This window comes from Stegodyphus dumicola, chromosome 1 (genome assembly GCF_044657685.1).
Source record: "Stegodyphus dumicola isolate Sdum_Otavi_A_Nest chromosome 1, ASM4465768v1".
Taxonomy (NCBI): domain Eukaryota; kingdom Metazoa; phylum Arthropoda; class Arachnida; order Araneae; family Eresidae; genus Stegodyphus; species Stegodyphus dumicola.
The window spans coordinates 258,268,447-258,399,122 of NC_140768.1; the positions used below are offsets into that span (position 1 = coordinate 258,268,447).

Consider the following 130,676-nt stretch of genomic DNA (forward strand, 5'->3'; position numbering starts at 1 on the left):
ATATTTGGTGGCAACATTATGAAAAGTGAAACGCCGTTTTATAGTGGATGACGGAAAATGCCAATACGAAATTAATAGCTCTTCTGGGCAAACTGCTCCTTGGGCTGAAAAAGAGATAGTTCCATATCTTCTATTCTGCTGAGACAATTGACGAAATTATGCCAAAGTGCCATGTTTTGTAAAAATCGCACGATTAGGTTTTAAAAAATTAGCTTTCAAAATTTTAGCTCCTCACTGCTAATCGAATTTTGTATATAGGGTGTTTCTAAATTAATATCGAGGTTTTAACGCTTTGTAGTATTTATTACGTAAAACTTAAAATTATAATTAATACATGATATGAAAGAGCAACTCATACAGTTACGTTTACAAGTGTTCAACGTGAGCAGCTTTCGTCACATGACACACATTAAGTCGAAAACCCTTGGTCCAACTAATTGCACGCTGACAGTAACTACAAATTCAGTCTTTGCAAACTGCAGAACAAAAAGCTTTCTGTTCACTAGTCGCCATTTTTGTTACTAGCGTTTTCTGGCGCATGCGCGTACCAACGAACAGATGTGTTTGAGTTGCTTTCATTTCATGTATTAATTAGGATTTTTAAGTTTTATGTAATAAATACTACAAAGCGTTACAACCCTGATAATTCATTTAGAAACACCCTGTATATTTATTAATATTTCTTTTTTCCTTACACTTACTTGATTCCTTCTTTCACAGTTCAAAATTTAGGTTCAATCCAAATAAAATTCGCAGATATTTCCTGATTTAATTTTAAAATTTATGTTTTTAGAAACTTTTATAAATTTTTCTAAAAAACTGCTTGAATTATAACCTAAAAAAATTATACTATCACCTTAAAAATTGGGAGGAAAAAAAACTATTTAACGCAATTTCAAGGTCAGCAAACGTTTCACTAGCTGATGCTCCCGTGTCTGCTTCAACTACAACATTAAAGTCATCTTCTTCCTCAACACTTTCTTCTCTCAAACTTTCAATAAGTTCATCATCATTTATAATTTGAAATCCAAGGTCTGAGGAATCACACAGCATCCATTCTGCTGTATCCTCAGCACTAACTTCTTAACATCCAGGAGTTTTCAAAAGAAATTGTTTTAATTCCTCAAGTGACACGTCATCCTCATCTTCTCCTGTCTGTTCCCTTTCCTTTTCTTCTTTTTCCTTTTTCTGCTTTTCCTTCTCTTCTTCAGATGATTCTGAAAAATTCTGAAATTCTGAAAACGATTGAGATAATCAACGATTCGGATAGTCGGAGGTCGGATAATTGGAGTTGTGCTGCGGTATTACAACATTTGCTCTATTAATAGAAGAATTAACGTTAGAACAATATATGCATCAGTTATATTAACTTGAAACAAAAGAGTTGCCAACAGTAACTATTTATTTAAAATGCTGACATTAACGAACAATTTTCGATATACAGTGATGTCACATGCAATCGCGGGCTTTCTTCAGCATCAGAATATGACCTTATATAATAGTATGATGTTTAATGTTTGGCAATGTTATTTTTATTCCATATTTTGTAAAACTTACAAATTTTTGATTAGCATAACTCACAATTTCAAAGCAAGCGGTAGCAACATATTTCGAAATTAAGCATTTTTATCTCCAACGCAAGCGACTATTACCACACTGAAAAATGAGTGCGAAAATTAATGTTTTCAAAGTTTTTAATTGATATCTCGGCTGATTAAAGTCGTACGAAGATGGGAACAGTCGAAATAGCTTCCCACGAATTTTTGGAATCGGGAATAATGCATTTAATGTTTGGCAATATTATTCTTATTTCTTATTTTGTAAAACTTAGAAATTTTTTATTAACAAACTGCACGATTTGAAAGCGAGAAGTGGCAACACTGGCCTGTTTTTACTTCCCTGTAAAGGAAGTATTGGAAGTAAAGGAAGTATTGTAATCTCGAAAAATTCCGAATCAAATGCAATTTAGCAATGTTTTTGCGCGACATCTGTACCTAAGGACAGAATAAAGGACTCTTTTTCCCAAAACGGGTTGGAGAAAGTATTTAAAATGGGTTCAGAAGAGAATTCTTTCGTAACTTTTGTACGTACATACGTATGTATGCATGTATCTCGCATAACTCAAAAACAAGTAGCCTCAGAACGTTGAAATTTTACACATAGGACTGCTATAACATGCAGTTGAGCACCTCCCTTTTTGGCTACAATCGGCCGCACCAGAAGTGTATATATAATATATATATATAAATATACAAAACAATTTTTTAAAAACAAAATATAAATGTCTAGCATTTTCGCGCTTTAAGCTGAAGCAAATTATCATTAAAGGCATAAAGTAAGAAATTTAGAACTAATGTTACACAGAGACAAAAATTTTGAAATTCATAATTAATAAATTTTAAATAATCTTATAAATGCAACAAAGAACTTAATAAATGTAAAAACTAAAACTTTTAAAATTTTTACTTATTGGATACTTACGAAAACTTTCATAAAGACAAAGAAAAAATTTAAATTTATATTTGCTTTCTATTTGAAGTTTAAAGGTTTAACCTGGAAGAAATTTTTATTGAATATATTTTGTAGTTCAAACTCATTAACAGCTAAATATTAAATTTTAGACTAAAGTTTATTTCAGATAATTGCAGTACTTTGAAATAACCACTAAATTCCGTTAAAAGGAAGTTATTTCCTTTTAACGTTACCCGGAAAACAGAAATTTCAGAATAATGAAGCGCTTCCAGCTGCCAGCTGGCAAATTAAATTTACTCACTGTACCACCGTGGGAAATTCTCCAAACTCGTCCTCCTCGCGTGGCCTGGCATACAAGCCTACAGTGACACAGACAAAGCCATTCTGTCTTTTGTCTTTCAACAGCAGTTGCGCACACATACCTTTATCTTCTTTATCTTTTATGGAATTAGCATTTGCTAACTCCATATCTGTATGTCTCTAAAACTATAAGCACGGTATTTGAGACAAATATATGATTGCAGTGTATTTTGAAGCTACATAAAATTCCTTCAGATGGAGATTACATGCGGCCTGCTAGCGGTGCTAAGGTCACTGGTGTAAAAAAAATTTCAAGGTATATATCTGAAAATCTCTTATCTTGTTCGGTAAATCATTAACTTTCATGCATAAAATTGGGAGTGTGAAAATGCAAAACTGTTCATATTTAAAGCTCTGAAGAATCCTGGTATCCAGTAACAATAGTATAAGCCATAAATCTGATGGTACACAGTTTTAATGGAAATTATATTTTTAATAAATAAGGCAAATAGCTATTTGCAGGTCTAAACGCCATTTGCATTAATTTATTTATTAATGCAAATGGCATTTAGACCAAGACTATCTGTAGCGGCATAAATACATAGCAAAGAGTTTTGTAAGGAAACCTAATTTATATTTACTTATTCGGGGGAAGGGACGAAAATTTATGTATATAACTTGATTTCTATTTGCATCAAATCCTTAGATTTTATTAGTTGATAAAACGATTAAACAAAGGATTCCTTAGATGCCGTTCTAATGAATATTTATAATTCATTTTCGTTCAAAATGCTTTCATTTTTTCGATGTAACTTACTTGTCATTAATTATTGATTGATGTCATGTATGTTAACAAAATTAACATTTTCTCAAGTCATTTGATTCTTCTTCAACTTACATACTATTGAAACCTTTTTGAAAGAGAACTTAGTTAATTGGAAATATTTACGGGAATAGGAAATAAATGATAAAGGTTGCTTGAAATACCAGCACATATTATATAGGTCCAGTTTGGAAAGCAGCGTAGTAAAGAAGTGAGTGAAATTCATAGTGAATTAGTTAGTAAAAGATGAAAGAGATTGCATTTGTCCAAACACTGAAGAGCAAATGAAAGTATTTTAAAAATAACATTGCACTTTATGATAGCTTTCTGAAAGTGAACGAAACCCATTAAAAGAGAGAACGTCATTTTCCAGTTATGAACAGGTTTTTTTTTCGTCCGGTTGCAGCGCCTATCAGGAAACTGCGACACACAACAGAGCAGAAGCTATCACCCTCTGAACCCAAGTGTCCTTGACTATCAGTGATAAATAAAGACTAGTTTTATTTCTAAGAGATCAAATGGAACCAATGGTATTTCAAGCAATTGTCAGCCTGCTATGTTTGTGTACTTCTCTAGGCGAAGCTTCTTCAACATTTGGTAGGTTAGAGTTTCTTAAATACATTTACTTACTTCTATATTTTTATTTTATAAAATTGCATTCCGAAAATCATTTGTTAAATTTTATTTTGTCGTAAAAAAGAATCGTAGAACCTAAAAGCATATTTTGTTTTCATTAATATGAGGCTAGTAGTCACCGTTTTGGCCGGAAATAAGGCTTCACTACTTAAGCTGTACTTTTGGAGCAGTCAACCATTTTAAAATATATTAACAAAGTTATGTAATTTTCTAAGAATTTTTGAAAAAGCGTACTAGTATTTTATCCATTTTCCTCCTTCATTTAAAGAATTTAATTATCTTTATTTCATGACATTTTGAAATTATCAGTTTTCAGAATTTTTAATTATCATTAAGGTAGTTTTTAGACTATTTAACTATCATTATTATTTAATTATAATTTAATCATCATTATATTTAATTTTTATACAATTTAATAGCCGTGCTGATACTCTTTGTTTTAATAGAAGTGCCTTAAATGCAAGCTCTTTGTTTTAACAGAAGTGCAGCGTCAGCATGTGTGAAAAGCAGTCTCATATTCAACTTGAAACAATTTTCTCTTATATAAATGATATGCTTAAATATTAACTGAAAAGGAAATACAGAGTATTAAAAACATTAAAAACCTTATCTGAAAGAAAAAATAGCCTGCTTCGGCTATTTTTTCTTTCAGATAAGGTAATAAGTAAGTTTTTAAATAAGTAAAAACTAATAAGTAAATTTTTAAATATTAAGTTACAATTAATACAGCCGGGATCATTTGCGCTGTTCCTTAATAGTTGCTATCAAACTGTAGAACAAGAAAGAAACAGACTGTGATTTAGTAATCGTAATATTAATCTTGCTTGGTAATTAAGTTTGTCAATGCGATAGCTATTTTCATCTGCTGTTTCCTTCAGTCAGTATATGAAGTGGTGGAGTAAAAGACGAATGGATTGCTGCAGTTTTAATATGTAATGACGTCGTCAGTCGGTATAGTGATTAGCGATGCTGACTGTCTTAGCGATGGACCCGGGTTCGAATCCCTTCTCTTTCTCGGAAAAGGTATGATTTAACTATCCGCCCCTTCATTGGAGGCAACGGTGGGCACCTAGCCACTAGCAACCACGCTAGGCAACGTAGCCACCCTTGCCTAGCGTGGCAAGCTAGGTTGCTATGTGGCCACAGCAATGGTGGCCAACTAGCAACAACCGCAACTTGTAGTTGCACAAGGCTAATTGCTATTAAATAAAGCGCCCTAGCATTAAGAAAAAATGTATGATAACGTAAGATTTGTAGATGCAGTTGCGAATTTCACATGCGCTTTCTTGAAGACGGTCATCAAAATCACAGCAACAAAAGTATCACAAGCAAAATCATAGTAGTGAAAAAAACTCGAAGGGAAACTATTACTTTGCATAACACTGTCAGAAAAAAAAATCGAACAAGAACGAAATCTCAAATTTTTTAAATATCGCAGCAATAAGGCAACAGAATTTTCCAACATCGAAACATCAGCGTTTAAAACGCCTTGTTGAAAAAAAAAAAAAAAAAAAAAAAAGCATATTTTTACCGACTTTTTTAAACTTTTTAAATGTGTAAAATTCGTACAATATGGACGTAACAAACTGGATCCCATTCTGTATGTCTCCTACAGACATAATAACCTAATGCACAGGTTCTACATTCAAGTTCGAGACTGATTTAAGCTTAAAAGCCATTGTGCAACAAAGCGCACAACCGAATCTTTCGCTTCTAAAAAGAAGTGTAAGATTCAACACAAAGTATCTATGTAGTACTTTCTATTAAGCTGGACAGGATTTCAAAAGTTGATTGCTAATTCTATTCCGCTTGTACCATTGCTAGTAGCTGGTCTTCGAAATATTTACTGTAATGCCCACTTAGTTAGCTTCCTAGTATTTATTTCATTGCATTCTCTTTCATATTGAATGTTTTTTATGCTGCACATGTACAAGTCTTTCTCATTTCGTAATTCTTTAAATACACATTTCCTTTTGTATGTTAACAGGACTTTTTTCCTTCCTTTTCCGAAGTTCTAGGTCAGTCTTTAGATATGCCTATTTTAAGCTCTGAAAAACATTGGCAGCAGACATTTGGTTTATGTAGTTAAATACCTTCAACAAAATTTTATTTTTAAAACTTATTTATATAATATATTATATTGAATAATTTTAAATTTTTCCATTTAGAGCTTGCTCCTGAAGATTATCTACGATGGAACTATACTTATTTCAACGAGAACTGTACTTATGTTACTGGTGATAGAAATCCATGCCAAGATATAAGAATATGCAATTTTGCTGTTGCATCCCAAGCTCTTGGTGGCTGGCCTACTTTGTGCGGGTGGGTACATATTAAAGTACCCAAAGTATGCTGTGGCTTACCGTTAGTTCTCGGTCCTAAACTTATGAAGAAAACTGATGAAGAAAAAGCAAGAAAGAGAGGTAATTTTCCATTTTAAGATACGTGTCTTCGTTATAATATTTGAATGTTTGTATATGGTAATTCAGGAATAATAAGTAATTTCGAATTTAAATTATAATATTATTGAGCTGTTAACTCGAAAATTTCGAATTGAAAATATTCGTGAAGAAACTAAGTTTGAATAATAACTCAGTTATTTCAGCTGAGAGGAATTAGTTCTTTTAATAATATTTTCAACGAAAGACAAATATATTATTATTTATTATTAAGCAGACGTTTTTAGGCATTTCTAAATATATATTTTTTTACATTTGTTTGGATCAGAACCATGGAAATTAAAAATAATTAATTTTAAATTCAAAAACATTACTAAACACCATTCTGGAGATAAAATTTGCAAATGTGCAATACAAAAGAGCTTATTAGAGAATAAATATATGTGAATTAGATCATGAATATTCCAAACAGGAACATTACGGATGTGAAATTTTTTTGCTTCATCGCATTAATATTTTGCCTTTAATTAAATGATAATGAATTAGAAAATGTAATAATCTAGCAAAATTTTAAGTGTTATTGAATTTGGCTGATAAACTTTCTATACAACTTTGCTATATTGCAAGTGAAAAATAAATTTTATACATTAAAAAATTTAAATTAAAAGAATAAAAATAATTTCGCTGCAAAAGATGCGATGTGTCTTTTTCAGCTTCATTTGGAGCTAATGTCACATATGTTTCTCGATACACTGTAATACTATACACTGGAACTACTATAGTTTGTTACTAAATAATAGTCACTTCAGGGTAATGATCATAAATGAAAGTAGGGTCACTACAAAATAACACACTTTAAATACTTCACAGTAACACTCTTTAATAGAAGTCTGATATAATACTGAGATGAAGAGAAATTTTGTATAACATGACTTCTTAAATTATTTTAAAAACATAATTCTTTGCGTTCTTTCCAACATGACCTTCAACTTCGTACTCTGTGTTCCTGCAAATAGCTGTTTGCAAGGATCCAAGCTTTTAAAAAAAAAATCAGCGTCTCTTCTGAAAGACAAAAGTTTTACTAGAATTCTCTACATCAGTGGTATCAAATCTATGGGTAACGACCTTAAGTGAGGTCGCCAAAATTTACAGTAGAATCGCAAATCGGATAAAAAAAAATTCTCAAATAAATTTAATTGAATAAAAACACAAATTTTGTGAGAAAATATTTTGGTTTATAAAATGTGAAATTTTATTAAATTCTAGACAGTTTATTTTCAGAATAATGGTTTCAAACAAATAGACCCTATCTCTTTTAAATCGTAGCTCTAAAATTTAGTTTGGTCCGATTTGCCTCGGACGGCGTCATGTACTGTCTGTCTATCATAGAAACAGCTCTCGACAGATAGTCTGCACCTGTCTACTGCCGTAGATACTTTGATACTTTGGTTGTTTATTCTGGCATGCAGCGGGAGATACACTACTCCCGCTCTTTCCAGATTCCTTAATGAACCCCCTTAGTGTCCTGACATATGTAGAAGTCCAAAAATAAAGCTTTTCCAGTTGAGATAGCCTTGTAAAACTAATAGAGAAGTGTAGCCTAAAGCCCTAAGCCTAAAGCCTGAAGCCGAAGCCCTAAGCTTCGGTGATCAGCAAGCCGTGTTATTGCCGTAGAAACGAGACCTAGCCTATTTTTAATACGGTTGCCTTAAAGAATTGCTTTTCAATTTACCATCTTGGCGCGCTTAATAACAAATTCACGTTCTCTAAACATTCTCTTTCGAGCGACAAATATTCGCCGAAAGCAAAATAATAATAAAACATTCCTCTGGCTCACTCCTACATAAAATATACTATCTCTGTTGCTATAGCGGCCACCACCAACTAGACATAATGGCGAAACAATTCTCCTTGTAAACAGATAGTAAAACCGCGTCCGTTTTCAAAGGACATTTACATAAATAAATGACGAGAGAGCAAAGTTCGCTTTTCATCAATGTGGCACATTTGTGAGTTTATTTAAAATTTTGGTGTACAATTTTATATTTTACATAGTTTGGTGTTAAACTGACTGTTTTTAAAGTTACACATTTTATGTTTCGTCATGGATAAGTGGCCAGACATTAAATGAGAAGAGCGCTTCGATTTCGGTTGCTTTAACTTCCGATGCTAACCAGATACGTTTTCAGGCAACCGACCAACCGTCTGTTGTCTCTACAGACATAAAGATGTGAAAGCAAACAAACGAGTTCTTAAATTTGGTAATGAGCTTGTAGAGACATTAGGTTGTTTCGAAGCAGGAGACGTGAAAAACTGTGCAATGCCCTTGCCGGGAATCGAACCGGGGACTTCTCGAATACGCATGGAGCGTACTAACCACTAAATGCTAAGAAGGTGGGAGAAATGCCTTATATACTTCCCCTTTTAAAGGGCGACTGGGGTTTTAGGGGACCCAATCGCCAAATCCTGGTGGAGAAAAATCATCATCTACCACCTTTTAGTTCGGACGCCACTGTAGAAGACATTAGGTTATTATTTGGAAGCAGGAGAGATAAAAAATGAACAATGCCCTCGTCGAGACTTTTTCAGAAATAAAATAGAGAAATGGAAACAAAACTTTGTGGGTAATTTTACAAATATCAATAAAAAATCATTGGAACGCTTCTTCCCGAGTGAGCAATTGTATAGATAAAATTGGCATGCCGTACACAATTGCTGAAGAGTTAATTGTTCCAGTAGCCCAGGATATAGTAGGCATTACATTTGGGGAAAACGAAAGTAACAGATATATTTAACACTATTCTCTGATAAAGCAAGTGGTCACAGAATATACGTAATGGCAGATAACGTGGAAACTGAATTTTATAATCAGAATCAAAAACGTATAATTTTAGTGTTGGTTGTGCATTAGCACTGAAGGCGTAATGAGTACGTTTCCTCAAGCACAGTTTTCATTAAAGAATCATAAGTCAAAAAATTAACTACGAAATCTTTATTTAATAAAATAGGATAATTCTGCTTAACTTAAGCATAACAATAAAGTAATAATCTTCACACACATTAAAACACTGAATTATCGAAAAGGAGATAACTTATATAGAATCATCATCAGTCCTAAATATCATCAGGGCCCACCAGAGGCCGAGCGGTAAAGTCGCTGAACACTGGTAGTTCGGTCCGAGGTTCGAATCCCGCGAACGGGCTGGCTGCATGGGCGTTTTCGTGGTTTTCCCCATGTGTAACGTGTATACGAGCCAGTTTCCCTTAGAAACGAAGGCATCCCTCCTCTTAGGCAGATAGCCCTCGAGGCTTTGCCATAATCACACACACACACACAAATATCATCAGGCTTACCTATTTTAGGCAATAAGAAAAAGAAAACAGGAACATACGTTGACATACGTCTTAGGCAGATAGCCCTCGAGGCTTTGCCATAATCACACACACAAATATCATCAGGCTTACCTATTTTAGGCAATAAGAAAAAGAAAACAGGAACATACGTTGACATAGTACTTGAAAAGAGAAAGTACTAAACGAATACACTCCACGTAGGTAAAGTGAAAGTCAAATATACTGTACTGCTTTTTTTTTTTACGAACTTTACTTTCTCTCGCCAATATATATCTTGGCGCACGTTCGTTTCGTATGCCTTTCGAGTTTCATTATGCAAAATACCTAAATTTATGCTAAGATTGCCCCTGTTTTGCTAATGAAACTCATATCAATTGCAATTCATTCCTGCAAAACTGAAAACTGAAATTTAGCTTTAGGAATTGGTTTAGTCATAATATCAGCAACCATTTGCTCTGTTGAAAGATAAGCAAGTTTTACTATTCCTTTGTTATTCAAGTCGCGTATATGATGACCTTTTGTATCAATATGTTTTGTGCGCGAACTGAATTTTTCAGATTCTAGAAGTCTTATAGTAGACTGATTATCTTTAAATATCTTTATCGGTAGAGTTTGGGGTAGACTGAAATCTTCTGTTAATTTTAATAGCTATAAAAGTTCTTGCGTAGCTTGCGATAGTGCAACATATTCAGTTTCTGCTGAGGATAAAGAAACACAAGTTTGTTTTCTTGAAAACCACGAAATACAGTTTTTTCCTAATAAAATAACACTTTCTGATGTAGATTTTCTATCTTCAATATCTTGTCCCCAATCAGCATCTGAATAAACTGTAATATTAGGTTCTTCACTCGACGAAATTTGTAAGGATAGATTCTTTGTCGTGTTTAAGTATCTAATGATTCTTTTAACAGCATTCCAGTCCTTTTGATGTGGATTATTACACCTTCTGCTGAGTATGTGAGTTGAAGCTGTGATATCTGGTCTTGTGATAAACGATATATACAAAAGACTTCCAATAGCTTGGCGAAATTTATCATTTGAAGTTAGGAGATTTTCTTCCTTGTTTAAGTTATAATAGTTTGTTTCCATTGGTGTGCTAGCGGGTTTCGCTTCTTCAAGTTGAAATTGCTTGATAAGTTGATTTATTTTATTTTTCTGTGACAAGAGATAACTTCCATCTTTCTTGCGATTTATTTCCATGCCTAAGAAATATTTAGCTTTACCAAGATGCGTTATTTGGTAACGTTTCTTTAAATCATTAATTGTTTGAAGAATTAGTCCTTCTTCTGTAGAACTTATTAGGATGTTATCAACATACACTATTAAATTAATTCTTTTATCACAAACCACTTTTGTGAAAAAATACGGATCTGCTTTGCTTTGACTGAACCCAAGATTCTTCAATGTATTTTCAATTTCTGCATTCCAGCACCTAGCTGCTTGTTTGAGACCATAAATCGACTTCTGTAATTTACAAACTTTATGTCTTTCTTCCGGAACCACGAATCCTTCTGGTTGTTCCATATATATTTCTTCATTTAAGTTGCCATACAAAAAAGTTGTTTTAACATCTAGTTGATGTACCTTGGCATTATTATACGCTGCCCATGCTAAGAAAACTCTTATCGTAGTGTGTTTCACTACTGGTGAAAATGTTTCATCATAATCACTGCCGTATTTTTGAGTAAATCCTTTGGCTACTAAGCGTGCTTTGTATTTTATATTTTTACCAGTTTCATCATTATTTTGTCTTAAACACCCATTTGCTGCCTACTGCATGTTTTTCTCGTGGTAATTCTGTAAGTGTATAGGTTTCATTTTCTACTAGAGAATGTATTTCTTCTTGCATAGCCTTGATCCGAGCTTCTTGTTCACGTTTTGGTAAATTTAGAATTTCTTCAAAGCTTTCTGGATCTTTATTTTTTAGGTAAGATTGATTCTTCGTCTTCTGCTTTATAAGAGAATCTTTCCGGTGGGACCCCTTTGGTTCATCTGCTAGAAACCCTTCTTTCTACATTTTCTTCACATTTAATTAACTCTTTAACAGAACTTTTTGAATCTTCTGTAAAATCATAGCCAAGAGATGTTTCTTCATTATTTTCTTCATCTGCTTGCGAGTTATTGAAGTGAATTAATTCTAAATCTTCAGCATTATTTTCTGCATGTTTGTCAGATAAAGACGCGTTTTCTGAAAATGTAACAGTTCTACTTACTATTATTTTCCTTCCAACTACATAAATCCTGTATCCCTTACTTCGTAAATCGTATCCTACGAATATTCCTTCTTCGGCTTTGTTGTCGAATTTACGCCGTTTTTGTTTGTTCACATAATAAAATGCTTTACAGCCAAATACTCGTAAGTGACTTAAGTTTGCTTTTCTACCATTCCACAATTCATATGGTGTTCTATCTGTGGTTTTAGTTGGTAACCTATTTTGAAGATATGCAGCAGTAGCTGCTGCTTCAGCCCAGAATCCTTTCGGTAATTTAGAGTTTATTAGCATAGCTTTTGTCATTTCTATTAAAGAGCGATTTTTCCTTTCTGTGCCGGACAATAAGGAACCGAAGTTTACTGAAAAATGCCAAGTTTCTTTAAATAATTTTCAGTAGTTTCGTTACAGTATTCTGTATCGTTGTCGGATCTGAGAACCTTTATTTTCTTTCTAAATTTATTTGTTGTCGATGCAACATACTGTTTAAGTTTGTCGAATACTTCATCTTTTGAAGTAATAAAATAAATTTGAGTATAACGCGAATAGTCATCAATGAAAGTTACGAAATATCTTTTCCCTCCTAAGCTGTTGACTTTCTAAAACTAGTTTTGGGATAAGATTTTTCAGTTAGTTTCGCTTTTACACAAGTAGAACATTCCACACTATGAGTGCATTTGCCAAGTTTAATGCCGTCTGCCAAATCATTTTTCTCAAGTGTTTTTATGGCATCTATATTTTTGTGGCCTAATCTTTGATTTGATGCCATTTTAGTATACAGTTCGTATTAGAACATGAAATATCATTAGCTAAGTATGCTTTCTCGTCAATTGAGTTTGCGGTCAATTTATATAAACCTTGCTGAGCGTTGCCGTCGGCTACGAGTATATTGTTACGCTTTATGTAACACTTATTACTATCAAATGTAACAATGCAACCTTTATTCGTAACAGATTGAACAGAAAGTAAATTAATATCTAGACCTGGTACATACAATACATTTTCTAATTTTTTTATTTGTGTAATCTGACCCTTTAAGTTTTGAACTTTAAAATAGCCTTCATCAATACCATAAGAATTTAATTTAACACCATTGGCTACAGTTACTATTTGTTTATTACAGTCATTTAACTGAGAGAAAAAATTCTTATCACTCGTTATATGAGTTGAGGCTCCTGAGTCGATAACCCATTCTTGCGTTTGCGTGTTTTCATGTTTATTTTCCACTTTTATAACTTGATTAAACTGAATCTGTGAATTTTCAGTTTCAATACTTTTAAGATACTTATTTTCTTTAAGTTTTGTTATGTTTTCTACACTTTGCGTATTTGCTATTTGGCATGCATTACTTTTATAATTTTGAGAATAATTTCTTACTTTACTGTTATTTACATCTGTTTTCGGGGAAGTTCTAGCGTTGCGTTTTAAATGAAAACAGTCATTTATCGTATGGTTATTTCTCTTACAATAAGTACAATATTGTGTAACATATTTTGATTTATTTCCGCTTTTACTTTTTAAAGCAACTCAATCGTATTTTTGAACTTTCTTAGTTTCCACATGTCTACAAAACTCATCTATTAGTTTGTTTTTAACATATTCTAGCGATAATTCAGCTTTCGATTTACTTTCTATTGCAGTTATTAAGGAGTTGTATGAATTTGGTAAAGAACATAGTAATATTGCTATTAAGTTATTTTCTTTAATTTCTTCACCTATACTACGAGCTTTTCAGCCAATTCTAGTACTCCTTTGATATGTTACTGCATTTAGAACTTTCATTATATCTAATGGAATATAGTTTTCTAAGAAGAAATAATTTGTTTGTTAAATTTACACGTTATTGGACACATTTTAACTTCTGCCAAATTTCTTTTGCAGATTTACTATGCAATACATGGATAATTTCCAAATCCGAAATATTTAGGCATATTAAAGCTTTAGCTTTACGATCATTCTTTAACCAAATATCAGTAATAGTTTCCGGTTTTTCTTCGAATACAACATCATCTAAACCTTCTTTTATTAGAAGTTGTTCAATTTTAAATTTCCACACTGAGTAATTTTCATCTGTTAACTTTTCTATACAAACTGATTCTTTTAGAATAGACATAATTATTCGTTACAATTATTCTTATAAACTTTGTAACTAGTATTTTCAACAAAGAGTTTTAACACTTTATGCCCCTGGAATCTTACAACATGACAAAAATTTCAATTTTAGATAGAAGCATTTTCACAAAACAATTACCCTAATCAGTCTCATAATCTTTTGTTGCTTGTGTATTAGCACTGAAGGCGTAATGAGTACGTTTCCTCAAGCACAGTTTTCATTAAAGAATCATAAGTCAAAAAATTAACTACGAAATCTTTATTTAATAAAATAGGATAATTCTGCTTAACTTAAGCATAACAATAAAGTAATAATCTTCACACACATTAAAACACTAAATTATCGAAAAAGAGATAACTTACATAGAATCATTATAATTATATATAATTAAAACTTTCATTGGGGTTTTGAGTTCGTCCGTGTAAGCACTTTGACAGCAGTTTTTTGTCAGACAGACTTCTAAACACAGCATTTCCACTTTTATGTCAGCATTTCCACTGTTATCTTCAACTGTTTCTTTTACAGCTTTCAACATGGATTCTTCAGCAATTTCTGATAATACAGGTAACAAAATTTTGTTATACTTCTGAAAGTCACTTGGCGGAGGGGGTAAGTTCATAACAGCGCAGAATGTCTCTGCAGCTTTCTTCCCTTTACCAATGCAACGCATTGCATAAGTAAGGCGTAAATTAACATCGTAGCATCTTTTAGATTTTTTAGATGTCATACTACTCGTAGAATATCCACATGCAGTACACAAATACAGTAAACTTACTGCAAGTCCTCTGCGGGAATTACTTTGGTCTATCACATCAAAAGAATCACATTTCCCACAGTTCTTACATTTTGCAAATGCCTTCAATAAATGCAATAATGTTTCTGTTTCAATTATAAAGTTTCTACTCTTCTGAGACTCTAAGAACTCATCTTCGCCATTAACTATGCCGATTTTGTACTCAAATGCACTCATATTTAGGGGAGACTTACTTACATTATGGGTAACATCTTTCACATATGTATGTTGATTTCCGATATATTTTCTCTTCCCGAATGATTTTTTTCTCGGCATTTCCTTATTTAAAACTTTTATTCACTAACATAACACAATAAAACAATCAAAAATAAACACAGAAAGCACGAATTTAAATGAAAAAGAACGAAAAGAATAGCGAAACACAAATTAAACAAAGCCAAGTTGTAAATACGAAATTCGACAATTATCCACTACACAGCTTAGTAAATAAGCCAATTTAAAAACGTGTTGCCAAATGTCTTTCAAAAGAATCATATTCTGACCAAGGAAGTAATAAAAACTGCTAAAACATCTGTATGTGCAAGTGATATTAAACAACGATAAAACATCTGTCCCTTTAAACTTGTGGGCGTGCAGTGCTTGTTTACATTTTAAACGAGAGATTTCGCCCTTTTAAAATTTCGAAACATGCATAAATTATATATTTTTGAAATCGTCTGAGTCTACTTTATTTTTCTAGAGCAAAATTGAAAATTCGAAAATTTTTATGTCATTTGTCCCCTTAAGTCTTCAAGAAAAACAATGAAAAATATTAATAGCTATGAAAAAATCAAAGGCTTTATAAAGAAAATTGATTTGTTGTTCTCCTACTGCAAGGAGATTAATTTTGAAGCATTTCCTACTTAAGAAAGGTTTGTTATGGAAAACAAATTAAAAGCTTTCAAACGGTTATTAAAGATAACAACTCATTTGACAGATCTTAAATATCAGTTTAATACTTATTTTAAGAAAAATCTTTCTTAATGTGAATGGATCCGAAATCTCTTTCAGTGTGTGTTACCCAAAATTTAGCATTTCATTTAATCGAAAAACTAAACTAAAATCTGATGAAGAATTAAAATTTCTTTCCAAAGCACATTTTGGCTTAAAGTTCGAAATGAATATCCAGAATTGTCTGATGCATCTATAAAGGTACTATTGTCATTTGCACCATCTTATATATACGAGATTGGAGTTTCTCAATTTTTCTGTCTTAAATCTAAATACCGAAATGAGCCACTTTTAACACTTAATTTGAGCAACATATAGCCAGAAATATCACTGTTTGTAAACAAAAAAAAAAAAAAAAAAAAAAAAAAAAAAATTAAATTAAATATGAAAAAAGTGAATTACTAGAAAAATATTTTATTATTACTTTAATATCAACATGTCAATTTATACTATTAACTTTACTGTCTGTTTCTGATGGCAATCATTTATTTACTAGCCAAAAGGTTTAAGGAGCCGTTCACACAAAAGGATTAACAAACCCTGAATAACCTAAATAGACCAATATTTATTTATAAACGATTATTTTATCTAAACAATTAAAATCTAATTCTTTTACTTTCGTTATTGAGCAGAATGTGGAACGAAATTATATTCTACAAGATTATCTCAGACGGAGAATCGATTTTTTGAAATATTACATGGATTACCTCCGGTGGATACAAGCAACCCTGATAAATTTGATCCTCCTTTGGGTAAGTGAAATGTTATAATTATATCTTAATTACAAACTAACCTGAAACTGAAATGATAATCTGTATATTTTTCTTAGAAAATTTATGTCTTGTATGGAAGACTATATGAACATGCTTTGCAGTGAAGACATCCAAATTCTTTTTATCATCCTATGCTTTTGAGCTAAATGACATATCTTTTGAATTTTTGTAAAATATCATGAATCGGAAAAGGCCCACTTTCGAATTAAAACTCTGTTAAATGGAAAATTTATTATGGGATTTAATCTTCTACAGAACATTCTACGTAGCATGAGAAAAGCGCCAGTGGATATGGGTATGCTTAAATATGTCACGTAAAACTATAGCTTAACTTATAAATTTTAGAACTGCATCAGGAAGATCATCAGGAAAAAAACAAAAATTTATTTATTTTTGTTTTTATTATTTATTTATATATTTATTATTTTTTCCTGATAGTAAAAAACAAAAAGACCCTAAGAAAGACCACCAGGAAAGAAACAAAAATAAATAAATTTAAAAAAAAATCTTAAAGGTTTCAGATTTTAAATTACGCCCAAAGGGGCGTTTTTGAACATTTTGTGTTACCTGTATTTATTAAATATCATGTTCTTCGCACTTAAACCATAAAATTCAGTTCAAGAACAATATCGCGAAATAATCTTAAAATGTTTAATAATCTTTATCTTTAGAATTTTCGATACACAGTCTGGCGCGCTGGAGATAAAAATGTTTTTTCTGTACAACGTTGCCGTTGCTCGCTTTGAAATCCTTGAGTTTTTTAATCAAAGGTTTACAAAATGGGAAATCGATAATAAAACAAATTCCAAATTTCAAATTTGATCTTCATTTTCATTCTTTTTAATAAAGTTTATTTTCATTTCCTTCCATGCCTGTAAATTTGTGTTAAACTCTTTTTATCAGCGTGTAATATTTTTTCTTTGAAAAATAAAAAGTTATATTTAGGCAAGTACAGTGGCCTTAAAAATGCACTCTACTAGCATATGAATTGAAAAATTCACTTAATTTAAACTTTAATTAATATTTCAGTGATACTCGCATTAATGCTGATTATTTTATTCAGAAAATGCAATAATTTCTTAGCCAAGCTTTGTTTTCGATTCTAGATCCATTTGTCTGAAATAAATTAAACTTCTGAATAATTTATATATCATAATGGTATCTGTATTCCCTCAAAGCGAATAACACGTCAGATATTTTTATAAGGAGAAATTTATTGATTACTTAAAACATCAATACTTCAGTTGTAACGAAAAACGATGATATAGACTTAGCAAAAATGTCTAATAAGAAGAAACGATGTCAAGCAATGCATATTTGAAACAGATCACTGATTCTAACGAAACCACAAACTCGAAAAACTGATTGTAACTTCCCTACCATAAATTATGTTGTTACAGAGATTGACAAGAGGAAGACTACACGGTTTGGGAAAAAAGTAGCAACAGAAAACATAAAAATCAGTAATAATTTCTTTTGAGACTTTTTATAGCACAAGAAAAACTGTAACTTAATTGGGCAAGAAATTAATTTATTAATTAACGAGAACTCAGAATTGTCAGTGATTATTTGTAACGGAGCACCCGCTCTTATATATTCAAACTCTTAGATGTTTAGACTCTATTTTCTCTGTTCTTAGATTCAAACTCTTAGAGACATTTTACGTATCTTATGCCGTGAAACAAGAATCAGTTATGCTTTTGCCGGGATTCGAACTCCGGATCACCCGATTATTGACCGCACGTGCTTCCGATTACACCACGAACTCGTGCGGCAAAGGACAAGACTAAATCCAGATAGTGACAAATTATCGTCCACCTAATTTTAATTCGGGAGTCACTATAGAGTGATAAGGTATTTATCGAAACAGGAAACATGAAACATAAGCTACGAGCTCGCCGGTGTTCGAACTCTGGACCTACAGACTGCCAGCTATATGTGCTTTCAATTATATAACAAGGCACACGAGAAAGAAGGAGAAAACTGCTTACAAATATATGCATTTAAAATATTATATTATATTGTTTCTATATATATATATATATTATAAACAAAGTTGTAAGAACTATACAAAAAAGACCAAAATTTTTTGGGCAATGTGCTGCAAAATTAAGGAAATGAGAAGAGAAATTGTAGTTAGTTCGCCAAAAAGTTACTAAAAGCTGTGGCTCCAAGAAAAATCCAACATATGCATATTCAGGAGTTTTTACAAGTTCGAATAAAAAACTATATGTGATATATTTTCGGTAGTTTAAGAGAGTTTTAAAAAACAAATTAAACTGAATGAAGTGACATATAAGGCTACATGTGAAATAAAATATAAATTATAAAACACAGTAAAATACTAATCGATGAAATAAGTTAAAGGCAAAAAATAAAATAAAACTCAGTAAAAAGCAGTCGAGGGAACAAGTAAAAAATATTAAAAATTATTAAAAATTAAAAGCGGAAAATGGTAAATTAGCTTAATTCGAGGTCCACTCTGGCGTTTCAAGGGAAATTTTCTGAGCGAACATCGAACCAAGCTAACTCCATTACGCGTTTCGCCGAAACAGACAATTGAAACTTTGCGTTGCTGAAAAAAATGATTTAATTAATTAAATAAACTGTCCTAAAAAAAAATTTTTGTCTCAATTCTCCGTTCCAATTTCCCGACGCGTCCGCATAAATTGACACATTAAGGTGTAAAAAATGTAAATGCAATTCCGAAGTACAGCAATAATAAAAATGAAAATAAATAACGGTATGCTATTAGTCAAAATATACAATAACGTACGGGCTGGACCTGCAAGCTTAGAGAATTAAAACTTTATAAAGGAATCTGAAATCAAATTTAAAGGAATAAAAAAAAATAAAACAACCAATAGCGTGGGTCTTGCTAAGACCAAGAAAAAATTTTTAAAAGAAATATTAAAAAAACAGACCTGTGGCAATGCTGTCTTCCCTTGCGTGGAATAAAACTAAAAGGGGTTGTAATTCCCCTCCGCGCTTTTCACTGCTCTCCAACTTGTCGTGTGACGTAGGAAGGGGGAAACGAGGTCACTGGGCAATAGCCAATGTCAAAAGACTGTCCGTTGGTTTGGATCCCGCCTAAAGCAAAAGGGGGCGAAAGACGTGGAAAAAGTTCAAAATGGCGTCTGTCAAGTAGTTTTAAGAATGAGGACTGGTGCAAAAGCGAAAATGGCTAATTCAGCTAAAAATTACTTAACATGGCCAATAAATTAAGAGAAAAATGGAAAAAATAGTCATTTGTTAATGAAAGTCGTAATTCTTCAAGCTAGAGGGCGATCAAGCTTCATGAAACGAAAAGGCCCGTTTGTTAATAATGGTAGTAGAATTGGCCATCAAAGTAATTTTAAACTATTTAAACAATAGTATTAAAAGTATTGTGCCAAATTTTTGGAATAAAGAAAACGTAGTGACAAGAATTATCTGTACATTTATACATTAGATTCTCAGAATCATATATATATATATAGTTTAAATATATATATAATATATATATAAATAATAGTTTTTAAATATATATATAAATATATTTATATATATATATTTATTTAAAAACTATTACCGTCATGACAGAACATAAGGACTTTTTTTTTTTTTTTTTTTGCCTTTTTACTTTTTACTATGGCAAAAACGAATATCGAAACAGAAATGAAAACAATAATTTTGATTGCTGTCGTTGTTTTCAAATTTTTGGAATTAATTTTAAGCAATATAAAATAAAATATGAAGTGCTTTTTTTAATATATAATCTTACAAGAGTTTTTATCTTAGAAAAAGGTTTTATTAAATTTAACTTCTACAAAATGTTAATGTAATAAAATGAAAAAAATAATAATAAATAAATAAATAAAAAAATATTAAAAAATCCGTAATTGTTAAAATATCAGATTTAATGGGAATATAGTAATAAATGTGAAGTTATTTTAAAATGAAACTGGTTGCACGAAAATCTTAAGAGAATCAATCATGCTAATACGACTTTACAACAGTATAGAATTCCCCCATATAGACCAGTATTTATTTAAGAGAAAAACTTGATTTATTTCGTAAAAATATTTTTAATATGAAATTTTTGTTCTTGAGAAACATGAGTGCATTTTTCCTTTAAAACAAATGTAAGGTTGAATTTTGCTAAGTTTCGATGCGGAAGAAGGAACTATGTTTCATTTGAATTTTCCAACTAAATTAACCCAAACAAGGCAAGATTTAAACAGAGAGATGAGAAGAAGGTAAAGAAAGTGTAGAAATGGAAAAAGTGAAGTAAAGTAAGAACGGTACATACAGCATAAAAATACGGTTTGGTTTATGAAAATTATTAAGGTAATCTAATTTTTCTTTTCGCTCGCTGAAAATGTTTTTTAATAGAATCTTGATATAAAAAGGTGGAGTTTGATTGATCAAACTGAAGTCCACCAGCGGTTGAACGTTAATAACGTAGGTTCAAATCCCGATGAACAGGCTAACTGCATGGGAATTTTTGTGATTGATTTTTTCCCTGCATACTGGGAACCTGAGCTAATTTATCTTAAAAAGTTCTCCACAGAGGCATCACTCTTCTTACACAGATAAAACTTGAGTACTTTGTCATAATCCAAAAGAAAATTTCTTAATTAAATCCCAGTCTACAGATCAAGTAAGTATTGCATGTACTTTTGTCACGTTGAAAGCGCAACAAGCAATAACATGCAGATGGGCAATTTAGAAGCACCTGCATGTTATTGCTTGATTATACTCCGAGTGTGAAAAAATAGATCAAAGTATCTGAAAAAAGACTTGCTGAAAATCAGTGAGCTTTGCTCTTTTTGCTTATGTTGCATGAATAAGTATGAGATTAATAAATAACTCTTTCTTACAGTTATGTTTGCAGCTTTTAATCCTTATCGTCTAGAATTAAGAAAAGGAGAAAATTTTGACATTTCTTGGAAAGTTAAATTTTAAATAGAAACCGTCTTAAGAGAGTTCAAGAGAGGTAGTTTACCGCAATTAAGTTGTGCAAGTAGTCAGGAGTAATTACCTTAAAATCATCACATGTTGCATCTCGATCCATCAATTAACCAAGCTTAATTTGAGAGAATCTTATAGCTACACATAGTTTATCCAAAGGTGCTATAATTAAGTTTCGAATAGAGTGAGCCACTATCTCTAGTCGTGGATAACGTCTTTATAGTAGCTTCTAACTAAAATAAGATTTTCGGAGTGAAAATGTAGCTTTTATCGATGAATAAGAAAACCGGGATGTTTCGTCTCTAATAGGAGGAAAGGTGCATCCCGTTATCGTGGTTTAATAATTTTAATATTAATTATAACATTGTAAATGGTAGCATTTAACATTTAGTATTTAGTAACTTGTGAATGGCAACAGTTTGGATGTATGTAAAAGTAGAACTATGTTACTATTGCAGTGCTCTGTAATATATAATACGATCTGCTACCCGGGATACGTTTGCAATGCTACTTAAACAAAAGAAAGTGTCTGTGTTTTAATTCTGTTATGAATCTTTTTTCTTTATGCATATTTTGCGTGTTTCGATTGGCTTGTGTCATCTGATACCAAGGATGATAATGGCGCAGGTGGTGAATTTAATTCTGCCAGTTTCACTCACACCCGCCCAGCACATTCATGTTGCTTCATTCTTAAATTTGAGGCCTCTGCAGTACATGAATAATTTATCCATCTTTCCAACGACCACACGTGGGTGAAGAGTGTAATCAGAATTAGCATCGTAATAGAATGCACCAATATTTAAATCAGCATGGAGTGTTCGTCTGGATCGAGCATTGCGTACTCGAACGTCTTCCAGCCCTGCTTCCCGTTGCTCGTCCGTTTCAGATCAACGGGCTTGGAACAGTGCGTTCTCTACAATTTCCCAGTCTTGCTTTCCATTGCTCGTTTGTTTCATACGTACGGGTTTGAGCTGTGCGTGGTTTGATATTTCGCGGCCTTGCTTCGTTGTTCATTTGTTTCTGAAGCTCGTGATGTCCTTTTACTTTCGTGCTTGAAGTGTAGATCGAGCAATCGATTTTCGTTTTGGTCGCATAACTGATTTCACAGCGATGATAGACTCATCGACACTAGAGGAGTATGTAACTGACCTTCAAATTAAAGATAGAACATGTGAGTTTGCACAATTAACGGATAATTTCAAATATAAATTGTTTGTAGTATTAAAGATTATGTAGTAAGAGCAAATTATTGCACATAAGTTAATGCACAGAAAACAAATGTAAAAAAAAAAATTAAAAAATTAAAAAAAATCTATGATGCTACATATTCTCAAGAATCAACTACCAAAATCCGCTAATTCAAAAACAGGGGACGGTGAGCAAAGAACTAGAAGTGGGAAAATGATTATAAAGATGGCCAGGTATATGGACTGATTTGGGACCCTTTGAAAAAAATTTTGAACTCTTTAAAGGAAGGAAGCTATAACATTTCGTATTTAGTATTTAGTAACTATGTGACTATTCTAGTGCTCTGTAATATATAATATTCTAGGCTTGTAAATAAATACTTGAAACAGTTTAAAGTGTACCCTCTTTATTTCATAGTAAGCTGAGTTAACCAAATGATAACATAAGCCTCGTGATTAGATAGAAACTGTAGCCGAATCTCCATTCACGGACTCTCCCAATTAGCTGACAATTCCCGATTCTGACTTCTTCGAAATAGGTAACATTTCGAAATCGGTCCCATTTAGCCGAAACTTTATATTAATTAATATACAAAACCCATGATACCCTGAGTGTCCGCTTGCGGATATTCGACTGTATCGGGAAGCATCCCTGGTATCACAACCGAAGGAAGGACTTCAAATACTGACCAATGGACATCTCTTGTGAAGTTGAATCTTTGAAATTTATTGTTTACACGTTATTTCGCAACTATTCACAGTATCCAAGAGGCATTTGTAATTCTTTTAAATTCATTCATCCAAAATGCAATATCTTCGCAGTTACTTATATTTGATTTTAATTTCGCATAAAAAAGTTTTATAACAAATCCAAGACAAGCTGTTTTAATAATTTTGTAATGAAAACTGGCCGGCAAAGGTTACGTGACCTAATATGAAATACTTTATTGGTCAATTTTACAAGCTCTACCTTGGTTGCGATATATCCACTTGAGAATTATGCAATTGGAAGCAGCTCATTTCAGTTCGATACACTTTAAGTTATTTAACTTTTGTATTTCAGATCTAGCTGAAGAAACTATAGTATCACCTACTGGAGGAGTTCCTTCGAGACAAGGAGAATTTCCCTGGATGGTATAAATTTTATTAGCTAATTTTTAAATTTTAAATAATTAAGTAAACATGAGTGTACAAATTAGCCTTAATCAACTTTATATTTAGAACGTATTTTTAGCTAATATATTTTTGTTTCATTTGACATAAATATGAATCACAGATTTTAATTATTTTCACAGAGAAAAACTATTTTTTAAATTGTATGATCATTATGACGCTTTTAAACCACAGCTTGTGGGCACCTCTTTTTAAGTATCAGCAGTTTATCCTAGCTTTGTTCTCAGGTTTCCATACATAAAGCTGGACGCCACTGGTGTGGAGGAAGTATAATCGATAGAATCCATGTCTTATCTGCTGCTCACTGCTTTGTATCTGAAAGGTAAAAAGAATGAATTGGTGTTTTACTTATTTATTTTTATTTTCATGAATATTATAATTGTGAACTCTCTCACGATGATCATCTCCCTAAAATGACTTCTTCTAAAACTGATCAGTAATTTATCCTAGCTGTAAAACATAAAAAGCATTAATAGTTTAATAAACATTACCTCTCTAAAGCGACATGAACACAGAAGATCCAGATCACGATCGATAACACATTCAAAAGGGTAACGGTAACACATTCCAAAAGTAAAATTTTAAATCTTAGGCAAAAAACGTTTCTAACATCTTTGAGAAACTCAGATTCAATGCGATCCTTATTATGATTATTATCATTTGAACTTGATCTCATCGCATTCTGTTCTAAAAATTAGCCTAACGCGCATTTTGCCTTTTAACAAGAAGAAAACAGAGCAAAATAAATACATTTGTAATTTAATTCAGTAATTCGTTCATTTTTGGAGTAAGATTCATCCACATATTTTTCTCTCGAGCTTGCCGTGGTATTTTTAGTTTCTAATTTCTAAAATTTGAAAAAATATTTTTCAAATAATTTTACACATTTTATCTGCCAAGAAATTCAAACATAAAATATTTTAATTATTTCACAGTTCATTACGAGCCAAAATATTCAGGCCTCTACTATGATATCATGCAATAATAATTTCTTTTCTAGAACAACATTCTTATTTAAATTACCTTTTATTGGTATTTCACATCGAATAAAATTAGCTTTTAAAATTTTCTTAATTTCTGTATGTACGAAAGACGGCTTAGAGTCAATCATTTAAAAAGCATGAACCTTGAAGTCTAACTCAAGTATTTCAAATGTATTATAAAAACTCAACATTGAAAGCTATCCTAATTCCAGCGACTCTTATCATTTGCATTTATTCTGTCCGTATTTTCCACTGAAATTAACTTTAACTACATTTAATTTCAAAGGATGGATCGCATCCTATATAATCTTTTTTCATATTAAACTATTATACAAATCGCTTACAAATTTAAAAACTGAATTAATAAAATGTCAGTATTGAAAACAAAAGGTTTTATCATTGTTTTATAACTCAGAGCCTGAATGGATAAGACTGCTAAATACTAGTAATTCGACTCGCATCGGAACCCTGGAGAATGGGTTGATTGCATTTTCGTGTTTTACCTCAAGTGCAATCAGAATACGAGTCAGTTTCCTTTTTAAGTCTCTCATAAAAGGTCCACTATTTAACCGTTATAAACATTTCTTATAACGATGTATATATTTTGGTATATTCATAGAGGTTTTGAAGGCCAGTTTACGTAAAGGCTAGTTTGTTGGAATTCTGTTCATTCACGATTTACGTTTCTTTGAATTGTTGAAAAGCTATCAAAATTGTGTTTTTAATAAAAAGATTTGCACATCAGGGCCAAGCAATTAAAATCATTAAATATTGGTAGTTCGATCTAGATGAGTTCAAATCCTAGTTAAAGGGCTAGATACAAAGACATTTTCGTGGCGTGCGCTATGCAAGATATGGATATGACTCAGTTTCTCCTAAAAATTTCTCTGTGAAGGCATGCCTTCCTTTAGGCAGGTAACCATAGTATATTTGCTATAATCTAATAAATCTAGTCAAATTAAACAATGCAAGATTTCAGTTTTAGGAAAGAAAATGGAGTCTTAAAGATGCCAAATTTAAGTAAGTCAGGAGATTATTAATAAATTTATAAAACTCGAGTTTTTCATTGTAATCAAAAACTTGACGATAATTGAATTGGGCAAAATATGTGAGGCAGAAAACTGATTTAAATTCTTCTAGCTGATTTGAAAAATTCCTTTTTGAATAGTTTACTTTTTTTCTTGAGAATAGTGTCATCGTATTTGCTTTAAGCAAATATTTTCGGAGTTGTTGCCTATAACGCAAGGGGGGGGATTCTAAGCACACTCTTTTTTCAAAGTCTCTAACAACGACTTTGAACGACTTTAAACGTTTTTGCTAGCCAAGAACTATTTTGTAACTTACTTGTTATACTAACCTTCGGAAAGTTGTGAAATTGGTATAAATTAAACAGGAGTCTTTCGTATCCAGGTAATTTGTCCACTTCTGTACAAATGTCTGCTTGCCAAAAAAGCGATTCTTATCGCCCTCGTCACGAAATTCGTCGTTTATGAATGACTGTTGTACGAGGTATGTACAAATCCCCTTTTAATCCCTATAGAAGATTCGATGCTGATTGAATAATAACCGAGTACTTTGAAGTAATGTTATTGAAGTTCATAAGTTCCAACAGCAGGATTAAGATAAATAAATGTCCATACATAGTAAAAATGAAACATTGAAAAATACAGTACAATTAAGTAAAGTTGCTTTAAAAGAATAATTTTAGAATTGTTTTCTAACTGCATGTAGTAAACCTATATTATATTCGCCTATCGTTCACATTTTCTGCAAAAATTTCATGTTTTCACTCTACTGTGAAGATTAAACGTACTGCTTTCATTTTTTTAATTTGAAATGATGAAAGCAGTAGAATTGTTAATGAGGAAATATACGTGAAAAGCTTGTAGAGACATGAAAATTGAACAATGCCCTCGGTGGGACTCGAACCTAGACCTCTCGAATATGCGCCAAGTGTGCTACCGTTACACCACGAAGGGATGCTAAAAGGAGAGAGAAAATAACTTATATACTCCTATTTTAAACGGCGACTGGGGATTAGGGGGCCCATTTGCCGAATCCTGGTGGTAACGAGTTATTGCCTACCACCTTTTAGTTCGGTCTCCACTGTAGAGTCATTAGGTTTTCTTGAAGCAGGAGACGTGAAAAATGTGCAGTGTCCTCGCTGGGACTCAAATCTGGACCTCTCGAATATACGCAGTGTGTGCTACCGCTACAACACGAAGGCATGCTTGAAGGAGGGAGAAACTACTTGTTCGTAGATTTTAATGCTTAGCCTTTGATGAGCTGACACAGCTACTGAGCTTGTTGCTTTGTGAAATTATTCACCATTGAATAATATCTCAATTTTCAGAGCAAAGATTCCGGATCCTAATATGTATACAGTATATGTGGGAAACATCCATCTAGACAAAGGATTCCCTTTCAGGGTGCAGAACATTAGTATACATGAAAAATACATTATTAGACTGCATTATCATGACATCGCATTACTGACACTAAATGAAGAAATACTGTCCCCAGTATTCGCACATATCTGCCTCCCACCTCCGGAAATTGCAGCCATGGACTTATCTGGTCGCAATACGACTGTATTAGGCTGGGGCCACACTGAATTTGGTAAGTTTTTCTTTTCTTAACATTTTGAATAAAGACTGAGACCATGTATATGTCAAACGCCGTCAGAATTCTATTAACTAACCACAAAATTACTTTAAAAACATACATTGTGTATTTTGTTATTAAAAGGATGCCATTACTTAATCATTCGGCGGTTGCGGGATCAATTATTTCTTTCCTTCCAAATGCGCCCGATATCTCTCAGTCGTAAATTTATAGTGTAAGCTGTTTCATTTACGTCTACTGTTGTGCGTAACTGGAACACGATATGAGATCGTTCATACCATGAAGAAGTTAAGTTTTATTTCTGTTGCTGACGTCAACCTTGCTCCATCATATCAGTAAAATTTAAAAACATGTTGTTATTGATAAAAGGTTATCGAAGCTTTTTTGTAGAACTTCTTCAGAGTTTCATTAAAAACGTCTAGATATAGTTTTACGAGCAGCGGCCCAGATGGTATAATGGTTAGGGGAACTCGTTGCGATACCAGAGGGCCCGGATTTGAATCCCAGAGAAGGCCTGGATGTAAATTATCTGTCCTTTCATAGGTACCCCCCCCCGTGGGTTGACTGAGGAGAATTCCTGGTAAGTACTCACTAGGATATGCACTTAGGCAGTCTCAACCACGGGGACGCAAAATCAGTCTTCATAGGACTAGAACCACAGATTATTCTGTGGTAAGTTTAGGCTCGGCAACCACCGTACTGATACTGTCTTGTCCGTTCCGATGGCTACATGGTAGATGGTAGCGGGGTCGGAGTGAGAATGATTCTGCCCGGTTCTCAATTGGGTAGTGATCACATGGCCAAAAGTAAGAACATCGCAAGTGATATTCTTTGAGCGACCGGAGTGCTGCTAGGTTGCAAAGGTGTCTCTTCGTGCATTCGTTAGGCCCGCACCGGAGTAGCACACTGCGTGCCTTCGTTATATTTGTCATAGTCATGGGGTCGCGGACCCCCTTTCGAATGCTGAACCGTGAGGGCTGCACCCATCTGACCCTCCTTGGTGAGTGGCTGGCATCCAAGTTAAGAGTGATTATTCACCTAAATATTAAGGACGAGACTGAATTTAAGTGTCCCTTCATAGGAGGAAACGGTAGACATCTGTTAGGTTCAGCCCTAATAAAATGACTACCGCTTCGCGCATTTTTAGTGGCGAAAGCCTAAAAATGGCTAGTGCCTGAAGTGGAAAAAAAAATTTTTTTACGAACATGCCTCAAGAATACGACTGAAGCTCAAAATACTTCAGAGACTGTAGATTTATTGAATTCGTTACCTTTCTACGAGCAAAATTTGGCATCATTCCATCAACTGGTTTTGTATAATTGAATAACAAACTTAATAATTTTCATTTTTATATACTATTAGCATTCACGTTTCTTGAATAATGACTATTAATATATAGTAAATTTTCTTTTCTCGGGAAAAGTGCTGAGAAATTTTGGGGAAGATTTATGTCATATTAACGAAGTTCGGGCTAAAAAGGAAAGAAATTCCTTCTTTTTCTAACCTACTTCCTTTCTAATCAACCTTTAGATACTCACCTTATCAGGACTTGTGTTTCTCTTGATTTGCTTTGGAAACATGGAATGCCCTGAACAAGAACAGGGAGCTATGTTCAAGATTTGTGTATAACAGACGACACAAGCAGGAAGGGTATACGAAACCCTTTACTGTACAGGCACTTCCGAATAATTTCAATACTGTACAGGCACTTCCGAATTTCGGAATACAAAGACCAACCACTTGTGGTCTATTGCGAAAGGTGGTTCTAATTCTAAATGAAGTGAAATACTTCAACAATCTACAAAAATAATCATTTTATTTACAAAGCAACTTTAATTGCCTCGAAGGTTCACTGCTAACTAACTACGTCGCAAACTAAAAACTAACATTCCTTTTCAGAAGCGAAGCGCCCTCTAACGGCGATACATAAATCATTTGGGGGATTTTTCCACACTCCCCACCTGATAATTTCTGCAAAAATTATCACTATTTCAGCATACAAATAATAAAATATAAGAAAGCAACTTACATATCAAATACATTCAACTGATGTAAATATAAACTGCAAAAGGAAATTCTATAAAATAAACAAATATAGTTAACTGCATCAACTCAAATGTTACTCAATACGTAAATATTAATTCAAATTACAAACAGTAAATTATTAGTAATAACTAAACTAATTATCTAAAATTAATGTTAGTGAATATGAAGGTTACAAATTTAGTTCATTTTCAATCTGATAGTTCAAGGGGGTATATCAATTGCACAGGTCTCTTAAAGTCCCCTTTTTTAGTTTTTACCACACATGATCGTACAAGACCATCACGTCCTTTGAAGACTTGAATTACTCGACCTAAATCCCAGAGGAACTTAGATTTAGTTGTTCCTTCAAGTAAAACTATATCACCAATTTTAAGATTTTTCTTGGCTTCTGGTGTACCGAAGAAGTGAGCATTTCTTAACTCAAGAAGATACTGATTTTTCTATTTTTTTCCAGAACTGTTTTATAAGTGTTGTCTGATATTCTTTTCGTTTTATTAGACTCTTTCTTGTTGGAGAGTTATTCAGGATCTCAGCAAAGTTGTATGGATATTCATCCTTATGTCCGATCAATAGAAAATCAGCTGGTGCAAGCGGTTCAGGTTCATGTAAATCGTTGTAAAGGTAGGTCAAAGGACGTCTATTCACAATATTTTCGACCTCTGTCAACACAGTCATAAATTCTTCAAAATTCAGTTGAGCTCTGCCTAATATCTTTTTCAACGGTTCCTTTATGGTTTTCATAAGGCGTTCATAAAAAGCTCCCCACCATGGAGCAAGCTCGACGATAAATTTCCAAGTCAAGTCTTCATTTGCTAGAAAATTTTAAAAGTCTGTACCTTTAATTATGCTGTAAAAATACTGCAAATCTTTGGCAGCATATTTGAAAGTTTTCGCGTTATCTGAATAAAAGGTGCGACAGTTTCCTCTTCTCGAAATGAAACGTCTGAGAGCCAAAATGAATTTGTTTGCAGACATATTGGAAATGAGTTCTAGATGTAACGCTCGTATAACAGCGCACGTAAACAATACGATGTATGATTTCTGAATGTCGTTTCCAGACCTGATGTAAACTGGACCTGTGAAATCCACGCCTGTAACATAGAAAGGTGGAGTTTCAACAATTCGATCTTTAGGTAACTGAGCTGTCATTTGTTTCGCTGGTTTTACTGCGTATTTCCGACAAATTAAACAGTTCCCTAAGACTTTCTTTACCAACTGACGGCCTTTAGGAATCCAAAATTTCTGCCTTAGTTTGGCTAAAGTTGCTGCAACTCCCGCATGCAGAACGTTATTATGTTCCGTTTTTACAATTAATTCAGTAAACTTGGAATCTTTAGGAAGAAGAACTGGATGCTTCTCGTCAACTGTATATTCGGTTTCTTCTAATCTTCCCTTAATTCGAAGAATTTTATTTTCATCAAGAAACGGTGCCAAGCTGAATATATCAGAGTTTGGAGAAATTGACTTGTTAGATTGAAGAGCCTTAATTTCAGGTGTGAAGAAATCCATCTGGGCTTTACGAACACAAAAAATTTCAGTGTCCTGAATTTCAAAAGCACTTAATGTTCCACTATTAGCAGGCAGTTTTCTTGCCTTAGCAACGAAACGTCTAACCCATGCCATAATTCTGAGATATTTCAGCACATTACTGAATTTTGTTATATCCAATAGTTGATCATCTCTTTTCACAACAATGTCATAAACAGATATTTTACTACGGAGTTCTAGTTGCTTATCGTTTCTCACGTCAAACTTCTGTTGAACTGGCCAGTCTATACGTTTGTTTTGCAACCATTCTGGTCCAAACCACCAAAGTGAACAATTTCTTAAATTAGCAACAGTAGTTCCTCGTGATACGAGGTCGGAGGGGTTATCTTTCCCACGGCAATAATGCCAATTATTGCTTTCAGTTAGTTTCTGAATTTCATAAACTCTGTTTTTGATGAAAGATTTAAATCTTTCGGAAGATCCCTGAATCCAAAAATATGTTATTTGAGAATCAGTCCAGTGGAAGGGGATTACTTTGTGTTTTAAAGATTTTGCTATTTTATCACTCAATCTAGCGGATAAAAGCGCACCCAAAAGTTCCAATCTAGGAAGTGTAAGGGATTTCAGAGGTGCAACTCTACTCTTGGAAGCAACAAAAACTGTTTGAAAAGTTCCATTGTTCAAAACTATTCTCAGATATACCACGCATCCATAAGCTTTCAAACTAGCATCAGAAAAGCTATGAAGTTCTATTTGTTTCACATCTGCATCTAATATTCCTTCTAAATAGTAGCGGGGAATACTGAGGTGGTTTAGTTCTTCAATTTCCTCGTACCAGGCTTTCCATTTATAACTAAGATCAGGTGGCAGTTCATCGTCCCAATCAATTTTGGCAGACCAGATTTCCTGAATCAGACACTTTATTCTTATAGTGAAAGGGCCATAAAATCCGACAGGATCAAAAATACGGCCTGCGGTTTGCAATAGAAAACGTTTTGAGTTGATTGACGAGGAAATGAAATTTGTCAAGTGCTGAGTGTCAAAATAAAAATTATCATTATCCGTATCCCAGTTAATTCCTAACACTTTGATCGGGACAACTTCAGGAGATTCTTGCATCGAAAATTCTTTGCGATGCCAAATATCTTTGAGTTCTTTGGAATTAGTATGCCACTTATGTAGTGACATGCTAGCTTCATTAAAAATGTTCACAATTTCTAAACTTGTTTTCAGGGCTTGTTCTAAATTTTGTTGACCACCAATAATGTCATCAACATACAGGTAGTTGTTTAAAAGTTCTACTGTTTCAGGATATATTTCTGAATATTTTTTAAGGTGATGCTTAATAGTAGCAGCTAGAAGAAAGGGACTAGATTTTACTCCAAACAAAACTCTTGTAAATCTAAAGGTTTTCAAACTTTCATTGTTATCATTAGGATCATCTTTCCAAAAGAATCGTGTAACGTCCCTGTCTTCTTCATTTAACTCTATCTGTAAGAATGCTTGTGTAATGTCCGCTGTAAAGGCTATCGAATTTTGTTTAAATTTTATCAATAAATCAAAACTATCAGGATATAGGTTCGGACCAGTATATAAACAGTCATTTAGAGAGAGTGTTTTTGGTTTATGGGCTGAAGCATCATAAACTATTCTTAGTTTGCTTGTTGCTCTATCATTTCTGATGACTGCTCTATGAGGTAAATAAAATACGGTCTTATCATTTTGATTGTCTTCTTGAACTGGTTCAATAATATGTTTTAACTCGTAATCCTTTAAAACCTCTGTGTATTGAACAAACAAAGAGTTATCAATTTTAAATTTGTTACTCAATTTCTTAAATCTTTCAAGTGCTATATCCCTATTATCTTCCATTAAATGTTTTGAATTCGGTTTCCAAGGTAATTTTACTTGGTATCTGCAGTTCTTATACCTGATATCAGATTCGAAAGATTTCATAATTTCTAAATCAACAGTTTTGTCGTTTTGAGTATCACTTTCCAAACCCAAGCTTTCTAGCTTCCAAAACTGTTGTAACTGATCTGATATCAAGTTTTCATTTACAATTACATTCATAGTTAATAATTCACTATGATCATTATTTACTTTACCCTGCAAACACCACCCAAATAAAGATTCTGTGGCTACTACATTTCTCGAAATTCTTTTAATTTTACCAGTAATTATAGAATAGTAGAAATCTACCCCTATGAGAATATCAATTTTGTGTTTTTCATACAACAATCTGCTAATTGTAAATTTTGTAAAATTTTATTTTTCTTAGTAAAGTTCAAATCTGGAGGAGAGATAACAGTATTGGATATATTTTCGGTTTCAAGAAACTCAATATATATATTAAGATTAGGATCGTTTACATTTTCTAGTTTTGCTCTAACAACATTAAAGGTTTTTTCTAACGCACTTTTATCACCAAAGGAATAAACAGAAAGTGATTCTTTTCTAACAATCGGAAGTTCCATTTTAGTAGATACATCTTTAGTTATGAAAGATCTCATTGAGCCATTATCAAAAAGAATTCTGACATTTTCAGATTTATCATTATTTCGGATCAATGCAGAAGCCGTTTGTAATAATATTTTATTAGATCTATTTTCATCGGAATTATATGACGAAACAGCGGAAATAACGCTCGAATCCGACGTTTTCTTTTTAGGTTTTTCATTATCTTTTTTCTGATGGAATGAATAACAAATAGCTTTCGAGTGTTTATTAAAGCAGAAGGCACAGTTTATTTTTTGTTTACAATTTTGGATCCGGTGAAACCGACCCAAACATAAAAAACACCGCGATTCACTTTTTAAGATCTCTTTTTTCTTTTCTACACTTAAAATTTCGCAATCCGCAGATTTATGATTTGTGTTCCCGCAGAACAGACACTGCGATTCGGATGACGCCGCTAATAACTCAACTGTAGACGGCTTGCTCGTTATGGCTGGAGAATGTTTATGTTTGAAGGGCAAATGCTTTTCCAATCGCGAATATTTTTCTCTAGAATTATAATTAACAGCAGCCGCGCGTTCTCTACTGAATACTTCGTTCCTCAAAAAGGCTAACAAACCTTTTAAATCCCAATTTTCGTCTTTAATTTTTCGGCTATAATCAAGAACGAATTCATTAGGAAGTAATTTCAAAATTAAAGGCGTTAAGAGATTTCAGAATCTATTTTATCAGAATCTATTTTTAATACTTCAAGCTTTCTTATCTGTACTTCGGCGTGACCTAGAAGTTTTCTTAATCCGTTTATATCATTAGGATTTCTAACAGGTGAAGTACTTAAGAGTTGTCCTAAATGCGAATTAATTAAGATGTTCTTTTGACCAAATCTGGAACGTAACAGTTCAAGAGCAGCTTCGTAATTATTTTCGATGAGAGCGAAACCAGAAATAGCTTTGGCGGCTGAGCCACCAAGAAAGCTTTTTAAGTAAATTAATTTTTCTATTTTTGATAAATTCGGATTTTTATCAATCGCATTTTCGAACTGACCTATGAATTCTAACCAATCCGAAGAATCACCATAAAATTTAGAGATCGTTAATTTTGGAAGACGAGTGAATTTGTTACTTTCGTTTTGGGATACTGTAACGTTTTCATTAGAAATGTCTCTATTTGCATTGTCCGAATTTTCCAACTTATTCAACTCTTTCAACTTTTTCTTTCCTCTAAACTGCCACACTTGAATTTTCTCTTCATATTCCAAAGCGAATGAGATTTCAAGTTCAAATTCGTCTTCTTCGACTTTTAATTCTCGTTCTATTTCAGCGTCTAAATTGCTCAAGGATTTTGATTTTTCGTTTAACTGGTCTAAAATTTCTTCTAATACATTTACATTTATATTACTATCATCTTTATTCAGTTCGGTTTCAATTTTCTTTAATATCTTGGACACTCCGGTCCTCAATACCTTTCGTTTCGATTTCAGTTTAGCAATAAGATCTTCCATATTATATAAAAATAGAAAATACAGGCTTACCTTGGCTGTCTTCGCATAAAATGATATCCAAAATTAAAAAACACAAACTTCTAAATTGGCCAAAGGTTCTCGGCACCGATGCACCATATTGCGAAAGGTGGTTCTAATTCTAAATGAAGTGAAATACTTCAACAATCTACAAAAATAATTATTTTATTTACAAAGCAACTTTAGTTGCCTCGAAGGTTCACTGCTAACTAACTACGTCGCAAACTAAAAACTAGCATTCCTTTTCAGAAGCGAAGCGCCCTCTAACGGCGACACATAAATCATTTGGGGGATTTTTCCACATGGTCTGAACGTAAGAATATAAAACTACTAACTAAAACTCTAACTAAAAGCTAACTTTGAATTAGGATGTTGTGTAGCGAATTTAATTTAATTAAGTGATTCATAAAAATCAAAATTTTAATTTGTAATTATTCAAAATTTGAGCTACACAAGTTTGGTTATATTCTTTTTGGGCCTATTAATTCTAGTGTAATATATTTTGGCTTTTCGAGTTTACGCGAACTGCGTCTTCAATCTTGTACACGCAAACAATGGATAAGTATTTTTTTCTACGTAATAAACTCAGTTTTTCATGTCAAAAATTAATTTGATTTCTTAGTATTTAATATCATTAGTTGCAGAAAAATTAGCTCTTTAATTTGGCATAACTTTCATTTTTCTAACTTTAATTGCATTTCAGTTATGAGCTTTAATTAGTAGAATTTTCTTCGTTTCGCTTGTGATTTAGTTAAAGGGGGATGAAATGCCTTCTTTCCGGTTGAAAAGTCACTTTTTGCGAGTTTTCAGCGTTCTTTCGTTGGGACCCTTGCAGGGTTGTTGAAATTCCTAATTTCCCCCCGGTCACAGGTGGTGTTTCTTTGGCGAGGGTTTGGCGACATAGATTTTCCGTTGAGGTTTCAAAGTAGTGGTTTTGGCGAGTTTGATAACATGAGGGTATGCTGTTGTTGCAACTATTTTAACTTTCGGCGAAGAATGGGTTGCGCCAACTTGGCAGTCCGGCGCTTTCCCTTTTAACGGGTTGTTTTGTGGGACGAGGTCACTTTTTGCACTTTTTACACTTTTTTTGCACTTTCTGACACTTCTTTTGCCCTTTGAATTGGCCGGAGGCGACAGCTGACTCCGACGAAGAAAATGGAGCTTCGCCCCGATAGACCTACGGGCCTCTTGGCTAAGCGCTGTGAGCGCGGGCCGTAGGTATGGGCATCTATGTCTTCGAAAAAAAAATCGAAATTCTTTCATCAGTTTTTTGTTGTGTGTGTTTGTGTATCTCAAGAAAAATATACAGAAGTAAATTTCTAGAAAAATGATGCGTGTTCCCAGCGCACCCATTGATTCGTCGCTTCACTCGGAACCAGAGCGTTAATTTACAACCGTTGCTTTTGGAACCTCATTTGCTCATCCTAAAATCTACTAGAACTTCAAGGCTACCGTAATGAATCCATACTGTTCGACGAACATTTTTGTCCATTCAACAGGCTGCCAGCACTGTATTTCACTTATCTTGCCGTATTGGAACCTCATTTGCTCATCCTAAAATCTACTAGAACTTCAAGGCTACCGTAATGAATCCATACTGTTCGACGAACATTTTTTTTTCATTCAACAGGCTGCCAGCATTCCTCATGAGCTTCTATGGATTTTTTTTTTTTTGTTTGATGCTCCTTCTGCTCATGGAACAGATAAGTTCTTTTCTTTTCTTTTCTTTTCTTTTTTTTTTTTTGGTTAATTCTTGGTTAGTTAAATATTATAGATTTCTGCAGTTAAAATGATTGAATAATTAACTTAATTTGTTAATTTGTTGAACCCTAAATTTTTTGTAGTTGATAACTTTATCCTAACTCTATAGAAATCATTTTTCTTTGGTGTATCAATCAAGTAAAAGCATTAAATGGAATAAAGATTTATAACCTTATTAAAATTATTGTAACTTAACTTAATGGTTAAGAAAATTAAGTTCTTCAGGAAATTATTTACTTGAATGTTTTTTTTTTTTTTTTGAATTACTCATTGGTGAGGATGATTTGTAATAGTGCTTGTATTAGAGCATTCTTGTTTCTCTCAGGACGAACTTGTTTGTAGAATAGTAAATGTGTCATTACTTATCTTTATCCGGTTAAACCATATTTAATTAATCAAGGAAAAAAAATTAAATAATAAAAATTATGTGCAATAATAGTATTTAAATGATTATATTGAGTGCAATATTAAGCAATATTTTTTGTTGTATAGATGAATTCTGTGTGAAGTAGAAAGTGTAGCTTGTTAAACTTTTTTTTATTATTTTCTCCCCGGGGAGGGTAGTGTTCTTGAATTTATAGTTTATTTTGGTATGTTTTACCAGATTTGCAATATTAAATTTAATAGTAATTAGAAGGATGTTAAAAAAATAATTACTTGGAAATGTTTGATGTGTAAAACAATAGTTCAAATTTTGTTGAATATATTTTGATATTTTTTTTTCAACTAATGGATATATATATATATATATAATTGGCATTAATAGTTAAATAAATAAGTTTTTCTAGATCATTCAAAGGTTAAATTTTTGTGTGGGTGCTCATGATTTTCACCCGTCTCATTCTCAAATTGATTTCAGGGTTAATCGGAAAACACAACGCAAATGTACAGGGCTTATTGATATTAGTATATTAATGTTGTTGAAAAATTTTAAGCGTTTTTTCAACAGAGTAGGAAACCTTTTTTGGTACCATGACTTTTTCACCATAACATATTGGTGCCGTGACCAGGATACCAAATTTTAGCACTGAACAATTTTTGTTGTGCTGTTTATTTTTGCATCACTTTTGGCTTGCGCTTAAAGTGGAACTTAATTTTGACTTGAGACTGGTGATTGTCATGTGTACTATTGCATATTTATGTGAAAGTTTTCTTCCACATGTCTAGGCTTTTTACTGAAACCCTACTCGTTAGTTAGTTACAGTGACGGGCCTATACAGTGGTCGTATTACAGTGCTTATTTCATACTTATTGTTTGAGGTTGCATACCAGATATGTACTACTGATACACATTTGGACTTTAAAACTATTGTATCCAACACAAACATTTTCACGCAGTACCTGTTTAGTTAAGTATTTTCTTGTTGTGCAAAATTTTGTATTGCATGTTTACATATTGATTTTGAGGATTACTGTTTCACACTTTTGCAACTGTATGTTTGCAACATAAGGTTAAAAGGCACGCGTGTTAATCACACATTGGGATACATCCCTACTTTATGTGCTGGAAATTGCTGATCGCGGTTTAAAATGCCAAAGAAAGTGTCAAAACGAGCAGCCAGAGCGGCTAGTAATAGTGCAATAGACTGGGAGGAGAGTCAAGAAGTAATGGCTCTATCAGTTTTTGGTTCTGATCCTCTGGATTCTGTTCCTCTGTTCTCAGGTGCAGACAAGGGAATTAGTCTGAATGACTTCTTAGATAGGATTGATCTCATTGCCACTCATGTGGGTTGGTCAGATGCAGATAAGTTAACAGTGATCAGAGTCAAGGTGGCAGGTGAGGCTGCAGAATTAATTAGGAATAATCCTAGGTTAAAGAAAGAAGCCAGTCTTGACTATGTTGTGAAAGCGTTGAAAGAGAGGTTCAGTTCAGTGCACAATTTGCACTCTAACATCCGTGCTCTTATTCAGGCTTTTCAGAAACCACACGAGTCAGTGCGACAATTTGCAGCACGTATAGAGGCTCTTTCGTACAAAACTGTACCAATGGAAAGAAGCAGTGACCCTGCAGCAGAAGCACAGAGACAGGATTTACTTCTGTCAGTGTTTATCGAAGGATTGGAGTTGCATTTGTGACTTGTTGCTGCCACAGAATCACAAAACTTTTGCATCTGCTAAACAGCATGCAATTATTGAGGAAGACATGTGGGCTAAGAGCCATGCTAGTAGTGATTTTGCAACAGCTGAGGTTAGAGCAGTGAATGCTGCTAAGCCAGCAGTCGAGAAGGCAGTTACACCACCATCAGTAACCAACTCAGAGCTCACTACAGCTATTAAGATGCAGCAGAAAAATATAGCTCAGCTTACAAAAATGATGGGCTCTCTCCAAACACAGGTGCAGAGTTTAATATCACAAGGTACTCGTTCAAGACCCATACAGCCTCGTTGTTACAGATGCAACAGAATAGGGCATGTTAGCAGGGACTGCTATGCGAATATTGTGCCTAATCAGCACTCTAGACAGGGTCAACAGAGATTTCGAAATAACCAAACAGCCAGGAGACATTCTAATAACACCACACCAGCTGTTTCGGGTACTCCAAATACCACAAGTGTGGCTACAAATGCTTTAAATCCCCAAGCACCAAGTTTTAATTTAAACTAATTCAGGGTGGGGAGAAACCAGTCTCCGTTTCGTCTCCTAAAACCCTTTTGGAGGTGCCATCGGTTTTTACAGTATCCACTAGTGAGGCGTCTTTGCCTAATGTTGAGGGATCTATTTTGGGGAATAAAGTAAAGTTTTTATTGGACTCGGGGGCAACTGTAAACATCATAGAAGCTAAATACATTCAATGTTTTGGAAATAAAATCTCATTGGATTCATGTAACATATATTTAAAGGGTATTGCTGCAGAAAAGGTAAAAATAAATAAGAAAATGAATTTAACAATAGAATTTCAACAACAATATTTTGAAACAGAATTTTTAATTACTGACACACCTCTTTCATCTCAGTATGGTGCTTTATTAGGAACTAAATTTCTTGCAGACCACAATATGCATTTGGATTTCTCCACTTCTCAACTCTTAGGATCAAATGTAATTCTTAAATGGAATCTAAGTCAGCCTAGTGCTATGAATAATAAGATTTTCTCAACTTCAGTTTCTCAGTCATTTTGTTACTCTGTAACCAAACATAAATTACCACCTTTTTTCTGAAAATATCATTAAGCTCACTGCTCGTTCTGTAAATTTCACTACTGATACTGCCTTAATTGAACCTTTAATAGAACATGCTCAAAGTCAATTTTCCATAGCCAGGTCAGTTAATCAGACTTCTTCATCTAACGAATTTTATGTCAAAATTGCAAATTTTTCACCGAATACACTACATCTCAATAAAGGAATGAAATTGGCCAGTGTCCAACCTGTGAATGTCATCACACATAACTCTGAACTTGTAAACAATACCACCATAGAAACAGGTGAGGATTTCGAGTCTTGGGGTGGTGAATTTGATCTTACACATTTACCTGAGCAGCAACAACAACATTTATCACATCTTCTCAATCAGTATAGTAACATCTTTGCTGCCTCAATCACTGAGTTAACAGGGTGTGACACCATCTTACACAACATCAACTTGCGTGATAATATTCCTGTTAGGCAAAAGCCTTACAAAGTACCTTACCATCTCAGGGATGAATTAGATAGACAGGTAGCAGAGCTGCTTGAAGCCAACATCATTCAAGAAAGTGACAGCCCTTACAGTGCTCCTGTTTTATTTGTTAAGAAAGCGGATAACACCTACCGTTTAGTCACTGACTTCCGCAAGTTGAATGAGAAAACGATAGAAGACAGTTTTCCTCTGCCTTCCATGATTGAATTGATAGAACAGTTAGGAGATTCAAATTATTTTTCCACACTTGATTTAACTTCAGGGTTTTTCCAGATGAAAATTCATCCTGATGACACCTTCAAAAGTGGTTTCTCGACTCCTTCTGGGCACTATGAGTGGTTACGAACACCTTTTGGCATGCGAAATGCTCCTAGTTCCTTTCAAAGGTTGATGTCTATAGTTTTGGCCAATCTTTCACCATTAAAAATAGGGATTTACATTGATGATATTGTCATTGCTTCTAAAACTTTTGATGAACATTTGGAAAAATTGAAGTTAGTTTTTGATAGACTAAAACAGCATAATTTAAAACTTAAACCTTCTAAATGTCATTTTCTGAAAGAACAAATTACGTATTTGGTTTATAAAGTTACCAAGGGTATTATACAGCCTGATGATAAAAATTTAAAGACCATTCAGAGTTTTATTGCACCTAAAAATAGGAAAGAAGTTAGGCGATTTTTAGGCCTTATTGGCTTTTACAGAAGGTTCATTCCAAATTTTGCCCAAAAGGCACTTCCTTTAACTCAGCTCACTAAAGATAAAGTTCCATTTTATTGGTCACATGAAGCTCAGCATGCTTTTGATATTCTAAAAGCTGAACTTCTGAATGAACCCATTTTGGCTTTACCTAATTTTCTTAAACCTTTTTCCTTGTGTACAGATGCTTCTAATTATGCATTGGGTGCTGTCTTGTGTCAAGAAGATTCTAACGGTTTCCAACATCCAATTTGTTATGCTAGTAGAAAATTAAAAGGTCCTGAAACACGTTATAGTACTGTAGAGAGGGAAATTTTGGCAGTTGTTTGGGCCACAGCACATTTTAGACAATATCTTCTTGGTAAACCATTTACATTATATTCTGATCAAGCTTCATTATCTCATGTTTTAAAACTTAAAGATCCCACTTCTAGAATTGCACGTTGGATTATGGGTTTATCCCAGTTTGATTATAAGATTGTTCACAAACCGGGTAGATTAAATTTAACAGCAGACTATTTATTTATCTAGAGCAGTAAATGTTACACAGTTAATTCAAACTTCCATTACTCCTGAATTGTTGGAATTATTCAAAAAAGAACAAGCTTCTGATCCTTCTTGCCAACAGATTGTAACTGATCTTAAGAATAATAAGTCTCCTACACCTAATTTTCAGATATTTTTTGTAAAGGAAGATATTTTGTATTGCAAATACAAGAAACCCAAGTCACGTTGGCAGAAACAAGATAGACTAGTTGTTCCTAAAACACTAGTATTAAGAATTTTGCAGGAGCATCATGATTCTCCTACTGCTGCACACTCAGGCTGTCACAGAACACTTCATAGAGTTCAAAAGTCTTTTTTCTGGAAGGGTATGCATAAACAGGTGCACAATTACATTAAGTCCTGTCACTCCTGTATCCAGAGGAGGGGTCATAGACCTGCTCATAAGGCTTCCCTTATGAGAATGCCTATGGCTACCCGTCCCATTGAGCGAATTGCGATGGATATAGTGGGTCCCCTTCCAGTTACTACGGCAGGCAACAGATATATTTTGGTCGTAACTGACTATTTTTCACGATGGCCTGAAGCTTATCCTTTGCAGGACACTACATCCATATCCATAATTGAGAAATTAGAACAATTTATTTCAACTCATGGTATACCTCAACACATTGTTACAGATAAAGGTACTAATTTTATTTCTCAAGCTATAATGGAAGTTTATAAGAAATTGGGGACTACTAAACATACTACTACGAGTTATCATCCACAGTCTGATGGTGTAGTAGAAAGATTAAATGCCACCTTAATTAATTCACTTAGCCACTTAGTTTCTCAAACTCAGGAGGATTGGGATAGACATCTGCCTTTTGCCTTATTGGCACACAGAACTGGTCGTCATAGTGCACTTCAGGAATGTCCAGCTTTTATTTTATATGGCAGGGATTTGTGCTTACCAATTGATTTATTATTGCAAACCAATTTTAGAACTTATGATGACACAAACAATTATTATAAAGATTTGGTTTTGAGATTACAAAAGGCTTTTAAATTAGTCAATCAGAATTTAACAGAGGCTGCTGATAAGCAAGAAAATTTACGTGGAAAGAATTCTCATGATAAGGACATAAAAGTGGGAGATTTGGTGTATTTATACACTCCAGTAGTTCAGCCAGGTATGGCTAGAAAACTCTCTAAATTGAATCAGAGACCTTTCAGGGTTATTGAGAAACTGACTAAAGTTAACTATAAAATCTCTTCAATTACAAATCCTGATCGGATTCAGACGATACACGTGGACAGACTCACGAAGGTACCAGAGAGAATTATTTTTCCCACTTCCAAAGGATGACTCAATTTTGACAGATAATGTAAAGAACTCATCACACGATTCACCTTACCATCTAAGGCCTAGAGATACACATGGTTTTGTGTCGAAAAAGTGAAATGAAATATTTTGAGAAATAGTGTGTTTTGTATACAATTTTGGTTAAATTATTATTTGTTTCTGGTAATTGTATTCTTGTAGTCAAATTTTATAATCAATTAGTATAGTTGTGTAGTCTTCTTGGCTTATCGTTGGTCGAGTGTTGCATTTGGATTTTACATGTTTTGGCATGTGAGGTTGTGATCAAGTTGTCTTGGCCGGGAACTTTCTAGTCTCATTAGCCCGGGTTTGTTTTTTTTTGGAGGTTTTGCTGGGCTGGTGCCCGCTTTTCTCCTTTTCTTAAGTTCAAAATTTTTTTTTCTCTCTCTTGAAATCCCTTAGCCATGGTAGTCGGGATTTGTTTCGGTTAGAATTTTTGACTAGATAGTTTTCCAGCCAACACTTCGTGGTGATTGTCTTCTGTTCTTCTAAGTGCAACTCGTTTTAGTTTTCTTATGCCAAGGATTTATTAGTAGTTTAGTCTGCGCTGTACAGTCGCGGTGTTTACTCGTTTGCCCTCTCGTATTGGTGGGGTGTCAGTTCTTAGGGAAGTGAAATTCTGTGTGTTAGGGAAACTTAGGATTTATACGGTACACTTTTTCCTTAAGCGTACTTTTGAGTTGATATTGTCACTTCAATGGGTGATTGCAAGAACTAGTTTGTTTACATTTTGTGTCAAGCGCCAGTAGCTCTTGAATTGTTTTGCTTTAAACACTCGTATACTCAGTGGTGTTTGTTTATTTACATATATTTTGTTTTTACACACTTTTCACTTGATTTGCCTTTGGGGGGGGTTCGTGATTTTACATTTTACTTTTCACATTTTATTTTAGGGCGTGTCACGTGTTGTTTGACAACACTTTTATTTTGTTTTGATGTATGCTTGTTGTGTGCCAGGGACACTTCTTGACCCTCTTACTCGGTTCACTAAAGGATTTGGATTTGCTAACCATACAATTATGATAGGATTGGATTTGCTAACCATACAATTATGGTAGGATTGGATTGCTAACCATACAATTATGGTAGGATTGGATTGCTAACCATACAATTATGGTAGGATTGGATTTGCTAACCATACAATTATGGTAGGATTGGATTGCTAACCATACAATTATGGTAGGATTGGATTTGCTAACCATACAATTATGGTAGGATTGGATTTGCTAACCATACAATTATGGTAGGATTTGGATTTGCTAACCATTGTTTTGGTAGGATTTATATTTGCTAACCATGACTTATGGTAGGATTAATTATAAATAGGTAGGTATATGTATCCTTCTTTGTGATTAACATGTGGTACCATTATGTACTTTTTTTTTCCTCTTCGTATTTAGTAACTTATGTAAAACTTTTCCATTGTCTGTGGGTCCTAAAATTTTTTTGGCGTTCACGATCATCGGAGGGATGTTGTGTAGCGAATTTAATTTAATTAAGTGATTCATAAAAATCAAAATTTTAATTTGTAATTATTCAAAATTTGAGCTACACAAGTTTGGTTATATTCTTTTTGGGCCTATTAATTCTAGTGTAATATATTTTGGCTTTCCGAGTTTACGCGAACTGCGTCTTCAATCTTGTACACGCAAACAATGGATAAGTATTTTTTTCTACGTAATAAACTCAGTTTTTCATGTCAAAAATTAATTTGATTTCTTAGTATTTAATATCATTAGTTGCAGAAAAATTAGCTCTTTAATTTGGCATAACTTTCATTTTTCTAACTTTAATTGCATTTCAGTTATGAGCTTTAATTAGTAGAATTTTCTTCGTTTCGCTTGTGATTTAGTTAAAGGGGGATGAAATGCCTTCTTTCCGGTTGAAAAGTCACTTTTTGCGAGTTTTCAGCGTTCTTTCGTTGGGACCCTTGCAGGGTTGTTGAAATTCCTAATTTCCTCCGGTCACAGGTGGTGTTTTTTTGGCGAGGGTTTGGCGACATAGATTTTCCGTTGAGGTTTCAAAGTAGTGGTTTTGGCGAGTTTGATAACATGAGGGTATGCTGTTGTTGCAACTATTTTAACTTTCGGCGAAGAATGGGTTGCGCCAACTTGGCAGTCCGGCGCTCTCCCTTTTAACGGGTTGTTTTGTGGGACGAGGTCACTTTTTGCATTTTTTACATTTTTTACACTTTTTTTGCACTTTCTGACACTTCTTTTGCCCTTTGAATTGGCCGGAGGCGACAGCTGACTCCGACGAAGAAAATGGAGCTTCGCCCCGATAGACCTACGGGCCTCTTGGCTAAGCGCTGTGAGCGCGGGCCGTAGGTATGGGCATCTATGTCTTCGAAAAAAAAATCGAAATTCTTTCATCAGTTTTTTGTTGTGTGTGTTTGTGTATCTCAAGAAAAATATACAGAAGTAAATTTCTAGAAAAATGATGCGTGTTCCCAGCGCACCCATTGACTCGTCGCTTCACTCGGAACCAGAGCGTTAATTTACAACCGTTGCTTTTGGAACCTCATTTGCTCATCCTAAAATCTACTAGAACTTCAAGGCTACCGTAATGAATCCATACTGTTCGACGAACATTTTTGTCCATTCAACAGGCTGCCAGCACTGTATTTCACTTATCTTGCCGTATTGGAACCTCATTTGCTCATCCTAAAATCTACTAGAACTTCAAGGCTACCGTAATGAATCCATACTGTTCGACGAACATTTTTGTCCATTCAACAGGCTGCCAGCACTGTATTTCACTTACCTTGCCGTATTGGAACCTGATTTGCTCATCTTAAAATCTACTAGAACTTCAAGGCTACCGTAATGAATCCATACTGTTCGACGAACATTTTTTTTTCATTCAACAGGCTGCCAGCATTCCTCATGAGCTTCTATGGATTTTTTTTTTTTTTTTTTTTTGATGCTCCTTCTGCTCATGGAACAGATAAGTTCTTTTCTTTTCTTTTTTTTTTTTTTTTTTTTTTTTTTGGTTAATTCTTGGTTAGTTAAATATTATAGATTTCTGCAGTTAAAATGATTGAATTAACTTAATTTGTTAATTTGTTGAACCCTAAATTTTTTGTAGTTGATAACTTTATCCTAACTCTATAGAAATCATTTTTTCTTTGGTGTATCAATCAAGTAAAAGCATTAAATGGAATAAAGATTTATAACCTTATTAAAATTATTGTAACTTAACTTAATGGTTAAGAAAATTAAGTTCTTCAGGAAATTATTTACTTGAATGTTTTTTTTTTTTTTTTTGAATTACTCATTGGTGAGGATGATTTGTAATAGTGCTTGTATTAGAGCATTCTTGTTTCTCTCAGGACGAACTTGTTTGTAGAATAGTAAATGTGTCATTACTTATCTTTATCCGGTTAAACCATATTTAATTAATCAAGGAAAAAAATTAAATAATAAAAATTATGTGCAATAATAGTATTTAAATGATTATATTGAGTGCAATATTAAGCAATATTTTTTGTTGTATAGATGAATTCTGTGTGAAGTAGAAAGTGTAGCTTGTTAAACTTTTTTTTATTATTTTCTCCCCGGGGAGGGTAGTGTTCTTGAATTTATAGTTTATTTTGGTATGTTTTACCAGATTTGCAATATTAAATTTAATAGTAATTAGAAGGATGTTAAAAAAATAATTACTTGGAAATGTTTGATGTGTAAAACAATAGTTCAAATTTTGTTGAATATATTTTGATATTTTTTTTTCAACTAATGGATATATATATATATATATATATATATAATTGGCATTAATAGTTAAATAAATAAGTTTTTCTAGATCATTCAAAGGTTAAATTTTTGTGTGTGTGCTCATGATTTTCACCCGTCTCATTCTCAAATTGATTTCAGGGTTAATCCGAAAACACAACGCAAATGTACAGGGCTTATTGATATTAGTATATTACTGTTGTTGAAAAATTTTAAGTGTTTTGTCAACAGAGTAGGAAACCTTTTTTGGTACCATGACGTTTTCACCATAACAAGTATACGAATGCCTAGCACTAAGACTGGCCTTTATTTTAAAAAATCTGATGTGTACACCACATGACTTCCTTGTATGGAATATTAAATTATACGCATTTTTTCTTGCATTTCATTTAAACTTATTAGATTGAATTAAACCTACTTCGCCGACAGCGCATAAACCACAATAGAATCTTTAAAATTCACTTTCTTTAAAATCATTCTTCTTTCTTTAAGCATTCTTTAAAATTCACTTTGTTTACCATAGCGACACTCTGGCGCTAGGTTTACTTAACAGTATTATATTTCGTTCATATTATAACTCAGAATGCACAAAATTTATTTCATTTAAAGAATTATCGTTGCCACATGTTCTATTCAAATACTAAAGCTAGAACTATGTTTAAAAGAAATTAAGCAATCAAAACAGAAAAGAAACAGTTTTTCACAGACGATTGAGTATTTCTCATTCAATTAATTCAGTTTTCACTTCGCGACAAGGCAAAAATACATAAAAACTCAAAATATCTGTATAAAAATTTAAGAAGTAAATCTTAAACGCTTATTTCCTCGAAAAAATTCCATGATTTGAATAATAAATGAAGGCGTTATCTTTGTTGTTGCGAAGCTAAGTTTCTCTAGATTGGCAACAAATCCGGTACTCAGCTGTTTCAAATGTAAACATCAAATGGCCGCCATCAAATTAGGTTTAGCGGCACTTAAAGAATTTTAAAGTTGTTGATAATTCTAAAAATATTGCATATAGATTTACTAAAGGCATAAAACCCTTAACCGGAAGATAAAAACAACATAATTCAATCATTTTTAAAGAAAAAATGTACAACTTACATATAAGAGTAAAGAAACTGAGATCACTGAGCCGGGTAACAGAGTGGATATATTTATAAATATATTTATATACATTTGGCGAGGCCGATTGAAACCAAAATACTAGGTGCACATCTACATGTTGTAGTAGTCTTATATACAAAATTTCAAAGTTCTGAGGCTACTCGTTTTTGACTTATGCGAGATACGTACGTACATACGTTCGTACAGACGCCACGAAAAATTCTCTTCAGAATTAATTTTAAAGCAGTTTTTTAATTTTTTTGGAGGAAAAGAGTCTTTTATTCTGTCCTTACGTACAGATATCACGCAAAAACATCGTTAAATTGCATTCGAAAGCGGTCAAAGTGGATATTTTCTTTGAAATATGCTGTCTGAAGCTTTTCGCGATTACAATACTTCCTTTTTACTTCGTACAAGGAAGTAAAAAGGTACGTATGTAGTACGCCGAGCTGCTGAAACTACAATACGTTTGCAAATATCAAGAGGGCTAAACCTCTGGCCTTAAAGGCAACCAGCAACAGAGTGAAAACTCGTAAAACTACAGAGGCAAGCGGCTTGCTTCCTAAAACTCCTTCTCTCTCTCTCTTGGCAAAAAGCCACAACTTAAATACTTGGCGTTAGCAAGACAATTTGCATTAACAAGTTAAAGCATTTAATTCTGGCCGGAAGTAGAAAATAAGAAGTGATAGTACAGTTTTAAAATAAAATAAACGTTAGTAAAACTTGGGCTCCTTACAACCTTAGATCCAGTAGATCATCAGCAAAGATAAACTTTTCTTCATTTCAAATTGATATATCAGTTGAATAGGGTATATAAACATGATGAAGCAAATATGTAGTTGGTCCTTAATCTTATGAAATAAAGGATTTGATTCTACGCATTACATAATGGTAAAATTAATTGGATATTATAACTATATATTTGCATATGTTACTTTATAAGGAATTTAAATTTTGCGACAGTAGAACATACTTTATTAAAATATTGCAAGGGAACAGTTTTTTGAGTTTTATGCTATCTGTCAGGCTCATCTCTTTTGATTAACCGGCAGTAGTCAGTAAATACTGCTACCTGTCACTGCTCGTTGTAACGATGCTTTGTGGTAGATACCTGGTGATGAAATTGTTCACTGTGTATGACATTATCAGTTCAACATCCGAAAATCACTGTATTCGGCACTGTGTCGTCAAGAAATAAAATAAAAATAAAAATTAAAGAAACGTTGTTTGAAGACTTGAAGTGTAATTTTTGAAAATTGTTAACAAATTCTAAATCATCTCATAGAAAGCGGTTTTAATATTTTTTAGGAGTTTATGCATAACAGCCATACATTTGTTCCTAATTTCTGAAAAATGTACATGTATTCTCAACTGCAATTCCACATATTTGAATCAATAAATAAGCTGTCAGTTTAGTCATGACAAGCTCTGGCATCGAAGGGAAGAAATCTCGAATAAAAATATATGCCTGGCTCTCCCTCCCATCGTACAATGCTTTTACGAAAATGTTCATTGATCGCAATTTGATGTTGAGTAGTGACAGTAGCAGGTCCACTGCGGATACAAGAGGTTAGCTATTTACATTTTCAGTACTGGGCTTTAAAGGCTACCGTCAAGGCTATTTCCTTAAATAGTGGTTTTTTACTTGTCGCGACTGTCCCATTCGCATTTGAAATATGAGTTTGTTAAATGTAGCTTACTGACAAAGAACTCAAAGTCACCACATATTTTGAACTCATTAAGCACGTGTAACTTTACCAAGATAACATAATACTCTTTCTCCACTGACATGTATCTAAAAGGCATGGAACTATAGTCTTTCCTAATGTATGCCAGTGCACTTCTTCAGAACTCCTTTTTTGAAGCCTTACTAAACAGTACCTTCTTCTGGCTTCGGATATAGAACGAGAAAAGATAAAAAGTTGGGAATATCGTAGTAGAAGATATCTCCCTGTCGCTTTTATGAAGACACGGTATTTTCTCCCTCCTTTCAGCATGCCTTCGTGGTGTAACTGGAAGCATACTCGACGAGGTCCAACGTTCGAGTCCCGGCGAAGGCATTCCATATTTTTCACGTCTTCTGCTTCAAAATAACCTAATGACTATGTAAAATAAATAAACTGTTTGTATCGCAACGTATGGAAATACAGATATCCTTACGCAGAATATTCATCTCCTCATCATTGCAAAAATACATCTTTAATCAAAGCGAACAATATTTTTATCTTGATTGCAATGCATGGAAATATGCCTTTCACTACGAAAAAAATTCGTCTCCTGTATCCTTGATTGCAGCAGTTGAGACTTATATTTGCTTAATCTCAAATTATAAACCAAATCACTGAGTCCTGCCCGAAGAGGCACATTAAACATTTCTCAAGTTATTGCTTATAATCCTCATATTTTTGCCACTCCCCATATCTATAGAGCACTTGATAATTAGCTGTGGAACAAGAAGTATATAATTGTAAAGTACTGGTCTTACTGAAGGCACGATGCTGAGATACTGCGTATGCTTTTATGTCTTAAAGCTGCCTCTGCTTAATTACTTTATTGCTGTAATTATGCAAAAAATAACAATCTGCCACATGATTTTTAGTTTCATTCCAAATTATCGATACGTAGCATCAATGTTCCCTTTCTTTTAAGCCGCTCTCAAAACTGAAACGAGTAACTTTCACTTCAAATAAACTGAATACATGGCTTATTCTGGTAGATAAATTGCCATCCAGAATGAGGTTTTAGTCTGCCTGTTATTAAAAGAAGGTTTATATGACTTCTAAACTTCGCATTCAATTTCATTATATATACAGGGTGTCTCTTAAATGTTGCGACAAACTTGAGGTGGAGGTAGGGCACATCCTAAGGAATAAGAATTGCATAGAAACCCCGGCCCAGAAACGTCATTGCACAACAAGGTGTTGTACAGAAGAGTACTAGTGAGAAACGAGGATTGCCTCGTTCGACCGGTAAGCAGCATACGAAGAGCATGGAACGCTATACGAACGTAGAGCTTGTGAACATGTGGTTCCAACATAATGGGGCGCCTGCTCATCTAGGACTGGATGTTAGTACCAAATGAACAGATCATTTCCGCATCGATGGATTGGGCGTGGTGGTCCGGTTCCTTGGCTCCCACGGTCACCGGATTTACCCAGCCTTGATTTCTTTTTGTGGGCAACCATCAAAAGTGTCGTGTATCACGATTCTGTTGTGTCTGGAATGGATCTCGTGGCTGGACTCGCCTGCTCAGCTGCTACAATTAAAGAAACTCCCGGGGTATTTGAACATATCCGGCAATCAATGATCCGTCGGTGTCAGGCATGTTTGGTGTCTGATGGTGCAAACTTCGAGCATCTGTTGTAACCTTCAAGCTCTCGTACACCATTTGTATTCATGTCCAATAAATGTTTCAAATTAATCACTCTTTTGCTTCCTTTCCCATCTTCTACCTCTGCTCCCACTTCCCCTTGACATTTCCGGACATGGGTTCCTTTGCAATTCTTAATCCTTCTGAAGTGTCTTACCTCCCCAGAAGTTTGTTGGAACATTAACGGGACACCCTGTTAATAAAACTCGCTGCGCATACAACAAACTTTGGTTCATCTCTCTATTTATAACATTATATTCATTCCAAAAATGTTACGCATTCAATAGTTACAATGATTTTTTAGACTCTTATTTTCATGAAATTAATACTTGCAACGCTGGTTGTTATTGTAACTAAATGAAAGCACTGTGTAGGACTGTTTTTAAGTTACATCAGGATCTTTTCCACTCTCATTTGTCTGCATCCCGAAACGGTTGAAAAGGAAATAAAAATAGGAAACATGAAATATGTACACATAAAAAATAAGAAATACTAATATCTTCGGAAAAAAAATCATTTCCTTTTGACTCTGAGAGCATATGCCTTCACCATTAAGACAAAAAAATTTCCATGACATATACTATATGCTAAGAGTCATGTATGTATATACTGAAATTTGTATGTTGAGTAATTTATTATTTTAGAGATAAATACTGTTATTAATAAATGGGACGAGTGAATTACATTTCCAAAGTCTTTTTTTTTTCCTTAAAAGAAGGTACAATCATACCGATACTGCATGTCGTAGAAGATATATCAGTTGTCCCTACTGAAGAGTGCAGGCGAATTTACAGCAAACTATATGATAGATCAATATCAAGTGGAATTACTGAAGATTTTATCTGTGCTGGATTACCCAAAGGTAGTAAAGATGCTTGCCAGGTACGTTTACTTGCTTTTAAAATAACAATTCATCACAATTTCCATTCTCTATTGCCATTCTTATTTTTCTTTTAATGCAATTATATGGGTTTGATGCATGCATTCGTATCGTTCCATTAAGAGATATTTTTACAGCACAGCAGTGGTTGTGCACATAAGCAATTATATATCAAAATAAAAGTAATGTTTCCAGGTCGCATTGTGCGACTGTGTTCTTTCCGGTTTTTTTTTTTTTTTTTACTTTTCATTTCTTGAAGTGTGGAATTTCAAGTAGTAGACACTAAGTTTCATTTTCTACACATTCTCCTGCACGAGTGATCCTCATTTAAGTTCAGAAAAGTTATATCATGTATGAAAAGGATGCTATTTTCCTGATGAGAGTCTGAAAATGCTTTGTTCTGAGATGGAAATAAATGACTTTCTATGCTACAGCTATCTTTCGCACTTTGATGAAAAATATTTCAACAATTTAATTCCTTGCGAAATAGCCACAAATATTGATGGGGGTTAAACCTGAGTTTGCAACATATTGAAAACGTCCAAAAGTTGAGATCAGAAGTATCTCAAAGTAACACCATTCACAATAAGAATCAGTTTGTTACTTAATACGGTTCTTTGCTTCCCGTTACTGTGAACACTCTCAGCAAGTCTTTTTAGTTAAGTATTATTACTGGAAAGGAAAAGTGGTACATCCATGTCAAAATGTGCCGAGGATTCTTCATACAGAAAATGTTGAAATATCCTGTCTACTTCACATTGTACAACTTCTGTATGTGTAAACCCTCAGCCACAACACACAACTGAATATATTTGAACTTTTTATATTACAACCTACATTTTGGCCAGCAATTATTTATCTGCACAATTATTGTTATCCTGCAAAGTAATCTTGAACTAAAAATGATATTATGTTATGCTTCACTCTGAAACATAAAGAATACTATATGAATCTTACTCTTGACTGTAAGATCTCATGAAAGCTGGTACACTTTTGTAATTATTGACGCCTTGATATTTTTAAATTCAGTTCAGTTATATTTACATAAAACATCGATGCCTGCAAGGCAATCTTAAATTCAGCCATGTCCACAGGAACCCAGCTCTCGTACTTCTGAGCTTTAGAGTGAAATCGTAATTCAAGCCGTAGCCTCAAATAGAATGAGCTTCTGTATTTTACCTGTCATTAATTCAAATTGTTGATTTTTCGATCAACACTTTATTTGATTTTAATTATTAATTACTTGCTATTTTATTTATTTTTCTTTATTTGACTTTCTTGACAGCTTTCTACATAACTTCTGAAGTTCTAATTTCAGAAATTAAGACCTGCTGCCATGATATTTGAAGGAGGATATACGCTTAATATTGAAATCCTTTTCAGTTAGCCTGTAGACATTGTCAAATCATAATTACAATTTTTATAATGAACTTCATGCATACGTTAAAACTATAGATACCAATTTTTACTTTCATGAAATTATAAGATATTCTCTTCTTCCTTTCCGCATACCTTCGTGGTGTAACTGGAAGCATACTCGACGCGTATTGGAGTGATCCAGGGTTCGAGTCCCGGCGATGGCATAGCACATTTTTTTACATCTCCTGCTTCAAAAATCGTAACGACTGTACAAGTGGTGCCCAAACTAAAAAGTGGTGAACAATGATTCGTCATCACCAGGATTTGGCGAATGAGTCCTCAAATCCCCAGTCGCCTTTTAAAATGAGGAGTATACTCGCATAAAGTATTTTCTCCCTTTCGAGTCCCGGCGAGGGCACTGCAGATTTTTCACGGCTTCTGCTACAAAAAAAAACCTAGTAATTATACAAACTAGTTGAATTAAAAAGAAGGTTTTAAATAAATTTTTACTTTAACATAAGTTTAAAATAAATATGAAATTTCAAAAAAATTCTGTAATTTAGAAAATAATTTTTTTATGACACGGGAAGAGAAAATGTAGCCACAGTAAAACGTCGTATTGTAGAACATAGTATTCTATTTCTTTCTTAAATATTTGCTATTCTTGAAAACAAAATTCCTGCTTGTTCAAGTAATTCGGAAAAGACCTATATAATTAATGAGCTTCAAACAGAAACAAAAATATTTCCTATTTAGATTTACTTGCATTTTTTAATGACAGAGTAACGAAGTAATGAAAACCTAATAGCAGATTTGCTATACAATATCAGAAATGTTATCCAAAATGTTGGTGAAGCATAACATAAGTTAACGACAAACAATATGAAAGCAAATCAAACTATAATGTGCAAATGATTTCACTGGTTCTGAAATTCGTCTTACAGAAGTCAGAAATAATACAAAGAACCAAATTGCATTGCAGCTTGTTTCAGTGGATTAGAATCTGTCAACGTAACTGAATGCATCAAATCGAACACTAATGAACTAGGTAATGAAATATTTACTAACAAATGTTGAGCAATGGGCTTATGAGGCAGGGAGAACAACTAAGCTAACGACGACTGTGGTGAAGTGCATATACAAAAAGTAATAACTAAACATCTGAAATTTAATTAAAGCTTTGATTAAAAAATTTCAAAGGATATTTGAAATTATTAATCGCATTTTATTAATTGAAAACAGGGAGAATATATTTTTGTTAGTGGATAACAATTACTGTTTTTTTCTGTATATTTAGTTCTTCATTTAGTCAGGTTTCAAGCAGTCCAGGACATTTGCGGATCCGATTACCTAATATATATAAGTTGATAGAGAAAATGAAACCTACTGTACCAAATTTAAAAGAACAACAGAAGAACTTGTAGTAACTTTATGTGATCGTTAAATAATAGTATACACATAAGCATTTATTGCGGTGTATAATACGGACAATATAGACATCAGAGTGCCTTGAAAATGATGTACTTCTTCTGCTTGGATATACTAGGCGATGCTATAAGGTCTTTCATCATGTGACTCAATGTATCATGTGGAAGCGTGGTGGAATGCGCTCATATTTACACTTGCCGTTGCGCCGTTTTGTTGGATTTAAATCGTATCTGCCACCTGAGTTCCTCATAATTCTGCCGATCTTCATTGCAGTACTATCTTAACCTCTATTCTGGTACTGAGAGCTGGTTCCAGTGAAGGCGTTTCCTGACCAATTCAAAACTGCAACGGCAGTTGTTCCAATTATCGGACTTCTAGCTAGCTCTACACGGATGTAAATATGCCCCATATACTCATGTACATTCTGACAAGGATGTCAGCTCAAATGGATAGATACAATATGCGTTATCCAATATATACGCCATTCCCAATTATAGCAATGGAATCTAATAAAAAAATCTTTTAAATCTTTTAGGAACAACATTTTTGTCGTTTTGTATGTTTACGGAAGTTTTGCACTATTCGTCTGTAGAGAATTCTGCCCGAATGCTCATAGTAACATAAAGGCATGTTCTGTTTCTTGCTTTTATTTTATTTCAGAATCTTTTTGACTTCAGTATTACTAGCTCAGGTTATTAGACAAGCAAAGGTGAAGGTGGCCAAAATTATGCTTCGTAGTCTGTCTGTGTAATTATGCATCTGGATCCTTTAGAAGTAAGAGATAAAAAAGATTCCCAATTTTTATTTTTTCCCATTTCTGCGACAATAACAAAAAGAAATTATCCTGAAAATGTAGAATCATTAGGTTATTTTCAGTGTCAAGAAAAAGAAAAATAAGCAACGCCTTCGCCGGGACTCGCCCTCTCGAATACGCGCCAAGCGTGCTGCCCGTTACACCTCGGAAGCATGCTAAGAAGGCGGGTGAAATACCTTATATACTTTCCTTTTTAAAGGGCAACTGGGAATTAGGAGACCTAATCGTTAAATCCAGGTGGTGGAGAATCATCATTCACTACCTTTTTTAGTTCAGAGGCCACTATACAGTCATTGGGATTTTTGAAGCAGAAAGACTTGAAAAATGAGCAATCCCTCGCCGGCACTCGACCTCTCGAATACGCGCCGAGTGTGCTGACCTCAATGAAGGTAAGCCATGAAGGCGGGAGAAATGCCTTATAAAATATTAACAAAGAACTACGGGCTTTGTAATTTTGGGGAAGGTTGCAATGAGAGATGTGTAAACCAAGTTTTTAGAATTTGACTTAAGAATGCCAATCTGTAGATGCTGTTTGATGTTAAATAAAGCAATAAATGTTTTACATGTAATTGAATACAATTGCGCAAATATTTTAAGTAGTTTATAATATTTGCATTTTAAATATAATGTATGGTTAACACTTTATTCCTGCAGAGTGATTCTGGCGGACCTTTGATGTACAAGAACAACTACCAGAATCTGCATTTCTATCAATCAGATATTCCATGGATTCTGGTTGGTATTGCATCTTTTGGATTCCTATGTGGAGAGCCAGGATATCCTGGAGTCTATACACGGGTATCAAATTATATGGACTGGATTGAAAATAAAATAAACATGTAATTTTGTTGTTATTCAGTAATAAATATTTGTGTATAACTAAATCTTTACTTCGTCTGAATTTTATATATGTTCTCAGTTTTATTGAAGGAATTTTAATCGTAAATACCAAATAAGAAGTAGTTTTGTCTGGCACATTGTCAAATAGAAAATATACTCTTGATATAAAAAAACGTTTTTACAGAACAAAGATAAAGCAGCTCATTAAAAGCTTACCTTTACATTTAATAGAATTTGCTGCTTGTATATAACTTTATTTTCATTTTGAAATGAAGGCAAAACAAAAGATAAAAATTAGTTTTTATAATCCCTTTGTAGTTTTTATAATCCTTTTGTAGTTTTTATAATTTGATTTGCGTATTCATTTTAGCGAGTTGTTATTTTACTAATGAAAGTTGCCCAAAATAATATAAGTTGTATTTTTGTAATAATCCTTACGCAAATTTTAAAAAACAAAATTTAATATAACATTGTTCTATTTTGCACTTTTTCTGTATCAATTTCTATTTGTTGCGAAGACCTGGATTTGAGTAAAATTCAAGTAAAAAAGGTCTTTTATTCTCGTAATATTTTTACTCCTGTTGATTAAATAAGTAATATCAGTGAATGCTGGTAGTTTATCTCGGGTTCGATGTCCGACGAAGGGCTGTTTGCATAAGGTTTGTTTTCTTGGATTTTTCCACCAGCATTTGAAATGCAAGCTTTGAAAAATTCTTCAACAAACATGCAGAATTCTCGATATAGAAAGCTTAAAGCCATTTACGATCAATCACAGATATGCTGATAATTTTGTTCCATTTTATCAGTGTTGTTCATGTTAATCAACGACAGGTATACTAGCTCTCAAAAAGACACGCATTATCTAAATATGGAATTAAATATTGTAATAAAGCAACTGTAATATTACACGATACCGTAATAACATTAAATTTTAATATCTAAAATGACATTTAATTAAAATAACAATAAAACTTTCAACAGTTTTTTTCTAAGTACACCATGTTGAAACTGTGATGTTACAAATTTAATATGAGTTTAATCATCCAGATATTCTAACAATTTGTCTGTACATTCCAGTGCCTCACTTTGATCTCTTTTTTTCATTTTATTTTCATCATTATTTTCCTCTCACGTTCCCCTTTCCTACTCAGTCATTGCATCATGAGTGTCTTGTATTGATTAAATTCCATAATCTTCATTGCTGATATTGGTCTACACCCATCCTGTGTGCTTACTTTACTTTTATTTCCAGACTCATAAGCACCATAACTAATTCTAGCAATTAAGACACAATAACACGCCGAATAAATACTAATTCAGAAGTCAAACAACAAAAATCAGCGTTATATTTAAAAAATTTTCACAGGACTAGTTTCGATGGTTTTACCGAACCATCATCTTCAGCTGCAAAACCGCAAATGAAAGGGATAGGAAGTAATGTTTAGATAAGATAATTTTTGCAATTTTCAAGTTATTTTTATGTTTTGTACATTTGGATATTGTGCTTTGCTTGTCTGATTTCATGCATTTTGCTTACAAACATTTTGTTTTCTATTCATTTCAGTGAGGGATTTTTCTGCTATTTTGTGTGTACTTTATTATTGCTCAGTTAATTTAGTTTGATTTTCTGCATTGTTTATCATGCCTTCATCCGTTAATCGTTTCACTAAATTACGCCTGAAACGGCAAAAATTCCTGAATCATCTTGACTTTTTACTTAAATGTAAATGTAAAAAATTGATCCCCAATTTTATTCAAATCAAATCTAATCAAAAACCTTCGAGTCGCGTTTCAAGAATTCTGTTAAATTGCAAACTTGCCTTACTTCGGTCCGTGATAAGGGATACACGTCAACAATTGTCCAAAATTGAACATGAACTCTATAAGCTTCATCTGGAACTCGCTAAAACATATCCAAAATTCACTGCCCTTGAACAAAAGTCTTGGTCTAGAACGGAGAATGCAGTTAACCGTCATAAAAACACCCTTGCAGTTAAATTCGAAAAACTTCTTTTACAGTCTTCCAGTTCAAGTAGTTCAAAAAATCTTCCCATTGTAAACATCAAGCCAATAGTTAATATTTCTAATGTTAGTCTTTCAGAAGAACAAGAGAGAATTCTAAAATATAATTTTAACTTCTCACAAACCTGTAAACCCTCGATTCCAAAGATTTTGGCTCCTATCGAAAAAGCTTTCAAGTTCAGTAAAGTTTCAGATTCACAGAAAGAAATGATTAGGCATCTTATCGCTCATAATGTGAAATTCAATAATAAACCTTTGAAACCAAATCTAACTGCGAGAGAAAGAGCAACAATGCGCGAGATTCATTCTAACCCGGATATTGTCATTTCAAAGGCCGACAAAGGTGGCCAGATAGTCGTCATGGATAACAACACTTAAATCGATGGTGTCACTAAACTCTTAAACGAAGGACCATATAATTCTATCCCTAAAGATCCTTCACCTTCGGACTTATCCAAAATAAAAACTGCGATCAAATCTTCGCAAATCATTTCAAGCAACTTAAAACATTCACTTATCCCATCTGTTGCGAATTGTGCCAGATTATATGCTCTTCCCAAAATTCATAAAAGTGGTATTCCTTTCCGCCCTATTGTATCAAATTTAGGTACTGCCTCGTATCCATTAGCTAAATATTTAGTTTCTAGATTTTCCACTCTATTAGACAATAACATTTACACCATAAAAAATTCAATAGAGTTTGTAAAAAAGGTTAAAAACATTTCTCCTCGTAATATACTCATGGTTTCTTTTGATGTAAAATCATTATTCACCAATGTCCCAGTGGAGGGTGCATTAAGATGTCTAGAAACCAGACTTCGCGAATTTCATTTCTCTTGTATCGAAATTGATGAGCTAATTTCTCTCACTCAACTCTGTTTGAAACAAACACATTTTGTTTTCCAAAATAAATATTACAAGCAAACTGAGGGATTAGCCATGGGAAGCCCCCTCAGTCCCATCCTGGCTGATATCTACATGCATTATTATGAATCAAAATTGTTTGAAACTTTAAAATTCCCGGCATGGTTCCGCTACGTAGACGATACTTTTACCCTGTTTGAATGTAATAAAGATGATTTGAATAAAGTTCTTTCAACAATGAATTCTATTGATCCTGCTATTCAGTTCACTTTTGAACTTGAGACTTGCAATTCTCTTCCGTTTCTCGACATTCTGGTCACACGTAACATATCCAACTTCAGTACTACAGTTTACCGTAAACCTTCATCGGTTTGCCTTCCACCACACTTTAAATCATGTCATCCGACTAAACAAAAGTTAGCTTCATTTTATTCCTATGTTTTCCGTGCTCTTCAAGTTTGCTCCTCCAAACTAGCCCTTGATGAAGAACTAAATTATTTAAAAGCAATAGCTATTGACAGGGGCTTTTCACCCAACATCATTAATCAAGCAGTTAAAAAATTCTCATCTCAACACACTAAAAGGCACACTCTTGTTGTAGGAGATTATAAAAATTCTGTTGTCATTCCCTTCTTTCCATCAATTAGCTATAAAGTTGCACATATTTTGCAGAAATTTAACTTTCGGGTTGTTTATTCTCCCATCAATAAAATTCCGAGTTCCATACTGAAGGACCCCATTCCGGATATGAATTCCTGGGGTATTTATAGGATTCCTTGCCAGTGTGGTTTAATTTACATTGGCCAAACTAAGAGAGCCTTAAAATTTCGCGTCAAAGAACATGAGGCATATGTTAGAAAAAAGGAAACACAGAAGTCTTCTGTTGCTCAGCATTGTTGGTCCGAAAATCACACTTTCAATTTTTCTGCTGCCAAAATTATTCAAAAAACATCTTCCATTGGAGAACTGGATTTTCTAGAGGCATTTCACATTCATAAAAATCTTTCTGTTCTAGTTAACGATCCTAATTCCAAACCCAATTTGCCTTCGGCTTTTAGAGAAATTATGTTTTAGTTCTGGTTTCGCCAACAGATGGCGCCACTTGCTTATTCTTGTCCAGGCTTTCTTATCTTATCTAAACATTATTTCCTATCCCTTTCATTTGCGGTTTTGCAGCTGAAGATGATGGTTCGGTAAAACCATCGAAACTAGTCCTGTGAAAATTTTTTAAATATAACGCTGATTTTTGTTGTTTGACTTCTGAATTAGTAATTCTAGCAAACTAACACTGCTGCATATCCATTGGAAGGATCTTCCTAATTTACGCTGCCAGTTTCACAAGCAATGACATTAAAGTTTTTAACTCCATTTCAAGGCTTATTAATAAATTTATTGTTTCAGAAATCGTAAATTTTTATAAAAAATCATAAGTTTCCCATCGATCTGAATTTCAGTACGTCGATGTGAGGAAATCCTACCGAACTCGAAAGTCTAATCTAAATTGAATTATTAGGAAACATTTCTTGCATTTAAGAACTTGTGCAAAACATTTAAGAGCAAAACTCAAAACAGCCCGCTTTCAAAATTTTGTCCTTATGCGGGTATTTTCAAAGTAGGAAAAGAGTACAATTCAAAGATATACATCGTAGAGTGATGCATGCTCTTCACTACATTGAACTAAATTTTAATAAGACAATATAAAAAGATAATTTATGACTACTCGAACTTAGCTAAAAATTGCAAACATGGACGAAATATGTAAAGCAAGCAAACTTTATTACGTTTAATACAATAATAATATATGTTTAATAAGAAAAGTGAAATTTCGTAATTATATCTGAGATTATACTTATATAAAATTTCCATACAAAAATGTGGCAGGCTGTTATGCTTTGAGATTATAAGAAAAAAATAGCATGTTAATTTATTTTAAGATCAACTAAATTAAAAAATTTTATACTTTGTTAAGTAATCGATGAATTTTGCTCGAGAAACATTCTTTCTCCTCTAGCACCTTAACAAGATTCCTGAAATACAGAAAAGCATAACATTTTCAAGTGTTTGTTCATTAAAACTTACAAGATTAAACTATGAATTCAAATTAATCCAAAACCATAATTGTCTGATCTATTTTGAAGGCAAGCTGTTGCAAAAGAAATCATAGAAAAGTTAAACATAAGAAAACCTTATAATATTTGTGAAACTCTGAATATATGAAAGCATTTTATCAACTCCTTCTCATTCTTTAGTATTGGTAGTTCTTTAATATTGTCCCGTGCGTACGGTTCGTAATAAATTGAATGCACAAGTTCGATAAAAAGTCAACACAATTTTTTCTTATTACCAGAAATAAAGCAAAATGCTGAACGTTTTCCTCACAGATATTCGTACAATATTACAATATCACGCAGTAGTCATATTTTAAACTACTAAAACGTTAAATAGAAAGCAATCCAACGCGCAGAGAAAGCTAATCCGATCTCACCGCGAATTCGCTACAATTAACAACAAAAACTTAGTAAACAATTGAACTAAGATGTTTTTCTTCGGCTTTTATAAGCTTTTTAATCGTGCGCAAGAACATTCTGGTATTTTCTCGGGGTTTCTGAAAAGCAAAAGAGTACAGTTACGAGATACCTATTTGTTAAATGTCAAATGCGCGTGCTCCTGTATTTTTACTTTTTCGGCACAGCTTTCTCTTAAAGCTCGTCACGCGCTGCATTGCACGGGGAAACGAACAATTTTAATTATGATTCTTCTAAAAATAGCTAAATAAATACAAAAACTGTAATAATATTAATGGCAAAGCATTTTGGAAAAGATTAGATGATGCTGGGGGGAAAATTGGAACTTTATCATCTTAAATGATGGCTGTAATATCGTTCTGTTAGTTACCAGTTCCAAATTTTTTTATTTTGCATTAATATATTACTCCAAATTCATAGAATAACTCAAAAAATTACGTTTATATTAAAAATGTACATTTGATGTTGTACTCCAACATTTAGGTTTGGTTTCATAAACTTATAATAGTTGACTTTTCGAGTGAAATTAAATTTATAAGATATTTCTGCTACCACAACTGCTAGAACAACGCAAAAATGAGAAATTCATGTGTGTAGTCCCCTCACAAATTACAGTCTCCAAACTATGAGACGACATGCTGTGACATTACAGAAGCAATAACTTGTTCAGTATATCATTCAGTTTATGAGATTAGTCGCGTGATTGTTTATTTAATGATAACACTTCCACTTGACATTGCCAAAGTCATAACATCACGACTTGTGTCAGGAGATTTTAGCTGCTTGAACTGTGTCCATCAGCAAAGCCTCTTGATTTCAGGGGGCTAACTAACAATGATTCTCCAGCTCAGGTCTTTGATATCGTCCTCTATTGTAACTAATCAGAAAACGTAAAATACAATTGAAAAATTATAAAGGCGTAGCATGCATTCAGTATTTCCAATCGCTTGGTAATGATCGTTTTCAATCATTTGGTATCTTAATAATACTGTTGCGTTTTTCTCTTCAAGTACGTTACGGTACGGGTTCGCGGATTTAGAATAACGATGACACTTTATAAAGTAACAAAATACACTTTATTGGCCAGTATTATTCAAGAAAGCTCCAATAACACGTTTACAATCGTCGAAAAAGTACTATAATCACGCTGAAATAATAAGCGACACAGCCTCCAGACACTGTTATGGTGGAGTCAGCTTCACGGCAAAGCAGCAGAGTATAGCTCCCGATTATCCTCGGTCGCTCTCGAAACTCTACGCACTGTCGAGACTCTCCACGCTATAATACACTAGTGCACTCGACAATACACTAGAGTACAGCTTCCGACTCCTCGGTTCAGTCGTTCCCGGAGCTCAACACACTCTAAGATCAAACTCGACGATGCACTAACTCTTGATACACTGAGAGACTCTCTAGATGCATTCGACGATCAATTCGGCACTAGATTACGAGACACTCGCTCACTGATTCTTAATTGACTCGATTAGACACTCGTTAACTGAATCGCGATCGTCTCGCTAGGCGAGACACTAACTCGATACTGACTCTCCGCGTACCAGCAGTGTTTAAATATAGCTTTTGGCTTGTGTTCGAAAACATTCTGGGTTAAACCACTAAGAATTCGTTCCAGAAGGTTTTCCTTCCGTTTATGGCATATCGCCAATTTTGTCCCCAAATGTCTCCAAATGGGCGATTTCACGCCAAATGTGGCAACTCTGCCTTCCCTTGCCATTTTCTAGCAACCCTAAACCTGCTTTGCGAGGAAGCTATCTTACCAGGTTTGGACATTTCGTAACAATACATTTTCTAGAGATAACTTGTTGCGTTAAATGCTAACAGTACAACACAACACACAAAAGTAGATATATAATAAAAAAAAATCTCGCGCAGAACATTATAAACCTAACATTTCAACTCAGTTAAAATATAATTTAAATTTTCTTTAAATATGAAGCTATAGCTTTACCTATAACTTGTTTTTAAGAAAAGGCGTAGCCAATATTACGTCATAAGAAGCCATGTCCAAGTCTAAGGCAAGTAAACAACGTATCGATTGGTGCAGCGTATTCTAGGATTGAGCCACGCTCTGAAACTGCCTTCCAGAGACACTAGCTGCTAGCAAGGTCCTTGCATTAGCAAGGACAATACTTACAAATAACTTAGTCTATGTATTTAATATTGATTACAGATTGTGTTATTTTTATTAATACAGCTTCTGGTAGATTTATAATAAATGTGTTTTTTCAATGTGCAGTTTAATACACAAACTAACCTAAACACAAGCCAGTCAATTACCAGTCACTACAATAAGAATTTCTTCAACAGCGGCCCAAGCTCAACGAAAGGAAATATGTAATTCCTTTATTACCATAAAATAATTTTTCTTAACAAATCATTCACAACTGAGCTTATCAGGACTTGTATTCCTCTTTACTTTCTTTGGAAACATGAACTGTCCTGACTTGGAACAGGGAGCTTACTCAAGTTATGTTCAATAAATTGTGAAGTAGACAATACACACAGGAAGGGTATACGAAACCCTTTATTTTTCTATCTTTACAGCGATTTCCGGAACTTCGAAATACAGAGACAAACCACTTGTGGTCTTGTAAGGATCTTAAGTTTTACTAACGTTTATTTTATTTTAAATCTTTACTATCACTTCTTATTTTCTACTTCCGGCCAGAATTATAAGCGTTAAAGTATTTATGCAAAATTTGTCTGGCGAACGCCAAGTATTTTAGTTGTGGCTTTTTGCCAAGCGCGAGAGAGGAAGCAGTTAGTCGAAGCAGGCCGCTTACCTTAGAAGTTTACTCAGTTGCTGGTTGCCTTCCAGGCCAGAGGTTTTAATCCTCTTGAGAATTTTTAAACGTATTGTAGTGTTCACAGTTCTCTGTACTACATACAGCTTCCTGTTAATATAAGGCCAATCTTCCACGTTTATCATTTTAAAGTTAAATTAGAGTTTAGTTTTATTTTTTTATATTTTTACGTTTAGACCCCAAGTAGTGGGTCTGTGTATTCCGAAGTACGGAAAATATTGTAAATAGAGAAAAATAAAGGGTTTTGTATACCCTTCTTGTGTATCCTGTCTACTTCCCACAGTTTTGAACATAGCTTTAGTAAGCTCTCTGTTCCGAGTCAGGTCCTTGCATGTTCCCGAAGAAGGTAAGACGGAACATTGAACCTGATTATGGCGCCCAGCGAAGAAGAATAACCATGGCCGAGTTTCAAGAAGAAGCTGTGCTGCCTGCAGAAGCGGCTCAGAATCCAGAAATGCCAGCTGCTGCCCTGGAAGGATTTGGCTACATCGTCCAGACCATGCACGCTTCCATGAAACCAGCCAAAGAAATATTTCCAGCCAATACGATTTCATTTTTACTTTCACATTCAGTTCGTTTCTTATATCTATAAAAACATTTTGCGCTTCTTTTCAGATCAGTGTGGGTTGTTCAAGATGCAGCAACTCTACTCCATCCCACAACCAGGAAAAAAAGATGTTCTTTCATGAGGAATTCTTTTGGCTTTCGAAAACAACGATGACATGATGATTGTAATATATTTCTGTTCTCATGTCCGATGCTTAAACTCAGAATTATTTCCAGAGCTCTGAGAATTTTTCCTAGTCCACTCGATGATCCAAATTTCGTATATTTATTTAAGCCACTCGAGTTTCGACTTCCCATCCGTGTGTGCTGTGCATTCAAACTGGACACACATTCCCTGAGCTCTAAGAAAATTTTCCGAGCCCACTCAATCGCTGAAATGGATTTAAAATAAATTGTTTCATACATTTTTAAAGCTCAAGAGTGTTAGGTGTCATGGAAAGAGCCTTTTTTTCCCCTGAGCTCTAAGAAAATGTTTCCCAGCCCCCTCAATCGCTGAAATGGGTTAAAAATAAATTCTTTCATACATTTTTAAAGCTCAAGAGTGTTAGGTATCATGGAAAGAGCCTTTTTTCCCCTGAGCTCTAAGAAAATGTTTCCCAGCCCCCTCAATCGCTGAAAAGGATTAAAAATAAATTCTTTCATACATTTTTAAAGCTCAAGAGTGTTAGGTATCATGGAAAGAGCTTTTTCTTTTCACAGCCCACTCAATTGCTGAAATCGATTAAAAACAAATTCTTTCATACATTTTTAAAACTCAAGCGTGTTAGCTGTCATGGAAAGAGCCTTTTTTTTCCCAGCCCACTCAATCGCTGAAATGGATTAAAAATAAATTCTTTCATACATTTGTTTAAACCTCAAGACTGTTAGCTGTCATGGAAACTGAAATTTATGTCACGGTTTGTGTGTCACACGTCGTGAACGGTATGATTTGAGGTGAAAATTGAAAACCCGGTATGAAAAATCTCTTTAACTTCACTTTAGAAGAAGGTGTGGGATAGAGAGATTTTGTCATGAGAAAATGTCTTTCAATGTCCGTCATCGGAAAATGTCTTTCAATATCATGTCATTTCCTTTCAAATAGGATTGAAGGATTTTTCTTAAACTATGTTGAAATCTTGATCCATAAAAACCACGGATGGGAAATTCTGATCCATGGATGGATCATCCAATTTCGCTAGACCCTGATAAACGGTTGCTGATGAAATCCAAACGAGGGGCCCTACCTTTTCAAATGGGAAACATTTTCCCCTAAACGGAGGAATGATTTCTATTCTGTGAGACGTCAAAAATTGGAAAAAAGCTTGAGTTCACAGAAGCTCTTTCTAGAAGAGTGGTCCTGGGTCCAGATGAGGTAGAGAGAGAAAAGGCATGCTGCACCTTGGACAGCCCCCACAGTTCTGAACAGAAAACGAAGAAGAGTTTTATAGAAAAGAGTTGAAAGTGAAAGTAAAAGCCCAGTCGTCTTGGCTGGAAAATTTTCACTTGGTTGCCGACTGGGAAAAAATTTTCCGAGCTCAGAAAAAAAATTCTGAGATGTAAAAAAAAAAAAAAAAAAAAAAAAAAAAAAAAATTCTTAATTTTTATCATGTCTTCTAGACATGATAAAAATTAACCCTACCCCACTTTTCTCTGGGAATGTTGTCTCACTGTTTCTAAAAATAGACCATGACTCATTCTAGGAATTCTATGTTATAGAAAGGATGAGTCATGGTCTTTGGGTTTCTCCATTCCAAATTAAACAAAGTGAAGACATCAATTTAATAAAAAAAAGAAAGAGTTTTTTTTTTTTTTTTTTTTTTTTTTAAGCTCAAAATTTTTTCCCATTCGACAGCCAAGAAATATTTCCAGCCAATACGAGTTCATTTTTACTTTCAGTTCATTTCTTATATCTATAAAAATATTCCACATTTCTGTTCAGATCAGTGTGGGTTTTTGACGATGCAACATCTCTACCTCATCCCACAACCAGGAAGAAAAGATGTTGTTTCATGAGGAATTGTTTTGGCTTTCGAAAACCACGATGGCGTGATGATTATAATATATTTCTGTTCTAATCCGGAGGGGTTGTGGAAAATACATTCTCGGTACGCAATCACCCACCCAGGAAGAACAGAAAATGTTTTAAAAGGAATACTTTGGCCTGACTTTTGAAAAAAAAAAACAATGATCACAGAGCTGTTGGGATAAATTGAGAACCCATGATGATGTTGTGCGATGGGGCTAATCTTTTTTACTTAAACGGATCTTCTTCTAAACATCCAAGGTATGATTGTTTCCCTAGATGAAAGGAAACAATACTTTTTTTTCTTTTTTACAAGAAAAGTATCCTCAATAATGTTGCTGAAAAGATTAAAGCGATATTTTGTCATGGAACTATTGGACCGCTCGTCTATGGTGTTGTCGGAAGGGATATCGCATTCAATCCCTTTTTACCGACTCACAAATCACGAAAGGAGTGGCTTTCCAGCATCCAGTGCACCCAGCTTCCCTTACAGAGTTCTGTGAAGGAGGCTCGTGGGTATTGAATTCTATTTCTGTGTGTTGTTTCTCAAAGACCCACAGGATGAAATCCATCTTCCTCCCTCGCGATTGACTAAAAGAATTCCTCTTCTTGAGAAAGAACATCCTAGGTCTAGAGGAGGTAGAGAGAGAGAGAAAAAGCATATTGCAGCTTGGACAGCCCGCACGGCTCTGAACAGAAAACGTGGAATACTTATATAGAAAAGAGTTGAAAGTGAAAGTAAATCGCGTTGGCTGGAAACATTTCTGTTGGCTGTCTACTGGGAAAAAATTCTCAGAGCTCAGAAAAAAATTCTGAGTCATGGAGAAAAAAAAAGAAAAAAAAATTATATATTATATAATATATATTATAAATACTTTTTGTTAATTTTTATCATGTCTTCTAGACATGATAAAAATTAACTCTACCCCCTTTTGTCTGGGAATGTTGTCTCACCCTTTCTAAAAATAGACCATGTATACCAATATACTACAAACGGACTTGAACGCCTGTTCTCAGTATGTAGCTATATAAATTTGAAGGTAAAATAATATAAAAAAGACATCTTTTTGGGGAAAGGGAGTAAATTTGTATAGGAATATACTACAAACGGAATTTAAGGCCTGTTTTCAGTATATAGCTATACAAATTGAAAGGTAAAAAAAATAAAAAAAGACATCTTTTTTTTCGGGGGGGGAAGGCAGTGAATTTGTATAGGAATATACTACAAACGGACTTTAAAGGCCTGTTTTCAGCATATAGCTATACAAATTGGAAGGTAAAAAAAATAAAAAAAAGATATTTTTTTGGGGAAAAGGAGTGAATTTGTATAGGAATATACTACAAGAACATCAAGAAAAGAACATCATGGGTCCAAGAATTGAAACTGAAAGTCCAAAAACGAAATGTTAACGACTGGGAAGAAAATTTTCAAAGCTGAAAAAAGATTTTGGAAAAAAAAAAATCCTTCCTTTTTTCTTTTTTAATTTGATGTCTTCATTCTTTTGACCTTGTAGAATTTAAAAAAGTGAAGACATCAAATTAAGAAAGAAAAAAGGACCTTGTAGAATTTAAAAAAGTGAAGACATCAAATTAAGAAAGAAAAAAGGAAGGGTTTTTTTTTTTTTTTTTTTATGTGTGTGAAAATTTTTCCAGAGCTCTGAGAATTTTTCCCAGTCGGTTTCTAGAAGCAACTCGTTAATGTATTTAAACCACTCGCGTTTCGGCTTCAGATCAGTCTGTGCTGTGCACTCAACGTGGATACACACTCCTCACTCTTCTGGGAAGAGCTTCTGTGAAGGTATTTATATTTATTGAGACACCCATTTTATAGAAATGTATTCTTATTTCCTTTTAATACTTTGAGGTAGGGTAATATTTTCCCCCCTGCTACTGTTTTTCCTTTTCAAGGCTAGAAATGTTTTATTCAACAGCCGTTTTCATAGAAAACATGCTGTTATTTCGTATACTGATATATTTTGTGAAATTTTAACAAATGACTTTCAACAAGGCAAGATCATGTGACCCACAATTGACTCCATCAGTCAGGATCAACAGGTCACGATTGTTCCATCGTGTACTGATATATTTTGTGAAACTTTAACAAATCCTTTTCAACAAGGCAAGATCATGTGATCCACGGCTGGCTAGACCCGTCAGTATAATTGGATCACGATTGTTCCATCATATACTGATATATTTTGTGAAACTTTAACAAATTCCTTTCAAGAAGGCATGATCTTGTGATCCACAGTTGGCTAGACCCGTCAGTATAATCGGATCACGATTGTTCCATCATATACTGATATATTTTGTGAAACATTAACAAATTCCTTTCAAGAAGCCAAGATATTGTGATCCACAGCTGACTCCATTAGTCAGGAAAAACGGATCACGATTTTATCAATCGTATACTAATATATTTTGTAAAACTTTAACAAATCCCTTTCAACAGGGCAAGATCTCGTGATCCATAGCTGGCTTAAGCAGTCAGGATCAACGGATCACGATGGTTCCCTCGTATACTGATATATTTTGTGAAATTTTAACAAATGACTTTCAAGAAGGCAAGATCTCGTGAGCCACAGCTGACTAGACCCGTCAGAATTAACGGATCACGATAGTTCCATTGTATACTGATATATTTTGTGAAACTTCTTTAACAAATGACTTTCAAGAAGGCAAGATCTCGTGATCCACAGCTGACTAGACCCGTCAGAATTAACGGATCACGATAGTTCCATTGTATACTGATATATTTTGTGGAACTTTAACAAATCGTTTTCAACAAGGCAAAAGATCCCATGATCCACAGCTCACTCCATCAGTCAGGATAACGGATCATGATGGTTCCATCGTATACTGATATATATTTTGTGAAACGTTAACAAATGACTTTCAAGAAGGCAAAATCATGTTATTGAATAGAATTGTTCAATCGTATACTGGTATATTCTGATAAAACAATAGAATGGTCCAATTTTGAATACGATCCCAGTATGTTTTTATAAAATCCATTTCATATTTTGTAAAACGTGAACGAATGACTTTCAAGCTGGCTGCATGGGTGTTTTTTTTTCGTGGTTTTTCCCCATGTGTAACGTGAATACGAGCCAGTTTCCCTTCCAAAGTCCTCCACGAAGGCATTTCTCAAGGCAAATAGCCCTCAAATACTTTGCCGTCATCCGAATCGACTTAACCTTTCTCCAACTTCCACGGTGTCATTTGAAATCCATTGAACCAGCCCATCAAGACCAGTATGAAACGAAACACACGCACACACACACACTCACACACACACAAAATCTGTGGCCACTTTCCCGAATAACGAAACGTGGGGAGTCCACAGCACAGACTGAACCGAAGTGAAACAAGAAATGCTTCCAAAGATAACCGAAAGTTCAGTCTGAAAAAATAGAAGGGTGTCTCATCGATCGAGTCGGCTATTGGAAAAAAAAGTTTGACAGCTGAAAACAATCTCCACACACCTCCACAAAACGTCTTTCCAGGAGGAAGAAGCGTGTATTCAGCTCCAGTGCACAGCACAGACTGACTGAAATGAAAGCTGAAATGCGAGTGGTTTAAATAGATGAGAACCCTCTATGGAAATAATTTGAATATATCTGGTTTTGTGAATCAAGCCGACTGGGAAAAAATTCTCAGAGCTCGGAAAAAAATTCTGAGTTGTGGAGGAAAAAAAAAATCTGAAAAGATTCAGATTTTAGATTACGTCCAAAGGGGCATTGTCTCCGGAGGACTTTGATTGTCGTTAATGATATGATAATTGTTTTTCAATACAAATGATTTTTACAATAGTTTTTTTACTAAAGTCTATTACAATGGTTTCTTCTTACTGCGGTTGCTTGACTATCGTTTTATTGAGAATGATTACTATTCTATTGTTTCATACAACGGGAAATGGTAACTATATGGAAATGGAGGACAAGAGAGAGGAGGATGAGAGAGTGGAGGAGGATGGGTGAGCGAGGAGGATAAGAGAGAGGAGGAGGATAAAATAGCGAGGAGGAGGAGAGAGTGGATGAGAATAAGAGAGCGAGGAGGAGGTGAGAGTGGATGAGGATAAGAGAACGAGGAGGAGGGGAGAGTGGATGAGGATAAGAGAGCGAGGAGGAGGAGAGAGTGCAGGAGGATAAAAGAGCGAGGAGGAGGGGAGAGTGGAGGACTATTACTTTCGTTCGGCCGTTTTACGTTGGTTTGAAAAGTGAACCGACACGTCTACGGTTTCCGACGCAAAACGCCCAAACGAAACTAATAGTCCTTCGGGGACAATGCCCCCTTTGGACTAAAAAAAAAAACTTTTGGTTAATTTTTATCATGTCTTCTAGACATGATAAAAATTAACTCCCTTCTCTTTTTGTCTGGGAATGTTGTCTCACTCTTTCTAAAAATAGACTATGACTCATTCCTGTGGAATTCTGTTAAGCTTTTACTTTCGATTGGGTTTTGACTTTGTTTCAATTCCCCAGTTATCTATAAAAGCATTTCGCGTTTCACTTTGTCAGATCCGTGTGGGCTGTGGAAGAGGCAACACGTCTCTCTCTTTACCCAATCTCATGATATTCTTTAAGAATTTCTTAGCCATTTGTCAAAGAAGGGGACTATAATTGAAGAATTTATGAATTTGGGAACATGTCACCCATGGCAAATCTAAAATCTTTGAACTGGATACTGGAAAGCCCCGCTCTGATTATAATTCTGAGTTCTAGCATGGGACATTTTTTAGATCAATAAGCTAAACTATTTTTCTAGTCTCATATTCTCTCGTGACTAGGGTTCCAGATTTGGGTAGAGAGAGACATGTTGCCTCATCAACAGCCCGCACTGTTCTGAACAGAAACGTGGAATGCTTTCATAGAAAAGTGAAGAGTTGAAAGTGAAAGTCGAAAAACGAAATGGGATTGGCTAGGAAAAATTTCTCAGAGCTCAGAAAAACATTCTGAGATGTAAAAAAAAAAAAACTTTTTCTTAATATTTATCATGTCTTCTAGACATGATAAAAATTAACTCATCCCCCTTTTGTCTGGGAATGCTGTCTCCCACTTTCTAAAAATAGACCATGACTCATCCTTTCTGAAGAATAGAATTCCAAGAAAAGACTGGGTTCTGGTCTATTTTTAGAAACGCCGAGACAACATACCCAGACAAAAGGGGGATGAGTTAATTTTTATCATGTCTAGAAGACATGATAAAAATTAACAATTTTTTTTTTTTTTTTTTTTTTACATCTCAGAATTTTTTCTGAGCTCTGAAAATATTTTCCCAGCCGATCTCATTTCGATTTTCGACTTTCACTTTCAACTCTTCTCTTTTCTATAAATATATTTCGAGTTTCTGTTCAGAACACTGTGGGCTGTTGAAAAGGCAACACGTCTCCCTCTCTACATTAATTGGGAATCCAAGATGTTCTAAAGAAGAATTCTTTGAGAATCTCTTAACCTTTCTGAACTTTAGACGAGCTAGCTGGATATTTCTTCATTTCTTTTTCAAGTATGGGTTCAAAGGGTTCTTTTAAATAGTTGCAAGTAAGACGTTGTATCATTTTCTGTTGATCATGAATCTATTAAAAAATTTCAATGCCTAGTTTTAGGGCTACCTATACCCGGCATGATTCATATGTTTTACTCTACGTTTTAGATGAGACCCACTCTTAAAAACATGATTTTCCTATTCAAAGTTGAAATGAGTTTCCAAAAGCATGATCGTTTTAAAAAAACATGTGTGTTTGTGTAGGTGTGGTGGGACGGTTAGATTTCTTCTCTTACGATATAATCATCTCCACGAGATGTGTTTTGGATATCTTCTGCACCCTCTCGTGGTCGCTGAAATCTCGTGATGGCTCAAGTGAAAAAGGGTAGTTTATTTTGACTCACAACTACGTTATTTATTTTTGGATATCTCCTCCAACAACTCCTGGAACTCTTTTCCCTGAAATCAGGTATGTTTAGCAGCGCACGCCCTCTGAAGTGAAGCTCGGAATACTTTGACAAATCCTGTCGAGTGGATTCTGAAACCATTTTTAAAGGATCTCAGAGAAACACATATGAAAATTTATTTTTCTGGCCGATGGGTTTGGGTATCGATTCGGAAAAGGAATCTTCAAAGGTTGGGAATAAAAATCTTTCTCTTTTCCGAAGAAACATTTTAGGGAGGGAAACAGGTATGGTGTGCCTTTTCGTGATACCCATGTGGCTGAAAAACCTATCGGTCACCGGGGATATCTCTGGAACAACGAAAAAATCTATCCACTGTCGTTGGAGCTGTGTTCACTGGAGGGTATTTCTCTTTCGGGATCTTCCTTTCAATTTTCTCTGAGATCCTTTAGGAATGGGTGAGGATGGGTAGCGTGAAGCGCGGGAAACCTGAATCAGCAGAACGAAAATCCCTTTGGAACAACTATTTAAAAACGAAATGTAAAAGAGGACCTAACTTTCGTGAAAAGCATTTCTGTGTAGACGAAAGTAGGAAGAGATTTCGAAAAATATTCTATCCTAGAACGATGAAGTCATTCCATTGAAATCTTCTTCTTTGATCCATCAGTAGCTTCGAAATACGAAAAAGAAACATTCAGCTTGTCTAAGGTTCAGGAATCGTAAGAGATTCTTAAAGAATTCTTCTTAAGGTCATCATGGGTTCCAGATTTGGGTAAAGAGAGAGGGAGACATGTTACCTTTTCAACAGCACACACTGTTCTGAACAAAAACGTGGAATACTTTTACAGAAAAGAGAAGGATTGAAAGTGAAAGTCAGAAAGCAAAATGGGATCGGCTGGGAAAAATTTCTGAGAGCCGAGAAAAAAATTCTGAGTCAGAAAAAAAAAAGAAAAAATATATAATATATATATATTATATAATATATATTATAAATACTTTTTGTTAATTTTCATCATGTCTTCTACACATGATAAAAATTAACTATCCCCTTTTGTCTAGGAATGTTGTCTCACCGTTTCTAAAAATAGACCATGACTCATCCTTTCTAAAGAATAGAATTCCAAGAAAAGAATGGGTTCTGGTCTATTTTTAGAAACGGTGAGACAACATTCCCAGACAAAAAAAAGGTACATTGAGTCTGTGCTGTAGACCCTGAACAACCTATCGGTCACCGGTAATATATCTGGAAGGACCCCAAAAAGCTATCCACTGTCGTTGGAATTGTGTTCACTGGAGGGTATTTCTTTTTTGCGATCTCGCTTTTAGTTTTCTCTGAGATTCTTTAGAAATGGGTGAAGATGGGTAGCGTGAAGCGGGGGACACCTGGATCAGCAGTACAAAAATTCCTTGAGACAAAATCAAATCCTTTCGCTAGAGACCCATTTCAGTAACCACGAGATGTTGGAGAAGATATCCATAAAACATCACGTGGAGAAAAAGAATAGAGGAAGTTTCTCTTGTAAGAGAGAAAGCTGACAATCCCACACATATATCTACACACGCCCATTTTTTGTTTTTAAAAAAATCATCCTGCCTTTTGGGAAACGTATTTCAATTCTCTACAGAAAATTCATGTTCAGTATAGCCTCAAAGGATATACTTCCCCCCCCAAATGTTTTCAACAGGTAACATGTTCCAAATTCGCAAGTCATTCCACTGGAATCGCCTTCTTTTATCCATCCATAGCTTCGAAATACGGAAAGAAACATCCAACTTGTGTAAAGTTCAGAAATCGTAAGAGACTCTTAAAGAATTCTTCTTAAGATCATCATGGGTTCCAGATTTGGGTAGAGAGAGAGGGAGACATGTTACCTTTTCAACAGCCCACACTGTTCTGAACAAAAACGTGGAATACTTTTATAGAAAAGAGAAGAGTTGAAAGTGAAAGTTAAAAAACGAAATGGGATCAGCTGGGAAAAAATTTTTCAGAGCTCAGAAAAAATTCTGAGATTGGAAAAAAAAAAAAAAAAAAAAAAAAAAAAAACTCTTCCTTTTTTTATTAATTAATGTCTTCACTCTTTTGACCTTTTAGAATGTCAAAAAGTGAAGACATCAAATTAAAAAGAAAAAAGGAGGGTTTATTATTATTATTATTATTTTTATTATTATTATTATTTTTCTGACTCAGAATTTTTTCTCGGCTCAGAAATTTTCCCAGCCGATCCGATTTCGTTTTTTTACTTTCACTTTCAATTCTTCTCTTATCTATAAAAGCATTCTACGTTTCTGTTCAGAACAGTGTGGGCTGTTGGAAAGGCAACACGTCAATGTTTTCCCCCTCGACTCGATGAGTCAAACGAGACCTATCTAAAGTGTTATTAGAACGATTTCATACTTGTGTATTGAAATCACTCCAGTTTCGACTTAACATCAGTCTGTGCTGTGTATTCTGCTTGGATACACACTTTTCCCTCCTAGAAAGAGCTTTTGTGAAGGTAGGCCATCCATTCTTCACAGCTCTTAGACATTTATTTACAGCTGATTTGATCGACGAGACATCACCTTATTTTTAAGCATCCACTCTCTGTGATCTATGAAAGTTTTTATCGTTTTGTTTCTGTTGAGTCTGTGCTGTAGAGCCCCCAAATGTCTACAAGGGTTCTTATTCTAGAACGCGTGCACTGTTTTGACGTTTCATTTCATAGCTGGGGTGATGGGTGGGTCACCTTCCTTTCAAACTGCACCGTGGAGATTGAGATGTTAGAAAGTTTCGAGCCTACGTGTTTAATTCATGGGTGAACCACGCTTCGTGAACAAAAGAGGACCCTTCGTGGATCGTCCCTAGGAAAACAGCATAGAACGGAAATGGCTAGCCGTCTTTTGTCTATTCGACATTATTCAAAAGGATCTCTACTGTCTTTTTGGTTCGAAGGATGTCTCTACCTGTTGTCTTACGTGTCTAAAGAAATTAGCTTTTCAGGAAAGGAGTTGTCTCAGGTTTCTAAAGAAATTAGCTTTTCAGGAAAGGAATGTTACTTGAGAAACAGAACGAGATAGGTTGAGAGAATTTTCAAAGAAAAAAGAGAGATGTCGTTCATTTTTATCATGTCTTCAGACATGATAAAAATGAACAAAAATTATTTATAATATATATTATATAATATATATATTATTATATAATATATATATTATATAATATATATTATATAATATATATATTTTTTATTTAAAAAAATTTTTTTCAAATCTCTCAGAAAATATTTTTCAGCTCATCTCAAAATGACCCTCCTACTCAGTTTCGAATAAAGAGACTGTGTCTTACTACTCTCAATTTTTTCAACTTTCTAAGAAAAAAATATTTTACCATCTCATCTCTCACCATGAGCCACCTTCATGCTTTCTGAAAAACGACACGTTGGTATCGTCTTCATGGGTGTTTCTCTGAGATCCTTTAAAAATGGTTTCAGAATCCACTTGACAGGATTTGTCAAAGTATTCCGAGCTTCACTTCAGAGGGCTTGCTAAACATAAATGATTTCAGGGAAAAGAGTTCCACGTGTCGTTGGAGGAGATATCCAAAACAATATAACGTGGTTGTGAGTCAAAATAAACGAAGCCTTTTCACTTGAGCCATCACGAGATTTCAGCGACCGCGAGAGGGTGGAGAAGATATCCAAAACACATCTCGTGGAGATGATTATCTCGTAAGAGAAGAAATCTAACCGTCCCACCACACCTACACAAACACACATGTTTTTTTTAAAACGATCATGCTTTTGGAAACTCATTTCAACTTTGAATAGGAAAATCATGTTTTTAAGAGTGGGTCTCATCTAAAACGTAGAGTAAAACATATCAATCATGCCGTGTATAGGTAGCCCTAAAACTAGGCATTGAAATTTTTTAATAGATTCATGATCAATAGAAAATGATACAACGTCTTACTTGCAACTATTTAAAAGAATCCTTTGAACCCATACTTGAAAAAGAAATGAAGAAATATCCAGCTAGCTCGTCTAAAGTTCAGAAAGGTTAAGAGATTCTCAAAGAATTCTTCTTTAGAACATCTTGGATTCCCAATTAATGTAGAGAGGGAGACGTGTTGCCTTTTCAACAGCCCACAGTGTTCTGAACAGAAACTCGAAATATATTTATAGAAAAGAGAAGAGTTGAAAGTGAAAGTCGAAAAACGAAATGAGATCGGTTGGGAAAATATTTTCAGAGCTCAGAAAAAAATTCTGAGATGTAAAAAAAAAAAAAAAATTGTTAATTTTTATCATGTCTTCTAGACATGATAAAAATTAACTCATCCCCCTTTTGTCTGGGTATGTTGTCTCACCGTTTCTAAAAATAGACCAGAACCCAGTCTTTTCTTGGAATTCTATTCTTTAGAAAGGATGAGTCATGGTCTATTTTTAGAAAGTGGGAGACAACATTCCCAGACAAAAGCGGGATGAGTTAATTTTTATCATGTCTAGAAAACATGATAAAAATTAACAAAAAGTTTTTTTTTTTTTTTTTTTTTTTCATCTCAAAATTTTTTTCTGAGCTCTGAGAAATTTTTCCTAGCCGATCCCATTTCTTTTTTCGACCTTCACTTTCAACTCTTCACTTTTCTATAAAAGCATTCCACGTTTCTGTTCAGAACAGTGCGGGCTGTTGATGAGGCAACATGTCTCTCTCTACCCAAATCTGGAACCCTAGTCACGATAGAATATGAGACTAGAAAAATAGTTTAGCTTATTGATCTAAAATATGTCCCATGCTAGAACTCAGAATTATAATCAGAGCAGGGCTTTCCAGTATCCACTTCCAAGATTTTAGATTTGCCATGGGTGACATGTTCCCAAATTCATAAATTCTTCAATTATAGTCCCCTTCTTTGACAAATGGCTAAGAAATTCTTAAAGAATATCTGAGATTGGGTAAAGAGAGAGACGTGTTGCCTCTTCCACAGCCCACACGGATCTGACAAAGTGAAACGCGGAATGCTTTTATAGATAACTGGGGAATTGAAACAAAGTCAAAACCCAATCGAAAGTAAAAGCCCAACAGAATTCCACAGGAATGAGTCATAGTCTATTTTTAGAAAGAGTGAGACAACATTCCCAGACAGAAAGAGAAGGGAGTTAATTTTTATCATGTCTAGAAGACATGATAAAAATTAACCAAAAGTTTTTTTTTTTAGTCCAAAGGGGGCATTGTCCCCGAAGGACTATTAGTTTCGTTTGGGCGTTTTGCGTCGGAAACCGTAGAGGTGTCGGTTTACTTTTCAAACCAACGTAAAACGGCCGAACGAAAGTAATAGTCCTCCACTCTTCCCTCCTCCTCGCTCTTTTATCCTCCTGCACTCTCTCCTCCTCCTCGCTCCCTTATCCTCATCCACTCTCCCCTCCTCCTCGTTCTCTTATCCTCATCCACTCTCACCTCCTCCTCGCTCTCTTATCCTCATCCACTCACTCCTCCTCCTCGCTATTTTATCCTCCTCCTCTCTCTTATCCTCCTCGCTCTCCCATCCTCCTTTCTCTTGTCCTCCATTTCCATATAGTTACCATTTCCCGTTGTATGAAACCATAGAATAGTAATCATTCTCAATAAAACGGTAGTCAAGCAACCGCAGTAAGAAGAAACCATTGTAATAGACCTTAGTAAAAAAACTATTGTAAAAATCATTTGTATTGAAAAACAATTATCATATCATTAACGACAACCAAAGTCCTTCGGAGACAATGCCCCTTTGGACGTAATCTAAAATCTGAATCCTTTCAGATTTTTTTTTCCTCCACAACTCAGAATTTTTTCTGAGCTCTGAGAATTTTTTCCCAGTCGGCTTGATTCACAAAACCAGATATATTCAAATTATTTCCATAGAGGGTTCTCATCTATTTAAACCACTCGCGTTTCAGCTTTCAATCAGTCTGTGCTGTGCACTGGAGCTGAATACACGCTTCTTCCTCCTGGAAAGAGGTTTTGTGAAGGTGTGTGGAGATTGTTTTCAGCTGTCAAACATTTTTTTCCAATAGCCGACTCGATCGATGAGACACCCTTCTATTTTTTCAGACTGAACTTTCGGTTATCTTTGGAAGCATTTCTTGTTTCACTTCGGTTCAGTCTGTGCTGTGGACTCCCCACGTTTCGTTATTCGGGAAAGTGGCCACAGATTTTGTGTGTGTGTGTGTGTGTGTGTGTGTGTGCGTGTGTTTCGTTTCATACTGGTCCTGATGGGCTGGTTCAATGGATTTCAAATGACACCGTGGAAGTTGGAGAAAGGTTAAGTCGATTCGGATGACGGCAAAGAATTTGAGGGCTATTTGCCTTGAGAAATGCCTTCGTGGAGGACTTTGGAAGGGAAACTGGCTCGCATTCACGTTACACATGGGGAAAAACCACGAAAAAAAACACCCATGCAGCCAGCTTGAAAGTCATTCGTTCACGTTTTACAAAATATGAAATGGATTTTATAAAAACATATTGGGATCGTATTCAAAATTGGACCATTCTATTGTTTTATCAGAATATACCAGTATACGATTGAACAATTCTATTCAATATCATGATTTTGCCTTCTTGAAAGTCATTTGTTAACGTTTCACAAAATATATATCAGTATACGATGGAACCATCATGATCCGTTATCCTGACTGATGGAGTGAGCTGTGGATCATGGGATCTTTTGCCTTGTTGAAAACGATTTGTTAAAGTTCCACAAAATATATCAGTATACAATGGAACTATCGTGAGCCGTTAATTCTGACGGGTCTAGTCAGCTGTGGATCACGAGATCTTGCCTTCTTGAAAGTCATTTGTTAAAGAAGTTTCACAATATATATCAGTATACAATGGAACTATCGTGATCCGTTAATTCTGACGGGTCTAGTCAGCTGTGGATCACAATATCTTGGCTTCTTGACAGCCATTTGTTAAAATTTCACAAAATATATCAGTATACGAGGGAACGATCGTGATCCGTTGATCCTGACTGCTTAAGCCAGCTATGGATCACGAGATCTTGCCCTGTTAAAAGGGATTTGTTAAAGTTTTACAAAATAAATTAGTATACGATTGATAAAATCGTGATCCGTTTTTCCTGACTAATGGAGTCAGCTGTGGATCACAAGATCTTGGCTTCTTGAAAGGAATTTGTTAATGTTTCACAAAATATATCAGTATATGATGGAACAATCGTGATCCGATTATACTGACGGGTCTAGCCAACTGTGGATCACAAGATCATGCCTTCTTGAAAGGAATTTGTTAAAGTTTCACAAAATATATCAGTACACGATTGAGCAATCGTGACCCGTTGATCCTGACTGATGGAGTCAATTGTGGGTCACATGATCTTGCCTTGTTGAAAGTCATTTGTTAAAATTTCACAAAATATATCAGTATACGAAATAATAGCATGTTTTCTATGAAAACGGCTATTGAGTAAAACATTTCTAGCCTTGAAAAGCAAAAACAGTAGCAGGGGGGAAAATATTACCCTACCTCAAAGTATTGAAAGGAAATAAGAATACATTTCTATAAAATGGGTGACTCAATAAATATTTGTAGTCTATGAAATACAAAAGAGTAAGAAAAAAATGTTCACATACCTTTACAGAAGCTCTTCCCAGGAGAGTGAGAAGCGTGTATCCACGCTGAGTGCACAGCACAGACTGATCTGAAGCCGAAACGCGAGTGGTTTAAATACATTAACGAGTTGCTTCTAGAAACCGACTGGGAAAAATTCTCAGAGCTCTGGAAGAATTTTCACACATTAAAAAAAAAAAAAAAAAAATCCTTCCTTTTTTCTTTCTTAATTTGATGTCTTCACTTTTTTAATTTCTACAAGGTCAAAAGAATGAAGACATCAAATTAAGAAAGAAAAAAAGGAAGGATTTTTTTTTTTTTTTTTTTTTTTTTTTTTCCGCTTTGAAAATTTTCTTTCCAGTCGTTAACATTTCGTTTTTGGACTTTCAGTTTCAATTCTTGGACCCATGATGTTCTTTTCTTGATGTTCTAGTAGTATATTCCTATACAAATTCACTCCTTTTCCCCAAAAAAGATATCTTTTTTTTATTTTTTTTACCTTCCAATTTGTATAGCTATATACTGAAAACAGGCATTAAAGTCAGTTTGTAGTATATTCCTATACAAATTCACTTAATTTCCCAGCAAAAAGATGTCTTTTTTATTTTTTTACCTTCCAATTTGTATAGCTATATGCTGAAAACAGGCTTTAAAGTCCGTTTGTAGTATATTCCTATACAAATTCACTGCCTTCCCCCCCCCGAAAAAAAAAGATGTCTTTTTTTATTTTTTTTACCTTCCAATTTGTATAGCTATATACTGAAAACAGGCCTTAAATTCCGTTTGTAGTATATTCCTATACAAATTTACTCCCTTTCCCCAAAAAAGATGTCTTTTTTATATTATTTTACCTTCAAATTTGTATAGCTACATACTGAGAAGAGGCGTTCAAGTCCGTTTGTAGTATATTGGTATACATGGTCTATTCTTAGAAAGAGTGAGACAACATTCCCAGACAGAAGGGGGTAGAGTTAATTTTTATCATGTCTAGAAGACATGATAAAAATTAACAAAAAGTATTTATAATATATATTATATAATAATTTATCAAGCAAAGCAGTAATAACAATTTTTGAAAAACCAATTTTGGTCTAGAAAACATCTTGCACAATATGCTGCAAAACAAGTAAAATATAAAAATTGTAGAAAGCTCGCCTAAAAGTTACCAAGAGCTGCTGCTCCAAAAGGTTTAAAACGTTTTCAAAAATTAATACACATGAAAAGCAAATCATTAGATTTTTTTTTTTTAGCGAAAAAGTTTCAATTGTCTGTTTCGGCGAAACGCGTAATGGGGTTAGCTTGATTCGACGTTCAAATAAATGAAATTTCCCTTGAAAAGCCTGTTTGGAAGTCGAATTGGGCTAATTTACCATTTTCCGCTTACTTTTTAACTTTTTTTGTTTTTTAATTTTATGTTTTAAATGTCTAATGATTTGCTTTTCATGTGTATTAATTTTTGAAAACGTTTTAAACCTTTTGGAACAGCAGCTCTTGGTAACTTTTAGGCGAGCTTTCTACAATTTTTATATTTTACTTATTTTGCAGCATATTGCGCAAGATGTTTTCTAGACCAAAATTGGTTTTTCAAAAATTGTTATTACTGCTTTGCTTGATAAATATATTATATAATATATATATTATATAATATATATATTATATAATATATAATTTTTTTTTCTTTTTTTTTCTCCATGACTCAGAATTTTTTTCTGAGCTCTGAGAATTTTTTCCCAGTAGACAGCCAACAGAAATGTTTCCAGCCAACGCGATTTACTTTCACTTTCAACTCTTTTCTATATAAGTATTCCACGTTTTCTGTTCAGATCCGTGCGGGCTGTCCAAGGTGCAACATGCTTTTTTTCTCTCTCTCTCTCTACCTCCTATAGACCTAGGATGTTCTTTCTCAAGAAGAGGAATTCTTTTAGTTAATCGCGAGGGAGGAAGATGGATTTCATCCTGTGGGTCTTTGAGAAACAACACACAGAAATAGAATTCAATACCCACGAGCCTCCTTCACAGAACTCTGTAAGGGAAGCTGGGTGCACTGGATGCTGGAAAGCCACTCCTTTCGTGATTTGTGAGTCGGTAAAAAGGGATTGAATGCGATATCCCTTCCGACAACACCATACACGAGCGGTCCAATAGTTCCATGACAAAATATCGCTTTAATCTTTTCAGCAACATTACTGAGGATACTTTTCTTGTAAAAAAGAAAAAAAGGTATTGTTTTCTTTCATCTAGGGAAACAATCATAACTTGGATGTTTAGAAGAAGATCCGTTTAAGTAAAAAAGATTAGCCCCATCGCACAACATCATCATGGGTTCTCAATTTATCCCAACAGCTCTGTGATCATTGTTTTTTTTTTTTTCAAAAGTCAGGCCAAAGTATTCCTTTTAAAACATTTTCTGTTCTTCCTGGGTGGGTGATTGCGTACCGAGAATGTATTTTCCACAAACCCCCGGATTAGAACAGAAATATATTATAATCATCACGCCATCGTGGTTTTCGAAAGCCAAAACAGTTCCTCATGAAACAACATCTTTTCTTCCTGGTTGTAGGATAAGAAAGAGATGTTGCATCGTAAAAACACACACTGATCTGAACAGAAATGTGGAATGTTTTTATAGATATAAGAAATGAACTGAAAGTGAAAATGAACTCGTATTGGCTGGAAAAATTTCTTGGCTGTCGAATGGGAAAAAAATTTCCAGAGCTAGAAAAAAATTTTGAGCTTAAAAAAAAACTCTTCCTTTTTTTTATTAAATTGATGTCTTCACTTTGTTTAATTTGGAATGGAGAAACCCAAAGACCATGACTCATCCTTTCTAAAACATAGAATTCCTAGAATGAGTCATGGTCTATTTTTAGAAACAGTGAGAAAACATTCCCAGAGAAAAGGGGGGTAGGGTTAATTTTTTTTTTTTTTTTACATCTCAGAATTTTTTTCTGAGCTCTAAAAATTTTTTCCCAGTCGGCAACCAAGTGAAAATTTTCCAGCCAAGACGACTGGGCTTTTACTTTCACTTTCAACTCTTTTCTATAAAAGTATTCTACGTTTTCTGTTCAGAACTGGGCGGGCTGTCCAAGGTGCAGCATGCTTTTTCTCTCTCTACCTCATCTGGACCCAGGACCACTCTTCTAGAAAGAGCTTCTGTGAACACAAGCTTTTTTCCAATTTTTGACGTCTCACAGAATAGAAATCATTCCTCCGTTTAGGGGAAAATGTTTCCCATTTGAAAGGCTAGGGCCCCTCGTTTGGATTTCATCAGCAACCGTTTATCAGGGTCTAGCGAAATTGGATGATCCATCCATGGATCAGAATTTCCCATTCGTGGTTTTTATAGATCAAGATTTCAACATAGTTTAAGAAAAATCCTTCAATCCTATTTGAAAGGAGATGACATGATATTGAAAGACATTTTCCTATGACGGACATTGAAAGACATTTTCTCATGACAAAATCTCTCTATCCCACACCTTCTTCTAAAGTAACGTTAAAGAGATTTTTCATACCGGGTTTTCAATTTTCACCTCAAATCATACCTTTGACGACGTGTGACACACAAACCGTGACATAAATTTCAGTTTCCATGACAGCTAACAGTCTTGAGGTTTAAACAAATGAATGAAAGAATTTATTTTTGATCCGTTTCAGCTATTTAGTGGACTGGGAAAAAAAGGCTCTTTCCATGAGAGCTAACACGCTTGAGCTTTAAAAATGTGTGAAAGAATTTATTTTTAATCCTTTTCAGCGATTGAGGGGGCTGGGAAACATTTTCTTAGAGCTCAGGGGGAAAAAAGGCTCTTTCCATGATACCTAACACTCTTGAGCTTTAAAAATGTATGAAAGAATTTATTTTTAATCCATTTCAGCGATTGAGGGGGCTGGGAACCATTTTCTTAGAGCTCAGGGGAAAAAAAGGCTCTTTCCATGACACCTAAGACTCTTGAGCTTTAAAAATGTATGAAACAATTTATTTTAAATCCATTTCAACGATTGAGTGGGCTCGGAAAATTTTCTTAGAGCTCAGGAAATGTGTGTCCAGGTTGAATGCACAGCACACACGGATGGGAAGTCGAAACTCGAGTGGCTTAAATAAATATACGAAATTTGGGTCATCGAGTGGACTACGAAAAATTCTCAGAGCTCTGGAAATAATTCTGAGTTTAAGCATCGGACATGAGAACAGAAATATATTACAATCATCATGTCATCGTTGTTTTCGAAAGCCAAAAGAATTCCTCATGAAAGAACATCTTTTTTTCCTGGTTGTGGGATGGAGTAGAGTTGCTGCATCTTGAAAAACCCACACTGATCTGAACAGAAGCGTAAAATGTTTTTATAGATATAAGAAATGAACTGAAAGTGAAAGTAAAAATGAAATCGTATTGGCTGGAAATATTTCTTTGGCTTTTGAATGGAAAAAATATTTCCAGAGCTGAAGGAAAAAAAAACTCTTCCTTTTTTTTCTATTAATTTGATGTCTTCACTTTGTTTACTTTGGAATGGAGAAACCCAAAGACCATGACTCATCCTTTCTAAAACATAATTCCTAGAACGAGTCATGGTCTATTTTTAGAAACAGTGAGACAACATTCCCACACAAAGGGGGGGTAGAGTTAATTTTTATCATGTCTAGAAGACATGATAAAAATTAACAAAAAGGTTTTTTTTTTTTTTTTTTTTTTTTTTTTTAGGTCTCAGAAATTTTTTCTGAGCTCTGAAAATTTTTCCCAGTCCGCAACCAAGTGAAAATTTGCCAGCCAAGACGATTTGGCTTTTACTTTCACTTTCAACGCTTTTCTATAAAAGTATTCCACTTTTTCTATTCAGAACAGTGCGGGCTATCCAAGGTGCAACATGCTTTTTCTCTTTCTCTATCTCATCTGGACCCAGGACCACTCTTCTAGAAAGAGCTTCTGTGAACACAAGCTTTTTTCCACTTTTTTATGTCTCACAGAATAGAAATCATTCTTCTGTTTAGGGGAAAATGTTTCCCTTTTGTAAAGCTAATGCCCCTCGTTTCATCAGCAACCGTTTCTCAGGTTCTAGCGAAATTGGATGATCCATCCATGAATCAGAATTTCCCATCCCTGGTTTGGATGCAACAAGATTTCAACATAGTTTAAGAAAAATCCTTCAATCCTATTTGATAGGAGATGTCATAATATTGAAGGACACCTCAAACCATACCGTTGACGACGTGTGACACACAAACCATGACATAAATTTCAGTTTCTATGACAGCTAACACGCTTGAGCTTTACAAATGTATGAAAGAAGTTATTTTTAGTCCATTTCAGCGATTGAGTAGGCTGGGAAAAAAAAGGCCCTTTCCATGACAGCTAACACGCTTGAGCTTTAAAAATGTATGAAAGAATTTGTTTTTAATCCATTTCAGCGATTGAGTGGGCTGGGAAACATTTTCTTAGAGCTCAGGGGGAAAAGGCTCTTTCCATGACAGCTAACACTCTTGAGGTTTAAAAATGTATGAAAGAATTTATTTTTAATCCATTTCAGCGATTGAGTGGGCTGAGAAACATTTTCTTAGAGCTCAGGGAATGTGTGTCTAGGTTGAATGCACAGCACACACGGATGGAAAGTGGAAACTCGAGTGGCTTAAAAAATAAATATACGAAATTTGGTCCATCGAGCTGACTAGGAAAAATTCTCAGAGCTCTGGAAATAATTCTGAGTTCAATCATGGGACATGAGAACAGAAATATATTACAATCATCATGTCAACATTGTTTTCGAAAGCCAAAAGAATTTCTCGTGAAAGAACATCTTTCCTTCGTGGTTGTGGGATGGAGTAGACATGTTGCATCTTGAACAACCCACACTGATCTGAACAGAAACATGAAATGTTTTTATAGATATAAGAAATGAAAAGAAAGTAAAAATGAAATTGTATTGGCTGGAAATATTTCTTGGCTGTTGAATGGGAAAATTATTTCCAGAGCTGAAAAAAAAAAAAAAACTCTTCCTTTTTTCTATTAAATTGATATCTTCACTTTGTTTACTTTGGAATGGAGAAACCCAAAGACCATGACTCATCCTTTCTAAAACATATAATTCCAAGAATGGGTCATGGTCTATTTTTAGAAACAGTGAGACAACATTCCCAGACAAAAGGGGGTAGAGTTAATTTTTATCAAGTCTAGAAGACATAATAAAAATTAACAAAAAGTTTTTTTTTTTTTTTTTTTTTTTTTTTTTTTTTTTTTTACATCTTAAATTTTTTTTCTTTGGTTTGAAAAATTTTTCCCAGTCGACAGCCAAGAGAAAATTTTCCACCCAACACGATTTGGTTTTTACTTTCACTTTCAACTCTTTTCTATAAAAGCATTCCACGTTTTCTGTTCAGAACTGTGCGGGCTGTCCAAGGTGCAGCATGCTTTTTCTGTCACTCTCTACCTCCTCTAGATCTAGGATGTTTTTTTCTTTCTTAAGAAGTGGAATTCTTTGGGAATACCTTACAATTTCACGAGCTAGCTGTTTCTTATATTTCGAGGAGATTTCAATGGAATTGTTTATAGATGTCACTTATTGCAGATGGGGAAAAAGTCTATACTTGATAGCTGGAGACATCTCACCCAGATAGGTCACGCTATATTTTTTCCCACACCTAAATAAACTGGACATGGGCCATCCTTTTGTTTTCTCATCCAACAAAGATAGACACTGCAGACTGTTTTGGGTTTTCACTCTTCGCGAACCGAGACGAGCCGCAGCGACACTTTGCGTTTCCTCTGAGCGCAATAATGGATCACGTGAGCAGCCATTTTCTTTCCCATCTCACCCAGATAGGTCATGTTGTATTTTGTTTCATGCACCTAGCCAATTTTGGACATGAGCCATCCTTTTTTTTTTCCATCGAACCAAGATGGACTCTGGAGACAATTTTGTTTCTCAACGGAAAAGTAAATTTTCTGAATGGGTGCCGGTGTTCGAATACTTTTGTGACCGACTGTCTGATTATACTGTTACAACCACGAAATCTCGAAATGGATGGGTTTTACAGTTGACTACGGTAAACCGTAGGGAGACCTGTCACCCCCTCACCATCCTAGGATTTCTGAGGATACTATTGCAATAGAATAGGATAATAACATCGGCTAGAGGGGGAAAAAACTGTCAGAGAAGCAAAAACACAAAAGAGTGGAAGAAAAATGTTAATATATCTTAACAGGAGCTTTTTCCAGGAGAGAGAGAAGCGTGTATCCACGTTGAGTGCCCCGCACAGACTGATTGGAAGCTGAAACACGAGTGGTTTAAATAGCTAAGTGAGAGTTTTTTCTAGAAACAATTTGGAAGTCTTATTTTGATCATCGAGTCGACTGGGAAAAAATTCTCAGAACTCAGAAAAAAATTCTAAGTCGTGGAGGAAAAAGAATTATATAATATATATATTATATAATATATATTATAAATACTTTTTGTTAATTTTTATCATGTCTTTTAGACGTGATAAAATTAACTCACCCCCCTTTTGTCTGGGAATGTTGTCTCCCACTTTCTAAAAATAGATCATGACTCATCTTTCCTAAGGAATACAATTCCAAGAAAAGAATGGGTTGGGGTCTATTTTTAGAAACGGTGAGACAACATTCCCAGACAAAAGGGGGGTAGTTAATTTTTATCATGTCTAGAAGACATGATAAAAATTAACAAAAAGTTTTTTTTTTTTTTTTTTTTTTTTTTTTTTTTTTTTTTTTTTTTTTTTTCCTACATCTCAGAATTTTTTTCTGAGCTCTGAAATTTTTCTTCCCAGTTGACTCGATGATTAAAACAAGACTTCCAAATTGTTTCTAGAAAAAACTCTTACTTAGCTATTTAAACCACTCCATTTTCAGCTTCAGATCAGTCTGTGCTGGGCAGTCCACCTGGATACAGGCTTTTGGATACAAGCATGGTTTTTCTCAACTCGCAGAAATTGGTTTCCAGCCGACTCGTTTTCACTTTCCCATTCAACTCATCTCTTATCTATAAAAACATTCCGAGTTTCAGTTCAGTTCGGAACGGGCAGTTGGAGATGCAACACAAGATCATTCTCCTCCAAACCTGGAAAATACTTACCTATTAGGAAGATAAAGATACGTAAAAGTATAAGCTGTTACGTTATTATTGATTCCATCTCCTTTTTAGCTTCTTCTCGCATGTGTTTCCGATACTTTGCAATTTTCATAGAACGTTTAATGATGGTATAGGAAGGATTAAAGAGTCGATACGGGAAATACTTTCGGAAGAATCGTTTTAACTTTCTTGAGCAACTATCTAATGATCGAGGGAAAAGTGGGCCGGCAATAACCCAAGCCAAAAATTCATACAAATACCGATTACGTTGATCCCATATATTGGACGATGCCATTTTCGTTTCTGCATAATGTCGTCGAAGATCTGTTTCGTTCAGAAGTTTTAAAATTTCGTTTGCTTTTAAGTCAGTTTCAAGAATGACAAGAATAAATAAAGGCATCTCTTCATATTCGTAACGATCTATAACTATTTTTTTAAGTTTTTTTAGGTCATTTAATGTAAGAAGAGGACCTTGACACCTTTTAATATGAATTTGTTTCGGGCGCTCCCTTTTTTCACCGAGCAAACGATACAAAAACACGATTTTATTTTTTATTTTATTATACGATTTCCTCTTTTCCTCAGTCAGATACTTTTCATATTGGTCTAATGCTGTTTTATAATAATACTTTATACCGTCACCATGTTTTCGATACCATTCATAGAATTCATTAAAATAAAATTCATACATAGCTCGTGTTCGTTCCGAAACATTCAAACGTTTAATAATGTTTTGACATTCCTCCATTGTCGGACATTGTTTGAATACTGTGTTGTCAGGCTTATGCCTATGTTTAGGAAGACCGTTATCCCAACATTTCCATCGTCTCATTCGTTGGTATTCATTTTCTTTGAATCGGACGTTTGGATCTTTTCGCCTTTCTCGTTTTCTCCATCGATTTGCTTCTTTACTCGTTCCAGTGACCAATAATGTTTCAAATATGCTTTTCTTTTTCTTTTCCTTTCAGATAATGTTGTAGATTCCTCAGTATTCATCTTGATTCCTACCCTTCATTATTAATAATTACCTATTATTTTTCACTTCGTCTTATATTTTTTAATCTAATCCTATTTTGGTACCTAAAAATTAAATTGATTAAAAAAATATAAGGATTCCATAAAACTTTTAAAATTTCCTTGACCGTAAAATAAAAGAAATCCTAAACTCCTTACCTTTTAAATCTAGTGTGTCTCATACGACAAACCCGGTTTCTCCTATGAGACACACCATATTCAAAAGGTAAGGACTTTAGGATCTTTTTTATTTTACTAAAAATTGATAAAAAGGTTTATACTAGAAGGTTTCAAAATTGTATTAATGATATTAAATTATTATTAATGATTTTTTGAATGGGTGTCAGGATCATGCGATATTGATAAAGAAATAACTTAATCAATAATATATATGTCTGAAAGATAAATACCATGAAGGGGGGCATAGTTTTCATAATGGCTAGCTTGCTATGTTTAATAATAAATCATGTAAATGGTCAAGCAAATCACTTATGTAATGACAAATAATAGTAAAGCTGGACAGTATGAAGGAAAGGCATAAAAACTTACCCCACTTGTAATCAAAGATTTGAAAAGGATGGAATACGTCATCTTTAAGTCGAAGAGATTCAAACCGTTATGTTCCACCTTGAACAGCACGCATAGATTGGAAATTTGAATATTGTCATCAATAACAAGGATCTTGTGTTGCATCTCCAACTGCCCGTTCCGAACTGAACTGAAACTCGGAATGTTTTTATAGATAAGAGACGAGTTGAATGGGAAAGTGAAAACGAGTCGGCTGAAAACCAATTTCTGCGAGTTGAGAAAAACCATGCTTGTATCCAAAAGCCTGTATCCAGGTGGACTGCCCAGCACAGACTGATCTGAAGCTGAAACTGGAGTGGTTTAAATAGCTAAGTAAGAGTTCTTTCTAGAAACAATTTGGAAGTCTTGTTTTAAGCATCGAGTCAACTGGGAAGAAAAATTTCAGAGCTCAGAAAAAAATTCTGAGATGTAGGGAAAAAAAAAATCTATTTGTTAATTTTTATCATGTCTTCTAGACATGATAAAAATTAACTACCCCCTTTTGTCTGGAAATGTTGTCTCACCGTTTCTAAAAATAGACCCCAACCCATTCTTTTCTTGGAATTGTATTCTTTAGGAAGGATGAGTCATAATCTATTTTTAGAAAGTGGGAGACAACATTCCCAGACAAAAGGGGGGTGAGTTAATTTTATCACGTCTAAAAGACATGATAAAAATTAACAAAAAGTATTTATAATATATATTATATAATATATATTATATAATATATATATTATATAATTTTTTTTCCCTCCACGACTTAGAATTTTTTTCTGAGCTCTGAGAATTTTTTCCCAGTCGACTCGATGATCAAAATAAGACTTCCAAATTGTTTCTAGAAAGAACTCTCACTTAGCTATTTAAACCACTCGTGTTTCAGCTTCCAATCAGTCTGTGCGGGGCACTCAACGTGGATACACACTTCTCTCTCTCCTGGAAAATGCTCCTGTTAAGATGTATTAACATTTTTTTTCCACTCTTTTGTGTTTTTGCTTCTCTGACAGTTTTTTCCCCCTCTAGCCGATGTTATTATCCTATTCTATTGCAATAGTATCCTCAGAATTCCTAGGAGGGTGAGGGGGTGACAGGTCTCCCTACGTTTTACCGTAGTCAACTGTAAAACCCATCCATTTCGAGATTTCGTGGTTGTAACAGTATAATCAGACAGTCGGTCACAAAAGTATTCGAACACCGGCACCCATTCAGAAAATTTACTTTTCCGTTGAGAAACAAAATTGTCTCCAGAGTCCATCTTGGTTCGATGGAAAAAAAAACAAAAGGATGGCTCATGTCCAAAATTGGCTAGGTGCATGAAACAAAATACAACATGACCTATCTGGGTGAGATGGGAAACAAAGTGGCTGCTCACGTGCTCCATTATTGCGCTCAGAGAAAACGCAAAGTGTCGCTGCGGCTCGTCTCGGTTCGCGAAGAGTGAAAACCCAAAACGGTCTGCAGTGTCTATCTTTGTTGGATGAGAAAACAAAAGGTTGGCTCATGTCCAGTTTATTTAGGTGTGGGAAAAAATATAGCGTGACCTATCTGGGTGAGATGTCTGCAGCTATCAAGTATAGACTTTTTCCCCATCTGCAATAGGTGACATCTATAAACAATTCCATTGAAATCTCCTCAAAATATAAGAAACAGCTAGCTCGTGAAATTGTAAGGTATTCCCAAAGAATTCTACTTCTTAAGAAAGAAAAAACATCCTAGATCTAGAGGAGGTAGCGAGTGAGAGAAAAGGCATGCTGCACCTTGGACAGCCCGCACAAGACATGATAAAAATTAACTCTACCCCCTTTTGTCTGGGAATGTTGTCTCACTGTTTCTAAAAATAGACCATGACTCATTCTTGGAATTATATGTTTTAGAAAGGATGAGTCATGGTCTTTGGGTTTCTCCATTCCAAAGTAAACAAAGGGAAGATATCAATTTAGTAGAAAAAAGGAGGAATTTTTTTTTCTTTTTTTTTTTTTTTTTTTTTTTTTTTTTTTTTTTTTCAGCTCTGGAAAAAATTTTCCCATTCAACAGCCAAGAAATATTTCCAGCCAATACAATTTCATTTTTACTTACTTTCACTTTCAATTCATTTTTTATATCTATAAAAACATTTCATGTTTCTGTTCAGATCAGTGTGGGTTGTTCAAGATGCAACATGTCTACTCCGTCCCACAACCACGAAGGAAAGATGTTCTTTCACGAGGAATTCTTTTGGCTTTCGAAAACAATGATGACATGATGATCGTAATATATTTCTGTTCTCATGTCCCATGATTGAACTCAGAATTATTTCCAGAGCTCTGAGAATTTTTCCTAGTCAGCTCGATGGACCAAATTTCGTATATTTATTTTTTAAGCCACTCGAGTTTCCACTTCCCATCCGTGTGTGCTGTGCATTCAACCTAGACACACATTCCCTGAGCTCTAAGAAAATGTTTCCCAGCCCACTCAATCGCTGAAATGGATTAAAAATAAATTCTTTCATACATTTTTAAACCTCAAGCGTGTTAGCTGTCATGGAAAGGGCCTTCTTTCCCAGCCCACTCAATCGCTGAAATGGACTAAAAATAACTTCTTTCATACATTTTAAAAGCTCAAGCGTGTTAGCTGTCATAGAACCTGAAATTTATGTCATGGTTTGTGTCTCACACGTCGTCAACTGTATGGTTTGAGGTGTCCTTCAATATTATGACATCTCCTTTCAAATAGGATTGAAGGATTTTTCTTAAACTATGTTGAAATCTTGTTGCATCCAAACCACGGATGGGAAATTCTGATTCATGGATGGATCATCCAATTTCGCTAGAACCTGAGAAACGGTTGCTGATGAAATCCAAACGAGGGGCATTAGCTTTACAAAAGGGAAACATTTTCCGCTAAACAGAAGAATGATTTCTATTCTGTGAGACATAAAAAAGTGGAAAGAAACTTGTGTTCACAGAAGCTCTTTCTAGAAGAGTGTTCCTGGGTCCAGATGAGATAGAGAAAGAGAGAAAGCATGTTGCACCTTGGATAGCCCGCACGGTTCTGAATAGAAAAAGTGGAATACTTTTATAGAAAAGTGTTGAAAGTGAAAGTAAAAGCCAAATCGTCTTGGCTGGAAAATTTTCACTTGGTTTCCGACTGGGAAAAATTTTCAGAGCTCAGAAAAAAATTCTGAGATGTAAAAAAAAAAAAAAAAAAAAAAAAAAAAAAAAAAAAAAAAAAAAACCTTTTGTTAATTTTTATCATGTCTTCTAGACATGATAAAAATTAACCCTACCCCCCTTTTGTGTGGGAATGTTGTCTCACTGTTTCTAAAAATAGACCATGACTCGTTCTAGGAATTATGTTTTAGAAAGGATGAGTCATGGTCTTTGGGTTTCTCCATTCCAAAGTAAACAAAGTGAAGACATCAAATTAATAGAAGTAAAAAGGAAGATTTTTTTTTTCCTTCAGCTCTGGAAATATTTTTCTCATTCAAAAGCCAAAGAAATATTTCCAGCCAATAAGATTTCATTTTTACTTTCACTTTCAGTTCATTTCTTATATCTATAAAAACATTTTACGCTTCTGTTCAGATCAGTGTGGGTTGTTCAAGATGCAGCAACTCTACTCCATCCCACAACCAGGAAAAAAGATGTTCTTTCATGAGGAATTCTTTTGGCTTTCGAAAACAACGATGACATGATGATTGTAATAGATTTCTGTTCTCATGTCCGATGCTTAAACTCAGAATTATTTCCAGAGCTCTGAGAATTTTTCCTAGTCCACTCGATGACCCAAATTTCGTATATTTATTTAAGCCACTCGAGTTTCGACTTCCCATCCGTGTGTGCTGTGCATTCAACCTGGACACACATTCCCTGAGCTCTAAGAAAATTTTCCGAGCCCACTCAATCGCTGAAATGGATTTAAAATAAATTGTTTCATACATTTTTAAAGCTCAAGTGTGTTAGGTGTCATGGAAAGAGCCTTTTTTTCCCCTGAGCTCTAAGAAAATGTTTCCCAGCCCCCTCAATCGCTGAAAAGGATTAAAAATAAATTCTTTCATACATTTTTAAAGCTCAAGCGTGTTAGGTATCATGGAAAGAGCTTTTTCTTTTCACAGCCCACTCAATTGCTGAAATCGATTAAAAACAAATCTTTCATACATTTTTAAAGCTCAAGCGTGTTAGCTGTCATGGAAAGGGCCTTTTTTTTCCCAGCCCACTCAATCGCTGAAATGGATTAAAAATAAATTCTTTCATACATGTTTAAAGCTCAAGCGTGTTAGCTGTCATGGAAAGAGCCTTTTTTCCCAGCCCACTAAATCGCTGAAACGGATCAAAAATAAATTCTTTCATACATTTGTTTAAACCTCAAGACTGTTAGCTGTCATGGAAACTGAAATTTATGTCACGGTTCGTGTGTCACACGTCGTCAACGGTATGATTTGAGGTGAAAATTGAAAACCCGGTATGAAAAATCTCTTTAACTTCACTTTAGAAGAAGGTGTGGGATAGAGAGATTTCGTCATGGGAAAATGTCTTTCAATGTGCGTCATGGGAAAATGTCTTTCAGTATCATGTCATCTCCTTTCAAATAGGATTGAAGGATTTTTCTTAAACTATGTTGAAATCTTGATCCATAAAAACCACGGATGGGAAATTCTGATCTGTCGTTGCTTGCTAAGTTCTTTTTATAATAATTTAAATAGCAAAAATCAAAAAGCAAGAATCGCTATTTTCCATATGTAACATCTTTTTTATTCTTTGTAGCCCTCACTAACTCCTTACTGATTTTATGGCATGACAACCTTCTGAAACTAAACTGAAACTAAAGGTGAAGTGAAAGTAGTAGTCATTGTCTAGTAGAAGTAGTTGTAGTTATTATGACCAATAATAATTGTTGCCTACATCACTCCCCTACCAGTAACAAAGTTACGTTACTCTGAAAACATGGTGGGAGAGAAGATACAAATATCTATACAAATAACACTGATACAAATATATAAATTGAAATTATGTACACAAAAAAAACATAATTAAGTTTTAAATTAATATGAAAGAGTTATAAGTTCAAGAAGAGTCAATAACGTCATTGAAACGAACTGGAAGTTTTACTTGTCTTCCACATCGTGTTAATTTTTTAGGTTGTTCTAGTTGCTGACTTGGCACTGATGTTTGCTTACTTGGCACAGATGTATGATAACTTTTTGAAGTTGGAGACAAAAGTTCATTAGGTTGTAACACATAAGCTGGTTTTAACCTATCCACAGAGATACTAACTTGTTTATTTTTAATTGATAGAAGAAAATATTTCGGGGTCCTTTGCAGTACCAAAAAGGGTCCTTCATATGAGGGCTCCAAAGGTTTTTTTACTCTGTCAACCCGCAGAAACACGTGCGAGCATGTATACAAATCTTTTGGGATGAAAATATTTTGTTTACATTTGGATTTGGATTGATAGGGCTTTAAAAGGGCCATCTGATTTCGAAGATTACTTACAAAATTATCATTAGATATTGGCATGTTTGATTCTTCAAAGAATTCGCCAGGTAATTTAATAGTTTTGCCATAAACCATTTCAGCTATTGTATACTTGCAGTCCTCATGTAGAGCAGCTCGCAAACCCATAAGAACTGTTGGTAATGTTTCTGTCCAATGAAGAGAATTATGACATCTAATAGCTGCTTTTAAAGTACGGTGTAGACGTTCAATTTTCCCATTACTCTGAGGATGGTAAGAAGTTGTATGGTTTACTTTTACTCCACATAGCGAAGCCAAATTTCGAAACAGTTCCGAAATGAATGGAGTTCCTCTGTCAGTAATAACACAAGAAGGTACACCAAATCGTGTTATCCAATGTTCATAAAAGGCTCTTGCTATATTTTCTGCTGTGATATTTGATAACGGTACCACTTCCATCCAAGAGGTAAACCGATCAATACACGTCAAACAATAAGTGTATCCATTAGAAGGTGAATAAGGCCCAATTAAATCAATGTGCACAACACTAAATCTTTCGTCTGGTGCTTGATATTGAGAATATTCTGATTTTGTATGTTTAGTTACTTTATTTTTCTGACAATCGATACAAGTTTGAGCCCACTGTTTAACATCTTTTTTTATATCCGGCCAAATGAATCTTTTAGTAATCTCTTTTACAGTACTTCGGATTCCAGGGTGAGCTAAACCATGAATTGCATTAAATATTTTCATCCGAAAAGTTTGAGGTATGAATGGTCTGATATTAGAAGTAGAGGTATCGCAATATAAGAGTTTTCCTGATGGTAATTGGTGCTGTTTAATATGCAATGATTTGGAATGCAATTTCAACTGTTGCAGTTCATCATCATTAATTTGTGCATCTGCTATCAGGTCAAAATCAACAACAGGTGAATCGATGTCCTCAATCCTAGATAGGCTGTCTGCAACCACATTGTTTTGACCACTTATATGGCGTAGGTTAGTAGAGAATTGTGAGATATATTGTAACTGTCTGAGTTGTCTGGGAGATGCTTTGTTATGATTCTGCTTAAAAGCAAACGTTAAGGGCTTATGATCCGTATAAATAGTAAAATCGCGGCCTTCAAGTAAATGTTTAAAGTGTTTAACGGATAAATATATACCCAAAAGCTCGCGATCGTAAGCGCTATAATTTTTCTGGGCATCATTAAGATTTTTTGAAAAAAATGCAATAGGTTTCCATCCATTTGGTTCTTTTTGTTGAATAACTGACCCAATAGCCAAATCGGATGCATCTGTGAGAAGTGCCAGAGGGTAATCCGAATTGGGGTAGGCCATCAACGCTACTTGAGCAATATCTTGTTTACATTTTTCAAAACTTTTTCTGGTTTCATTGGTCCATAGTATTTTACGTCGATCTTTTTTTGTAGATCCTTTCAAAAGTTCATGAAGAGGAGCTTGAGTTTCTGCGGCATTTTTAATGTAATTCCGATAGAAATTGATCAGTCCTAAGAAGGAACGAAGTTGGTGTATAGTTTCTGGAAACGGATATTCTGTGATAGCTTTAATTTTTTCAGGTAGAGGTTTTGAACCTTCAGCAGATATTTGATAGCCCAAAAAGTCTATTACAGGTACTCCCAAAACTGATTTGCTAATATTAATTCGGAGACCATATTTATCTAAACGCTGGAAAATTGTTTTAAGATGTAAACGATGTTCTTCCTCGCAAGAAGAGGCAATCAAAACATCATCCAAATATGGAAACACAAAGTCTAGGCCATAAAAAACTTCATTGATGAACCTCTGAAAGGTCGCGGGGGCATTTTTGAGACCAAAACTCATGACATTGAATTGGTAAAGACCAAAAGGTGTGATAATAGCAGTTTTTTTCTTTATCTTCATCTGCTACTGGAATGTGAAAATACGCTTTAAAGAGATCAATTTTAGAAAATATAGTTTTATGAGTTAAAATATGTTGAAAATCTTGAATTCGAGGAATGGGATAACGATCAGGTACAGTTAAATCATTCAGTCTTCTGTAATCCCCACATGGGCGGAAAGAACCGTCTTTCTTTGTCACTATGTGTAGGGGACTTGCCCATTCTGAACTGGACGGACTAATGATGTTATTGTCCAGCATATATTTGAATTCTCTTTTAGCTATTTCCAACCGTTTAGAATCTAATGGTCTTGCTTTACAACTTACAGGTTGTCCTTGAGTTATAATGTGATGTTCCACATTATGCTTTACAGTAGAAATAAGAAAATTTGGTTTTGTTATACTAGGATACATAGCAAATAAATCAGAATATTTACATAAGCTGCCCGTTGTATTTACAGTTTCATGAATAGAGATGGGTGCGATGTCACCATAAACTGCAAGGTTCGTCACACCATCAATTAGCCTTTTATGCTTTATATCAATCAATAAATTGAACTTATTTAAAAAATCTGCACCTAATATGGGTTTACTAATTTTTGCTACAATAAATGGGAATTAAAATTCTCGGCGTAAACCAAGATCAAGAATTAAAACTTCTGTACCAAAAGTATCAATTCCTGTATTATTTGCAGCATATAATTTATAGTCACTAATAAGTTTGTGTTTAGAAGTACGAGGAATAAGGCTTACCTCTTCTCCACTGTCAACCAGAAAATGTAAACCTGTTTTTTTGTCCGTGATAAATAAGCGGAATTTACGGCAATTTTCTTTATTTACAGTAGCAGAGTCTGCCGCTAATTCTACTGCTGATTTTCGTTTTCCGAGGAGCTGTTTTTCCATGCACAGGGGGGGTTTGCATCTATCAGGAAAACACTTTTCTCGAAAACGAAAGTGGAAATAACAGTACTTGCCATTAGGGTTATAACGGCTCCGAGATTTACTTCGATTATTAGATGATCGACTGCTATTTCTTGAGCGAGAACGAGAATTTCTTGTAACAGTTAGTTTTTCAACTTTATTATCCAAAGCTGCAATTTGTTGTCGTAATTCAGCAATAGCATCTGTTCCTGGAGAAACAATACTGCTGGCACAGTATAGTTCTTGTTTTGGTTGCATTTCGATGATACGATCCGCCATCAGAGCTAGTTTTTCGATATCTTCATCACTAACGATTAAAATATTGCGCACAGTATCTGGCATTTTCTGCAGAAATAGTGTTTTAAGAACTTTATCCGAAATGCCATCGGTAGCAAGATTTCGCATTTTTTGTAAAAGTTGACTAGGTTTACTGTCTCCCAAGTCTATGCCTGTTAGCAGTCTCTGTAAACGTTTATTTTCACTTTCTTTAAAAGTGTTCAAGAGACGTTCTTTAGCAGCAGTATATTTGGTTTTGCTTTTGTCACTTATAATATCCCATAAACTTTCTACAAATTTTGCTTCCAATTGCGATACTAAGTAGTTGAATTTAGTTTCCTCGGCAGTTATTCCACAAATAGAAAATTGTGCTTCTACTTGATAAAACCATATCTCTGGCTTTTCAGCCCAAAAGGGAGGTATTTTAACACTTACCGTGCTATTTCTTCTTTAATCTCCGATTCTTCACTTTCTGACATCTTTATCAATAATTCCGAGGTCACCAAGTATGTGGTTGCTTGCTAAGTTCTTTTTATAATAATTTAAATAGCAAAAATCAAAAAGCAAGAATCGCTATTTTCCATATATAACATCTTATTCTTTGTAGCCCTCACTAACTCCTTACTGATTTTATGGCATGACAACCTTCTGAAACTAAACTGAAACTAAAGGTGAAGTGAAAGTAGTAGTCATTATCTAGTAGAAGTAGTTGTAGTTATTATGACCAATAATAATTGTTGCCTACAGATCCATGGATGGATCATCCAATTTCGCTAGACCCTGATAAACGGTTGCTGATGAAATCCAAACGATGGGCCCTAGCTTTTCAAATGGGAAACATTTTCCCCTAAACGGAGGAATGATTTCTATTCTGTGAGACGTCAAAAATTGGAAAAAAGCTTGTGTTCATAGAAGCTCTTTCTAGAAGAGTGGTCCTGGGTCCAGATGAGGTAGAGAGAGAAAAGGCATGCTGCACCTTGGACAGCCCGCACAGTTCTGAACAGAAAACGTAGAATACTTTTATAGAAAAGAGTTGAAAGTGAAAGTAAAAGCCCAATCGTCTTGGCTGGAAAATTTTCACTTGGTTACCGACTGGGAAAAAATTTTCAGAGCTCAGAAAAAAATTCTGAGATGTAAAAAAAAAAAAAAAAAAAAAAAAAAAAAAAAAAAAAAAAAAAAACTTTTTGTTAATTTTTATCATATCTTCTAGACATGATAAAAATTAACCCTACCCCCCTTTTCTCTGGGAATGTTGTCTCACTGTTTCTAAAAATAGACCATGACTCATTCTAGGAATTCTATGTTTTAGAAAGGATGAGTCATGGTCTTTGGGTTTCTCCATTCCAAAGTAAACAAAGTGAAGACATCAATTTAATAAAAAAAAGGAAAAAAGGAAGAGTTTTTTTTTTTTTTTAAGCTAAAAATTTTTTTCTAGCTCTGGAAATTTTTTTGCCATTCGACAGCCAAGAAATATTTCCAGCCAATACGAGTTCATTTTCACTTTCAGTTCATTTCTTATAGCTATAAAAACATTCCACATTTCTATTCAGATCAGTGTGGGTTTTTGACGATGCAACATCTCTACCTCATCCCACAACCAGGAAGAAAAGATGTTGTTTCATGAGGAATTGTTTTGGCTTTCGAAAACAACGATGGCGTGATAATTATAATATATTTCTGTTCTAATCCGGGGGGTTGTGGAAAACACATTCTCGGTACGCAATCACCCACCCAGGAAGAACAGAAAATGTTTTAAAAGGAATATTTTGGCCTGACTTTTGAAAAAAAACAATGATCACAGGGCTGTTGGGATAGATTGAGAACCCATGATGATGTTGTGCGATGGGGCTAATCTTTTTTACTTAAACGGATCTTCTTCTAAACATCCAAGGTATGATTGTTTCCCTAGATGAAAGAAAACAATACCTTTTTTTCTTTTATACAAGAAAAGTATCCTCAATAATGTTGCTGAAAAGATTAAAGCGATATTTTGTCATGGAACTATTGGACCGCTCGTCTATGGTGTTGTCGGAAGGGATATCACATTCAATCCCTTTTTACCGACTCACAAATCACGAAAGGAGTGGCTTTCCAGCGTCCAGTGCACCCAGCTTCCCTTACAGAGTTCCGTGAAGGAGGCTCGTGGGTATTGAATTCTATTTCTGTGTGTTGTTTCTCAAAGACCCACAGGATGAAATCCATCTTCCTCCCTCGCGATTGACTAAAAGAATTCCTCTTCTTGAGAAAGAACATCCTAGGTCTAGAGGAGGTAGAGAGAGAGAGAAAAAGCATATTGCACCTTGGACAGCCCGCACGGCTCTGAACAGAAAACGTGGAATACTTATATAGAAAAGAGTTGAAAGTGAAAGTAAATCGCGTTGGCTGGAAACATTTCTGTTGGCTGTCTACTGGGAAAAAATTCTCAGAGCTCAGAAAAAAATTCTGAGTCATGGAGAAAAAAAAAGAAAAAAAAAATTATATATTATATAATATATATTATAAATACTTTTTGTTAATTTTTATCATGTCTTCTAGACATGATAAAAATTAACTCTACCCCCCTTTTGTCTGGGAATGTTGTCTCAACCTTTCTAAAAATAGACCATGTATACCAGTATACTACAAACAGACTTGAACGCCTGTTCTCAGTATGTAGCTATACAAATTTGAAGGTAAAATAAAAAAAAAGACATCTTTTTGGGGGAAAGGGAGTAAATTTGTATAGGAATATACTACAAACTGAATTTAAGGCCTGTTTTCAGTATATAACTATAAAAATTGGAACGTAAAAAAAAATAAAAAAAAGACATCTTTTTTTCGGGGGGGGAAGGCAGTGAATTTGTATAGGAATATACTACAAACGGACTTAACCTGTTTTCAGCATATAGCTATACAAATTGGAAGGTAAAAAAATAAAAAAGACATCTTTTTGCTGGGAAATTAAGTGAATTTGTATAGGAATATACAACAAACTGACTTTAATGCCTGTTTTCAGTATATAGCTATACAAATTGGAAGGTAAAAAAAAATAAAAAAAAGATATCTTTTTTGGGGAAAAGGAGTGAATTTGTATAGGAATATACTACAAGAACATCAAGAAAAGAACATCATGGGTCCTAGAATTGAAACTGAAAGTCCAAAAACGAAATGTTAACGACTGGGAAGAAAATTTTCAAAGCTGAAAAAAGATTTAAAAAAAAAATCCTTCCTTTTTCTTTCTTAATTTGATGTCTTCATTCTTTTGACCTTGTAGAAATTAAAAAAGTGAAGACATCATATTAAGAAAGAAAAAAGAAAGGTTTTTTTTTTTTTTTTTTTTTTTTTTTTCCCCCTAATGTGTGGAAATTTTTCCAGAGCTCTGAGAAATTTTCCCAGTCGGTTTCTAGAAGCAACTCGTTAATGTATTTAAACCACTCGCGTTTCGGATTCAGATCAGTCTGTGCTGTGCACTCATCGTGGATACACGCTTCTCACTCTCCTGGGAAGAGCTTCTGTGAAGGTATGTGAACATTTTTTTCTTACTCTTTTGTATTTCATAGACTACAAATATTTATTGAGTCACCCATTTTATAGAAATGTATTCTCATTTCCTTTCAATACTTTGAGGTAGGGTAATATTTTTCCCCCTGCTACTGTTTTTGTTTTTCAAGGCTAGGAATGTTTTACTCATTAGCTGTTTTTATAGAAAACATGCTATTATTTCGTATACTGATATATTTTGTGAAACTTTAACAAATCCTTTTCAAGAAGCCAAGATCTCGTGATCCACAACTGGCTAGACACGTCAGTGTAATCGGATCACGATTGTTTCATCATATACTGATATATCTTGTGAAACTTTAACAAATTCCTTTCAAGAAGCCAAGATCTCGTGATCCACAGCTGGCTAGACCCGTCAGTGTAATCGGATCACGATTGTTCCATCATATACTGATATATTTTGTGAAACTTTAACAAATTCCTTTCAAGAAGCCAAGATCTCGTGATCCACAGCTGACTCCATTAGTCAGGAAAAACGGATCACGATTTTATCAATCGTATACTGATATATTTTGTGAAACTTTAACAAATCCCTTTCAACAGGGCAAGATCTCGTGATCCATAGCTGGCTAGAGCAGTCAGGATCAACGGATCACGATGATTCCATCGTATACTGATATATTTTGTGAAACTTTAACAAGGCAAGATCTCGTGATCCACAGCTGGCTAGACTAGTCAGGATTAACGGATCACGATTTTATCAATCGTATACTGATATATTTTGTGAAACTTCTTTAACAAATCCTTTTCAATAAGGCAAGATCTCGTGATCCACAGCTGGCTAGAGCAGTCAGTATAATCGGATCACGACTGTTCCCTCGTATACTGATATATTTTGTGAAATTTTAACAAATGACTTTCAAGAAGGCAAGATCTCGTCATCCACAGCTGACTAGACCCGTCAGAATTAACGGATCACGATAGTTCCATTGTATACTGATATATTTTGTGGAACTTTAACAAATCGCTTTCAACAAGGCAAAAGATCCCATGATCCACAGCTGACTCCATCCGTCAGGATAACGGATCATGATGGTTCCATCGTATACTGATATATATATTGTGAAACGTTAAAAAATGACTTTCAAGAAGGCAAAATCATGTGATTCAATAGAATTGTTCAATCGTATACTGGTATATTCTGATAAAACAATAGAATGATCCAATTTTGAATACGATCCCAATATGTTTTTATAAAATCCATTTCATATTTCGTAAAACGTGAAAGAATGACTTTCAAGCTGGCTGCATGGGTGTTTTTTTTTTCGTGGTTTTTCCCCATGTGTAACGGGAATACGAGCAAGTTTCCCTTCCAAAGTCCTCCACGAAGGCATTTCTCAAGGCAAATAGCCCTCAAATACTTTGCCGTCATCCGAATCGACTTAACCTTTCTCCAACTTCCACGGTGTCATTTGAAATCCATTGAACCAACCCATCAAGACCAGTATGAAACGAAACACACGCACTCACACACACACACAAAATCTGTGGCCACTTTCCCGAATAACGAAACGTGGGGAGTCCACAGCACAGACTGAACCGAAGTGAAACAAGAAATGCTTCAGAAGATAACCGAAAGTTCAGTCTGAAAAAATAGAACGGTGTCTCATCGATTGAGTCGGCTATTGGAAAAAAATGTTTGACAGCTGAAAACAATCTCCACACACCTTCACAAAACCTCTTTCCAGGAAGAAGAAGCGTGTATTCAGCTCCAGTGCACAGCACAGACTGATTTAAAGCTGAAACGCGAGTGGTATAAATAGATGAGAACCCTCTGTGGAAATAATTTGAATATATCTGGTTTTGTGAATCAAGCCGACTGGGAAAAAATTCTCAGAGCTCAGAAAAAAATTCTGAGTTGTGAAAAAAAAAAAAACTTTTGGTTAATTTTTATCATGTCTTCTAGACATGATAAAAATTAACTCCCTTCTCTTTTTGTCTGGGAATGTTGTCTCACTCTCTCTAAAAATAGACTATGACTCATACTTGTGGAATTCTGTTGGGCTTTTACTTTCGATTGGGTTTTGACTTTGTTTCAATTCCCCAGTTATCTATAAAAGCATTCCGCGTTTCACTTCAGATCCGTGTGGGATGTGGAAGAGGCAACACGTCTCTCTCTTTACCCAATCTCATGATATTCTTTAAGAATTTCTTAGCCATTTGTCAAAGAAAGGGTCTATAATTGAAGAATTTATGAATTTGGGAACATGTCACCCATGGCAAATCTAAAATCTTGGAACTGGATACTGGAAAGCCCCGCTCTGATTATAATTCTGAGTTCTAGCATGGGAAATTTTTTAGATCAATAAGCTAAACTATTTTTCTAGTCTCATATTCTCTCGTGACTAGGGTGTTCCAGATTTGGGTAGAGAGAGACATGTTGCCTCATCAACAGCCCGCACTGTTCTGAACAGAAACATGGAATGCTTTTATAGAAAAGTGAAGAGTTGAAAGTGAAAGTCGAAAAACGAAATGAGATCGGCTAGGAAAAATTTCTCAGAGCTCAGAAAAAAATTCTGAGATGTAAAAAAAAAAAAAAAAGAAAAAAAAAACTTTTTGTTAATTTTTATCATTAACTCACCCCCCTTTTTGTCTGGGAATGTTGTCTCCCACTTTCTAAAAATAGACCATGACTCATCCTTTCTAAAGAATAGAAATCCAAGAAAAGATTGGGTTCTGGTCTATTTTTAGAAACGGTAAGACAACATTCCCAGATAAAAGGGGGATGAGTTAATTTTTATCATGTCTAGAAGACATGATAAAAATTAACAAAAAGGTTTTTTTTTTTTTTTTTTTTTTTTTTTTTTTTTTTTTTTTTTAAAACATCTCAGAATTTTTTCCGGAGCTCTGAAAATATTTTCCCAGCCGATCTCATTTCGTTTTTCGACTTTCACTTTCAACTCTTCTCTTTTCTATAAAAGTATTTCGAGTTTCTGTTCAGAACACTGTGGGCTGTTGAAAAGGCAACACGTCTCCCTCTCTACATTAATTGGGAATCCAAGATGTTCTAAAGAAGAATTCTTTGAGAATCTCTTAACCTTTCTGAACTTTAGATGAGCTAGCTGGATATTTCTTCATTTCTTTTTCAAGTATGGGTTCAAAGGATTCTTTTAAATAGTTGCAAGTAAGACGTTGTATCATTTTCTGTTGATCATGAATCTATTAAAAAATTTCAATGCCCAGTTTTAGGGCTACCTATACCCAACATGATTCATATGTTTTACTCTACGTTTTAGATGAGACCCTCTCTTAAAAACATGATTTTCCTATTCAAAGTTGAAATGATTTTCCAAAAGCATGATCCTTTTAAAAAAACATGTGTGTTTGTGTAGGTGTGGTGGGACGGTGAGCTTTCTATCTTACGAGATAGTCATCTCCACGAGATGTGTTTTAGATATCTTCTCCACCCTCTCGCGGTCGCTGAAATCTCGTGATGGCTCAAGTGAAAAGGCTTCGTTTATTTTGACTCACAACCACGTTATATTTTTTTGGATATCTCCTCCAACGACTCGTGGAACTCTTTTCCCTGAAATCATTTATGTTTAGCAAGCCCTCTGAAGTGAAGCTCGGAATACTTTGACAAATCCTGTCGAGTGGATTCTGAAACCATTTTTAAAGGATCTCAGAGAAACACCCATGAAGACGATACCAACGTGTCGTTTTTCAGAAAGCATGAAGGTGGCTCATGGTGAGAGATGAGATGGTAAAATATTTTTTTCTTAGAAAGTTGAAAAAATGGAGAGTAGTAAGACACAGTCTCTTTTTTCGAAACTGAGTAGGAGGGTCATTTTGAGATGAGCTGAAAAATATTTTCTGAGAGATTTGAAAAAAAATTTTTTAAATAAAAAATATATATATTATATAATATATATATTATATAATATATATTATATAATATATATTATATAATATATATTATATAATATATATTATATAATATATATATTATATAATAATATATATATTATATAATATATATTATAAATAATTTTTGTTCATTTTTATCATGTCTGAAGACATGATAAAAATGAACGACATCTCTCTTTTTTCTTTGAAAATTCTCTCAACCTATCTCGTTCTGTTTCTCAAGTAACATTCCTTTCCTGAAAAGCTAATTTCTTTAGAAACCTGAGACAACTCCTTTCCTGAAAAGCTAATTTCTTTAGACACGTAAGACAACAGGTAGAGACATCCTTCGAACCAAAAAGACAGTAGAGATCCTTTTGAATAATGTCGAATAGACAAAAGACGGCTAGCCATTTCCGTTCTATGCTGTTTTCCTAGGGACGATCCACGAAGGGTCCTCTTTTGTTCACGAAGCGTGGTTCACCCATGAATTAAACACGTAGGCTCGAAACTTTCTAACATCTCAATCTCCACGGTGCAGTTTGAAAGGAAGGTGACCCACCCATCACCCCAGCTATGAAATGAAACGTCAAAACAGTGCACGCGTTCTAGAATAAGAACCCTTGTAGACATTTGGGGGCTCTACAGCACAGACTCAACAGAAACAAAACGATAAAAACTTTCATAGATCACAGAGAGTGGATGCTTAAAAATAAGGTGATGTCTCGTCGATCAAATCAGCTGTAAATAAATGTCTAAGAGCTGTGAAGAATGGATGGCCTACCTTCACAAAAGCTCTTTCTAGGAGGGAAAAGTGTGTATCCAAGCAGAATACACAGCACAGACTGATGTTAAGTCGAAACTGGAGTGATTTCAATACACAAGTATGAAATCGTTCTAATAACACTTTAGATAGGTCTCGTTTGACTCATCGAGTCGAGGGGGAAAACATTGACGTGTTGCCTTTCCAACAGCCCACACTGTTCTGAACAGAAACGTAGAATGCTTTTATAGATAAGAGAAGAATTGAAAGTGAAAGTAAAAAAACGAAATCGGATCGGCTGGGAAAATTTCTGAGCCGAGAAAAAATTCTGAGTCAGAAAAATAATAATAATAATAAAAATAATAATAATAATAATAAACCCTCCTTTTTTCTTTTTAATTTGATGTCTTCACTTTTTGACATTCTAAAAGGTCAAAAGAGTGAAGACATTAATTAATAAAAAAAGGAAGAGTTTTTTTTTTTTTTTTTTTTTTTTTTTTTTTTTTTTTTTTTTTTTCCAATCTCAGAATTTTTTCTGAGCTCTGAAAAATTTTTTCCCAGCTGATCCCATTTCGTTTTTTAACTTTCACTTTCAACTCTTCTCTTTTCTATAAAAGTATTCCACGTTTTTGTTCAGAACAGTGTGGGCTGTTGAAAAGGTAACATGTCTCCCTCTCTCTCTACCCAAATCTGGAACCTATGATGATTTTAAGAAGAATTCTTTTAGAATCTCTTACGATTCCTGAACTTTAGACAAGTTGGATGTTTCTTTTTGTATTTCGAAGCTATGGATGGATCAATGAAGGCGATTCCAATGGAATTACTTGCGAATTTGGAACATGTTACCTGTTGAAAACATTTGTGGGGGTGGAAGTATATCCTTTGAGGCTATACTAAACATGAGTTTTCTGTAGAGAATTGAAATACGTTTCCCAAAAGGCAGGATGATTTTTTTAAACAAAAAATGGGCGTGTGTAGATATATGTGTGGGATGGTCAGCTTTCTCTCTTACAAGAGAAACTTCCTCTATTCTTTTTCTCCACGTGATGTTTTATGGATATCTTCTCCAACATCTCGTGGTTACTGAAATGGGTCTCTTGCGAAAGGGTTTGATTTTGTCTCAAGGAATTTTTGTACTGTTGATCCAGGTGTCCCCCGCTTCATGCTACCCATCTTCACCCATTTCTAAAGAATCTCAGAGAAAACTAAAAGCGAGATCGCAAAAAAGAAATAGCCTCCAGTGAACACAATTCCAACCACAGTGGATAGCTTTTTGGGTCCTTCCAGATATATTACCGGTGAACGATAGGTTGTTCAGGGTCTACAGCACAGACTCAATGTACCCCCTTTTGTCTGGGAATGTTGTCTCACCCTTTCTAAAAATAGACCAGAACCCATTCTTTTCTTGGAATTCTATTCTTTAGAAAAGATGAGTCATGGTCTATTTTTAGAAACAGTGAGACAACATTCCTAGACAAAAGGGGATAGTTAATTTTTATCATGTCTAGAAGACATGATAAAAATTAACAAAAAGTATTTATAATATATATTATATAATATATATTATATAATATATATATTATATAATATATATATTATATATTTTTTCTTTTTTTTTCTGACTCAGAATTTTTTCTCGGCTCTCAGAAATTTTTCCCAGCCGATCCCATTTTGCTTTTTGACTTTCACTTTCAATTCTTCTCTTTTCTATAAAAGTATTCCACGTTTTGTTCAGAACAGTGTGGGCTGTTGAAAAGGTAACATGTCTCCCTCTCTCTTTACCCAAATCTGGAACCCATGATGACCTTAAGCAGAATTCTTTAAGAATCTCTTACGATTCCTGAACCTTAGATAAGCTGAATGTTTCTTTTTCGTATTTCGAAGCTATTGATGGATCAAAGAAGAAGATTTCAATGGAATGACTTCATCGTTCTAGGATAGAATATTTTTCGAAATCTCTTCCTACTTTCGTCTACACAGAGATGCTTTTCACGAAAGTTAGGTACTCTTTTACATTTCCTTTTTAAATAGTTGTTCAAAGGGATTTTCGTTCTGCTGATTCAGGTTTTCCGCGCTTCACGCTACCCATCCTCACCCATTCCTAAAGGATCTCAGAGAAAATTGAAAGGGAGATCGCGAAAAAGAAATACCCTCCAGTGAACACGACAGTGGATAGATTTTTTCGGTCCTTCCAGAGATATCCCCAGTGACCGATAGGATTTTCAGCCACATGGGTGTCACGAAAAGGCACACCATGCCTGTTTCCCTCCCTAAAATGTTTCTTCGGAAAAGGGAAAGTTTTTTATTCCCAACCTTTTCCGAATCGATACCCAAACCCATCGGCCAGAAAAATAAATTTTTTAAGAACCTTTCTACTCTTGAAATCCAATATAAGATACGCATTCATTGTCATATTTTCAATAAATTATGAATACATGTATTTTACGATTTTATTTATTGTTTCTTACAATGCTTCGTGAATCTTCCGTAAAGTAGCTTGGAAGAACCGTATTATTATTTCTTTCTTCTAATCTCTTACAACTATATTGTTTAAAGTTTCTAAGGAATTTCTAATACACTGTGTATTTAGCTAAAGCCTGTGACAAGATGAATTTAACTCCCCAATACAATTTATATATAGCCAGTTTGAGTTAGCTGGATCCGTGGAAATAATTAGATAATATTTATGTCACGTAAATATTTGCTAACATGTGTTTCGTTTCCTTCTTATCATACTATTTCAACCATTTTGTTTAGCAATGATCCATCTCAAATAAAAAGGATTTGACGAGACACAAATAGTACTTAAAAGATTGATGAAATAACACTAAAATCTCATGTTGTTGGAATCACTTAAGAAATTTAGAGTTTGCAGACTAGTTCATCCAATTTGTTAACAATATTAGAATGAATACGTATGTTTGTAATATATTTCAGAAACGGCAAGTTCTTAAAATAATTTATTTTTCTGGCCGATGGGTTTGGGTATCGATTCGGAAAAGGATTCGGAAAAGGTTGGGAATAAAAAACTTTCCCTTTTCCGAAGAAACATTTTAGGGAGGGAAACAGGCATGGTGTGCCTTTTCGTGACACCCATGTGGCTGAAAAACCTATCGGTCACCGGGGATATCTCTGGAAGGACCAAAAAAATCTATCCACACTCGTTGGGGCTGTGTGTTCACTGGAGGGTATTTCTTTTTCGCGATCTCCCTTTCAATTTTCTCTGAGATCCTTTAGGAATGGGTGAGGATGGGTAGCGTGAAGCGCGGGAAACCTGAATCAGCAGAACGAAAATCCCTTTGAACAACTATTTAAAAAGGAAATGTAAAAGAAGACCTAACTTTCGTGAAAAGCATCTCTGTGTAGACGAAAGTAGGAAGAGATTTTGAAAAATATTCTATCCTAGAACGATGAAGTCATTCCATTGAAATCTTCTTCTTTGATCCATCAATAGCTTCGAAATACGAAAAAGAAAAATTCAGCTTGTCTAAGGTTCAGGAATCGTAAGAGATTCTTAAAGAATTCTTCTTAAGGTCATCATGGGTTCCAGATTTGGGTAAAGAGAGAGGGAGACATGTTACCTTTTCAACAGCCCACACTGTTCTGAACAAAAACGTGGAATACTTTTATAGAAAAGAGAAGAATTGAAACTGAAAGTCAAAAAGCAAAATGGGATCGGCTGGGGAAAATTTTTGAGAGCCGAGAAGAAAATTCTGAGTCAGAAAAAAAAAAGAAAAAATATATAATATATATATTATATAATATATATATTATATAATATATATTATAAATACTTTTTGTTAATTTTTATCATGTCTTCTAGACATGATAAAAATTAACTATCCCCTTTTGTCTAGGAATGTTGTCTCACTGTTTCTAAAAATAGACCATGACTCATCTTTTCTAAAGAATAGAATTCCAAGAAAAGAATGAGTTCTGGTCTATTTTTAGAAACGGTGAGACAACATTATTCCCAGACAAAAGGGGGTACATTGAGTCTGTGCTGTAGACCCTGAACAACCTATCGGTCACCGGTAATATATCTGGAAGGACCCCAAAAAGCTATCCACTGTGGTTGGAATTGTGTTCACTGGAGGCTATTTCTTTTTTGCGATCTCGCTTTTAGTTTTCTCTGAGATTCTTTAGAAATGGGTGAAGATGGGTAGCGTGAAGCGGGGGACACCTGGATCAGCAGTACAAAAATCCCTTGAGGCAAAGTCAAACCCTTTCGCTAGAGACCTATTTCAGTAACCACGAAATGTTGGAGAAGATATCCATAAAACATCACGTGGAGAAAAAGAATAGAGGAAGTTTCTCTTGTAAGAGAGAAAGCTGACCATCCCACACATATATCTACACACGCCCATTTTTTGTTTTTAAAAAAATCATCCTGCCTTTTGGGAAACGTATTTCAATTCTCTACAGAAAGCTCATGTTTAGTATAGCCTCAAAGGATATATTTCCACCTCCACAAATGTTTTCAACAGGTAACATGTTCCAAATTCGCAAGTCATTCCATTGGAATCGCCTTCATTGATCCATCCATAGCTTCGAAATACAAAAAGAAACATCCAACTTGTCTAAAGTTCAGGAATCGTAAGAGATTCTAAAAGAATTCTTCTTAAGATCATCATGGGTTCCAGATTTGGGTAGAGAGAGAGGGAGACATGTTACCTTTTCAACAGCCCACACTGTTCTGAACAAAAACGTGGAATACTTTTATAGAAAAGAGAAGAGTTGAAAGTGAAAGTCAAAAAACGAAATGGGATCGGCTGGGAAAAAATTTTTCAGAGCTCAGGAAAAATTCTGAGATTGGAAAAAGAAAAAAAAAAAACTCTTGCTTTTTTTTATTAATTTGATGTCTTCACTCTATTGACCTTGTAGAATGTCAAAAAGTGAAGACATCAAATTAAAAAAGAAAAAAGGAAGGGTTATCATTATTATTATTTTTTTTTTCCCTGACTCAAAATTTTTTCTCGGCTCAGAAATTTTCCTAGCCGATCCGATTTCATTTTTTTACTTTCACTTTCAATTCTTCTCTTATCTATAAAAGCATTCTACATTTCTGTTCAGAACAGTGTGGGCTGTTGGAAAGGCAACACGTCAATGTTTTCCCCCTCGACTCCATGAGTCAAACGAGACCTATCTAAAGTGTTATTAGAACGAATTCATACTTGTGTATTGAAATCACTCCAGTTTCGACTTAACATCAGTCTGTGCTGTGTATTCTGCTTGGATACACACTTTTCCCTCCTAGAAAGAGCTTTTGTGAAGGTAGGCCATCCATTCTTCACAGCTCTAAGACATTTATTTACAGCTGATTTGATCGACGAGACATCACCTAATTTTTAAGCATCCACTCTCTGTGATCTATGAAAGTTTTTATCGTTCTGTTTCTGTTGAGTCTGTGCTGTAGAGCCCCCAAATGTCTACAAGGGTTCTTATTCTAGAACGTGTGCACTGTTTTGAAATTTCATTTCATAGCAGGGGTGATGGGTGGGTCAGCTTCCTTTCAAACTGCACCGTGGAGGTTGAGATGTTAGAAAGTTTCGAGCCTACGTGTTTAATTCATGGGTGAACTACGGGTCGTGAACAAAACAGGACCCTTTCGTGGATCGTCCCCAGGAAAAACACAGAACGGAAATGGCTACTCGTGTTTTGTCTATTCGACATTATTCAAAAGGATCTCTACTCTCTTTTTGGTTCGAAGTATGTCTCTACCTGTTGTCTTAGGTGTCTAAAGAAATTAGCTTTTCAGGAAAGGAGTTGTCTTAGGTTTCTAAAGAAATTACCTTTTCAGGAAAGGAATGTTACTTGAGAAACAGGACGAGATAGGTTGAGAGAGGTTTCAAAGAAAAAAGAGAGATGTCGTTCATTTTTATCATGTCTGAAGACATGATAAAAATGAACAAAAAGTATTTATAATATATATTATATAATATATATATTACATAATATATATATTTTTTTATTTTTAAAAATTTTTTTCAAATCTCTCAGAAAATATTTTCCAGCTCATCTCAAAATGACCCTCCTACTCAGTTTCGAAAAAAGAGACTGTGTCTTACTACTCTCTATTTTTTTCAAATTTCTGAGAAAAAAAACATTTTATAGCAACATCTCTCACCATGAGCCTGCTTCATCCTTTCCGAAAAAACGACACGTTGCTATTGTCTTCATGGGTGTTTCTCTGAGATCCTTTAAAAATGGTTTCAGAATCCACTCGACAGGATTTGTCAAAGAATTCCGAGCTTCACTTCAGAGAGCTTGCTAAACATACCTGATTTCAGGGAAAAGAGTTCCACGAGTCGTTGGAGGAGATATCCAAAAATATATAACGAGGTTGTGAGTCAAAATAAACGAAGCCTTTTCACTTGAGCCATCACGAGATTTCAGCGACCGCGAGAGGGTGGAGAAGATATCTAAAACACATCTCGTTGAGATGACTATCTCGTAAGAAAGAAAGCTCACCGTCCCACCACACCTACACAAACACACATGTTTTTTTAAAAGGATCATGCTTTTGGAAAATCATTTCAACTTTGAATAGGAAAATCATGTTTTTAAGAGAGGGTCTCATCTAAAACGTAGAGTAAAACATATGAATCATGTCGGGTATAAGTAGCCCTAAAACTGGGCATTGAAATTTTTTAATAGATTCATGATCAACAGAAAATGATACAACGTCTTACTTGCAACTATTTAAAAGAATCCTTTGAACCCATACTTGAAAAAGAAATGAAGAAATATCCAGCTAGCTCGTCTAAAGTTCAGAAAGGTTAAGATATTCTCAAAGAATTCTTCTTTAGAACATCATGGATTCCCAATTAATGTAGAGAGGGAGACATGTTGCCTTTTCAACAGCCGACAGTGTTCTGAACAGAAACTCGAAATACTTTTATAGAAAAGAGAAGAGTTGAAAGTGAAAGTCGAAAAACGAAATGAGATCGGCTGGGAAAATATTTTCAGAGCTCAGGAAAAAATTCTGAGATGTTAAAAAAAAAAAAAAAAAAAAAAAAAAAAAAAAAAAAAAACCTTTTTGTTAATTTTTATCATGTCTTCTAGACATGATAAAAATTAACTCATCCCCCTCTTATCTGGGAATGTTGCCTTACCATTTCTAAAAATAGACCAGAACCCAATCTTTTCTTGGAATTCTATTCTTTAGAAAGGATGAGTCATGGTCTATTTTTAGAAAGTGGGAGACAACATTCCCAGACAAAAAGGGGGGTGAGTTAATTTCTATCATGTCTAGAAGACATGATAAAAATTAACAAAAAGTTTTTTTTTTTTTTTTTTTTTTTTTTTTTTTTTTTTACATTTCAGAATTTTTTTCTGAGCTCTGAGAAATTTTTCCTAGCCGATCTCATTTCGTTTTTCGACTTTCACTTTCAACTCTTCACTTTTCTATAAAAGCATTCCACGTTTCTGTTCAGAACAGTGCGCGCTGTTGATGAGGCAACATGTCTCTCTCTACCCAAATCTGGAACACCCTAGTCACGAGAGAATATGAGACTAGAAAAATAGTTTAGCTTATTGATCTAAAAATGTCCCATGCTAGAACTCAGAATTATAATCAGAGCGGGGCTTTCCAGTATCCAGTTCCAAGATTTTAGATTTGCCATGGGTGACATGTTCCCAAATTCATAAATTCTTCAATTATAGTCCCCTTCTTTGACAAATGGCTAAGAAATTCTTAAAGAATATCATGAGATTGGGTAAAGAGAGAGACGTGTTGCCTCTTCCACAGCCCACACGGATCTGAAGTGAAACGCGGAATGCTTTTATAGATAACTGGGGAATTGAAACAAAGTCAAAACCCAACCGAAAGTAAAAGCCCAACAGAATTCCACATGAATGAGTCATAGTCTATTTTTAGAAAGAGTGAGACAACATTCCCAGACAAAAAGAGAAGGGAGTTAATTTTTATCATGTCTAGAAGACATGATAAAAATTAACCAAAAGTTTTTTTTTTTTTTTCACAACTCAGAATTTTTTTCTGAGCTCTGAGAATTTTTTCCCAGTCGGCTTGATTCAAAAAACCAGGTATATTCAAATTATTTCCACAGAGGGTTCTGATCTATTTATACTACTCGCGTTTCAGCTTTCAATCAGTCTGTACTGTGCACTGGAGCTGAATACACGCTTCTTCTTCCTGGAAAGAGGTTTTGTGAAGGTGTGTGGAGATTGTTTTCAGCTGTCAAACATTTTTTTCCAATAGCCCACTCAATCGATGAGACACCGTTCTATTTTTTCAGACTGAACTTTCGGTTATCTTTGGAAGCATTTCTTGTTTCACTTCGGTTCAGTCTGTGCTGTGGACTCCCCACGTTTCGTTATTCGGGAAAGTGGCCACAGATTTTGTGTGTGTGTGTGTGAGTGCGTGTGTTTCGTTTCATACTGGTCTTGATGGGTTGGTTCAATGGATTTCAAATGACACCGTGGAAGTTGGAGAAAGGTTAAGTCGATTCGGATGACGGCAAAATATTTGAGGGCTATTTGCCTTGAGAAATGCCTTCGTGGAGGACTTTGGAAGGCAAACTGGCTCGTATTCACGTTACACATGGGGAAAAACCACGAAAAAAAACACCCATGCAGCCAGCTTGAAAGTCATTCTTTCACGTTTTAAAAAATATGAAATGGATTTTATAAAAACATATTGGGATCGTATTCAGAATTGGATCATTCTATTGTTTTATCAGAATATACCAGTATACGATTGAACAATTCTATTGAATCACATGATTTTGCCTTCTTGAAAGTCTTTTGTTAACGTTTCACAAAATATATATCAGTATACGATGGAACCATCATGATCCGTTATCCTGACTGATGGAGTGAGCTGTGGATCATGGGATCTTTTGCCTTGTTGAAAGCGATTTGTTAAAGTTCCACAAAATATATCAGTATACAATGGAACTATCGTGAGCCGTTAATTCTGACGGGTCTAGTCAGCTGTGGATCACGAGATCTTGCCTTCTTGAAAGTCATTTGTTAAAGAAGTTTCACAAAATATATCAGTATACAATGGAACTATCGTGATCCGTTAATTCTGACGGGTCTAGTCAGCTGTGGATCACGAGATCTTGCCCTCTTGAAAGTCATTTGTTAAAATTTCACAAAATATATCAGTATACGAGGGAACAGTCGTGATCCGATTATACTGACTGCTCTAGCCAGCTGTGGATCATGAGATCTTGCCTTATTGTAAAGGATTTGTTAAAGAAGTTTCACAAAATATATCAGTATACGATTGATAAAATCCTGATCCGTTAATCCTGACTAGTCTAGCCAGCTGCGGATCACGAGATCTTGCCTTGTTAAAGTTTCACAAAATATATCAGTATACGATGGAATCATCGTGATCCGTTGATCCTGACTGCTCTAGCCAGCTATGGATCACGAGATCTTGCCCTGTTGAAAGGGATTTGTTAAAGTTTCACAAAATATATCAGTATACGATTGATAAAATCGTGATCCGTATTTCCTGACTAATGAGTCAGCTGTGGATCACGAGATCTTAGCTTCTTGAAAGGAATTTGTTAAAGTTTCACAAAATATATCAGTATATGATGGAACAATCGTGATCCGATTACACTGACGGGTCTAGCCAGCTGTGGATCACGAGATCTTGGCTTCTTGAAAGGAATTTGTTAAAGTTTTACAAAATATATCAGTATATGATGAAACAATCGTGATCCGATTACACTGACGTGTCTAGCCAGCTGTGGATCACATGATCTTGCCTTGTTGAAAAGGATTTGTTAAAGTTTCACAAAATATATCAGTATACGAAATAATAGCATGTTTTCTATAAAAACAGCTATTGAGTAAAACATTCCTAGCCTTGAAAAACAAAAACAGTAGCAGGGGGGAAAATATTACCCTACCTCAAAGTATTGAAAGGAAATAAGAATACATTTCTATAAAACGGGTGACTCAATAAATATTTGTAGTCTATGAAATACAAAAGAGTAAGAAAACAATGTTCACATACCTTCATAGAAGCTCTTCCCAGGAGAGTGAGAAGCGTGTATCCACGTTTAGTGCACAGCACAGACTGATCTGAAGCCGAAACGCGAGTGGTTTAAATACATTAACGAGGGTCTTCTAGAAACCGACTGGGAAAACTTCTCAGAGTTTTGGAAAAATTTCCACACATTAGGAAAAAAAAAAAAAAAAAAAAAAAAAAAAAAAAACCTTTCTTTTTTCTTTCTTAATTTGATGTCTTCACTTTTTTAATTTCTGCAAGGTCAAAAGAATGAAGACATCAAATTAAGAAAGAAAAAGGAAGGATTTTTTTTTTTTAAAATCTTTTTTGAGCTTTGAAAATTTTCTTCCCAGTCGTTAACATTTCGTTTTTGGACTTTCAGTTTCAATTCTTGGACCCATGATGTTCTTTTCTTGATGTTCTTGTAGTATATTCCTATACAAATTCACTCCTATTCCCCAAAAAAGATATCTTTTTTTATTATTTTTACCTATTTATTTTCCTATACAAAGTCACTTAATTTCCCAGCAAAAAGATGTCTTTTTTATTTTTTTACCTTCCAATTTGTATAGCTATATGCTGAAAACAGTCTTAAAGTCCGTTTGTAGTATATTCCTATACAAATTCACTGCCTTCCCCCGCCGAAAAAAAAGATGTCTTTTTTTTTATTTTTTTTTTACCTTCCAATTTGTATAGCTATATACTGAAAACAGGCCTTAAATTCCGTTTGTAGTATATTCCTATACAAATTTACTCCCTTTCCCCCAAAAAGATGTCTTTGTTTTTATTTTTCCTTCAAATTTGTATAGCTACATACTGAGAACAGGCGTTCAAGTCCATTTGTAGTATATTGGTATACATGGTCTATTTTTAGAAAGGGTGAGACAACATTCCCAGACAAAAGGGGGGTAGAGTTAATTTTTATCATGTCTAGAAGACATGATAAAAATTAACAAAAAGTATTTATAATATATATTATATAATATATATATTATATAATATATAATTTTTTTTTCTTTTTTTTTCTGCATGACTCAGAATTTTTTTCTGAGCTCTGAGAATTTTTTCCCAGTCGACAGCCAACAGAAATGTTTCCAGCCAACGCGATTTACTTTCACTTTCAACTCTTTTCTATATAAGTATTCCACGTTTTCTGTTCAGAACCGTGCGGGCTGTCCAAGGTGCAATATGCTTTTTCTCTCTCTCTCTACCTCCTCTAGACCTAGGATGTTCTTTCTCAAGAAGAGGAATTCTTTTAGTCAATCGCGAGGGAGGAAGATGGATTTCATCCTGTGGGTCTTTGAGAAACAACACACAGAAATAGAATTCAATACCCACGAGCCTCCTTCATGGAACTCTGTAAGGGAAGCTGGGTGCACGGGATGCTGGAAAGCCACTCCTTTCGTGATTTGTGAGTCGGTAAAAAGGGATTGAATGTGATATGCCTTCCGACAACACCATAGACGAGCGGTCCAATAGTTCCATGACAAAATATCTCTTTAATCTTTTCAGCAACATTATTGAGGATACTTTTTTTGTAAAAAAGAAAAAAAGGTATTGTTTTCTTTCATCTAGGGAAACAATCATACCTTGGATGTTTAGAAGAAGATCCGTTTAAATAAAAAAGATTAGCCCCATCGCACAACATCATCATGGGTTCTCAATTTATCCCAACAGCCCTGTGATCAATGTTTTTTTTTTTTTTTTTTCAAAATTCAGGCCAAAGTATTCCTTTTAAAACATTTTCTGTTCTTCCTGGGTGGGTGATTGCGTACCGAGAATGTATTTTCCACAACCCCCCGGATTAGAACAGAAATATATTATAATTATCACGGCATCGTGGTTTTCGAAAGCCAAAACAATTCCTCATGAAACAACATCTTTTCTTCCTGGTTGTGGGACGAGATAGAGATGTTGCGTCGTCAAAAACCCACACTGATCTGAATAGAAATGTGGAATGTTTTTATAGATATAAGAAATGAACTGAAAGTGAAAATAAACTCGTATTGGCTGGAAATATTTCTTGGCTGTCGAATGGGAAAAAAATTTCCAGAGCTAGAAAAAAATTTTGAGCTTAAAAAAAAACTCTTCCTTTTTTTTATTAAATTGATGTCTTCACTTTGTTTAATTTGGAATGGAGAAACCCAAAGACCATGACTCATCCTTTATAAAACATAGAATTCCTAGAATGAGTCATGGTCTATTTTTAGAAACAGTGAGACAACATTCCCAGAGAAAAGGGGGGTAGGTTTAATTTTTATCATGTCTAGAAGACATGATAAAAATTAACAAAAAGTTTTTTTTTTTTTTTGTTACATCTCAGAAATTTTTTCTGAGCTCTGAAAATTTTTTCCCTGTCGGCAACCAAGTGAAAATTTTCCAGCCAAGACGACTGGGCTTTTACTTTCACTTTCAACTCTTTTCTATAAAAGTATTCTACTTTTTCTGTTCAGAACTGGGCAGGCTGTCCAAGGTGCAGCATGCTTTTTCTCTCTCTACCTCATCTGGACACAGGACCACTCTTCTAGAAAGAGCTTCTGTGAACACAAGCTTTTTTCCAATTTTTGACGTCTCACAGAATAGAAATCATTCCTCCGTTTAGGGGAAAATGTTTCCCATTTGAAAAGCTAGGGCCCATCGTTTGGATTTCATCAGCAACCGTTTATCAGGGTCTAGCGAAATTGGATTATCCATCCATGGATCAGAATTTCCCATCCGTGGTTTTTATGGATCAAGATTTCAACATAGTTTAAGAAAAATCCTTCAATCCTATTTGAAAGGAGATGACATGATATTAAAAGACATTTTCCAATGACGGACATTGAAAGACATTTTCTCATGACAAAATCTCTCTATCCCACACCATCTTCTAAAGTGAAGTTAAAGAGATTTTTCATACCGGGTTTTCAATTTTCACCTCAAATCATACCGTTGACGACGTGTGACACACAAACCGTGACATAAATTTCAGTTTCCATGACAGCTAACAGTCTTGAGGTTTAAACAAATGTATGAAAGAATTTATTTTTGATCCGTTTCAGCGATTTAGTGGGCTGGGAAAAAAAGGCTCTTTCCACGACAGCTAACACGCTTGAGCTTTAAACATGTATGAAAGAATTTATTTTTAATCCATTTCAGCGATTTAGTGGGCTAGGAAAAAAAGGCCCTTTCCATGACAGCTAACACGCTTGAGCTTTAAAAATGTATGAAAGAATTTGTTTTTAGTCGATTTCAGCAATTGAGTGGGCTGTGAAACGAAAAAGCTCTTTCCATGATACCTAACACTCTTGAGCTTTAAAAATGTATGAAAGAATTTGTTTTTAATCCATTTCAGCGATTGAGTGGGCTGGGAAACATTTTCTTAGAGCTCAGGGGAAAAAAGGCTCTTTTCATGACAGCTAACACTCTTGAGGTTTAAAAATGTATGAAAGAATTTATTTTTAATCTATTTCAGCGATTGAGTGGGCTGAGAAACATTTTCTTAGAGCTCAGGGGAAAAAAAGGCTGTTTCCATGACACCTAACACTCTTGAGCTTTAAAAATGTATGAAACAATTTATTTTAAATCCATTTCAGCGATTGAGTGGGCTCGGAAAATTTTCTTAGAGCTCAGGGAATGTGTGTCCAGGTTGAATGCACAGCACACACGGATGGGAAGTCGAAACTCGAGTGGCTTAAATAAATATACGAAATTTGGGTCATCGAGTGGTCTAGGAAAAATTCTCAGAGCTCTGGAAATAATTCTGAGTTTAAGCATCGGACATGAGAACAGAAATATATTACAATCATCATGTCATCGTTGTTTTCGAAAGCCAAAAGAATTCCTCATGAAAGAACATCTTTTTTTCCTGGTTGTGGGATGGAGTAGAATTGCTGCATCTTGAACAACCCACACTGATCTGAACAGAAGCGTAAAATGTTTTTATAGATATAAGAAATGAACTGAGAGTGAAAGTAAAAATGAAATCGTATTGGCTGGAAATATTTCTTTGGCTTTTGAATGGGAAAAATATTTCCAGAGCTGAAGGAAAAAAAAAACTCTTCCTTTTTTTTCTATTAATTTGATGTCTTCACTTTGTTTACTTTGGAATGGAGAAACCCAAAGACCATGACTCATCCTTTCTAAAACATAATTCCTAGAACGAGTCATGGTCTATTTTTAGAAACAGTGAGACAACATTCCCACACAAAAGGGGGGTAGGGTTAATTTTTATCATGTCTACAAGACATGATAAAAATTAACAAAAGTTTTTTTTTTTTTTTTTTTTTTTTTTTTTTTTTTTTTTTTTTTTTTTACATCTCAGAATTTTTTTCTGAGCTCTGAAAATTTTTCCCAGTCGGAAACCAAGTGAAAATTTTCCAGCCAAGACGATTTGGCTTTTACTTTCACTTTCAACGCTTTTCTATAAAAGTATTCCACTTTTTCTATTCAGAACCGTGCGGGCTATCCAAGGTGCAACATGCTTTCTCTCTTTCTCTATCTCATCTGTACCCAGGACCACTCTTCTAGAAAGAGCTTCTGTGAACACAAGTTTCTTTCCACTTTTTTATGTCTCACAGAATAGAAATCATTCTTCTGTTTAGCGGAAAATGTTTCCCTTTTGTAAAGCTAATGCCCCTCGTTTGGATTTCATCAGCAACCGTTTCTCAGGTTCTAGCGAAATTGGATGATCCATCCATGAATCAGAATTTCCCATCCGTGGTTTGGATGCAACAAGATTTCAACATAGTTTAAGAAAAATCCTTCAATCCTATTTGAAAGGAGATGTCATAATATTGAAGGACACCTCAAACCATACAGTTGACGACGTGTGAGACACAAACCATGACATAAATTTCAGGTTCTATGACAGCTAACACGCTTGAGCTTTAAAAATGTATGAAAGAAGTTATTTTTAGTCCATTTCAGCGATTGAGTGGGCTGGGAAAGAAGGCCCTTTCCATGACAGCTAACACGCTTGAGGTTTAAAAATGTACGAAAGAATTTATTTTTAATCCATTTCAGCGATTGAGTGGGCTGGGAAACATTTTCTTAGAGCTCAGGGGAAAAAAGGCTCTTTCCATGACAGCTAACACTCTTGAGGTTTAAAAATTTATGAAAGAATTTATTTTTAATCCATTTCAGCGATTGAGTGGGCTGAGAAACATTTTCTTAGAGCTCAGGGAATGTGTGTCTAGGTTGAATGCACAGCACACACGGATGGAAAGTGGAAACTCGAGTGGCTTAAAAAATAAATATACGAAATTTGGTTCATCGAGCTGACTAGGAAAAATTCTCAGAGCTCTGGAAATAATTCTGAGTTCAATCATGGGACATGAGAACAGAAATATATTACAATCATCATGTCAACATTGTTTTCGAAAGCCAAAAGAATTTCTCGTGAAAGAACATCTTTCCTTCGTGGTTGTGGGATGGAGTAGACATGTTGCATCTTGAACAACCCACACTGATCTGAACAGAAACATGAAATGTTTTTATAGATATAAGAAATGAAAAGAAAGTAAAAATGAAATTGTATTGGCTGGAAATATTTCTTGGCTGTTGAATGGGAAAATTATTTCCAGAGCTGAAAAAAAAAAAAAACTCTTCCTTTTTTCTATTAAATTGATATCTTCACTTTGTTTACTTTGGAATGGAGAAACCCAAAGACCATGACTCATCCTTTCTAAAACATATAATTCCAAGAATGGGTCATGGTCTATTTTTAGAAACAGTGAGACAACATTCCCAGACAAAAGGGGGTAGTGTTAATTTTTATCATGTCTAGAAGACATAATAAAAATTAACAAAAAGTTTTTTTTTTTTTTTTTTTTTTTTTTTTTTTTTTTTTTTTTTTTTTTTACATCTTAAAATTTTTTTTCTTAGGTTTGAAAAATTTTTCCCAGTCGACAGCCAAGAGGAAATTTTCCACCCAAGACGATTTGGTTTTTACTTTCACTTTCAACTCTTTTCTATAAAAGCATTCCACGTTTTCTGTTCAGAACTGTGCGGGCTGTCCAAGGTGCAGCATGCTTTTTCTCTCACTCTCTACCTCCTCTAGATCTAGGATGTTTTTTTCTTTCTTAAGAAGTGGAATTCTTTGGGAATACCTTACAATTTCACGAGCTAGCTGTTTCTTATATTTCGAGGAGATTTCAATGGAATTGTTTATAGATGTCACCTATTGCAGATGGGGAAAAAGTCTATACTTGATAGCTGGAGACATCTCACCCAGATAGGTCACGCTATATTTTTTCCCACACCTAAATAAACTGGACATGAGCCATCCTTTTGTTTTCTCATCCAACAAAGATAGACACTGCAGATCGTTTTGGGTTTTCACTCTTCGCGAACCGAGACGAGCCGCAGCGACACTTTGCGTTTTCTCTGAGCGCAATAATGGATCACGTGAGCAGCCATTTTCTTTCCCATCTCACCCAGATAGGTCATGTTGTATTTTGTTTCATGCACCTAGCCAATTTTGGACATGAGCCATCCTTTTGTTTTTTTCGATGGACTCTGGAGACAATTTTGTTTCTCAACGGAAAAGTAAATTTTCTGAATGGGTGCGGTGTTCGAATACTTTTGTGACCGACTGTACAGCTCCTACCGCATAATCCGAAGCATCCGCTGAAATTTCTAAATTCTCATCGTTTTCAGAAAATTTCAAAACAGGGGCTTGCGTTAATGCTTGCTTTAATTTTTCGAAAGCACTATTGGCTTCGGCCGTCCACGAGAATCTTGCCTTTTCCTTTTTAATTTTAACAAGGGTTGAGCAATAGCTGCAAAATCTTTTATAAAGGACCTATAATATGAACAAAGTCCTAGAAAAGAAGAGAGCTTCTTCGCCGTATTTGGCGGCGGATACTTTTGCACAGCGATTATTTTTGATTCGTCCGTCTCGATTCCTTTTCTGAGATATTTTGTAACCTAAGCATTTTAATTCAGGGGCTGCAAATTTGCGCTTTTCGACATTAACTTTTAGACCGGCCTCATTTAATAATGAAAACACCTGTCTTAAATCCTGTACATGTTGGTCCAGATTATCACTAGTAATAATGATATCGTCTAAATAGATAAATGTGGTCTTTCCTAGAACAGGCCTTAGCACAATGTCCATACATCGCTGAAGTGTTGCCGGTGCCCCTGAAAGGCCAAACGGCATACACAAGAATGCATAAGTGCCAGACTTGGTTATAAAAGCAGTCTTAGGCACATCTGGTTTAACACCTATTTGAAAATAACCAGTCGTTAAGTCTAACGTAGTCATATATTTCGTAGAAGTTATGTTCCTTAAAATTTCTTCAATGATCGGTAACGGATATACCGGATATTTAGTCATGGAGTTTAATTTACGATAGTCAATTGCAAAACGCCACCTTTTCGTATGTGTTACTGGATAGTCATTATTTTTCTTACATAACACCACCGGGCTAGCATAACTACTTGAGATGGGCGTTATGATCTTTTTACGTAACATATCTCGAATGTGCCACTTTATAATTTTTTCTTTATTCTTATCATACCGATACGGTTTGTGGCGAACTGGCAGTGAATCTCCTGTGTCGATACTATGGTTAGTAACTTGAGTAAATCCGGGAATATCACTAAATAACGAAGCAAATTCACTTACCAATTGTCGAATTTTTTTTGCTTTCCCTTAGGCAGGTGGTTGAGGTTTAATGTGGGTGGTTCTCTTTTTTCTTTCCGAACTGGTTGCATGGTCAGCTTGGTTGAAATCCAGCGTTGCTTCTGCCTCTGAAAGAAAATCTATCCCTAAAATGACATGTGCTTGTAAATTTTTTACGATAAAAAACATGATCTTTACTTGCTCGTCCTTAATGCGAATATATAATGGTATTTTACCTATGCATTTGCATCTTTTTCCCTGCGCAGCTAACACGAAGTATTATCCGAATTATATATTCGGTATGTACGGAAATACTTCCTAAAAAAATCTTCTGCCACACAGGAACACTGCGCGTCTGTATCCAGGAGTGCGGTGGCTGGGATGTTGTTCACCAAAACTTCAATCTTTGGAAGAGTCAAATTTTTCACAATAACTGTATTTAACTTGAAGGAAGAGGGGTTTTCTTGGCCTTCGGATTTCCGCACCCTCCCGTCAGCAGAAATCCGTTTTAGTTTAAATTTTGTTTCTTCCTTTCCATGCCTTCCTTCTTTTTCCGCTGGCCTTCAGACATTTTTTTCTGGCTTACTATTGAACTGTCGACGTTCGCCGGTTGTTTTTGGATACTCAGGTTTCCTTGCCCACTGATTTGATTTCCTTCCGTAGCCGTGTTCTTGCCTTTGCTCTGGTCTTGGCGCACCAAATTGGCTTCGTTGCTCATACTGACGTCTTCTTTCAATGTCCGCCGTTCTTCTACTTTCAAACTGGATTGCTAGCTCAAATAACTTTTCCAGTGTAGTCGGATTCCTTAATTCAATAAAGTCTTATACTTGGGGAAGTAACCTCGGCAAAATCACTTGGATTATCTCAGGATCCGGACGGCTTCCATAGAGTTTAAAGACGTGAATTTTTCTTAAAAAAAAAAGCTTGAGAGATTTTCAATTCGTTGCTGGTATATGCTGAAGAGTTCTGCTTCTAATTTTGAACGATTTCTTACGACAGGGAAGGCTTTTACTAAGGCAGTCTTGAAATTTTCGTAAGTATAGTTGGGGCTTCCCGCTTGACCCAAGAGTTTTCTGCCTATACATTTGAACCAATTAAGAGCTTGGCCCCTCAAAGCGCTGATAGCTAAGGTGACTTTCTGGAACTCATGGACTGGATACAGCATGAAGTGGTCATCCAATTTTTCCAAAAAACTGGTTACCGGTGAGTTTCCATTAAATGTTGCTTCTGGTTTTATTGATGCGCGCATGGTCTGTACGATGTACCCAAATCCTTCCAGGGCGGCAGCTGGCATTTTTGGATTCTGAGCCGCTTCTGCAGGCACCACAGGTTCTTCTTGAAACTCGGCCATGGTTATTCTTCTCCGTCGGGCGCCACTATCAGGACTTGTATTTCTCTTTACTTGCTTTGGAAACATGAACTGTCCTGACTCGGAACAGGGAGCTTGCTCAAGCTATGTTCAATAAATTGTGAAGTACACAATACACACAGGAAGGGTATACGAAACCCTTTATTTTTCTATCTTTACAGCGATTTCCGGAACTTCGGAATACAGAGACCAACCACTTGTGTTCTGAACGTACGAATATAAAAATACTAACTAAAACTCTAACTAAAACTAACTTTGGATTAATATACAAGTGCCTAACTTTAAGATTGGCCGTTATTTAACAAAAATCCGTATGTAGTACAGAGAGCTGCTGAAACTACGATACGTTTGAAATTATCAAGAGGACTAAACCTCTGGCCTTGAAGGCAACCAGCAACCGAGTAAAACTACTATGGCAAGCGGCCTGCTTCTAATAACTCCTTCCTCCCTCTTGCTTGGCAAAAAGCCACAACTTAAGTACTTGGCGTTAGCAAGACAAATTTGCATAAATAAGTTAAAGCTTTTATTTCTGGCCGGAAGTAGAAAATAAGAAGTGATAGTAAAGATTTAAAATAAAATAAACGTTAGTAAAACTTAGGATTCTTACAAGCTCATAATATTTACAGTAAATTGTTTCTTAATATTGTTGAGTGGGTACGGGTTCGTAATAAATTGCACAAGTCCGATGAAAAGTGAACAAAATTTATTCTTATTCCAAGAAATAAAACAAAATGCTGAAATTTCCTCAGATATAATTGTACAATATCACAATATCTCACAGTAGAATATTTTAAACTGCTAAAATGTTTTACAGAACACAATTAAAAGTAGAGAACATTAATCCGATCTCACCGCGAATTCGCTACAGTCAACCCTAGCAATAAGTAAAGAAGTGAACTGAGATGTTTTCCTCCAGCTTTTATAAGCTTTTTAAATACACGAGAACATTTTCGTTTTTTTCCGATTTTTCTGGACAGCAAGAGTACAATTACGAGATATCTATTCATTAAAACGTTAATTGCGCGGGCTCCTGTATTTTAATTTTTACGGCGTAGCTTTCTCTTCAAATAAGTCTCGTGCTGCATTGCACGGGAATATAAAATAATTTTAATTACAAATTCTACTAAAAGTAGCTAAATAAATACAAATAAATAATAATATGAAGTTATCCAAATATAATGAATGATAAGTGAAAAGTCATTTATGATAAATGATTTCTGTACCCGTATTGGTTGAGGAAGTTTGCGGTCGGATAGAGCACGCACTACAGACCGTCACGGTGGAAATGCTACACCGAGTATGAGAAGAATTTGACTATCGTGTAGATGTGTGTTGTGTAATCAAGGACGCACATATTGAAGGATTGGGATTAATGCGTCATAAACTTGGACAGTTGCCGCTGCTTAAGCTGCAATGTTTGCCCATATAAAGTAATACATAGATTTTTCATTAATCTTTAAGACCGCACGATTCATTTATAAACACCCTGTATATAAGCGCATGTACGAAAAAGGTTTAGGTGAATCAGTAATTCACTTGGTTCATACAGCAAGCAGCCACTGCCTAACAGTAACTTCGGAAAACAAATAATAAAAAATCTGATGTGTACACCACATGACTTCCTTGTACGGAATATTAAATTATACGCATTTTTTCTTGCATTTCATTTAAACATATTGGATTGAATCAAATCTACTTCGTCGACAGCGCATAAACCACAAAAGAATAAATGCACTCTTTAAAATTCACTACATTTGTTTAGCATAGCGACACTCTGGCGCTAGGTTCACTTAATATTTCGTTCATATTATAACTTAGAATGCACAAAATATATATCATTTGAAGAATTATCTAATCGTTGCACATGTTCTGTTCAAATACTATAATAAAGCTAGAACGATGTATAAAAGAAATTAAGCAAACAGAACAAAAAAGAAACAGTTTTCCACAGACCATTCAGTATTTCTCATGCAATTAATTCAGTTCTCACTTCGCGACAAGGCAAAAATACATAAAAACTCAAAATATCTGTATTAAAAATTACGAAGTAAATCTTAAATACTTATTTCATCACATTCCAAAAAGAGTTAAGTATGATTTAATTCGCAGAAATAAATGAATGCGTTATCTTTGTTGTTGCGTAGCTTAGTCTCTCTAGATTGGCAACAAATCGACTATTCTGCTGTTTCAAATGTAAACAAATATGTCCACCATGTTATTTAAAACTTAACCGCACTTAAACAGCTTTTAAATTGCTGATAATTGTACAAATATTGCTTCCAGGTTTACGAAAGGTATAAAAACCTCAACCGAAAGATAAGAACAAAATAATTCAATCATTTTTTTTAAAGCAAAAAATGTACAATTTACAAACATATGTAAGCGCGATTGTAAATTATTTATTGTTATTAGACAAAATATCCATGAGAGTAAAGAAACTGAGATCGCTAAGCCGAGTAACAGAGTGGATATATATATAAATATATTTATATACGTTTGGTGCGGCCGATTGCAACCAATACGAGGTGCACATCTACATGTTATAGCAGTCCTATATACAAATTTTCAACGTTCTGAGGCTACTCGTTTTTGAGTTATGCGAGATACGTACGTACGTACGTACGCTCGTATCTCGCATAACTCAAAAACGAGTAGCCTCAGAACGTAGAAAATTTGTATATAGGACGTACGTACATACGTTCGTACAGACGCCACGAAAAATTCTCTTCAGAATTCATTTAAAGCAGTTTTATAATTTTTTTGAAGAAAAAGAGTCTTTTATTCTGTCCTTACGTACAGATGACAGGCAAAAACATCGTTAAATTGCATTCGATAGCGGTCAAAATGGATATTTTCATTGAAATATGTTGCCTGAAACTTTTCGCGATTACAATACTTCTTTTTTACTTTGTACAAGGAAGTAAAAAGTAAAAACATATTTAAGTAATTTAAATGTTATTGATTCATAATTTTTTGTATTGACAGCATATTGTTGCGTTCTACTGGTTCATTGATTTGGAGTGATTGATGACAACACTTGATGCAGATTCAAAAAACAATTTATTTAGTCAGTATTACTCAGGACAGCTTCAAAATCACGTTTATAGTCGTCAAAAAACTACGACAAACACGCTGAAACAATCAGCAACACAGCCTTGGCTGTAAAGGTAAAGACAGTTTCACGGCAAAACACTAAAGTACAGCTCCCGACTCGGTCAATCTCTTTCGGAACTCAACACACTCAAGATAATACTCGACAATACACTCGATATCCTCAACGATGCACACTCTCGATACGTCAACTCGCAATACAATGACGAGACATTCGACACTAGATTGCTACTCCGCGTACAAACAGTGTTTATATAGCTTTTTGGCCTGCCTTCGAGAACATTCTGGGCCAAACCGGTTAGAATTCGTTCCAGAATGTTCTCTCTCCGCCCATGATATATCGCCAAATGGGCGATTTCGCACCAAATATGGCAACCCTGCTTTCCTTTGCCATTTTCTGGCAACCCTAATCCTCCTTTGCGGGGAAACTATTTTACTGCAGCAGGACAGTTCGTAACAACATATAGAAATATTTTGACATTCTATTTGACATTTTAAGCATAACATTTCATTATAAAATGTATTTATAATTACAAGGATAACAAGAAATCATAAAAATGAGGTAAAATTTGGCCTTAAATCTGAGGAACTAATGCATCAGTGTCAGGTTCGATTGAAGTGGTTGCAATTCTCAACGAGTTCTCAATGTGTTCATTCTACTTTTAATTTTACTCTTAATGTGCTTCACTCTTGAATACAGTTGTTCGTAAATGTATCTGCTGCCAAAATTATGATGATGCTTGATTGTGTACCGAGGCACATTTGTCGCTGGGTTTAAAAGAAAATAATCGCTTTGCGCACAGTCTAAAGAAGATCTGAAACGCCACAGCAAAAATAAAAATGTGTCATGGGTGTCTTGGTATTTCTTTTCGGCTTCATTATCACTAAAAGCTGCAGTGATACTTGCTTTTTTCCGCAAACGGTTGCAAGTTGAATAGCCGTGAATTCGTCATTTAATAAATGAATTGGCTGTTTGTTTGCAATTCAGTCACACAGAAAGTACGAAGTTTGGTTTCATTGAATTTAAGCACTAGTTTTGCATCCGCCTCTACAGTAGTAGTCGAGCTTAAATTGCGCCGGAGCCCGGCTCCGATACATTTTAGTTTTGAGGATAAATTATAGTTCTAAAGAGGTGCACCTAGCCCTAAATAAGAAGGCTCTGGCACTTCTTTTATGGAAGTGAACAACAATTTCAGTAGAAATTTGATCTCGAAAAATTAATTTTTAGCGATAAAATTTTATTAAAAATCACTTATATTACTTATTAAATTTTAATTTTTTAGG

The 130,676-nt window shown here is 34.7% G+C and overlaps 1 protein-coding gene across 2 annotated transcripts; it reads left to right on the plus strand.

Annotated features, from left to right (window-relative positions):
* The first annotated feature begins 4,025 nt into the window (after positions 1-4,025).
* On the plus strand, positions 4,026-56,794 carry LOC118191129 (venom protease-like). 2 transcript variants are annotated; one of them, XM_085827369.1, is made up of 8 exons: positions 4,028-4,192; positions 6,400-6,654; positions 16,684-16,803; positions 24,028-24,098; positions 24,365-24,459; positions 27,474-27,739; positions 52,128-52,294; positions 56,548-56,794. In XM_085827369.1, the coding sequence occupies exons 1-8, from the start codon at positions 4,114-4,116 to the stop codon at positions 56,734-56,736; spliced, it is 1,242 nt and encodes a 413-aa protein (XP_085683495.1). In that variant the 5' UTR covers positions 4,028-4,113; the 3' UTR covers positions 56,737-56,794. The 2 variants fall into 2 exon arrangements, with proteins under 2 accessions (XP_085683496.1, XP_085683495.1); XM_085827370.1 differs by lacking the exon at positions 16,684-16,803 and having other exon boundaries at positions 4,026-4,192.
* The last annotated feature ends 73,882 nt before the right edge of the window (positions 56,795-130,676 follow it).

Bases quoted from the DNA above. Each gene is read 5' to 3' on its own strand.
- LOC118191129 (XM_085827369.1), top strand. From the start codon at position 4,114: ATGGAACCAATGGTATTTCAAGCAATTGTCAGCCTGCTATGTTTGTGT. The intron at 6,655-16,683 runs GTAATTTTCCAT...GTTATTGAGCAG, and splicing joins AGAAAAAGCAAGAAAGAGAG to AATGTGGAACGAAATTATAT. The intron at 24,099-24,364 runs GTATAAATTTTA...CTTTGTTCTCAG, and splicing joins AAGGAGAATTTCCCTGGATG to GTTTCCATACATAAAGCTGG.